The sequence below is a fragment of the Pituophis catenifer genome, unplaced genomic scaffold, assembly GCF_029215685.1.
Source record: "Pituophis catenifer annectens isolate HBS135680 unplaced genomic scaffold, rPitCat1.0.hap2 SCAF_18, whole genome shotgun sequence".
Classification (NCBI taxonomy): domain Eukaryota; kingdom Metazoa; phylum Chordata; class Lepidosauria; order Squamata; family Colubridae; genus Pituophis; species Pituophis catenifer.
The window spans coordinates 8,315,634-8,459,358 of record NW_027256898.1 but is presented as its reverse complement, the minus strand read 5'-3'; the positions used below and the strand labels follow the sequence as shown (position 1 = coordinate 8,459,358).

General features: G+C 45.6%; 1 protein-coding gene across 4 annotated transcripts; it reads right to left on the bottom strand.

Moving 5' to 3' along the window:
* Positions 1-49,996: 49,996 nt before the first annotated feature.
* On the bottom strand, positions 49,997-138,365 carry ARHGEF10L (Rho guanine nucleotide exchange factor 10 like). 4 transcript variants are annotated; one of them, XM_070956254.1, is made up of 29 exons: positions 138,231-138,365; positions 129,985-130,082; positions 126,839-127,090; positions 123,471-123,498; positions 115,916-115,998; positions 115,645-115,728; positions 111,941-112,113; positions 111,122-111,238; positions 109,925-110,027; positions 102,307-102,410; positions 100,812-100,889; positions 99,712-99,891; positions 99,474-99,590; positions 97,434-97,526; positions 95,950-96,123; positions 91,146-91,291; positions 90,052-90,066; positions 88,637-88,821; positions 85,856-85,971; positions 84,149-84,276; positions 82,286-82,386; positions 77,288-77,409; positions 74,532-74,618; positions 73,278-73,498; positions 71,531-71,685; positions 63,275-63,420; positions 57,119-57,293; positions 52,241-52,363; positions 49,997-51,042 (listed from the first exon to the last, which is right to left on the bottom strand). In XM_070956254.1, the coding sequence occupies exons 2-29, from the start codon at positions 130,019-130,021 to the stop codon at positions 50,501-50,503; spliced, it is 3,885 nt and encodes a 1,294-aa protein (XP_070812355.1). In that variant the 5' UTR covers positions 130,022-130,082; positions 138,231-138,365; the 3' UTR covers positions 49,997-50,500. The 4 variants fall into 4 exon arrangements, with proteins under 4 accessions (XP_070812355.1, XP_070812352.1, XP_070812353.1 ...); XM_070956251.1 differs by lacking the exons at positions 90,052-90,066; positions 111,122-111,238; XM_070956252.1 differs by lacking the exons at positions 109,925-110,027; positions 111,122-111,238; positions 111,941-112,113; ... (4 more) ...; positions 129,985-130,082; positions 138,231-138,365 and adding an exon at positions 104,208-104,429.
* Between the last annotated feature and the right edge of the window lie 5,360 nt (positions 138,366-143,725).

Below are 143,725 nucleotides of genomic sequence, written 5' to 3'. Positions count from 1 at the left end.
ATTTGGGTCATTATGAGGTGGATAGGATGCTTTTTCCCTTAATGAAGTGAAAGTAGGTTTGTTCTGAGGCACGTGTGAACGTGCTTCTGACCTGGGTTTCGAGACTTTTGGGTATTCGGGACAGCTGACATACTTTCTCCCATTGAATGATAGGGTTGTGAGAAAGAGAAACAAAGGTCATTCCTTGCCCATCATGGGTTAACCATTAAGGTTGAGGGCATCAAGGTGGCACCAGAGATTTCTCTCCTACTTATCATACCCGTAACCCTTGCATTTCCCTAATCCTCTTTACTTTATAGCACATTTTCTATTTGCATGGTTTCCCTTATAACAATTTTGCTTTTTGATATTCCGCGTAGTTTTTTTTTTCCCTTGTTGCCCTAATTGGTAAATAATGTGCTTAAGCAGGCTTACCGCTGTTTTATGTTAAATAAATAAAAACATTTTCACAAACTTTGTCTTTAACATAGTTATGGGGGACCGCCCTGAGGCACCGCCTGGAAGAAAGATTTAATTTTTAATCTCTCATTTCACCTTCTGCACTTGGGGGTTTTGTCAGTTAAGCAAGGACTGAAGGGCATCGCTGCGCCAGGCTGGTGTTTAGGGCATAGGTTGGCCTTCATCCAGCCCATTTTTTTTTTCACACGTAGTAGTGAGATGTCAAAATTCTGACATGGAAGGACAAAATGCAAGCCACAGAATCTGGTCTAAAATACCAGATGAGAGATATTTGGGAGCTGATTTCCAAGCCGGTCATATGAATACATTTCTAAGGGGCAATGTTATGGCCTTTCAACCGGCGGCCCCTCCAGCAGACAAATCAGAGGAGGAGGAGGAGGTGTGGGAGTCAGGATCAGCATAAAGGCAACCTGGGAGCTCCGAGGGGAAAGAGGGAATGGAGCTGGCAGAGAGAGAGAGACAGAGACGGAGCCTGGGCCGTCCGTCAGCCCTCAGATGGAGAGTCAACAGCCCCCAGGTCTGGAGGTGGCTGATGAGGTAGAGGAGGAACAGCTGGGTCCAGTGCCTGACACATGGATGCACAGAAGGCAGAGGAGAGGAGAGTAGTGGAAATCTATGGGCCGGTCCTCGGGACGGAAGAGCCATCGCTGCTAGCGAAGCCTCCACTCTAGCTCTGGGGATAAAAGGCAGGGGCCAAAGATGAATAGATGTGCCAGACAACTATTCATCTCCCTTCTGGACAGACTTGTTAGCCTGCAAGAGAAACTTTTTGCCGAGGCTGCTGGCGCTCCTCATAAAGGAATCTTTTGAGTTCACGTCAGAGGGTCTGCCGTGTTTGGGGAGCTGGGTCAGAACAGGCCTCTATCTCCATCAGGGTGCATAAGGCAGATCTAAAGGGACATAAAATACCTTGATTCATGCCCACCTTCCTTGCCCAGCGTTGTCTCCGATGGATTTGATGCCCCCAAAGCGTGCAGCTTGTTTCCTCCTTATACGGCTGAAAAGCCAAGCCGTTTCTCCATCCTATTTAAAGAACAATGTAATTAAATGCAAGGAAACGTAATTAATTTTAATGGTGGGTCATCACTCTTCTCCTTTTTTGGCACTTATTAATTAATTTAATTTTTGCTGAAAAGAAAAACCCGAGCCCAGAAAACCAAACCTTTGGTGGCCAGTTAGTCTCGCATAACAAGGTAATTAAATTCTTTTTGTAGGGAGTAGTTTGTCTTTAAGTGCATTTATGAATTTCACAGAGCAAAGAGGTGTAATGCAAGATTGGTTCCTCCCACCAATCCATAGGAGCAGGCTCTGAGAAGAGTGCCTCTGAGCATAGTGAAAGTTTTGCATAGGAGCAAAGGCGAATAGCCCTGGCTGGAAGAGACAAGGAAGCCACATTCTGCTATCCAAATAAATAAATTTCATTCATTTAAACGGAATAAAAATGAATCAGTGGAACAACTTGCCTCCGGAAGTTGTAAATGCTCCAAAACTGGAAGTTTTTAAGAAGATATTGGACAATCATTTGTCTGAAGTGGTGTAGGGTTTCCTGCCTAAGCAGGGGGTTGGACTAGAAGACCTCCAAGGTCCCTTCCAACTCTGTTATTCTATATATTCTATAAATAAGTTTAATAAAAGAAAGAAAGAAATCTTGGTTGCACAATAGGGTTGCTAGCTTGCTATTTTGAGGGCGTCTTTCTTCATGTCCAATAGGAAGGAAGGAAGGAAGGAAGGGAGGGAGGGAGGGAGGGAGGGAGGGAGAGAGGGAGGAAGGAAGGAAAGAATAGCACTTAGATTTATATACCACTTCACAATGGTTCACAGCCCTCTAAGCAGTTTACGGAGTCACCATATTGCCCCCAACAATCTGGGTCCTCATTTTACCGACCTCGGAAGGACAGAAGGCTGAGTCAACCAATCAAGAATGTTTTGAAATAGTCAAGGAAACTTTTGTCCACAAGGAATTTCATGTAACCCAACAGACACGGTCAGTCCTCGAACTGCGACCATAAGTGGGTCCTTTCAAGTGTATTCCAGCTCCCATAATCCCCAGGCAACGTGGGGATTCAAATCTGTAGGACCCATCTCCCAAGCGCCGGATTCGGAGACAGGGAAGGAAATAAATCAACCCCCTTTCGCAGGAGCGCATGAAAAGATTCATGAATCTGGCTGGAGCAGGGTTTTAATGCCTCTCACTAAAAAAAAAGAGATTGCTTTTTAAATGAAGTCTTCTTTAAATTAGGAAGGAAAAAAAACATGCACAGGAATGAATAAATGTAGTCCTTTTAATTTATGACCTTACTACGGAAGCTTACCTAGCGCATGCATTCTCCGGAGATACAAAGAAAAGAATCTCTCTCCCCCCTCTCAAGGACCAGCTTAAAACAACATGGCTTCGGCGAGGAGATTTCATTGGAGATTCCAGACTACAAAAAAAAGGGATAAAAATTAATTAAGCTCAACCAGGCAACACTGCAGGCCACTTACTGACCGGTCCTCTAGAAAGAATAGCATCTTAGCATCTTTCTGCAAAGACTCTAAAATGCAGGTAGTCCTCGAATTACAACCGCAATTGAGCCCAGAACATACGTTGCTAAGTGAGGCATGTGTTAAATGTCCCATTTTACAACTTATTGTGCCACATTTCTTAAGTGAATAGCAATAGCCCTTAGACTTATATACCGCTTCACAGTGCTTCTAAGCCCCCTCTAAGCGGTTTACAGAGTCAGCCTATTGTCCCCCAACAATCTGGGTCCTCATTTTACCCACCTCGGAAGGATGGAAGGCTGAGTCAACCTTGAGCCTGGTGAGATTTGAACTGCCAAACTGCAGACAGCTGGCAGGCAGCAGAAATAGCCTGCAGTACTGCACTCTAACCACTGCGCCACCGTGGCTCATAAATCACTGCGGTTGCTAAATTAGTAACACGGTTGTTAAGTGAATCTGGCTTCCCTACTGACTTTGCTTGTCAGAAGGTCGCAAATGAAGATCACAGTGACCGCGGAGGTCACTGCAACCGTCGTAAATGTGGGTCAATTGTCAAAGCATCTGAATGTAACTCACATCACCGCGGGGAATGCTGCAACGGTCCCAAGCGTGAAAAAGGGTCATAATTCACTTTTTTTCCAGTGCCGTCGTAACTTCAAACGGTCACTAAATGAACTGTTATATACATCGACTGACAGCCATTCGTTTAGTGACCGTTCCAAATTACAACAGCAGTCAGAAAAAGTTGTGTCAGGCCTGGAAGCCATCTTTGGAGTTAGGCCTAACCCCAAAGATGGCTTCCAGGCCTGACAAAGTGACTTATAACCAATTGTCACACTTATGACCGTTCCAGCATTTCCCCGCGGTCACATGATCAAAACTCGGGCTCTTGGCAACGGACTTATGACGGTTGCAGTATCCTGGGGTCACGTCATCCCCCGTTGCTACCTTCTGGAAAGCAAAGTCAATGAGGGGGAGCCAGATTCACTTAACAACGTGTCCAGTGGTGGGATTCAAATAAATTAACAACCGGTTTTCTGCCCTAATGACCAGCTTGGTGGGCGTGGCCATGGTGGGTGTGGCCAGAGGGTGTGACAGGCAGCACTCGGCTTCTTGCACCCCCCCCCCGGGAGCAAAAATGGGCTGTGGAGGGCCCGTTTTCCACCTCCCCGGGCTCTGCAGGCTCTCTGGAGGCAGGAAATAGGCCCATTTCCCGCCTCCCCACGCGCCCCCTGCGCATACCTGGGATCCAAAACGGGCCACGTGGGGACTCCTGGGAGGGGCGGGGTGGGGCCAGCCAGTCGTCGGAACTACCAGTTCACCGAACCGGACGTAAAATTAATATCCGATTCGCCCGAACTGGTCTGAACCGGCTGAATCCCACCTCTGATAGATGTCACTAACAACTCTTAATAACTGTGGTAAGAAAGGTCATAAAATGGGACAAAACTCTCTTGCTTAGACATGGAAATTTTAGGACCAATCGTGGCCAGAAGTTGAGGATTATCTCTTTGTCAGGGAAGATACTAAACATTTTCCTGTCAGTTTTCCCTCAAAACATCAGCTTCACCTTAGTTAAAGAATGTGATGAATCAGAGTTTAGAGTGGATCAGTTCAGCACTGATTCTCCTGAAGAGAAAATTCTCAGAAAATGTATTTTCCTGGACTTAGCACCATGGGGACTTCTCCTCACGAAATCTGGAGTGTGGACATCTAACAGAGAAGTCCACCTTCTCTGCCTGCCCTCCAGGAAATCCCTCCATTTTATTTATTTCCAATTAAATAAAATCAGATAGCACAGCAATCTTCTCTCTGTTGCCAACCGGGAGCAAGTGAGACACCTCAGTGATTTAAATCAACGCCGGCTTCATTATACAAAATCTTGTTCACAGATTTGGCTACGACAAATCCTTACAGAGCAAAGGAGGAAGAAATTCACAATTTTTTCCCCCTCCCACCGGTAGATCTCGGCAGCAGGAGGAGGAGGGGGGAAAAAGATAATAATAATAATAAATATGATACCTGGCGCAGACCCTCGCTGCCGAGGAAACGCTAGCATAAGTGGAAATTAAATTGGGAAGTCAAGAGCAAAAATAGGCGTGACACGGCGAAGCAATTTGAAGCTCCGAAATACAAGCTCTTAATTATAGACGAGATTATCTCAAGACGACACTTAGACGCTAAAGGTTAAGCGCTGTATTTTTAATAAGCGAGAAAACAGAGGTACTTCTGGACACCCACCTGGGCCCATCAAGATGAGTTAACAAACTTCTCCGAAACAGGAAAAATTTCTCCTCTCTGCTAAGGAAAGGGCCAGCTTATTTTGCAGCCAAAATTAAAGGCAACTCTTTTCAGGGCGTCAAAAAATGGGGATTTAAGGAGCCATAAAAAGAGATTGTTGGGTGGGTTGACGGCAGGGGTGAAATCTACTTATCTTCCCTACCGGTTCGGAAGTGTGTGCACCGCACGCGGACACTCGCCCCTGTTGTGGCCCCGCCCTCTGAGCCTGTCCCATCGGAGGAAGAAAGCTCCAAGCATGAGGAAGAGAAGTCAGCCAGGCCTCCTTCTCCAGGCCCCTCCCCTGTGGCACTGTCTCAGGTGCCGGCCGAGGGAGAGGAGATTAGCAGGGAGACAGGTGGCTCAGATGAGAGCGAGGGAGAGACATCATTCCTGGACGCACGCCTCCGAAGGCGTGATAAACGATTGCAGCAGCTCAGGAGGCGTGCTAGGGATTAGAACTGAGTCACTGGACCACACCCCAGAGACTATATAATAGAGGGTGGTGGCCAGCGATCCCTGTGATGAACAAAAGTAAACCTTGGATAGTCACTAAAGCCTCGTCCGGAACTGCTGAGAGAAATATTATTCTGATTGGACTTTTTGTACGCTAAGTATCTTATCTTTCTGTTTTGTGGAAATAAACGCACTTGGCAGACAGTGTGTAAATCGCTGCCAAGTTGGAGATAAAGACCTGGGTGTGTGCCAAAATGTTTCCTTAACCCTCGGCTGGCTGTGTTTGTGTGTGTGTGTGGACGGGGACAGATCAGCCCCGCTCGTGCAGGCACCATTGTAACATCCGATTTTTGACCCTCTGCGCATGCACAGAGGGTTAAAAACCAGGAAGTAACGACGTCCGGGCTGGTGGGCGGAGTCTTGCACTGCCGCCGCTACCAGTTCACCGAACCCTGCGGTACCGGCTCACGCAAGCCAGACATAACCGGCAGGATTTCGCCACTGGTTGATGGTGTTGCATCCAACCCTACATCTGATATTCAAACATCCTGCACCCAACCACCACCATCCAAGGTAAACTGCTCCGATCAATGGAAGTATGACTGAATTTTTAATGTTTTATTTTTGCAGGGAAATCCCTGAGAATTTAAATTAGGCAGATCATTTTAGTGGTCCGCGGGATTTAAAATTATGAATTTAGTGGTCCCTGAGGTCCGAAAGGTTGGTGACCCATGGATTAGATGACCTACACGGTCCCTTCCAACTTTGTTAATCTATATGTTGGAGAACACCCATAATCGTGCAAATACAAGCAGACTTTTCTATGAGTGTGAGGCTCAGCTATCTGCGTGAAACTCTTTTGCCCCTCCTCTAGAACCCGGGTACCTTATAGATCCCCCCCAAATTCACACCTGGAGCATGGAGAAAGGCAGCCTATGATGGCCACACCATCTCCAAAGTGTGTGGTTGCCACCAGGGTTTAATTACTCCTTCACCTGGTTGTACCTGAGGTTTTTAAACACACCTTCGCCTGATAGGGGCAATGGATTGATCCCTTCCCTCCGGGTGCCGGGAAAGTCTGATTAATGAGGTGCCTGCCAGCCCTTCCAAACTCAAGGGGGAATTAATCTTAAAATGCGGGAATTACTCAATAAACCATTCAAACATGCAATAAGCCGAGCTATTAAAAATTAATCGGTCGACATCCCAGCCATGTAAACACAGCTAATAAGATCCAGGCACCAGATAAGGTGGAACGGAGCCTCAGAGCAAGGAAGAGGAGAAGAAGACAAGGTCGTAAATCGAGGACGACTTGTATAGGTTTGGGAAACGAGACATTCAAATTGCGTTGTTACCTGGCAACAAACGCAGCTGCCAGGTAACGACGCAATTCGAGTTTCGTTCCCCCAAATCCATGCAGGCAGTCCTCCATTTACAACCGCCATCATTAAGTGGCACAATTGAGCTGCACTCGATTGTACCACTGCTGCTGTTAGGCAAAGGACCGTGGTCATTCAATGAGTCACACAGTCATTAAGCGAATCCAGCTTTCCCCCTATTGACTCTGCTTGACAGAAGCCGTCTGGAAAAGTCACAAACGACAACACTGCGAAACCTTCATAAATGCACGCCAAGTTGCCAGTTTTGGTCTCGTGCTGTGACGGTTGTTATATGCGAGCATCATTAATGCAACATCCTTTAGACTTAAGGCACACTAAGGCCAGAAACAGACAACCAATTTTATTTATTCATCGCTTTTCCACACTTCCATCTCAGTAACTCAAGGTCACGCTCACTTCCATAAAAATATGTGTATTTCTATAATTCCTCAAAACACGCCAGTTAGGCGAGAATTAGCTGGACTTTTTAAAAAAAGTCTGCCATAACTGGATATTTTTAACAGCACCCATTTTCTCTGTAAAGGTAAAGGTTCCCCTCGCACATATGTGTTACTCGTTCCCGACTCTAGGGGGCGGTGCTCATCTCCGTTTCAAAGCCGAAGAGCCAGCGCTGTCCGAAGACGTCTCCGTGGTCATGTGGCCAGCATGACTCAACGCCAAAGGCGCATGGAACGCTGTTCCCTTCCCACCAAAGGTGGTCCCTATTTAGCTACTTGCATTCTTTTTATGTGCTTTCGAACTGCTAGGTTGGCAGAAGCTGGGACAAGGAACGGGAGCTCGTCCCGTTACGCAACACTAGGGATTCGAACCGCCGAACTGCAAAATCAACCTTTCAGCTTTCAATTGTACAAGCCTCGGCACCTTCTCTGTCTCTTCAATCCTGAACAGCTTGAAACTACCTGATAAAAAACAACCTGGGATGGATGAAGGAGAAACTTCCTAACGGGGCAGACAATTAACCAGTGGAACAGCTTGCCACCGGAAATCGTGGGCGCTCCATCACTGGAGGTTTTTAAGAAGAGACTGGACAGTCACTTGTCTGAGATGGTATAGGTCAGGGATCGGCAACCTTAAACACTCAAAGAGCCACAAAGGTCCTAACCGGAAGCCCCATTCAATTCTGGAGCCGACCGGAAGTCCGGTTCCCCCATTATAGTCTCCTCCTAGCGCGGCGTCCTTTTTCCTCTACCTGTCCTAACCGAAAGCCCGATCAATTGTGGAGCCGACCAGCAACAGGGAGCTGCAGCAGAGGAATGAAAGAGCCACATGCGGCTCCAGAGCCACAGGTTGCTGACTCTGGGAATAGGTTCTCCTGCTTAAACAGGGGGCTGGATTAGAAGACCTCCAAGCTCTATTCTATTCTAAAGATTCTAAATCATGCAGCTTCCAAAGAGGTTTTTAAACACACACATACACACACACGCATACACATACACATCTTTCGGCATGGCTAATCAGGGATCCAAGCCCCCTTGAGGAGTCAACAGTGATTAACCGTGTTATATATAGACCGAGATTTGTTAGAGCCAAACTTAGACATCATGAATAAAACATCCTGAGAGCTGCATTCAGGAATCAAAATTAAAGCTCGGATGCTCTGTTGCGTTGTGGTCCTTCGACCTGAGTGGATTTTCCTTACAAGTGATTGTTTGGGGAAAAAAATGTGTGTTTCTGCCCAGGTCTTATCAGAAAAAAAAATGGGGGTGGGGGGGCGCAGGCAAGGGGGGGGAGATCCAGGAAGGTGGGTGCAATGCTCCATCTGTGATTACTACACAGGTAACAACCTCTTTAGATGGATTTGGTATCATTAATCCCGCAAAACTGCTTGCAAAAAATATACTGTGTTTCTCCAAAAACAAGGCCGGGTCTTATATTAATTTTTGCACCAAAAGACGCATTAGGGCTTATTTTCTGGTTAGGTCTTATTTTGGGGGGGAAATACGATACTAAATGCATCCATCTGGTTGGCAATCTTAACCGGGGCTTATTTTGGGGGTAAGGCTTATATTACGAGCATCCTGAAAAATCACACTAGGGCTTATTTTCCGGTTGGGTCTTATTTTCGGGGAAACAGGGTAGATATTCCCTGGGTGGCTTTACAAATTAAACACTATAGAGCACTGCACACCAGAACAACTAGACACAAGAACAGTTTTTTCCCAAACGCCATCACTCTGCTAAACAAATAATTCCCTCAACACTGTCAAACTATATACTAAGTCTGCACTACTGTTAATCTTCTCATCGTTCCCATCATCCATCTCCTCCCACTTATGACTGCACAACTGTAACTTTGTTGCTGGTATCCTTAAGATTTATATTGACTGTTTCCCTATGACTATCATTAAGTGTTGTACCTTATGATTCTTGACGAATGTATCTTTTCTTTTATGTACACCGAGAGCACGTGCACCAAGACAAATTCCTTGTGTGTCCAATTACACTTGGCCAATAAAGAATTCTGTTCTGTTCTTAATTCTCTATTCTACCCTACCCTACCCTTCCCTACTCTACTCTATTCTACTCTATTATTCTATTCTCTAGTCTTCTGGGTCAGCCTTTGCTCCTTCCTTGGGGTCGTGACATTTCCAGAGAGAGATTTCTACCAAGAGATATGTTCTACTGGAAGCCACAAACTCGGCTTCCGAGAGACGGCCAGCGCCGAGGTCTGAATTTTAAGCGTACTCAGCCGTGATCGTATCGGTGAAGACGTCAGGACCACAACGCAACTGATCGATCAATGTGAAGCTCCATTAAGAACAGATAAAATAGAAGCCAGGAGAAGCTACGGGGAGATGGGAGGGGGGAGGAAAGAAAGTGGGGAGGGACCGAGATGGCAGGAAGAACAAGCATCAGATAAGGCGGCGTATCAACTTCCCGAGAGGTAATTTAATCAATTTATGGGGAAAGTCATATAGGAAGGAGAATTTAATGGCATTAACAGAAGCCGAATTCGATAAGGTTGCACTTGGATAACTAAAAACACGGACATAATTTAACACCAAAAGGTTTTGCTTTTACAGGTGTGCGTTTCAGATGATACTTCAGGTAGTCCTCGGCTTACGACCACAAGCGGGACAATGATTTCCAAGGCAAGGTGGTTGCGAAGTAAGTCATGCCTGATTTTACGGCCTTTTTTTCTCCCCATGGTTACTAAATGAATGCTTCTGTCAGCTTTGGAAGCCATATTAGGCCAGAAGCTTCAATGCTGCCACCTTCTCATGTGTGAGAAAGTAGGAGGGGGGATTAAGGAGAAGGGTTGTTAGTAGACATAAAAGCATTCTTCCTTAAGTGGGTCTTAGTTAGGGCTTATTTTTGGGGTAGGGCTTATATTGGGTCTATGGGTAAAAATCAAGCTAGGACTTACTTTTGGGGTAGGTCTTATTTTTGGGAAAACACGGTACACACACACACACGCACATATATAACAAACTATTCTAAAAATACGAGTTTCAGGTATATTAGTAAAGAAAGAAGCAGACATTCTGCGAGCTCCGGAACTTAAAATTTTAAAATAATTATATATATACGATCACACATTGCTCCTAGAAGCACGAAGCCGAAAACACCAGCCTGAAGATTATGAATGAGACTTTGTCGAAACGTTGCCAAGATACTTCCAATTTTACGCGGGAGAAAACGCGAATAACCAAAGACCTACATATAAACACCCGCGAAAACCTCAGAAAACAAACAAACATATATATATATATATATATATATATATATATATATGTCTGTGTGTGTGTGTGTGTGTGTGTGTGTGTGTGTGTGTGTGTGTGTCTTTGGTTATTTGGGTTTTCTCTCGCATAAAATTGGAGGTGTCTTGGCAACGTTTCGACAAAGTCTCATTCGTCATCTTCAGGCTGGTGTTTTCGACTTCATGCTTCTAGGAGCAATGTGTGTGATCGCAGCTGTTTCTTCCTATATATATATATATATATATATATGTATATATATATATATATATATATATATATATATATATACATATATATACACACACACACACACACACCGATACACTCACAAATATATATATATATACACATACATAAACATAAACATAAACATTTATATATATAAACTTACATACACACACACACACACATAATTCATACATAAAAATAAATGTATGCATATACACATATAAACATGTCAGGAACCACCTTTTCCGACCCACAAATTTTATCACAAGGCATCATCAGATTTGATGAGCTGATGAAGAAACTCGCTAGGCTGGAGCAGGCCACAGATGGATTCTGCTCCTTTATTTGCAAATGTTGATGCCCCTGATCAACAGGGAACCCCAATTACGCCCCATGAATACCAACATTTGGGGTTGCTTGAAAATGGCCATGTTGCTTTGCGGAGAAAACGGGTGGAGCACCAAATTAAAATAGATTAGTGGGTTTGTTTTTTAAAAAAAGTTATAGGTAGCCCTTGACTTAACGACCACAATTGAGCCCAAAATTTATGTTGCTAAGCGAGACAGTTGTTAAGCTTGCCCCATTTTACGACCTATCTTGCCACCGTTGTTAAGAGAATCGCTACAGCTGTTAAGTGGGTCACACGATTCTTTAGCAAATCCAGCTTCCCTGTTGACGTTTGCTATCCTATGACAACGGTCGTAAGTGTGAAAAACGGTCCTTAATCACTTTTTTTCAGTGCCCTTGTAACTTCAAACGGTCCCTAAACGAACTGTTGTAAGTCAAGGACTACTGGTATGCCCCACGGGGAAATCAATCTGTGAATGCCAAGCCTTTTCTGCAATGGTTTTGCTCTGGATATATATATTTCAAAGATGGCTAAAAGTGGGAGATTCTGGCCCCCGTGAGAAATCCATACACGGAACAAAGAATCACAGCTTTATGTTCTGCTAAACTGCAATAAGATACACTGCCTCTGGATAAGGAGGCTCCATCAGCTAGATACCTCCCCAGGCGCTCGCTACCTGTGGACAAATCCTCATAATTCCCTCCCGTCTAAAGCTAAACTCAAGAAGATTTTAAAATAATTAAATAAAGGCTCCCATTCTCTGGCCATAAGTTACAAAATGCCACCGAGGGGACACAAATCTCTTAATATAATTAATCTCATTAAGCAGAAAGATAAAGGATCTGAAATATCTGGGGAAATGGCGTGATTTATGCAGAAAGATATGTGGGTGAGAGATTGTGTAGAAGGCTAAAAAAAAAACTACATGGAAAAAAAAACAAAGAAAGAAAAGAAGATATGGGTGCCTAATTGAACCCACCAAGGGGCTCTCCAAATTTGTCGACTTTCAGACCTGTGGACTTCAACTCCCAGAATTCCCCCGCTGGCTGGGGAATTCTGGGAATTGAAGTCCACAGTTCTGAAAGTGGCCACATTTCGAGACCCCCGTTCTGTATTTAAGAAGCTGCTACTCTCTTTAAAAAAAAATATCGCCTAGTTTTGCTTAGAAGTGAATTAAGGAAAAAGTCAATGTAGGTTTTTGATAACCCTGGAGAAGAAATACCTGTTTTCCACCCCAAATTTGAGTGTCTTTGGCTGGTACTCTGACTAGTAATCTCTGGTCTCCATCTCAAATGCCTTTTCCTAAAACATTTGCACTTAAGAAACGTAAATGTGTGCTATCCGTCTCCCCGAAAATAAGACCCAACTGGAAAATAAGCCCTAGCATTTTTTCAGGATGCTCGTAATATAAGCCCTACCCCCCCCAAAATAAGCCCCAGTTAAAATCGTCAGCTGATGGAGGCGTATAGTACTGTATTTCTCCCAAAATAAGACCCAACCGGAAAATAAGCCCTAGCATGATTTTTCAGGATGCTCGTAATATAAGCCCTACCTCCCAAAATAAGCCCGTTAAAATCGTCAGCTGATGGAGGCGTATAGTACTGTATTTCTCCCAAAATAAGACCCAACCAGAAAATAAGCCCTAGCATGATTTTTCAGGATGCTCGTAATATAAGCCCTACCTCCCAAAATAAGCCCCAGTTAAAATCGTCAGCTGATGGAGGCGTATAGTACTGTATTTCTCCCAAAATAAGACCCAACCAGAAAATAAGCCCTAGCATGATTTTTCAGGATGCTCGTAATATAAGCCCTACCTCCCAAAATAAGCCCCAGTTAAAATCGTCAGCAGACGGAAGCGTTTAGTACTGTATTTCCCCCAAAATAAAATAAATAAAATAAAATAAGCCATAATGCATCTTTTGGAGCAAAAATTAATATAAGACCCGGGGGTCTTATTTTGGGGGAAACACGGTATCTATATTTCAGATAAATGGGGAAGACACCCTCCCCAAACTCCCCATAATTGCTGAAAGTACTTCTCCACCCTTACCCTAAAAATTCACATCCAAGGAAATTCCATCCATAGCGGGCATCTCTCAGGCTCTGTATGGAACAACGATCCCGCTCAGTTTTCTGAGGATGATGGGAGCTGTAATCCCAAGCACCCGCCAATTACCAGCAAAATCTACCCACTCGTTTCGGATTCCTGCAAGAATCACTTTTTAAGGAGAAAGCAGAATGAGGAAAGGGATGAGCAGATGTTGAAATAAACCGTGTTAATTTTCTCACTTTGCGGAAGAAATGAAAGATAACGGGAGTCCCTCCCAAGGTGGATTTTCTCGTGGCCACCGAAGTACAGAAATGCTTCCGGAAGCTAACTACCCATAATAACATCAATATTACTGTAGCCTCCTCTCTTCCCATCCATCCAATGGAACAGCAGAGCCTCATGCTGAGGCTCCAGCTTGGAGTGGCTCTCGCCAATTAACTCTTATTAAAACTCCAATAATGTTGGGGCGATTGCAGCTTTGATCGACGCGCTGCCATACCAGCTGAGGTCAACTGCATAAGGGGAGCGTAATTAGACTAATAATTTCTGGCTATTTCTCCTCTGCAGTTATCTCCCACCACCCACCTTCCAAGAGCATGGAGAGCCACGCATAAACTTTGTTCATAGCACAGCGCCAGACGCAGGCAGGATCGAGGAAGGGACTTGGCGCAGAAATACTCATATCCGGAGGCCCCAGAAGGCTGCTGAGCGGAATTGAACTGAAATTCAATTTCTGCACGGGAGCTGGAGAGGCATAATTTGCCAAGTTCGTAAAGCATCCGTTGAAATGACTCCTTGGATTACAGGGGTTTGCAACCTTAAAACACTCAAAAGAGCCATTTCGACCCACATTTCCCACAGAAAAGAAAACACCGGGAGTCACAAAACCTGGGTGGGTGTGGCCAACTCGACGTCACTCATTCCCACCCAGTCACATGACACACACCCCAGTCACGCCTACTCAGGTTTTGTGGCTCCCAGTGTTTTCTCTTTGTGTGTGTCTCTTTCTCTGTCACTGATCTCTCTCAGGCCAGGCAAGGAGTGACTGGAAGGGGAGGGCGAGGGGTGGGGCCAGCCAGTGGTCGGTTCAGCCAATAGGAAGCCACAGCAGGAGGACGAAAGTGCCGCATGCGGCTCCTGAGCTGCGGGTTGCTGACACCCGCCTTAGAAGGTATAGTTTGGGTGGCTTCTTTCATTGTTAATTTAAATACCGTTTTACAAAGGTCTGGGGAAGGAACCCCAATTGCTAATTTTCTCCCACCTGATGAGTGTTGATGGTTGTTCACCAAAAATCCCTCAGGGATTTTCTTCTAAATGTAGGGAAATTCCTTCCTTGGAGTCAGCAGATACAATGGCTCTTCTATCCCAAAAGTGCTTTTTCAGGAGGCAACTGGACTTCCTTTTTTTTTTTTCCTTTGAAGACGTTTCGCTTCTCATCCAAGAAGCTTCTTCAACTCTGACTGGAGGGTGGGGAATGGAACGGAGCTTCTGTGATGCAGTTCATCAGGGCCTGTTGAGGATCGGAGGAAAGGGAAATGGGATTAAACTAGAAAAGGGAGAAGGATGAAGATAAGGATGAGGATAAGAGAGAGGGAGGGATGAAAGAAGGGGAAGAGGAGAAGGAGGAAAGAAGAGGAGCAAAAAAAAGAAGAGAAGGAGAGGAAGGAAGGGAGACGGAGACGGAGACGGAGACAGAGACAGAGATAAGGGAAGGAAAGGAAAGGAAAGGAAAGGAAAGGAAAGGAAAGGAAAGGAAAGGAAAGGAAAGGAAAGGAAAGGAAAGGAAAGGAAAGGAAAAATAAACAGCAGTAAAATATGACTTCTTTTGTTAAACATGTTCTCCCTGGGAAGAGAAGAAGCCAGACAGATCTTAAGGACAGAAAACTCCAGATCTAGAGCCTGCCACTCTGGATTTAAAACTCCACTTTCAAACCCTTTTAAGTCCTCAATAGTTGGGTTACACCTCGGCGCCAAAACCTCTACGGAAGCCTCTGGCATTCAAAGGGCAGACTTTCCGCCCAATTTGGCAGAAAGAGATAAGGAAAGAAAAAGGTCACCTAAAAGCCGATTTTATCCCCAGTTGGCACAATGAGGTTCGTGACCGGCCCATGCTCATTTTTTCTGCCTGATCAGAACCAGGCTAAAAAGCCAGTCTCAAATCAAGATAATTTTGGCCCCTCGGTCTTTCCATGAGCAATAATCTTAGGGGGGGCTTTATGAAGTCCCACGTGCATCCTGGCCTGGCTAGGTGGCTCAGTGGCTAAGACGCTGAGCTTGTTGATCAGAAAGGTCGGCAGTTCAGCGGTTTGAATCCCTAGTCTAGGTCTCCCGTGTGAGCAGGGGGTTGGACTAGATGACCTCCAAGGTCCCTTCGAACTCTGTTACTGTTACGTGTTACATCTCTTCTGTACGAGGAAACCCAGCCACGTATCCTCGCAATGTTTTTGGACTGCTTAGCCTATGTCTAGCCAGCTCTCCCCGTGTTTTGGACTACACCACCCAACATCCCTAGCCGAGAATTGATCAGTTGACATCCCAGACAAGGAGAAACTTGACGTCCAATCTCAAGAGCACCAAAAGCTGTCTGGATTTCAGATGCAGCCAAAAATAGCACTGCCCAAATCCAGATGAGAGATATAGACCTGAGAAAATGAGATTTCCGTCCCCCCCCAAAAAAAGTATTCCCAAAATGATATCCTGTTAGCCAAGCTACTGTATTTTTCGGACTATAAGATCCACTTTTTTGTCTCCCAAAAGGGGGTGAAAATCTCTGTATGTCTTATAGACCAAATACTGCCGAATATTGCCCACTCACCGGCTGTTTTTTTGGCTTCTGCACGCCCCAATTTTTCTGGCCTTCTTTCGGCCCGTTTTCGGGGCTTTTTTCAGCCCATTTTCAAGGCTTTTTTTGGCCTGTATTTGAGGGGGGTTTTGGCCCATTTTCAGGGCTTTTTTCGGCCTGTTTTTGAGACTTCTTTGGCCCGTTTTGGAGGCTTTTTTCAGCCCATTTTCAGGGCTTTTGTTGGCCTGTTTTTGAGGGGTTTTTTGGCCTGTTTTTCAGCCCATTTTCAGGGCTTTTTTCAGCCCATTTTCAGGGCTTTTTCGGCCCGTTTTTGAGGCTTTTTTCAGCCTGTTTTCGAGGCTTTTTCAGCCCGTTTTCAAGGCTTTTTTCAGCCCATTTTCAGAGCTTTTTCGGCCTGTTTTTGAGGCTTTTTTCAGCCCATTTTCTAGGCTTTTTTCGGCCCGTATTCTTTGTGGTGAACAAGATTTTTTTAAAAAAACAGCATTTCACTCTTTGCTAGCCAAAGTTACTTGGGTAAATGGCCCCTGGCCTTTGACTAGCAGCAAAACAGCTGGGGCGATGGTTTTCTTGAAAGGGGGGGGGACCTTTCCGAAGCCCTCGAGGCCCACACCCTCAAAGACAGGCAAGGCGTATCGCCCTCTCTGCTCGCCTGCAAAGAGCAGGCCCCTTAATTAATCCCTTCTTAAGCACTTAATCGTTCTTCCCCCCCCCCACCCCGTTTAATCAAATTAAGAGCAAAATTTGAAATAATGGCAGCGGTGGCAAAAGTTATCGCGCTCTGTACGAGAGGGTATCGCTTAAAAATTTATAGCCCGGCCATAAAGAGGCAGGTCTCGAGCTGTCAGCCCAAATTTGTGGGGGGAAATTACTCACTTCAAAAGCGATAGAAAGATTTGGAGAAGCAAACAAGCGACAGCGTTAAGAGCACGCTTGCCCAAGGTAGGGCTTCAACCGGCGGGCTTGCCTGGCACACAATTTGGGGTGGGGGGGTAGACTAGATGGCCTTTGTGGTCCCTGCCAATCACCCAATTCTAAAGGTAACAATAAGAGAGTTGGAAGGGACCTTGGGAGGTCATCTAGTCCAACCCCCTGCTCCCCCATCCTGTACTAGGGATTCAAACCGCCAAACTGCCGACTTTTCTGATCGACAAGCTCAGTGTCTTAGCCACTGAGCCCACCTAGTCAGGCTAAGTTTAGGAGCAGGAGTGGGGCCCTTCTGTGGCCCCTTCCTACCTCAATTTTTCTGTCCTATTTGCTGCACTTAAATGGAGCCCTCCAAATGGAAACCAGGCACCTTTGGACCTACAAAATGGCGGGGGGGGGGGGAATAAGTTAAGTCTGGTGGGCAGGGGTCCCCAAAGGTTTGGGGACCAAAGTGTACCCAACCCCCCCCCCCCACATACACACACCACCTCATTTTAACTGACAACTGGCAGGCCTCAGAGTGGGGAGGGGGGGCGTGGAGGAAAGCCCCCTCCCTCACCCAACCATGCCCAAGGGAACCCTTCGCACCTTGGCAGGAGGAAGAGGAGGCAGACAGGAGAGCCAGCCGGGGTCCCATGCTCCGCAGCCGAAGGGGCCAGGGATCGCCTGGTTGCACCTCTTGAGGCCGCTCATCCCCCCCACCTCCGCCCCCATACACACACACACACACGAGCCGCACTTTTCCTCAGCTGGGGCGCACACGCGTAATTACGCACCGGATGGCCGCTGGGTAGCCGGCCAAGCGGGCGAGGGGAGGGGGGCGAGAAGCGAAGGGGAGGGGCAGTGCGAGACGCCCGACTCTAAACGGGACTGGGAGGGGGCGCTTTGCGGATCCTCCCCCCCCCCAGCCACGAAGCCCCCACCTCATCCCGCTTCGTCCTCTTCCCCCCGCTTCCCTCACTCCCTTTCCCCTGGCCAGCGCGCAACCCTGGAGCGGGGGTGGGGTGGGGGGGGGGGAAGTGGATCCTCCGCGTCTCGGGGCAGTCTACCTGAATGGCGCTGCGGATGGGATCCAGACCTTCGGCTGCTTCTCTTTCTGCCTCAGATCTGCCCCGTTTCTTTAGTGGAAGACGGAGGGTTGTTGTTGCTGTTGTTATTGCTGTTGTTGTTGTTATATTATTATTATTATTATTATTATTATTATTATTATTATTATTATTATTATTATTATTATTATTATCTCTTTTATTCATTAAATGTGAAACTGGACATTTAAAAATGTGTCACAAATACCATTGACTGATGCTAATGGTTGATATGGTTGCTGCCAGCATCCTAGTTATTCCTTCCTTCTTTCCTGCCTCCCTCCCACCTTCCTTTCCATCCCTCCTTCCTTCATTCCACCCATTCATCATATATCTCCTTCCTTCCTCCCTGCCTCCCTCCCTCCTTCCTTTCCCTCCCTCCTTCCTTCATTCCACCCATTCATCATATCTCTCCTTCCTTCCTGCCTCCCTCCCACCTCCCTTTCCCTCCTTCCTTCCTTCCACCCATCCATCATATATCTCCTTCCTTCCTTCCTTCCTGCCTCCCACCTTCCTTTCCATCCCTCCTTCCTTCCTTCCACCCATCCATCATATATCTCCTTCCTTCCTTCCTGCCTCCCTCCCACCTTCCTTTCCCTCCCTCCTTCCTTCCTTCCTTCCACCCATCCATCATATCTCTCCTTCCTTCCTTCCTTCCTTCCTTCCTTCCTTCCTTCCTTCCTTCCTCCCTCCCACCTTCCTTTCCTTCCCTCCTTCCTTCCTTCCTTCCACCCATCCATCATATCTCTCCTTCCTTCCTGCCTCCCTCCCACCTTCCTTTCCCTCCTTCCTTTCCATCTATCCATCCCATCTCTTCTTCCTTCCTCTTTATCTGTCTCTTTAGCTCTATCTCTTTCTCTATATCTATATCTCAGTCTCTCTATCTCTTTCCCTTTCTCTTTCTTTCTCTATATCTCTTTCTCCCTCTATATAGAATAGAACAGAACAGAACAGAACAAAAAATAGAACAGAATAGAAATAGAACAGAACTGAACTGAATTGAATTCTTTATTGGCCAAGTGGGATTGGGTTTCTCTATATCTATATCTCTGTCTCTCTATCTATCTCTTTCCCTTTCTCTTTCTTTCTCTATATCTTTTTCTCTATATAGAATAGAATAGAATAGAATAGAATAGAATAGAATAGAATAGAATAGAATAGAATAGAATAGAATAGAATAGAATTTTTATTGGCCAAGTATGATTGGACACACAAGGAATTTGTCTTGGTGCACACGCTCTCAGTGTACATAAAAGAAAAGATACGTTATCAACCAAGTATCTTATTATTATCTTATTATTATTCTATTATTGTTGTTATTATTATTGTTATTATTATTATCATCATCATCATCATCTTACTGGTCAGTTTTCCTCTTGGCTCACCCTCCTGGAGAAGAACAAAAAAAGGCAGGGAGGGAGGGGAATTAAAAAAAGAATAAAGAATAATATTAAGCCCCAAGGCCTCCTCCAGCAAGGGAGAAGGGGCTCCCCTCCCCCAGCTAATGAGCACATCTGTAACCATATTTCAAAAACACTTTCTTGGAGGAGACCTGCAGGCACTTGGCCCCCTTGGACACAACCCCACCCCACACCCCAGAATTTCCGTATGGATTTTTTTACAAGGAGCCATAACTCTTGCAAACTCCTCAATATATGGATTTTTTTTTTTAATTCCACTCATCAGTGGCAGTTTGACAAGCCAGGGCAGGGGTCTGCAACCTTAAACAATTCAAAGAGCCATTTGGACCCATTTCCCACAGAAAAGAAAACACCGGGAGCCACAAAACTCTTCCCATGCCTGACGATTTCTTGAGTGGCCACAAAACTAGCCTATGTAGTTGAATTAAACGTTCTGTTTTCTTCTGAAACTTTTCTTTTCTTGGATTTATCCATAGTTGGCCTACCAGGGGTTGAAAAGCTCAATAAAATTGTGTGCTGGCGGGTGTCGCACATTGGCGGTGGTGACGCATATTTTGAGTGACAGGGAGCCGCAGCAGAGGGGTGAAAGAGCCACATGCGGCTCCAGAGCCGTAGGTTGCTGACCCTTGAGCCAGAGAAAGGAAGAAGCTGTGGCTAGCCCCAGATGGATAAATGTGGCTTTTTTCCTTTGGGGGGATCCCCCTGCCGAGACCCCTTCTCAGCCGTAACTCGGAGCAGCAGGGGGAGATTCACGCAAACTAAAGGAAAGGTGTGTGTGGCTTCTCTGTGGAACTCCCTGCCACAAGATGCAGTGAGATTTGCAATTTTGGTTTTAAAAAGTAGGGATTCTAGTCCATATAGTGGTCGTAACTCGAAGGTTACCTGTATTTGCCTTCCTGTCCGTCTTGATTCACCAGACTGTCTTGGGAAATGATTATACAGGTAGTCCTCAATTTACGACCACAATTGAGGCCAGTATTCCTGTTCTTGAGGGACACATTTGTTAAGTGTGTTTTGCTCCCTTTTACGAACTTTTGTGCCGCAGTCGTTAAGTGAATCACTGCAGTTGACAAGTGAGTCACCCGGTTGTTAAGCGAATCTGGCTTCCCGCATTCTGACTTTGCTTGTCAGAAGGTCGCAAAAGGGAATTATGGAAGACCGCAACCGTCATAAGTATGAATCAGTTGCCAAGCGTACAAATTTTGACCACGGGGATGCTGTGAAAAACGGTCCTACCAAGTCACTTTTTTTCAGTGCCGTCGTAACTTGGAACGGTCACTAAATGAACTGCAGTAAGCCAAGGTCTCCCTGTACTACAAAAAAGTAGGAAAGGGCGCAGTTTTAGCCAGAATCCCTCAAAAGGGATGTGCCGATGTGGCACATGGTCTCTGGTGTACCAGGGCAGAGAAGGAAATTCGAGAAAGAGAGCTGACGAGACAAAACACAGCCGGATCGAAGCTGGTACCGTCCAGTGATGGTATTCAGCCGGTTCGAAGAAACCGGTAAAGGCACTATGCTGTCTTTTTAGTTTTCTAAGCCATGCACATGCGTGCAAGCCGCGTGTGTGAGCAAAATGCATGCACGGGAGGCTGCATGCATGCGCGGAAGGCTGCACACGTACACAGAAGGCTGCACGCAAACACGGAAGGTGCACAGACGCGTTTTCGGCGAACCAGTGAAACCCACCTCTGGTACCGTCCACCAGGTTTCCTCCGATGCAAAGTTGGACGGATGACTCGGAAACTTAGCCAAGGAGCTTCCAAATCCCAGGAAGAGACCATCCATCATTTTAATTAAGGCCCAATTGGGGAGGGGGGGAGTCAACACCCCTGAGGAGAGAGAGAGGGGGGGTGGAATCAATCTTGGAATTGCCAGGGTGGAGAGAAGGAAGGTGTGGGGTGAGCCAGGCAGAGAGATACGAATTGATCGGCCATGGCTATTTCAGAAGCTGTAGCATCATCCCGGAGGCTGCCTTGATTTGCCTCCCTCGGGCTAAATGTCTACGGAGATTCTCAAGTCCTCCAGATCACGATTGTCCCAAAGGTGCTTTTACTTTTTCCAAGAGGCAACTGGACTTTCAGGTTTTTTTCGTGGAAGACATTTCGCTTCTCCTCCAGGGAAGCTTCTTTGGCGCTGAGGAAGCTTCTTGGATGAGAAGTGAAATGTCTTCCAAGGAAAAAAACCAGTTGCCTCTTGAAAAAAAGCATCTTTTGGGACTGGCTACCCCAAATCACCACAACTGCCCAGGAGGGTGAGATTCATATAGGCTTAAGATCAGGGGTGAAATCTAGCAGGTTCTGACAGGTTCTGACGAACTGGTAGCGGAAATTTTGAGTAGTTTGGAGAACCGGCAAATACCACCTCTGGCTGGCCCCAAAGTGGGGTAGGAATGGAGATTTTGCAAATATCCTTCCCTGGAGTGGGGAGGGAATGGGGATTTTGCAGTATCCTTCCCCTGGAGTGGGGAGGGAATGGGGATTTTGCAGTATCCTTCCCCTGGAGTGGGGTGGGAATGGAGATTTTGCAGTATCCTTCCCCTGGAGTTGGGGGGGATTTATTATTTATTTATTTATTAGTCGCATTTCTATGCCGATTTCCTAGGAACTCCGGGCAGCTTTTCTATGCCAACTCCCTAGGGACTCCGGGGGGCTTACCGCAAAAAAAACAAACAATGCAAACAATATCCCGTAAAAAATTTTAAAAGAACATTAAAAACCCATACACTGGGATTTTGCAGTATCCTTCCCCTGGAGTGGAGGGGGGGAAAGAATGGGGATTTTGCAGTATCCTTCCCCTGGAGTGGGGTGGGAATGGAGATTTTGCAGTATCCTTCCCCTGCCACGCCCACCAAGCCACACTCACCAAGCCACACCACACTCACCAAGCCATGCCCACAGAACCGGTAGTAAAAAAAAATGAATTTTATCACTGCTTAAGATACAGAAGGATCTTGACAGACTTGAACACTGGGTGCTATCTAACAAAATGAAATTCAACGGTGAAAAAAAGTAAGGTTCTCCATTTAGGCAAGAAAACCAAAATGCACTAGGGACAGCATATGTGGTACCTCGCTCAATAGTAGTCATTGTGAGAGGGATTTTGGAGTCCTAGTGGACAGCCATTTAAAAAGGAGCCAGCCATGTGCAGCAGCTGCCAAAAAAGCCAACACAGTTCTAGGCTGCATCAACAGAGGGATAGAATCAAGATCACGTGAAAGTGTTAGCGCTTTATAAGGCCTTGGTAAGGCCACACTTGGAATCCTGCATCCAGTTTTGGTCGCTACAATGTGAAAAGGATGTGGAGACTCTAGAAAGAGTGCAGAGAAGAGCAACAAGGAGGATTAGGGGTCTGGAGACTAAAACATATGAAGAACGGTTGCAGGAACTGGGTATGTCTAGTTTAATGAAAAGAAGGACTAGGGGAGACATGGTAGCAGTCTTCCAATCTCTCAGGGGCTGCCACAAAGAAGAGGGAGTCAAGCTATTCTCCAAAGCACCTAAAGGCAGGAGAAGAAGCAATGGGTGGAAACTCATCAAGGAGAGAAGCAACTTAGAACTAAGGAGAAACTTCCTGACAGTTAGAACAATTAATCGGTGGAACAACTTGCCTCCAAAAGTTGTGAATGCTCCAACACTGGAAGTTTTTAAGAAGAGACTGGATAACAATTTGTCTGAAGTGGTGTAGGGTTTCCTGCCTAGGCAGGGGGTTGGACTAGAAGACCTCCAAGGTCCCTTCCAACTCTGTTTATTCTATTCTATTCATCGCCCCAAAAACATTTGGAAGCCCCAGAAGGGTTGGGCATCTGAAGAGCCAACTTTTATTCCGATCCAAAAGTGGTTTGGGGAGAAGATTTGAAGGAGCGAAGAAGAAAGGGCAAGGAAGGGGAGCTCCTGCCGATCAGGACACCCAGCACTGATTGGATCCCCCCTCCCCTCCCCTCTCGCCATGATACCTGGGCTCCCCTCGTCTTCGCCATTTGATTGCAATTACCACCCTGGCTTAACGAGGCTCCGTCTGAAAATTAATTGCCTTATCTCGCCGTCTCACCAAATCTTCGGTCCGGAACGGCAAAAATGCTTCCTGTGTTTGTTGGGGTGAACATAGGCTGGCTAGGTGGCTCAGTGGCTAAGACGTTGAGCTTGTCGATCGGAAAGGTCGGCGGTTCGAATCCCTAGTATAGGTCTCCTGCGTGAGCAGGGGGTTGGACTAAATGACCTCCAAGGTCCCTTCCAACTTTGTTACTGTTAACAGGAAAAGATCTCAGATCCATTTCTCTTTTCCCCCCCATCCCATTTTCGAGGTTGGGCATTGTTGCCAAGGGACAGGCGCTGAACCACAAAGTCTTTTGGGGTACAGGCGAAAGGGAGAATCACAAAACCTGATGGGAAGTCTGCCCATTAGGCTCGTTAAGTCACGATGGTCATTTCCATCATCAAACACCAGGAACTTATTACCATATGTGGTGGACTTGTCCCGAAGCAAAAAAATTATTGGTACAAGGTTAAAATCTGGCTGGAAGAAATGATACAGCAACATATTGAATTTAAACCAGAGTTGTTCCTACTGGGTATCTTTCCAGAAAAAAAATCAGTAAGGAAAATGCATATTTGATTATACATGTAATAACAGCTGCAAGAATTGTGTATGCTCAAAATTGGAAATCAGAGAAAATACCTTTGGAAGAAGTAATTTAAAAAAAATGTAGACTGTGCAGAAATGAATAGATTAACTTTGATGATCAAAGATGAGGAGGAATCAGAATATTTTAAAACATGGAACTATTTTTATAGTTGGTTGGAAAAGAGATACAAATGATTGATACTATAATTATGTACAAATGATGATTATAATATTGATTTAGAAATGAAATGTTAGAACAGTTTGGATGAATATGAAGATAGAAGAAATTTATGGAAGACAGAAAAAAAGCCTAGAAGATGATAGATAGATAGATAGATAGATAGATAGATAGATAGATAGATAGATAGATGATAGATAGATAGATAGATAGATAGATAGATAGATAGATAGATAGATAGATAGATAATTTTATTTCTATACCACCCCTCTCCCGAAGGACTCGGGGTGGTGCACAGCCAAGTAAAAAACACAATACAAATCCCAATTAAAATTAAAAATTATTAAAATTATTACATTTACGGCCAAGTTTCGCTAAAACCCAAAAATTTAAAACTCCGAATTTAAAACTCCTTTACAAAGATAGCCCTGCCTGTCGGAAGAGCAGGGTCTTGAGGGCACAGCGAAAAACTCGGGAGGTCAGAGATTGTGCGTATTTCCGGGGGCAGTTCGTTCCAAAGGGCAGAAGCTCCCACAGAGAAGGCTCTCCCCCTGGGTGTCGCCGGCCGACATAGTTTGGCCGACGACACCCTGAGGAGTCCCTCTCTGTGGGAGCGAACCGGTCGGTGGGAGGCTATCGGTGGCAGAAGGTGGTCTCGTAAGTACCCAGGTCCTGAGTCATGGAGCACTTTAAAGGTGGTAACCAACATCTTGAATCGCACCCGGAAGACCACTGGGAGCCAGTGAGGCTCACGCAGGAGAGGTGTTACATGAGCGCAGCGAGTTGCACCCATAATCACCCGCGCGGCTGCATTCTGGACCAGTTGGAGCCTCCGAGTGCTCTTCAAGGGGAGCCCCATGTAGAGAGCATTACAGTAGTCCAGCCGAGAGGTAACGAGGGCGTGAGTGACCGTGCGCAAGGCGTCCTGGTCCAGAAATGGACGCAACTGGCGGATCAGGTGAACCTGATAAAAAGCCCCCCTGGCCACGGCTGTCATGTGCTCTTCTAAAGACAGCCGTGCATCCAGGAGGACACCCAGATTGCGAGCCCTCTCTGTGGGGAGTAAAAATTCACCCCCTATAGACAGCGATGGCGACAGCTGACTATACCGGGACGCCGGAAGCCACAGCCACTCGGTCTTGGAAGGGTTGAGTTTGAGCCTATTTCTCCCCATCCAGACCCACACGGCCTCCAGGCAGCGGGACATCACGTCAAGGGCATCATTGGGGTGGTCTGGGGTGGAGATGTACAGCTGAGTATCATCAGCGTACTGATGTACCCTCACCCCAAAACCACGGATGATCACCGAGACGTCACAGGGAAGGGAGGATTGATGTATTAAATGTTTGTCTGTCTTAATAAAAAAAACTTTATTTGGAAAAAAAAAGTCACAACCGTCATAAAATGGCCAGTCGCCTCGCCGACCTGATTTTAAGCTTTTTTTGCGGTGCTCATTAAGCAAACTCGTTCGTTATTGCAAGGGTTTTTTTTTTCCCCCCGAAAATGAAATAAATGTAGTTTATGTCCTAAAACAGTAATGGCAAACCGATGGCACGCGTGCCGGAAGTGGCACACGGAGCCATCTCTCCCGACACGCCAGTTGTTCGTTGCTGTTCTGACCTCTAAATAAACAACTTGCAAATCCCGCAGACTTCGTGGCGAAGACAAAACAGCTGGACGCTGCTGTCTGGGTGGCAACCCTAGGTAGAGCCTCCATGGCCCATGGCAGCACACCTCTGCAGCAGGAAGGACACCTCTGCAGCCAAAGACCCCTGCCACGTTCCCGAGCGATGTCCAGTCAGGGCGTATTTTATAAGTGGCTCACGTCCAGAGCGAAATGAAGATGGACTTCTCCCCGCCCCCTCCCCCGCCACAAACCTTGTTTATTCTTGAGGCCGTTTCTCGCACGGGGATCCATCATGAAGCTGGCGCTCCCTATCAATCTCTCCCCGCGTTAAGGGTTTCCAGAGGATTGATCGAGAAACATTGTTCCTATAATTAAAGCTTCCCCCTTGGGCGCCACAAACCACTCGCTCGCCCGCCTCGTCTGACGCTTGTCCGTCTGTGCCACATTAAACCGTCAGGCTTCGGAGGGGCAAAAGGGGTACCCCATGCGGCATCGGATGCCAGCCTGCCAACCTCGGGGAAGGGAAGCCATGAGGCACACTGTCCAAGGAAGACAAACCCCCGCTGGCAGCTTTGCCAAAACAAGCTCAGAATCCTCTACGAGCGTGGCAGGCGTTTCCGATGCCCGAAATCGCAAGCAAAGCCACACGCGTGAAAAGGGTGGCATTTCTACGCCCTGCCACAGCCCCTGAAGAGACCTGGCGCTCTGGCCAAGGGCCCGGTAGTTCACGATGCTATTTACGGATCCCGCCAAGCTTTTCAAGTCACTCTTTGTGTAAGGTGTGCGGCTGTTCCATTACGAGCGATCAACAAATAAATAATAAATAGCTTTATTTTCTTCTCTGCCGGAGAGCAGGACGCTGAATTATAATAGCCAGTCATATCCAGGGATGAAAAATATAACCCGTAAAAAGATAATTGCCAAAGAGGCTCGGGACAAAATAGCTTGTAGTTGTGCGTCTTTTTATTGTTGTTGTTGTTGTTGTTAAATTTATATCTGTCTCTGGGTGAAGAAAGGGGGAGATTGAGGGTGAAATTTATTTATTTCTTTTTTATTCCCAAGGGTTTCAGGTATCAAAGCACGGCCTGATAGCCAGCCTGCTAGCTTCAAGGAGCCTCTTCTTGCGTCTGATGGGGCCACGTCTCTCTGGAAAATTTAATAACCAGCCGTCTTAAAAGGAAGGCAGCAACTTAACTTTGTTGTCAAGGGATCCTGGCAGACAAAATCACTTCGCTTCTTGCTCAGGATTGCGGCTTTTGGGCATATATTTGGATTTGAGAAAAGGAAATATGCCTTCAGTCGGTTCCACCCTCTGTTTAGGTTAATTTCCAGTGGCATTTTACCTCTTGGTGTCTTCTTCTTCTTCTTCTTCTTCTTCTTCTTCTTCTTCTTCTTCTTCTTCTTCTTCTTCTTCTTCTTCTTCTTCTTCTTCTTCTTCTTCTTCTTCTTCTCCTTCTCCTTCTCCTTCTCCTTCTCCTTCTCCTTCTCCTTCTCCTTCTCCTTCTTCTTCTTCTTCTTCCTCTCCTCCTCCTCCCCATCCTCCTCCTCCTTCTCTCTCCTGACAGGCGAGAAGCAGCTTGGTGGCCACCCTAAACCCAACCTCTTGCCACTCTGACTAGGGAATGACTTTCTCTTCCTCCTCCTTTCTTCTTTCTCTTCTTCTCCTCCTCCTCCTTCTCCTCCTTCTTCTCCTCATTTTCTTCTCCTTCTCCTTCCTCTCTTCTTCCCCCCTCCTCCTCCTCCTTTCTTCTTCCTCCTTTTACTTCTTCCTCTTCTTCCTCTTCATTTTCTTTTCTCATCTCCATCTCTTCCTTCTTCTCATCCTCCTTCGAACTTCCTCTTTCCCCTTCAACTCCTCCTCTTTGCCCAATTCCTCATCCTCATCATCTCCTTCTCCATCACCTCATTCTCCTTTCCCCCGCCCCCCCCCCCGTTCTTCCTTTTGCTTCTCCTCCTCCAACATCTTCTCCGTCTCTTTCCTTCTTCTCCTTCCTACCCCTTCTTTCCTTAAGCGATTCCCCCCTGGCCAAAGATGGACGCTTACAGCAAATCCAGAATCATGGCATTCATTGGCATCCTTCAGTCTCAAGAGACTATGGTACCGTGCTCTGGAAAGAGGTCCTAAAACAGCATTTAGTGTGATTAAAAAGGCCAATTCGAGAGTGGCGATCCCTTCCACACTGAGGGCAGATATATTCTGTCCCCTGCCCAGCTCCCAGATTTCGCTGGTTCCGGGACTGCCTCTTTGCCTCAGCCTGCCAAACAAATGTCTCTTCGAATTGGAGAAGGCCATGCTTCTAAATTTGATAAATAAATAAATAAATAAATAAATAAATAAATAAATAAATAAATAACTGCTGCGTCTTTAGCCTCCAAGCTGAACGATCAGAATCCGGAATAGTTGGAAGGAAAGCATCATGAGTGATAGAGAAGCCTCTACATACCATCTCCCATCTAATGGCATCCACTTTTAAGGACAACTTCAATGGGAGGTGGAGAGGAGAGGCAGAAGCTCATCGTGGTCCCCCCCCACCCCGAAGTCTCTTAAAATGGCTTTTTCTGCAGAGTGGAGTCACCTTGGTGGCCCCCCTGAGAGAGGAGGAGGAGGAGGAGGAGGAGGAGGAGGAGGAGGAGGAGGAGGAGGAGGAGGAGGAGGAGGGAGGGGGGGCTTTCATCTCCCCCAACTCTTCCACCGCAATCAAGGACGCCTGGAGGAGGGAGGGGTGGGGAAGAGGGGGCTCCTCTCGTGTTCAAAAATCCAATGCAAAAATATATAAAGGGAAGCGTACGCCACCGAGTTTCCTCTCGTCGGGAGGGATGAAAGGCCTGGCATCGCTCGCTCGCAACGTCTGTGCCCTGAGGGTGCCAACGAGAGAGAAGGAACAGCGATCTGACGGAAACGGGCACGGGGAAGAGGGCGAGCAAGGGAACAACAGCCGAGAAAGCTCTTTGCGCCTGAAGCTTTCCTGCTGCTGGTAGGAGAAGACACAAAAGAGGGTCAATCAGAAAGCACCAGGCTCGTAACGACATTCGCTTGCTGACATTCAAGCAGAAGAAGATAACGGCTGATTCTCCAAAAACTGGAGCTTTCTTAAAAATTATAAAAAGAAATGGTGGGAAAAAAGAAACAGACGCAGCAGTGGGTTTCACATTATACCGGTTCGCCCTGCACGCTTGTTCTGTGTGCGTGTGCACCTGGTTTGCACGCGTGCCTGCCTTCCACGCATACGCCCGGCCTCAAAAATGTGCCTAAATATGATGCAATAGAGCTGGGGCGGGGGGGCAGGCCCGCGATTTCTGCTACCAGTTCGGGCAAACCGGCCCGAACCGGCTGAATACCACTTCTGCACAGAAGGTAAAACTTCTTCCAGGGTCACCCTCCATTTAGGAAATCCTGGCCTGATTTAAGATGACAGGTAATCCTTGATGTGAGGGACACAGTGGCTCAGCAGCTGAGACGCTGAGCTTGTCAATCAAAAGGTCGGCAGTTCAGCAGTTCGAATCCTGAGTGCCGTGTAACGGGGTGAGCTCCCGTGACTTGTCCCAGCTTCTGCCAACCTAGCAGTTCGAAAGCACGTAAAAAAAAAATGCAAGTAGAAAAATAGGGACCCCCTTTGGTGGGAAGGGAACAGCATTCTGTGCGCCTTTGGCGTTGAGTCATACCGGCCACATGACCACGGAGACGTCTTCGGACAGTGCTGGCTCTTTGGCTTTGAAACGGAGATGAGCACCGCCCCCTAGAGTCGGAAACGACTGGCACATATGTGCGGGGGGAACCTTTACCTTTACCAATCCTTGACATACGACCTCGACTGAGCCAAACGTTTCTGTTATTTGAGCGAGAGATTGGTCAAGGGAACTTTGTTCCATTTTACGACCTTTCTTGCCACACCGTTGTTAAGCGAATCACCACAGTGGTTAAGTTAGGAACCCAGTCGTTAAGTGAATCTGGCTTCTCCCTTTTTACTTTGATTGTCAGAAGGTCGCAAGAGGGGATCACGTGACCCCGGGTACACGGCAACCGTCATAAGTATGAGTCAATTGCGAAGGGTCTGAATTTGGATCACGTGATCGCGGGGGAAGGCTGCAACGGTCGTAAGTGTGAAAAACAGCCCTAAGTCACTTTTTTTCCCCAGTGCCATTGAAACTTCGAGCGGTCCCTAAATGAACTGTTGTAACATCGAGGATTGCCTATATCAGTGATGGCTAACCTTTTTGTTGCCGCTTGCCAAAAGCGCGGGGGGTCGCACACACGTGTGCCCACACCCGTAATTCAATGTGCCCCCTCCCATGCATGGGCGTGCGACCCCCGCTTTTGGAACATGATGGCACGGTGGGCCCGTTAAGCCCATTTTTCACTCTCCCCAAGCTCCAGAGCCTTTCTAGGAGCCTGGGGAGGGCGAAAACGGCCTTCCGCATCCCCCCGGAGGCCCTCCGGAGGCTGGAAATGGCCTGTTTGCCAACGTCCGGTGGCAAACGGGCCGTTTCCAGCCTCCGGAGGGCCTCCGGTGGGGGGAAGCCATTTTTGCCCTCCCCAGGCTCCTAGAAAGGCTCTGGAGCGTGGGGAGAGCGAAAAACGGGCCTCCCCCACCCACCCCCATATGGCCTCCGAAGGCTGGAAACAGCCTGTTTTCTGACTTCCGGTGGGCCCCAAGGTGGAGCTGAACTAGGGCAACGCTTGCGTGCCCATCGATATGCCACCTGTGGCACGCGTGCCAAGGGTTCGCCATCACGGGCCTATATTTTCATGATTTTCTTCTAAATGAATGCTTTGCGCATTGTTCCATCGATGGATGGAAACACTTCAAAATCCATCCGTAGCATCGTTTCTCGGGAAGATTTTAACCTGAAATTGTCGTTTTTGTACACAAAAGACAACTATGCTGGGGGGGGGAAAAACCCAGGAATTTAGAGCTAAAAGGCATTTTAGGGATGGGAGTGAGCTCAAATCCAAGGGGAAAAAAAGTCGACGCCAGCAATTTATCCACCTGGATTCAATGTCCGTTGTTTAGCCCTTGGACGAGGGGGGTTGGGGGAGAAAAAACAGGATTATTCCTTCACAGTGGAATAAAAGTTTGAATTTGAAACAGGGCCAGGTCTTGGCATAGAAGCGGGTTAAAAAGAAATGCGAGAAATTTATTTTTGCTACCGGCTGAAGGTGAGACAGGCAGCAGTGGCTCTTCCATCCCGAGGACCGGCTCATAGATTTCCACTGCTCTCCTCTCCTCTGCCTTCTGCGCATCTGCAGTCAGGCACTGGACCCAGCTGTTCCTCCTCCTCCTCATCAGCCACCTCCAGAGCTGGGGGCTGTTGACTCTCCATCCAAGGGCTGACGGACAGCCCAGGCTCCGCCTCTGTCTCTCTCACTGACCGCTCCATTCCCTCTTCCCCCTCGGAGCTCCCAGGTTGCCTTGATGCTGATCCTGACTCCCACACCTCCTCCTCCTCCTCCAATTTGGCTGCTGGAGGAGACAGGCCACAACACTAAGTTAACAACGGCACTGAAAAAAGCGACTGACTTTTTTTTCACACCACCCTCGTAGCATCCCCGATTTAGCTGCTTGCCAACTGACTCATATTTATGACGGTTTGCTGCGTCCCTGGGGTTGTGTGATTCCCCTTTTCTGACAAGCACTGGGGGAGCCAGGCTTACTTAACAACCGTGTTCCTAACTTTTAACAATGGCAGCGATCCACGGCTGTCTCGCTTAGCAACAGACATTTGGGGCTCAATTGTGGTCGTACGTCGAGGACTCGCGGCAAACGTGTTGCGCCTTTCCTGACTGCACGTCGCACAGGAGCAGCAGCAACGGCGAAGTCACAAAGGAGGAAAGGCAATCTGCACCCCCATTAAATGAGATTCTGGGTCCATTTAAACCACAATTCCTGGCTGCAAATCCTTCCCTTTTACCGGGGCGACAGTTGATCCTTGCAAGGGAAGGATTTAATTGGCAATAACCATTTTTTTTTCACACAGCGGCTGGCAGAGTTCCTGGTTTCTCTTAATCTCCAGAGATGACCCTTCAGCCGCCTCTTTAAAACCCTCCAATAACAAGGGATAAAGGATGTGATTAGGACTCCAGGGTGGGCCCCATCTAAGACCACTGTCGATTTCAAAAGAAAAACAGGGGGGGGGGGGCGGGGGAAAGAGTCTGAAGCCATTTGCAGGCACCCTAATATATATTTGGAAATAAATTTCTTTCTTTCTTTCTTTCTTTCTTTCTTTCTTTCTTTCTTTCTTTCTTTCTTTCTTCCTTCCTTCCTTCCTTCTCTTTCTCCCTTCCTTCCTTTTTCTTCCTTCCTTCCTCTTTCTTTTCTTCCTTCCTTCCTTTCTTTCTTTTTCCTTCTTTCTTTCTTTCTTCCTTTCTTCTTTCTTTCTCCCTTTCTTCTTTCCTTTCTTTTTTTTCTTCCTTCCTTCCTTCCTCTTTCTTTCTTTTCTTTCTCCTTTTCTTCCTTCCTTCCTTTCTTTTTCTTTCCTCCTTCCTTCCTTTCTTTCTTTCTTCCTTCCTTCCTCTTTCTTTTTCCTTCTTTCTTTCTTTCTTCCTTCCTTCCTTTTTTTTCTTTCTTCTTTCCTTCCTTCCCTCCTTCCTTTCTTCCTTCTTCTCTTTCTTTCTTCCTTCCTTTCTTTCTTTCTCCCTTTCTTCCTTCCTTCCTTCTTCTTCCTTCCTTCCTTTCTCCTTCTTTCTTTTCTTCCTTCCTTCCTTCCTTTCTTTTTCCTTCTTTCTTTCTTCCTTCCTTCCTCTTCCTTTCTTTTCTTTCTTCTTTCTTTCTTTCTTTCTTTCTTTCTTTCTTCTTTCTTTCTCCCTTTCTCCCTTCCTTCCTTCCTCTTTCTTTTTCTTCCTTCCTTCCTTCCTTCCTTCCTTCCTTCCTTCCTTCCTTCCATCCATCCTTCCTCCCTCCCTCCCTCCCTCTCTCCCTCCCTTCCTTCCTTTCTCCTCCTGGTTTTGATGGCAGGCGTGTCCAGAGATTCAGAGCAGAGATGCAAAATTTCACAGAGGAGCTGCACAGATGCGCTCTTCACTTCAAATTCTTCGCTTCAAACCCGAAAGGTGTGAAGATCGAACACAAAAGAACCCCTAAGCATGTGCCAAGTGCATTTTCTCCCCGACACTGAACAGCTCTGTCCAACTCCCACGGTGTCAGGAATCTGTCTTTAATTTATTTAGCTCCGTCTTGGTTTTCATTTTCATGAAAAATGTTTCCATCTGTTTGGCTTTTGTAAATATATATATCTGTATAAAAAGTGTCACGAAGATTTCTCTCAATCTATTCATTGCTGTTTCTTCTAATATTCCCATTTTAAAAAGTTTTCGGAGTCTCCCAGCTTAGAAAAGGGAGATCAAAGACTGCCTCCTTCGCAAAATCAATGCAGGAAATATGAATTATGAAAGTTGGTGTTGAAAAAAAACAAGATAAATGTTGCTACACTGGCTAAATTCACATCTGGGACCCCATTTTCAATAGTCGACTTCTACTGCCTGAATATCCTGTTTTTTTCTCGTTTCTTGCAGTAAATCTTATTTTAATTGACATCTGAAGATGGGTAATTCTTAATCTCGGCCGCCAATCTTAAATAAAAAAAGAAAGCTACAAAAGGAAATCAATGGTTAGAAGTAGGGAAGTTGGGTTCAAATGAATACTCTGTGTACCTAGCTAGTTGAGCCAATGAAAACTCTGCACATGCTCTGAAGCACTCTTTCCAGAGTTTGTTGTACCCTCCCAACAACTCAACCAGATCCGTGAGTTTCAGGGACCAAATGCCCCTGCAAGCAAAATACGGCATCTTTTCACATTTACGCAGAAACTCAAAACTTTGTTCGAGCCCTTCCGTTAAAAATGTGCCAGCCAAAACGATGGCCCCAATTTCCTTGGGGTTCAAGCCATTACGAGGAATTTCTCCATGTTTTCTGCATAGGCTGAGGTTCCTTTTCAGCTTCAACACAATTCGGAGATGCTGGGGAATCCTTCCATTCCCCACCATCATCCTGTTAGAGCTGAAGAAGCTTCTTGGATGAGAAGTGAAACGTCTTCAAACGAAAAAAAAGGAAAGAAAAGTCCAGTTGCCTCCTGAAGAAAAGCGCCTTGGCAGAGGTGGTATTCAGCCGGTTCTGGAGAACTGTTAGCGGAAATATTGAGTAGTTCGGAGAACCGGCAAATACCATCTCTGACTGGCCCCACCCCCATCTATTCGCTGCCTCCGGAATCCCAGCTGATCGGGAGGAAATGGAGATTTTACAGTATCCTTCCCCTGGAGTGAGGTGGGAATGGATATTTTGCAGTATCCTTCCCCTGGAGTAGGGTGGGAATGAAGATTTTTTGCAGTATCCTTCCCCTGGAGTGGGGCAGGAATGGAGATTTTACAGTATCCTTCCCCTGGAGTGGGGAGAGAATGGAGATTTTACTGTATCCTTCCCTTGGAGTGGAGTGGTAATGGAGATTTTTTGCAGTATCCTTCCCCTGGAGTGGGGAGGGAATGAAGATTTTACAGTATCCTTCCCTTGGAGTGGGGTGGGAATGGAGATTTTACAGTATCCTTCCCTTGGAGTGGGGTGGGAATGGAGATTTTTTGCAGTATCCTTCCCCTGGAGTGGGGTGGGAATGGAGATTTTACAGTATCCTTCCCCTGGAGTGGGGTTGAAATGGAGATTCTACTGTATCCTTCCCCTGGAGTGGGGAGGGAATGGAGATTTTACAGTATCCTTCCCCTGGAGTGGGGTGGGAATGGAGATTTTTTGCAGTATCCTTCCCCTGGAGTGGGGCGGGAATGGAGATTTTACAGTATCCTTCCCCTGGAGTGGGGTGGAAATGGAGATTTTACAGTATCCTTCCCCTGGAGTGGGGTGGAAATGGAGATTTTACTGTATCCCTCCCCTGGAGTGGGGAGGGAATGGAGATTTTACAATATCCTTCCCCTGGAGTGAGAAGGGAATGGAGATTTTGCAGTATTCTTCCCCTGGAGTGGGGTGAGAATGGAGATTTTGCAGCATCCTTCCCCTGGCGGGAATGGAAATTTTACAGTATCCTTCCCCCAGACTGGGGAGGGAATGGAGATTTTACTGTATCTTTCCCATGGAGTGGGGTGGGAATGGAGATTTTTTGCAGTATCCTTCCCTTGGAGTGGGGTGGAAATGGAGATTCTACTGTATCCTTCCCCTGGAGTGGGGAGGGAATGGAGATTTTCCAGTATCCTTCCCCTGGAGTGGGGTGGGAATGGAGATTTTTTGCAGTACCCTTCCCCTGGAGTGGAGAGGGAATGGGGATTTTGCAGTATCCTTCCCCTGCCACGCCCACCAAGCCAAGCCAAGCCATGCCCACCAAGCCACGCCCACAGAATCGGTAGTTAAAAACAATTTGAATCCCACCTCTCGTGGACTGCTGGTTCTCCATGCCTTCCACACCTCCCCTCTGCAGGATGCACGCCTCTCTTTCTAAACCCCTGTAAATTGCGTCTCCCTCAAAAGCAGAGGGCATCCGATGCCCCCAGGAAGCGTGCCAACCTGTTTTTTAATCTTTTCTTGGAAAGCTGGCTCGTACACAGGTGTGAAAATACTATGGATACGAGCACGTAAACAGAAGTGCATTTGTTTTGAACCCAGGGTAAGGTTGCATATCATAAATAAAATATAGCCAAAACAAACCATCCGCTAAACAAAGAAACAACAGCTGATAAAACATACATGAGTTTAAAAACAAATAATTGGCGTCAACCAAAAAAAAAAAATGCAAAAATGAAACCCAAGCAAATTTTGTGCTGAAGTTCTTCCCCCAGCAAGTTTTTAGTAATTAATCTAGGGCAACTGGATCTCAACTTTTGGAAGCTTTTAGAGAAGTATGGACTTCAATGCAAAATATCGTTAAGGTAGACTGCCCCTAAAGACAGAGGTTCTATCATTTATTCTTCACTGCAATGTATTGTTAAGGTAGACTGCCCCTAAAGACAGAGGTTCTACCGTTTATTCTTCATTGCAAAATTCATTCTTCATTGCAATATATTATTAAGATAGATTGCCTCTAAAGACATAGGGTCTATCATTTATTCTTCACTGCAATGTATTGTTAAGGTAGACTGCCCCTAAAGACAGAGGTTCTACTATTTATTCTTCATTGCAAGGTTCATTCTTCATTGCAACATATTGTTAAGGTAGATGGCCCCTAAATAGAGAGGTTCTACTATTTATTTTTCATTGCAAGGTTCATTCTTCATTGCAACATATTGTTAAGGTAGATGGCCCCTAAATAGAGTGGTTCTACTATTTATTCTTCATTGCAAGGTTCATTCTTCATTGCAACATATTGTTAAGGTAGATGGCCCCTAAATAGAGAGGTTCTACTATTTATTCTTCATTACAAGGTTCATTGCAAGGTATTGTTAAGATAGACTGCCCCTAAAGACCGAGGTTCTACCATTTATTCTTCATTGCAAGATTCATTTTTCATTGCAACGTACAGGCATTATTAAGGTAGACTGCCACTAAAGACAGAGGTTCTACACAGGTATAAAAAGCCTAGCGGCTGTTGGCAAGGCTGGCGCGCCGGATGTCCCCCCTAAACCCATCACACGGCATTGCACATGTATGTGAGCCCATCAACCGTTTCCTCTGGGGGTTTTTTCTTTGAGCTGTTGCCCTCAAAGCAAGTTTCCCTTCAGAAAGAGTCCATTTGGCAGCTTCCCTTGGCAGCCACGCTAAGTCAGAGCCGGCTCTGATCTCTTGCCAAGGTGGACCAGGCGCTCACCTTCAAAGAGCTGAAGCTGCTGAGATAGGAAGTCCTCCGGACATCAAATGAGTCCTGAAATAGCTGCCTGGAGGTGGGGGAGGCAGCCCTCCAGCAGCATCCTGGGAGCACCTGATCCCATGCTTCCCTCCCACCTCCTCCTCCTCTCTTCCAATTTGCCAATTATCAGACCTTGAGGGGAGTGGGGAACGTACTCACCTGCATCCCTCTGAAGGGCAAGTCTCGCTAGGCAATCTTTTAGCCAACAGTGCCAAGCAGGGGAAATAAATCCTATATAGCTAGCAGTGGTGAAATCCATTTTTTTTTACTACCGGTTCTGTGGGCGTGGCTTGGTAGGTGTGGTGTGGCTTGGTGGGCGTGGTAGGGGAAGGATACTGCAAAATCCCCATTCCCTCCTCACTCCTGGGGGAAGGATATTGCAAAATCCCCATTCCCTCCCCACTCCAGGGAAAGGTTACTGCAAAATCCCCATTCCCTTCCCACTTCAGGGGAAGGATACTGCAAAATCCTCATTCCCTCCCCACTCCTGGGGGAAGGATACTGCAAAATTTCCATTCCCACCCCACTCCAGGGAAAGGATACTGCAAAATCCCCATTCCCACCCCACTCCTGGCAGAAGGATATTGCAAACACTTGTGGCTTAGTGGGTATGGCTTGGTGGGCGTGGTAGGGGAAGGATATTGCAAAATCTCCATTCCCACCCCACTCCAGGGAAAGGAGACTGCAAAATCCCCATTCCCTCCCCACTCCAGGGGAAGGTTACTGCAAAATCCCCATTCCCTTCCCACTTCAGGGGAAGGATACTGCAAAATCCCCATTCCCACCCCAGTCTGGGGCCAGCCAGAGGTGGTATTTGCCGGTTCTCCCAATTGCTCAAAATTTCCGCTACCGGTTCTCCAGAACCTGTCAGAACCTGCTGGATTTCACCAGATAGGTGGTCCTCGTTTAGCAACAGACTTGTACAGTAGCTACTCAGAGTTATGATTGTGTTGAAAAAGTAACTTCTTGACCCATCCTTGCATTGAGGACCTTCTCAGGTGTTTAAAGCCAAGGGAAGATGAAGTAAGATCTTAAGCAACGTTGCGTTTTCACTTAACGATGAGTCTTGAGTCCCAATTCTGGTTGCTAAACGAGGACCAATCTGTAAGGCAGTTTCTAGAATATTTCCTTGCTCTTCCTGTCATTGGCAGCTGCCCTTCCTGGGATGGGATCTATGACAATTCTCCATGACCAACTCGCCGTGGGACAAGAATTACACTAATATCAAAGAAATGGTGGAACAGACTCATTAAAGAAAAGATGGAAAAGGAAGGACAGAAATGAAACACGAATGGCAAATTTATTTTAAATAATTGAATGGTTAAATTGCCCTGCAGCGAGTTGGCCATGGCTGTTGTCCCATTTCACCTTGGACAGCTCGGAATCTCTATATATATAAATGGATGTTTTCTGAGGTTTTCGCGGGTGTTTGTATGTAGGTCTTTGGTTATTCGGGTTTTCTCCCGCGTAAAATTGGCAACGTTTCTTGGCTGCGATCACACACATTGCTCCTAGAAGCACGAAGCCGAGAACACCAGCCTGAAGATGACGAATGAGACTTCGTCAAAACGTTGCCAAGAAACCTCCAATTTTACGCGGGAGAAAACCCGAATAACCAAAGACCTACATAAATGGATGTGTATGTATGTTCCAGCATAACTCTGGAACGCCTCAAGCAATTTCAACCAAACGTGGTACACAGATGACTTACTCTCTGGAAAGAAATACTGTGGGGGTAAGACACTCCTAACACCCCTCTAATACGGGGTGCGTGTTCTGTTAAGATACAGCCTGTTGTGCCTTAAAATGGCTTCTACTCGACTGCCTTAAAATGGCTTCTACTGTACAGCACAGTGGAGTTGCCGTGGTAACGGCTTCACAGTACTCCACAAGGGGGCTCCTTCTGGTAAGGGGGAAAATCCAACATTAGAAATTATGTTTTGTCCGGACATTTTCAACAAGGCTTTGATTATTCTTGAGGACAAATGTATGGCCATGATCAACGTTACTGCAACTCGGCCTGCCTGCACCACTACGAGACCGACACGACGTACTTCACGCAGATTACATACGAGAAAATAACTACAATGTCGAACAGCTGAGTGCATATATCGCGGACAAGAAGCCACTTCTAAATCAAGATCAGAAAAAAAATGATCGTGGATCAGCTAGCAAAGCAACAAAGTGGTATCGTGTTACTCTTGACGTTTCTGGGGGCTCAGGGGAAACATTTCTAACTAATTTAATTCTCGCCGAACTCAGGGCTCAGGATGAAGTTGCTCTTCCTGTCTAATACAGGATTGGGATAAATAAATACCCGGGCAATGCCAGGTTACCAGATAGTTTTCTTATAAAATAAATACCCAGTGTCCTTTTGCACAAGGTGTGCGTGGTTTCCTAGATCCTCCCTTTGCCAGCTTGATAGTGCACGGACTCACACACACCGAGAGACACACGACTGAAAATGCTCATCTGAAGAAGTTGGGGGGGAGGAGATAGAGTTGTTTGCGTTTGGCGAAGGATGAGCAAAGAAAGGCCCATGCATAATTCATCTTTCGACCTTCAGCCAAGCACCGGAAAGAAATAACAGCAGTTGTATTTTTAATCCGTGCCCTCCGTCACACGGCCTCTCCTGGGCTTCCCCGCAATGCCTGGCCCACCTAGGCCAAAGCAAGCAAGGAAAGGTTTTTAAAAACACTCCGGGAAAGCGGGAAAATAATTGCGCCTTACGCCTGAGGAGGAGGAGGGAAGAGGCAGCTTGTCTGTACCAGAGAGGGAAGAAACGAGAGAGGAGTCCACCTGCCTTCTCTTGCAGGGCACCAGATGGACAGCTGGACGCTTCAGGGCAGCGTCCAGCAGCAGGCAAAGGACAGAGGATAAGGCATTTTGGCATTTCTCAACTGGACGGGGAGTTGGAGAAGTTGCATCAAGCAAAAATAGAATAGAAATAGAATAACAGAGTTGGAAGGGACCTTGGAGGTCTCCTAGTCCAACCCCGTCTAGGCAGGAAACCAGGAGTGAAATCCAGCAAGTTCTGACAGGTTCTGGAGAACTGGTAGCGGAAATTTTGAGCAGTTCAAAGAACCGGCAAATGCCATTTCTGGCTGGGCCCCGACTGGGGTGGGACCCACCAAGTCACGCCCCCGGAACCGGTAGTAAAAAAATTTGGATTTCACCACTGCAGGAAACCCTACACCACTTCAGACAAATAAGTTAGTCAACATCTTCTTAATGTTCTTTTTTTTAAAAAAAAAATGCAAAGGATCAGTTTTGAGGATTTAGACCCCCATGCTCGTATGATTATTTCCTGGGGAAGGTTCAGGGGTGTATGTCGCCCCCCCCCAAAGAGGTTAATTTAAATCAAGATTGTCCACATTCTTCGGTCCTGAACTGTTTTCCCACACAAAAAACTTGGGAGGGGAGGTGGAGTGAGTCTGCCTATCGAGATGAGGTGGACCGGTTACTTTCGTGGTGTGGAGACAATAACTTGGTCCTTAACACCAATAAGACCAAGGAGCTTATAGAATAGAATAGAATAGAATAGAATAGAATAGAATAGAATAGAATAGAATAGAATAGAATAGAATAGAATAGAATATACAGTATGGAATGGAACGGAACAGAACGGAACAGAACAGAACGAATGGAATAGAAGGAATGGAATGGAATGGAATGGAATGGAATGGAATAAAACAGAACAGAACAGAACAGAACAGAACAGAACAGAACAGAACAGAACAGAACAGAACAGAACAGAACAGAACAGAATAGAAAATACGGAATAGAACAGAACAGAACAGAACAGAACAGAATTCTATATTGGCCAAGTGTGATTGGACACACAAGGAATTTGTCTTTGGTGCATATGCTCTCAGTGTACATAAAATAAAATATAGCGGACTATAGAAGGAATAGATCAGACATCCAGCTCTTGCTTATCAATGGAGACCAGTGGTGGGTTACCCCCGGTTCGGACCGGTTCGCAAGAACCAGTAGTAAAACCGGAGGGAGGCTCCGCCCACTGACCCGGACGCCATCCTAGGTGATCTGCGGATGTGCAGAAGAGCGTGCACAGGCAGGATGCGAACCGGTAGTAAAGTTAAGTAGAACCCACCGGTGATGGAGACCGAGTGGCCAGTTTTAAGTTTCTGGGTTGTTATCATAAAAAGAGGACCTGACCTGGGGCGCTCACATTGCAGCACTGGTCAAAAGGGCCCAGCAGAGATTATACTACCCGAGACTTCTCAGGAAACAACAACTGAATAGAAAACTGCTGGTGACCACCTACCACTGCACCATAGAGAGCATCTTAACTTAGTGCACCTGTGTATGGTTTGCCAATTGCACAGTGGCAGATAGGACAGCGCTCCAGATAGTTAACGTCATTACCCAGAGGATCATGGGATGCCTTCTCCCCTCTTTGGAAGAGCTTTATAGCTCCCGCTGCCTTAAGAAAATTCAAAACATTCTTAAAGATCCATCTCATCCTGAGCAACCTTTTATTTTATTTTTTTTGAACTATTACCATCTGGCAGCCGGTACAGGATAATAAAAACAAGGACAAATAGGCTGAAAAACAGCAAAGGTAGAATAGAATAACAGAGCTGGAGATCTTCTAGCCCAACCCTCATCTTCTACCCCAGGGCAGTAACTATATTGAATTCTACTATATAGTGCAATATGAATGCAACATCAGGGGTTTTCAATTCAATTGTATAGAATGTGAAGGATGTGCGTTTGTGTTTTATTTTTATAGTTATGATGTACACTGAAGATGGCATTTAATTTCGTTGTACGAGGTGCAGTGACAATAAACTAAACTAAACTAAACTGGAAGATAATTAACATTCCCAGAATTATACCCTGGCGTTTAATCTCTTTTACACAGAGTATAAATCCAGTAAATTCCTTCCCTGGGTGCTGCTGCCTGGGGACAGGGGGAGCAAGGAAATATTCAGGAAACCGCCTAACAGACGGTCCTTGTTTAGCAACCAGAATTGGGACTCGCCACTATGGCCGTTAAGTGAAAGTTTGCAAAGAGGAATTTTTTTGGGATGCCAAGCAAATCGGTGCACGGCCTACTTATCAACCGAGGGTTTGATAAGCCAAGGAAATTCTGCTCCCCATTTGAGGTCGTAAGGAGAGGACTAGCTGCACGATCATTAGAGCAAAGGAGAAACTGGAGTTTGCACATGTTCATTTCCGAGAAAAAGATTTGCTGCCATCCCTCTGATGAAAACGAAAAGCCGGAGCGTTGAAGAATTTAATATTGGATTCTCTCTGCGGCAGAAGACAAGTGAACCGAACGTCAGCTACAAAGGATGTGCCACTTAGCCGAGATGACGGATGGCAGGGACCCTGATTTGACACCGATTTATCTCCCCTTATTAGCCTTTCGTCAACCAAAGCCCTCCCCACCTGCTCATCCTATGAAGTTCCACCGAAGTCCCCGGAGCCTCGGGTGCGTGCCCCCCTCCCAGCCGGCCTCCTCCACAACGCCCTCCAAAAACCTCCATCAGGGACTCTGACCTCAATTTGAGAACAGAGAGCTTCGTTGGCCCGAATCTGCCACTTTTCAGCCTCCATTCCCTCGCTCGTGTCACTCGGACTAATTTCGACTCCGGTGGACAGGAGCAGGGCTGGCCAAGGTTGCAGGAGAAACCCACTCAAAGGGTCAGTGGTTCATCCCTTTGCATTTTTCCCCCTTGCCGTTCTTTTTTTTTTTCTCGCACAGTTGACTTTACGACTGTCTGGAGCTGGGAAATTACACCCTAGGTCCTAAGTCGAGGGACGCCACGTTGAGGGCCAACTCAATTTTATGACATTTATTTTCGTGGCAGTGGTTAAGCGAAGATCATGTTTGTACAGCGAACTCATTGTCCACAAGCCCCCCCCCTTTTTTTTGCTAGACACCAAAAAAAAGGGGCATAAATAAGTGTCACGTTGATGTAGAGTAGAGTAGAGTAGAAAGGGAATAGAATGGAATGGAATGGAATGGAATGGAATGGAATAGAATAGAATAGAATAGAATAGAATAGAATAGAATAGAATAGAATAGAATGGAATGGAATGGAATGGAATGGAATGGAATGGAATGGAATGGAATGGAATGGAATGGAATGGAATGGAATGTAGTAGAATAGGGAATAGAGAATAGAAAAGAATAGACTAGAATAGGGAATAGAATAGAATAGGGAGTAGAGTAGAGTAGAGTAGAGTAGAGTAGAGTAGAGTAGAGTAGAGTAGAATAGAATAGAAATAGCAATTTCAATTTGCAGAGTTTTCCTATTTTAAATTATTTTCCTATTTGTCTTTCTACGCTCTGTAAACCGCCCGGAGTTGCCCTACAGAGCTTAAAAATGGAATGAACCAACAAACAAACCGTAGTTTAAACAAACCTGGTCTCTTTCCCATCAGTGATGGAACCTAGCTGAGTTCCCTAAAGGGACACCCAGCCGGTCAATGCGAGAATTCCTTGAGAAAACCGCTGGCCAGATGTGGTTTTTGTTTTTGTTTTTTTGTTTTGCATTGCCCTTCATTTCTCCCTTCTGCATCCTGGTTTGTTGAGAAGGAGCTGGCTCCCTTTCATCCATCATCCCCCCTCGGCAGCTCTCTCAGACAAGCCCAGGCTTCTGGTTTTCCGAGCCGAACAATATCGCAGACACAAAAATCGTTGAATTGCCGGTGACGGATGGCGTGAATGATTAATTTCCTATGCCAAAGTCCAGAGAAAGCCAAGATCTGGACATCAGCAGCTGGGCACCCGGGGGCTCCTTCTTTCCACACGCTCCTGCTGAACCCCCCCCAATCCCCAGGACGAAGGGTAAGCCCCAAGGCCGCTGACCACAGCAGAGAAGCCTGGACGGATGGATGGATGGATGGATGGATGATTTTGACAGTTAACGATCGTGCCACGAGGTTTTGGCAGTGCCCACCTTATTAGACAAAAGGTGTCAAGCCAACATCTTCATTAGCCAGGGTCTCCTGCTGGAAAGGATGTTGATTTGATACTGAGATATATCAAGATTGCCGGCGTTTGATAGCAATATTTGGGGCAGGATGAGACCTAACGTAGGCAGTAATTTCTGCTTGGAAAAAATAAATAAATCCCAGCTGGCTTTGAAGCATTTAAGAGGGGGATTTTTTAAAAATATCCTTCAAAAATGAATCCCCCCCCCTTTTTTTTTTTAATTTGATTTATATGCCGCCCTTCTCCGGAGACTCAGGGCAGCTTACAATGCGTTAAGCAATAGCCTTCATACTTTTGTATATTTTTTTATACAAAGTCAGCTTATTGCCCCCACAAACCGGGTCCTCATTTTACCTACCTTAGAAAGGATGGAAGGCTGAGTCAACCTTGAGCCTGGTGAGATTTGAACTTGCAGTAATTGCAGGCAGCTGATGTTAATAACTGTTAATAACGGTGCTTTAGTCTGCCGCGCCACCAGGCTCTTTATCCCTTGTCCTACCGCTGTCCAAGTCCTCGACTTACGCCCACAATTGAACCCAAAAACCTCCGTTGCTAAGTGAGACATTCATTAAGTGAATTTTGCTCCACTTTGCGACCCTTCTCGCGGCCGTTAAGCGAATCACCCACCGTTGTTAAAAGTTAGTGACGCCGTTGTTAAGTCAATCGGACTTCCCCATCGACGTTGCTTGTCAGAAGGTCCCAAAAAGGGGGAGAGAGAGAGAGAGAGAGAGATTTTTCTGACCTAGGCTTCCTTAGATTGTCCTTAAAGCACAATCTTAGTCCCGCAAAACCTCTTTTATTTATACGACTGTAAATTACTTCCATAGGAAGGTTATCAACACCCACCTATCTCACGTGGAACGCTGCCAAAGAGCTAATTTCCAGACGCAGGGAAAGGCCAAACTTGGCACAGAGTCACAAACAGAACTTTCAACTCTTGATTCGGCCAGATGAACTAATTGCTTCCTGCAAAAGCTCACATCCCGTTCGCTCTTCTTTTATGTCTTATGGGAGGGGCCAATCATCTCCAAGCCTTACTCCCAAGTTGACCCTGTTTTCTTAATTGTTCTTGTTGTCTGGCAGCTCTGTGCATGCGCACACTGGGAACAGGCTCCCGCTGTTCTTCTGCCTCGCTGCTGTCAGACTCCGGAGGCTGCATGTAACGATCAGATGGCCTTGGCCCCCTCTCTGCCTTCGATGCAGAGCCCTCGTACGAGCTTTCCCCAGCCCCCAGGACTGGCCCATGTTCCTCCCCAACCTCCTCACTGTCCAACTCTGCTGCCAGCTCCGCTAGCTGCCGGCGGGCCACAACACACCCAGTCGAAGACAGCCTTCATGCCAAAGCTAATCGTTATCGGACCACTGCTTTCTGGTGAATACAATAGCAGGGCTGAATTAACGCAACTTACTAAAACATTAACAAAAAAAAAAAAAAAGGATATTAAATGTGGGTTATTGGAGCTGTGTGTCTATTTTGCTGACTTCAGAGATAAGAGGGGAGGCGAAGATGGGCACAGAGGTAATTAACCTGTGTTTGTTTTCCCTTCTATGGAATGTTTTTTTTTTTCCAGTAGAAAACAAACTTATTATGGCTGTTTAGGAAGAAAAAGGCAGCCCAGATCTTCCATCGCCAGTGAGAAACGGTGCTGCTTCCATCCTCTGACCTCCAAAACTAGCCTGACGATTTTAAAAATCAGAGCTGACCCGTTCTCCTTTCTGAGAAGGCAGGAAAACGTCGGAAGGACAGGATTGCCGAATGCCAGGTCCAGTGGAAAGAATGAACAGCCCTCAAAAAACAAAAAATGAATTTCCGAGCGCCGTTTGGCAACTCAAACCAATTTCCTGAAGACTCAGGAAACAAGGAGAGTTTCCCAGGTTTTAAGAGGGCTGCAAAATATACAGGGCAGGTTGCTTTTGGCTATAACCAATGTATCATTTCCATCGTATTTTGCAATGCATCTGTCTGCGAGGTTTTGTTCAAAAGAAGAGGCTGCAAGGACCCAGGTTTAATGAAAGGGTTTAGACACTTGTGGGAATCCAGCCTAAGAGACTAGAATATTTTTTTTCCAAGTCAGCGTCTTTTAAATGCTTCTCATCAACAGCACATCCTATTCTCAGGATGTTTATTATTTTTTTTTTTTGGACTTAGTGTTGTGGCCCGCCGGCAGCCAGTGGAGCTGGCAGCAGAGTCGGACAGTGAGGAGGTTGGGGAGGTACATGGGCCAGTCCTGGGGGCTGGGGAAAGCTCGGACGAGGGCTCTGTGTCAGAGGCAGATAGCAGTGAAGTAGAGGAACAGCTGGAGCCCATTCCCAGTGTGCGCGTGCGCAGAGCTGCCAGAAGACAAGAACAACTCAGAAAGCAGGGTCGACTCCGGAGTAAAGTCCCACCTTGGAGATGATTGGCCCCTCCCATAGGAAACAAAAGAGGAGCGAACGGGGAGGGGGCTTTTGCAGGATACAATTCATTTGTTCCGTCACTCTCACAGACTCTGTGCCAAGTTTTGCCTTGCATTGTGTTTGGAAACTAGTTAAATGGCAGCTTTCCAAGCGAGATAAGGTCTGTGTTGATAAATATTCCTCTGAAAGACTGTTTGCCAGGCCTTGCTGACTGTAAATGAAAGGAATTCACAGTCGTGTAAATAAAAGAGGTTTTGCCGGGACCAAGACTCTGCTTCCTGCTTTTTAAGGGAGCCTAGGTCAGAACACTTAGCATCGCCTGGTGGTCACCCATCCAAGCAGAGCGGAGCTGCTGAGCTGCTGCGCCTGGAATGAGGACAGGTCCACAACACCACAAATGAGGCGACAAGATCAGAGACAACATCAGGCCACACCCTGTGGGCTTTGTCTAAAAATGAGTCATTTTTTCAGAAACTTAAGGACTAGCATCTTGAAGAGTTGGTCCAGGTTCAATTCTTGGCCAACCAGCCATTGCTTTCTGAAATCCAGGAGCGCTCGGCAATGAACTGAATATCTCAACAGCCACTTTTTAAACGTTTCAGAGTGCAAAATACATAACCGAAAAGCTGCGGGCACGGCACACGTCGTGTGGTTCCTTTCTGAAGATGATGGAACGGCTGCCTCCCTACTCTACATCGGTTTCATTTTTCTTCATTGGTTTGGGGGAAGGGGGGAGAGGGAAGAGACAGGCTGCAAAGTGATTGATCCTCAAGGGTTAAAAATGGAACCTCCAGAAGCAGAGGCAGTTGATTTGCAAAGATCTAGGTCAGGGGTGTCAAACTGGATTTCTTGGAGGGCAGGATCAGCATTGTAATTGTCCTCCGTGGGGGAAAACTGGGGGGAGAAGGAGACAGGATGGACGCCCCCTTGCAGCACCCTGTCGACCGAATCGGGGTGCAGCAGGGGGCCATGGGCAGCCCCCGTGTGCCCCGTTTTTGGCCTGGACGGCCTCCTGCAGCACCCTGTTGGCCAAAACAGGCTGTGCGGCAGTGATGGGTTGCCTCCAGTTCGGACTGGTTCGCAAGAACTGGTAGTAAAACTGGCGTGAGGCTCCGCCCACTGACCCCGACGTCATCAGAAAGCTTCTGATGAAACATATGAAACACAAAACATATGAAGAACGGTTGCTGGAACTGGGTATGTCTAGTTTAATGAAAAGAAGAACTAGGGGAGACACGATAGCAGTCTTCCAATATCTCACGGGTTGCCCCAAAGAAGAGGGAGTCGAACTATTCTCCAAAGCACCTGAGGGCAGGACAAGAAGCAATGGGTGGAAACTAACCAAGGAGAGAAGCAACTTAGAACTAAGGAGAAATTTCCTGATAGTTAGAACAATTAATAAGTGGAACAACTTGCCTGCAGAAGTTGTGAATGCTCCAACACTGGACAGTTATTAAGAAGATGTTGGATAACCATTTGTCTGAAGTGGTGTAGGCTTTCCTGCCTGTGCAGGGGGCTGGACTAGAAGACCTCCAAGGTCCCTTCCAACTCTGTTATTCTATTTCCTTCTGCGCATACGTAATAAAGGTAAGTAGAACCCATCCCTGCCGTGCGGGGTCGCCTGCGGGCTCCCCATGCCCTGTTTTGGCTGGCAGGGTGCTGCCGGAGGACATCCAGGCCGAAAACAGGCCATGCAGAGGCTGCCGGCGGCCTGTTTTTGCTAGCAGAAACACCGCAGGCTGGTCCTTTGCTATCTTTAGGCTGGCCCTGCAGGCCGGGTCTAAGCACCGTGCGGCCCGGATCCAGCCCCAGAGTTGGACAGTGAGGAGGTTGGGGAGGAACTTGGGCCAATCCTGGGGTCTGGGGAAAGCTCGGACGAGGGCTCTGCATTGGAGGCAGAGAGGAGGCCAAGGCCATCTGATAGGTATGTGCAGCCTCTGGAGTCTGACAGCAGCGAGGTAGAAGAACAGCGGGAGCCTGTTCCCAGTTTGACACCCCTGATCTAGGGTAAGAAAAACCAAGCACGTTGGAGAACCTGCCAGACGAAATATCTTTTAGTTTTCACACGCAGCCGGACTCCCGACTTCGTAAAGGCAGCAAGGAGCCCAAGGAGCTGAAAGACAATGATGCCTGCTTGTGTAATTGTATTGACACTTTAATGAATCTCCACGTATTTTACGCAAACCGTTATTGTCTCCTGGAAGATTTGATAATGGCCTGTGACTGATGTAAAATGCTCAGGTTTGAGAGACAGGGACGGGGACAGGGGATGACAACAGGGACGGGGGGTGGTGCACGCAGCCCCCTCCTCGTTCCCCCCTCCTCTTTCTCTCCTCGCTGCTGCTGCCACCGCCGTCAAGCCGAAGCAACCGGGCAAGAAATGGATGGGGTGGGGGAGTGGAGAGACAGCTTAATCTGGAGCCATCTTTTTAAGAAAAAAAAGGAATGCTACATGCATTTAATGTCTAATTAGGGGGGTAAGGAAAAAAAATAAGCTGTGGAAATCATGTACATCTGGTAATAGTGCTTCTCCGAAGGCAGCAGCAATGGAGATGACCCTATTTCAAGGTTGAGTTGCTAAGAATATAATTGAAAGCTGAAAATGAAATGAAATCAGGGAGTCTATCAAAGCATCGGATCCGGACTGAACGGAGCCGGGGAATAGCACCGCGCGATTCTATCCCAGCGTTTTCCCCATGACGGGCGGTTCCTTAGACGGACTCCCAATTCGGTTGGAATAATGCATCAGCCGTTCTGATTTTCCTTCTCAAAGTTCTGCAGTTTAGTGATAATTTGGGGGGGTGGGGGGGCCCTTCCTGCAAACTCAGGACGGCCCAACCACAGGTGGGATTCAAAAATTTTAGCAACCGGTTCTCTGCCCGGTTGCTGGGTGGGCGTGGCCTACTCGGCCTCCTGCGCCATGGCAGAGGGGCGTTTTTGCCCTCCCCAAGCTCTGGAGGATTCTTTTGAACCTCCGGGAGGGTGAAAACGGCTTCCCCCGGGCTCTGGAGGCCAGAAACGGGACCATTTCCAGACTTCCGGGAGGTCTCCCAGAGCCTCCACATGGCCGCTGTACTTACCTGGCATCTAAAAACGGGCCACGTGGAGACTCCTGGGAGGGGCCTGGTGAGGTGGGCGGGGCCAGCCAGTCCTTGCAACTATCGGTTCGGCAAACCAGATGTAAATTTAGCATCCGATTCACCCGAACTGGTCCGAACTGGCTGAATCCCATCCCTGGGCCCAACTCAACCCTCCTGGGGTGCACGTTCCTTCATCGCAATGCCCGTTCCATGGGACACCTGCCCGGTTCCGTCCCTGCTTGGGATCAGGATTTTTTTTTTTAAAAAAATCTGAATTTATCGATAGGAGTCTCCTATTGATCGGCTGAACGATCGCTGCCATCCTCACGATCCTGTCCTGTGTATCTCACACGCAGGGAGACCGACGGTTATTTATGGGTCTGCTTCTCCGCTTCGGGTTTATTCCCCCTTAAAAGCCGCTCCCTCCTTTTCCTGGGAAGATCCTGCCTTGGGAAACTTTGCAGGAGAAATGTGAAAATGATAAAATAAAAGCAGAGATGCCCTCGGATCTCGGAGAGCCCAGCAAACCCAGCGGAGGTGATCTTTGCACCTCCCGTGCTGGAGCGGTTGGCACCAGGGTATCCACTAAGGGGCAATAACTGCATTTTTTTTTTTTTTGGCTTGAGAATTTTCCTGGCATCTAATAAAACGGTCAACTTTCGAACCAAGCCCAGTGGGAATAACCAAGACCAGAGCTTGTCGTTGAGCTGGACTAGGAAGGGTTTTCTACCACTTTATTTCTGCCCCCAATATATACAGATTTTTATTTGTACAGTTTAATAATATACAGAACTTTTATATTAAGAGAGTGTGTGTGTCTCTATATATATTTGTAGGTAGGATATTCACACAGGGGGTACACCAAACCCATATGTCTCTCCTGGGGAGGGTGGGGGGGGGATTCAACTGTCCCCTCCAAAACCTGCAGGGAGTGTGCAATTTTCCTATGAAACCTGAAAACGTTCACGGAAAGAAAATCGGAAGTCTTAGCTCGAGTCAAGATCGGCGGTGCGAAAAAGAGGTGGGGTCAACTTCAGAGTTGACAGGTGGCAAACACCGCTGGGTGAGAAGGGGATTTGGAGACTATGAAATCGGTAAAAACCTGGGGGGCTCCAACTAGAGGGGTACCCCGATAGCCACACGTCCCCCACCGGAGGTCCCCGTCGTCCACCGTTCAATGCCGAAAACGGAAAAGACGGGAAAAGCGAAACCGACAGCGCTATAAAATCAACGGGATTTGCCACAGGAGTAACGTACTGTCGCTTTCGCTGCTCGACGGAGCCCGGCCGTTGACGTTGAAGTTGCGGTAGCCCCTTCCTCCCGAAATCACGGCCAGGGAAGAAATCTCCTTCCGGTGAGACTCCTTCGCGCACGACCGGCTTCGCACCCAAATGTCCGGATCGTCCGCCATTTCGTAGATGGAGCCGTCTTCCTCGGTGTGTTCGAGAGAATTCCCGCCGGCCGGCGAAGGCGTGTCCCTCACAGAGAGCAACTGCCCGGGTAGGTGAGTTGTGGATCGGAGTCGGTATTGCAAAAGGATGCCCTTTTTACGGATTTCCCGGGTGGAGGAACTGTCCGGGGCAGACACGTCGGAGGAGCGAGTGCCCGGGTTGGGGTGCGCGTCATCTGCCAATGGCACTCCGTCTGCGGTCGCTCCATCCTCTTTGTCGCTCTTCAAGACCTCGGGGGCCAGAGTGCTGAATGCCACCGCCAGGAAGTCAACGGGGCCGCAGTGGCCATTGAGAGAGACCATCCCCTTCCCTGGGCAATGAAGAGAAGGCTTTTGATTAAATAGAAAGGCTGCTAGAGATTGGATCCACAGCCATGCAAGCCGAAGCCGGAGAGATTTGGGAAGGAAAGTCATTTCTCCAAAACGCAGAGAAATTCGCTTGTATCTCTGAGCGGATGTGCCAAAGACCCATGCAGAAGAGAAGGAGAAAGGAAAGGAAAAAGAGGAAGACAAAGAGAGAGGGAGAGGAAGAAGGAAAAAAAAGGGAACGAGATGGAACAGAGAAAGAGATAGAGAAAGAGAGATAGAGATAAAAAGATAAAGATATAGAGAAGGAGAAAGAGATATAGAGAAAGAAAGCGAAAGAAGGAAAGGAATAGAGAAAGAGAGAGAGATAAAGATAAGTGTTGTATCTATGATTCTTGACGAATATATTTTATTTTTTCTTTATGTACACTGAGAGCTTATGCACCAAAGACAAATTCCTTGTGTGTCCAATCCCATTTGGCCAATAAAGAATTCAATTCAGTTCAGTTCAGTTCAGTTCAGTTCAGTTCAGTTCAGTTCAGTTCAGTTCAGTTCAGTTCAGTTCAGTTCTGTTCTGTTCTATTATTCTATTCTATTCTATTCTATTCTATTCTATTCTATTCTATTCTATTCTATTCTATTCTATTCTATTCTATTCTATTCTATATAGAGAAGGAGAAAGAGATATAGAGAAAGAAAGAGAAAGGGAAAGAGATAGATAGAGAGACCGAGATATAGATATAAAGAGGTAGAGCTAAAGAGACAGAGATAAAGAGGAAGGAAGGAAGGAAGGAGAGATGGGATGGATAGATGGAAAGGAAGGAGGGAAAGGAAGGTGGGAGGGAGGCAGGGAGGCAGGAAGGAAGGAGAGGTATGGTGGATGGGAGGAAGGAAGGAAGGAAGGAAGGAAGGAAGGAAGGAAGGAAGGAAGGAAGGAAGGAAGGAAGCAAGGAAGGAAGGAAGGAAGGAAGGAAGCAAAAGAGACCATTCCACCATCAGAATCCAGGACGCTCCAAATCGATCCTTCCGCGAGATCAAATCTGTGAGAATCCCTCGCCACAAAGGGGAGTAAGTAAACTCAGGTGGGGAGGGGGGGTCTTGCAAGCCAAGCCAGGAAACATTTAAAAAACTGGGTTATCATAAGAGGCTTCAGCGTCCTTCAGTCTCCGTTCTCTGTGATCAAGGTGGCCTCTTCTGCCTTACCTGTGATTTTGGGGATCCCCTCCAACTTGGGCACTGGCAAGAGGACCAGAATGCCTTGGTCGGTGCCAATCCAGAGCAGGCCCTGGCAGATGAGGAGGCTGGTGACTCGGACATTCTTCTGCCCTGCAGAACAAAAGAAGAGCCCTCTTGAAAGAAATCATCCCGAATCAGCAGTCCTCAATTTACGACCGTATTTGAAATTGGAACTTCCATCGCTAAGCGAGTCACGCCCAATGTTATGATTTTTTTGCTACGGTCATTAAGCAAGTCGCACCGTGGTTGTGAAGTGAATCTGCTTCTCCTATTCACTCTGCTTGTCGGAATCTGGCTAAGTCACAACTGGCGATCCATGTGACCTTGGCACATCGTCATCAATACATGTAGTCCTCGACTTACAACCGTTCGTTTCGTGACCGTTGGAAGTGACAACAGCACTGGAAAAAAGGGACTCAGGATGGTTTTGCACAATGGGGCAAAGCTCACTTAACAACTGTCCCGCTTAGCAGAAGAAATTTTGGGCTCAATTGTGGTCGTCAGACGAGGACTGCCTATACCAGAGTTGTCAAACTCAAGGTCTGCGGCCCGCATCCAGCCAACGGGGCAACTGGCCCGAGAGGCTGCCTGGAAACATCGAAGGACCAGCCCACGGTGCCTCTGCCAGTGAAAACAGAGCTCGGGAGGGTTTTTTTAAAAAGCTGCTCATATTTTTAAAAATGCAGACAGGGATCCGTCGATGTTGGCTGCGAATCCAGATATCAGAACAAGAAAGAAAGAAAGAAAGAAAGAAAGAAAGAAAGAAAGAAAGAAAGAAAGAAAGAAAGAAAGAAAGGAAGGAAGGAAGGAAGGAAGGAAGGAAGGAAGGAAGGAAGGAAGGAAGGAAGGAAGGAAGGAAGGAAGGAAGGAGAGAGAGATTTTATAGAGATAGATAGAGATAGATAGATAGATAGATAGATAGATAGATAGATAGATAGATAGATATACATGGATGGATAGAGAGATATAGAGATAGATAGATAAAAAGATAGAAAAACAGAGATAGATGATAGATGATATAGATAGAGATAGATAGATAGAGATAGATAGATAGTGATAGATATAGAGATAGATTGATTGAGATAGATGGAGAGATAGATAGAGAGAGAGATGATAGATAGATAGAGATGATAGATAGAGATGATAGAGATAGAGATAGATGATAGAGAGATAGTGGGAGAGAGAGAGAGAGAGAGAGAGAGATGATAGTTAGAGATAGATAGATAATAGAGAGAGATAATGATTGATAGATAGATACGATAGATAGATAGAGATAGATGATAGAGATAAGAGATAGAGATAGATGATAGATAGATAAATAGATGATAGATAGATAGAGAGAGAGAGAGAGAGAGAGATAGGGAGAGAGAGAGAGAGAGAGATGATAGAGATAGATGATAAATAGATAGATAGAGATAGATGATAGATAGTTAGAGATAGATAGATGATAGAGAGATAGGGAGAGAGAGAGAGAGAGATGATAGAGATAGATAGAGATGATAGAGATAGATAGATAGATAGATAGATAGATAGATAGCTAGATAGATAGATAGATAGATAGATAGATAGATAGACAGACAGACAGACAGGCAGGCAGGCAGGCAGGCAGACAGAGGTAGGTAGGTAGGTAGGTAGGTAGGTAGGTGTGGAGTTTTTTCCCCCCAATCTAATCTGTCTAATTAGAAACGATGACCAACTGGGTTTGGATGTTGTTTGAACCGTCTGGCAAAGCCGAGGGGAAAAAACCCGGGAGCCCAGCCGCAGGAAAATGATATTTCAGATCAATCAACCCTCCGCAGGGCCCAGAAGACGTCGGTTGCGAATGCGTTGTGACCTTTCCTTGTTTATTTATAGCCCCAACTCTAGCAAGAGGCTTAGAAATTTTATAATGAAAAAGCTAATAATAATAAAAAAAAAAAAGAAATCCAGCCCTGGGAAGCCTCTTTGGGGGAAGAAAAGAATAAAATAAAATAAAATAAAAGCACCAGCAACATAAAGACTGAACCGTCTTCATCACCTTGCAGGTTGAAGTCCCTGAGCATGCACAGAGTTCCCTCTGGGACTCCTATCCACCCCCCCATCTTGGAAAAAAAAGAGCCTGGTTTTTTTCCCCATGTTCCTCTCCATCTTTGATGGTGCATTTTTACTTGCAAATTAACAATGGGGCTGGGGAAAAAAAAAAACAACAGGAGAATTTGGAGGTGGGGAAGGAAGTAAAATCAGTAATTAAGTGATTTAAAGTAAAAGCAGGAAGAATCTCAGTGGGAGGGAAGGGAGATTTTTAATTCTGTTATTTTGAGCCTCTGGGGAAGGTGCTGGATTAGGAACGGGGGAGTCCTGGATTCAAATCCCGCCTCTCCCTCCCTCTCCCTCCCTCCCTCTCTCTCTCTCTCTCTCTCTTCCCCACTCCCTCCCTCCCTCCCTCTCTCTCTCTAAATCTTGAGCTCCTGAATCAAAGCCAGGATCTCTAACGAAGAAATATTCAGGTTGTGAACTAACAGCAAGATGGATTTGGGAATACAGGTAGTCCTCGCTTAGTGACCGCAATTCCATTGTAAAGTGAAGCCGCGGCTGTGCTTATGACCTTCCTCTGTGCTTATGACCTTCCTTCCTGCAAAGCTTATAAACGCAAGGATAGGTCATCCGGTTGCTTTTTTTTTTTCCATCGCTGTCACAACTGCAAGCGGTCACTAAACGAGGCAGCTGCTAAACAAGGACTACCCATTTTATATATATATATATATATATATATATATATACACATGTCTTCCTGCACGTCCCTTTCTTCTGAAGGATTTTTTTTTCTCATCGCTGTCACGACTGCAAGCGGTCACTAAACGAGGCAGCTGCTAAACGAGGACTACCCATTTTGTCTTTTATATATACATGTCTTCCTTTCTTCTGAAGGATTTATTTTGGTCTCATCCCAAGGCTGGAATACTTCCCTCCCACTCACCCCACCCCTGGACAAAATTTTATAGTTGGTAAATTAGGGGCGAAGGTTCCATCGGCCTACCTTGAAGGGCTGTTCTGAGGATAAAAGGGAAGATCATCTATTTATCTTTGAATCTTTAGACACCTCTGAATTCAGCAGCAGAATTTTGAAACGCTCCTATCCCCTTTTTTTCACCCCCAAAAATCAAAGAGGAAGGGAGGAGAGTCCCGGAGACCAATAAATATTTTACCCGCAGACTTGAAAGCTCCAATGTCAGACAAATCAGCCAATATACAAATTTAAAAAGGGGCTCTTCTGTTATGCAGAAGCCGTTATTAATGGCCTGCCTAGTTAAAAAGGATGAGGGAGCTTAAGTTCAAAAAATACATTAATACAGGAATACTTACACCGCAGAAGCAGAGGGGCCACGATTAAATTTTAAAAAATACGGCTCTGGTGTGACATTTTTTATTTTATTTTTTTTTTAAAGGGGAGAAAAAAAATAAAAACCACGAAACTCTTTATACAAGTGATGCATTTAGCACTAATTATACAATTACTTCTTGCTAAGGAGTGGGAAAGAGAGAAGGGAAGGGAAGGGAAGGGAAGGGGGGAAGGAAAAGATTAATGAAGAATTTACAGTGGCTTTAATCGGCCATTTTTTCCCCACACCACTTCGTGCTGCCGAATTGAAAATTCTCCCTCCTTCGTGCCAGCCTGGGAGCGTGCCCAGCCTGGCATTTGCCACTTGGGGGGCACCTTATGTATTTTCTGGGTGCCTATTTCGAGTCCTTATTAAAAGAGAAGGAGTTGGATGAACCAGCGCATAAATTCCGGAAAATAGACTGGAAAAAAAATGGAATAGAATGGAATGGAATGGAATGGAATGGAATGGAATGGAATGGAATGGAATGGAATAGAATAGAATAGAATAGAATAGAATAGAATAGAATAGAATAGAATAGAATAGAATAGAAGTCTTTCCCAATTAATACATTTTTAGGAACAGAAATAAATTTTGGGGAGCTTCCTCACACACACACAAACAGTGGCTAGGCTGATGTAGGATTGAAATTGGGGAGATTTGGGGTGGGGGGTGGTGATTGATACCTGGGCATTTACCTGTACAGGTAAGATAGCATCTCATCATCTGCCACGTTGTAAAAAAATACCCATTGTGTTTGTTGAGAGACTCTTTTTTTAGGTGTGTAAATGCAGCAATCTAGAATAATTTTCCACCAATGGTGGCGTTGGGAGGTCTGCCAGAGGTCATCTAGTCCAGCCCTCTGCTGTGCGCGGGGAAACCAATTCGAATATCCGTACGAGATGGAGAAAAAGAACAGAATATTCTCAGATCTTACGGGAACAACCTGTTTCTTACATTTCAGCGAATACTAGGTAGCAGAAGAGAATTCCGGAGCCACCTAACTCTGTACAGGTAGTCCTCGACTTATGGCCAGCTGTTTAGCGACCATTTGAAGGTTATTGCAGACTCTCCCAAAACCTACTTATGAACTGGTTCCTGAGTTCTGATCACGTTCCTAAGTTCTGACATCTACCACCAATCCCTGGTAATCGGATAACCCAGAGGTCTTCAAATGTGGCAGCTTTAAGACTTGTGGACTTCAACTCCCAGAATTCTTAAAGCTGCCATGTTTGAAGATCTCTGAGGTAACCGCATTTTGACTTGAGATTTATGTTTTTGCTGGAAAGTGGCTTAATGACCATGTGTTTTGTTTTGTTTTTTTCCTTAACTGCTGCAAGTAGTTCATAAAATTGGGCCCAGTCAAGCGATGACCCACTTTACGACCGGGCTCAATCATGGTTGTAACTCGAGGACTACCTGAATTGTGTTGGTTTTTTTTTTCCCCTGCCGTGGATCCTTATGGTTTCAAGTATTCACAGCCTACCTGGCAGGACCGCCGTGGTTCGGGTGGCCACGTTAATGTCCTGCAGAAGCTCCAGGGTCTCGGTGTGGAAGAGACGTATGGAAGACCCCGAGGAGAAGGCCATCCACACCCCGCTGCCGGCCTTGATCATATGGGTCACGTTGCTCTCCTCTTCCGGGTGGACCTCGAATATTTGCTGTGGACGAAGAAAAAGAAAGAATCGGGCGTCAGCGGGCAACGAAGCGAACGGGTTGTGTAGCTTTTTTTGTGTGTGTGAATAATGCCAGCAACTTGGCAACGTGTGCTGAACGAAGGAAGTTTTCAGCCTTGATCCCTTTTCTCTATAGAGATATCCAGTCACGGTTATCCTGAAGGTGCTTTTTTCAAGATTTTCTTGGTTTTTCTTTGAAGACATTTTACTTCTCATCCAGGAAGCTTCTTCAGCTCTGACTGGATGGTGGGGAAGGGAAGGATTGATACTCCTTGCAGACAGCTGGTCATTTGGAGGAAACAAAACAACCACTTCACAAATGCATGGCTCAACATAGGAGAAAAACCCATCAGGGAAAAAAATTCAGCAGTCCGTCTGCATTGAAGACAAAGGACACTCTTTTGAAGACAGCCAAGTCCACGTTTTGGACAGAGAGGACGGCTGGCTTGAAAGAGGGGTCAAAGAGGCCATCTGTGTCCAAATTGAACAGTCCTCTCTCAACAGAGGGGGGTAGGAATGTGATGTCATGTATCTCCAATCTACAACATACTGGTAGTCCTTTCAACAGTTCCAAGAAAGCTGTACACCCATTTGCACTACTCAGGTGCTAATGACCAGCTGTCAGCAAGGAACATATGAGAAGCGAAATGTCTTCAAAGAAAAAAAACCTAGAAAATCCAGTTGTCTCCTGAAAAAGCACTTTTGGGACAACCATGACCTGCAATGACTGAGAATCTCTTACAGACTTTTAGCTATATACCTTGGGATGGACGCCCTATGAATGGGTGGTGGGACACTGCAACTGTCATAAATATGGGTCAGTTGCCAAGCTTCACTGACCATGGGGATGCGGCAAAGGTCGTAAGTGTGAAAAATGGTCGTAAGTCACTTTTTTCAGTGCCTTTGAAAGGCCACTGTGAACTGTTGTTAATATTGTGGTCCACCAGCAGCCTGCGGAGCTGGCAGTGGAGTCGGACAGTAAGGAGGCTGGGGAGGAACATGGGCCAGTCCTGGAGTCTGGGGAAGGCCCGGATGAGGGCTCTGTGTCAGAGGCAGAGATGGGGCCAGGGCCATCTGGGAGTGATGTGCGGACTGCAGAGTCGGACAGCAGAGAGGTGGAGGAACAGGAGGAGCCTGTTCCTAGTGCGCAAATGCGCAGAGCTGCCAGAAGGCACGAACAGTTAAAACAAAAGGGACGACTTGGGAGTAAGGCCTGGAGATGATTGGCCCCTCCCATAAGGCTTAAAAGAGGAGCAAAGGCACGTGGGCCCTTTGCAGGAAAGTAACGTTGTTAACTCTGTTCCCAGTCGGCATCTCTGTTTGATTCTGGACTCCGTGTGGCTTTGCCAACTAGGTCTTTGGCGGCATGTCAAGGGAGATAAAGGTTGGTGATTATCCCGAAGGTCTTCTCCCGAAGGACTTGTTTTGCAACTAATTGGGACTCGGCTGTGAATGAACGTAATTCACAGCTGTTGCAATAAAAGAGGTTTTTGGGACTACTCGTGTGTTTTAATGACTCAGGAAGCCTAGGTCACAACAGTTAAGTCAATGGCTACCTGTATTCTCCTTTATTAGTAAACTTAATCAGCACTGAAAAAACAGAGACTTACGACCGTTTTTCAGACTGACGACCGTTGCAGCTTCCCTCATGGTCACATGATCCAAATTCAGAAGCTTGGCAACTGATTCATATTTATGACTATTGCAGTCATCCCGGGAGTCACCTGATCCCCTTTTACGACCTTCTGGCGTCACGCGGGAAGCCAGATTCACTTAACAACCAACTTACTAACTTATCAACTGCAGTGATTCACTTAACAACGGTGGCAAGAAAGGTTGCAAAATGGAGCCAAACTTGCTTCACCCCCATCTTGCTTAGCCACAGAAATTTCGGTATCCATTGAGGTCGTAAGTCGAGGACTACTTGTTTATTTTTTAAGTTTTAACGTCTACTCGTTCCAATTTAATCTCTTTTTGACTGCTTCGCCACGTGTCTCGTAACGCGGCCCACACCGATTTTCCGGCTTTCTCGTGTCTGCAAAAGCCGCTTTCTCACATCCCACGAGAAAACGCGTTCCCTTTTAGGCGGGACAGAATGTCAGAGCGAGCGCTCTTTTTAATGCCTCCGTTATAAATTCGGAATATTACCCAGAAAATGCTGACACAACCCTTCCCACCGCGGCATTTATGTACCTCAACGTATCTCTATAAAAGCAGAGCTCCTATCAATCCCCGCTGGGCGACTGGGGAGACGTAAAACGTTGCATTAGTTGTTGACAAGGCAGTGAATGCCACCTGACAACAAAGAGCCAGGCAGAAGGAGGAGACAGCCTCCCCTTGCCAGATAGCAGGTGGCAGTGGAAAAAGAAAGGACACTGAGGGAGGAAGGGTCATTGCTTCAAAATGAAAAGGAAACCAGACTTCATCTTCCCTAAGGACACCTGTGCCTTTGCTCTGTTTACACACGTGTGTGTATCCCAGGAGTGAAATGCTCTGACGTCTGCTACCGGTTCGCTTCGCTACCGGTTTGCTTCACATGCGCATGCATGGTGTGTGCCAAATGCACACTTTGTGCACAGGTGCACCGCAGGCGCTACCGCGCAGGAGGATTAAGAAGCCTTTTCTGAGCCTGCAAAGGTAAGTAGAACAGCAAGAGGGGGGGAACAGCTGTGCCGTGCAATTTAGATTCGCTAGAAAGCTTTCTAGGGAATATAAATCGCGTGGCACAGCTGATTGTCGGAAATACCAGTTCGCACGAACCGGTAGCATTTTTTACTACCGGTTTGGGCGAACCCGGTCCGAACCGGTAGCATTTCACCCCTGGTGTATCCGTGTATCCATGTGTGTCAATTCGGCCACTGCTTCTACAGAGGGAACCGGGATCACTGGTCTCCTCTATGCCAACTTGCAGTATTGGTTCAATCTGAAGTCACAACCGGCGCAGGGAGAGCACCCACCCCAAACCGGGCATGAGTTTGTCTCATGAAGAAGAGAATGGAAACTCTGGTAGGGTGCCAGATATGCCACGGATAGGGTGGCAAATGATGCTGTTAAGTTCTGGTATCCAGCATTGACCGAAAAAGTAGGGGGAAAGAAGCAGGAGAAAGAGAAAAGAGGAGGAAGCATCTCTGCCATTCTGAGTGGGCACCTGCATCCATGCAGGGACAGTGCCACACAGTGGCCAGCTCAGAGGAGTCACACCATCAGACAGGAGAAATTTTGGAACATAGAATAACCAAGTTGGAAGGGACTTTGGAGGTTCTCTAGTCCAACCCTCCGCACAAGCAGGAGACCTTATACCATTCCAGACAAGTGGCTGTCCAGTCTCTTCTTAAAAAACTCCAGTATTGGAGCACACCCAGAACTTCTGAAGACAACTTCTGTTCCACTAGTTCAGGGGTCTGCAGCCTTAAGCACTCAAAGAGCCATTTGGACCCGTTTCCCACAGAAAAGAAAACACCGGGAGCCACAAAACCTGGGTGGGTGTGGCCAACTCGACGTCACTCACTTCCACCAGTCACATGACACCTCTCCTAGCCACACCTACCCAGCCAGTCATTAGGGCAGAGAACCGGTTGTTAAAAAACACTGGGGGGGAAAATTTTCTTTGTAAAACTTTTCAATTAAAAAAAAAAGACACTGGGAACCACAAAACACTTTTGACATCTCTCTCTCTCTCCCTCCCTCCCTCCCCTTCTCTCTCTCTGTATCTCTCTATGTCTCTCTCTCTCCCCCTCTCTCTGTATCTCTCTGTCTCTGCCCTGGCTGCTTCTCCATCCCCCATTGTTGCCCTTAACTTCTCAGGCCAGGCGGGGAGTGACTGGGAGGGGCGGGGCCAGCCAGTGGTGAGATCACCTGACAGGGAGCCACAGCAGAGGGCCCAAAGAGCCGCACGCGGCTCCGGAGCCGCAGATTGCTGACACCCGTGTCAAGTTTCCGAAAGATGCCCTAATGAATTCATGAGCCATGATCCAAACTTCAAAGGAAATATTTATTTATTTATTTATTTATTTATTAAATTTTTATACCGCCCCCTCTCCCGAAGGACTCGGGGCGGTGAACAGCCAAAATTAAAAACACACAATACAAATATTAAAATACATTAAAACAGAATTAAATTATCTTAGGCTTCTCCAATTTAAAACCCCGTTACCCATAAAATTCACCAATTAAAAATTTTTAACCCAGCCCGGCTTGCTGAAATAAAAACGTCTTCAGGGCCCGGCGGAAGGTCCGGAGATCCGGGATTAGTCGTATCCCTGGGGGCAGCTCATTCCAGAGGGCGGGTGCCCCCACAGAGAAGGCTCTTCCCCGGGGGGTCGCCAGCCGACATTGCCTGACAGACGGCACCCTGAGGAGACCCTCTCTGTGGGAGCGTGTTGGCCGGTGGGAGGTTATCGGTGGCAGAAGGTGGTCTCGTAAATAACTGGGTCCTAAGCCATGGAGCGCTTTGAAGATGAGAACCAACACCTTGAAGCGCACTCGGAAGACCACTGGAAGCCAATGCAGCTCGCGCAGGAGAGGTGTCACGTGGGAGCGCCATGCCGCCCCCATAAGTACCCGCGCGGCCGCATTCTGCACCAGTTGGAGCCTCCGAGTGCTCCTCAAGGGGAGCCCCATGTAGAGAGCATTACAGTAGTCAAGGCGGGAAGTAACGAGGGCATGAGTGACCGTGCATAGGGAGTCCCGATCCAGAAAGGGGCGCAACTGGCGTATCAGGCGGACCTGATAGAAAGCCCCCCTGGCCACGGCCGTCAAATGCTCTTCTAAGGACAGCCGTGCGTCCAGGAGGACACCCAAGTTACGCACCCTCTCCGTGGGGGCCAATGTCTCGCCCCCAATAGTCAGCGATGGCACCAGCTGACTATATCGGGACGCCGGCAGCCACAGCCACTCAGTCTTGGAGGGATTGAGTCGGAGCCTGTTCCGCCCCATCCAGACCCGCACCGCCTCCAGGCACCGGGACATCACTTCAAGGGCATCGTTGGGGTGGTCTGGGGTGGAGATGTACAGCTGGGTGTCATCAGCGTACAGATGGCACTGCACCCCAAAACCACGGATGATCTCGCCCAGCGGCTTCACATAAATGTTGAACAGGAGAGGCGAGAGGACCGACCCTTGTGGCACCCCACAAACCAAGTGCCTTGAGGTCGACCTCTGCCCTCCAGCCAACACAGACTGCGACCTGTCGGAGAGATAGGAGGAGAACCACCGTAAAACAGTGCCTCCCACTCCCAACCCCTCCAACCGGCGCAGCATGATACCATGGTCGATGGTATCAAAAGCCGCTGAGAGGTCTAATAGGACCAGAACAGAGGAGCAACCTCTGTCCCGAGCCCTCCAGAGATCATCAACCAACGCGACCAATGCCGTTTCCGTGCTGTACCCGGGCCTGAAGCCGGACTGGAACGGATCTAGATAGACGGTTTCCTCCAGGTACTGGGGGAGCTGTTGCGCAACCACACTCTCAACAACCTTCGCCAGAAAGCGAAGGTTGGAAACTGGACGATAGTTTGCTAAAACAGCTGGGTCCAGCTGTTATATAGTCATTTATTAGGAGCAACATTCCGGCAATATTCGGATGCAGTTAGGACTGATCCTACGTAGATTTACGTTCCCCTATGACCCTGTCTCTCCCCTCCTCTCTGGCCATGTCATAAATCACATTCTCCAATTAACCACTTTGGCTGGCTGTGAAACCTAACACCCTCCTTCTGATTGCGGTCAGAAAGAATGTATGGAATTCACTTCAGTTCTCCCTCCCTCCCTGCTCATGGCAACTTGAAAGCTTTGCAGAGTTGACAACCCGCACTAGTTAATTGATCTGGGATTATAGAATTACAGAATAACAGTGTTGGAAGGGACCTGGGAGGATCTTCTAGTCCAACCCCCTGCGAGAACAATTAATCAGTGGAACGGCTGTTGATTCCCAAACTCAATCGAGACGCGCCTGGAGAGAGACCTACCTGAGCCTTCAGGCTGACGGCATCGAAGACGGTCACTTGATTGCCACAGCTGGCCCATACGGCATCATCCAAGGTGAGCAGCGTCCGCACGGGGGCCGGCCCCACCGCCAGGCAGGTGGGCTCAGCCTCGGCGTCCCACAGGCCTCCTGCACCAGGGAAGAGAAAAGCAGATAAGATGGGAGTTGGTTGGAAAACTTTTTGGGAAGACCAAAATCGAAGGAGAATTCGAAAGCCATCCTTTCAAACGCCTGCGAAGTGCAATGTTTTTGTGACCACAGCCTCACTTTCAACACAGGCTAATTTTCGCAGGCACCCCTAAAGTTTCTCGGAAGCCTGCTGAGAAGTGAAGAAGTCTCAGGAAGAGAAGGACCAGGGGAGACAGGATAGCAGCCTTCCAATATTTGAGGGGCTGCCACAGAGAGGAAGGAGATCAAGTTATTTTCCAAAGCACCTGAAGGCCAGACAAGGAACAATGGATGGAAACTAAATAAATAAAATAAAATAAATAAATAAATAAAATAAAACTGACCAAGGAGAGATTCAACCTGGAAATAAGGAAGAATTTCTTGACAGTGAGAACAATCAACCCATGGAATAGAAGTTGCCTTCAGAAGTTGTGGGAGCAACTTATTACTATTATTATTATTATTATTATTATTATTATTATTATTATTATTATTATTATTATTATTATTATTTAATCTTTAGTGAGATTCACAGCCTTTGAGGCTGGTTAATAGCTCAGCAGCTGGAGTCCTAACCAAGGATCTAGGAACTGTTAAGGTATCGTCGGAGGATGTAAGCTGTTCCGAGTTTTTTGTAGAGTCAAAATGTTCAAGTCTGGCAAATTTAGAATTTCTAAATAGCGGGGTAGCCCTTTGGGTATTGCTCCAAGGGCTTCGATTACAATCGGGACAACACACGATTTCTTTTTCCACAATCGCTCAACTTCAATTTGCAAGTCCCGGTACTTTGTGATTTTTTCTTTATTATTATTATTATTATTATTATTATTATTATTATTATTATTATTATTATTATTATTATATTTATTATTATTATTATTATTATTATTATTATTATTATTATTATTATTATTATTATTATTATTTATTATTCCTCCAGTCTTGAAGTTCTGTTTTCCCACTTTTGCACCAAAACATCCTCAAGACTGCAGGATTTTTTTTCTTTATTGATCCTCCAGCCCAACCCGGTTTAAAATTCCACCCGTTTTTATTCTCCTGAAGACATTGGTTAAGTGCCGTGAATCTTTGCATGTAGGACCGTTCCTAATTGATCCGAAGAGCGAAAACCCCTTGGACCACTAAATTAAATTTCTCCGATGCTTTCTCCGCCACCATTCCTATAAACTCTTTTTTTCCCCTCTCTCTCTCTCTCTCTCTCTCTGCAGGGCCTTTTTATCGATTTAACATGTAGAAGAAATTGCACGCAAACCTTTACCGAAACACGAGGTTCCTGGATGTCTCCCAATTTTGGAGTTTGAAATGAAATATCACATGCCCTGGCTGCAAATTTCCCAAGCGTCCGTGCCACCAAGTCTTCCCAGGGGGGTTCTTCATAATGGTATTTCGGTGGCATTTCCCGGAACACGTCCACGGCTATTGTCAAAACACAGCCTTATCATGTCACATCACTTTGTAACTCCCAGACAACCGATTTTGACGTCACCCCTGGATATAATCAGCTCAGCCTTTCCGCTGCCCAGACACAAATGCACACAATTCGGCAGCACAAAGGATGTTTGGCGTGCGATCTTGTAGGTAAAATGCAGCACAAACTAAACTTTTATTTTTAATTTTTTTTCTTCCCCGGAGGGCTAAAATCTAGAATATATCTTCAGTTTAGGAGAAGTATCAGTCTCATACAATAGCGGCAAAAATTGTGGAAACCTTTTGGGAAAAGTGTTATTTTCTAAAACTAGCTAATAACACCACTTTTTTGGGGGGAGTAGTACCATAAAATTATATATCCATGGAAAGATAATTTAATCTCAGCCTTCCATCCTTTCTAAGGTAAGTAAAATGAGGACCCAGATTATGGGGGCAATAAACTGGCTTTGTATAAATATACAAAAGTACAAAGGCTATTGCTTAACACATTGATGATCGCGTGGCTCAGCTGGGCATGGGGGGGGGCAGGGATTTTTGCTACCGGTTCTCCGAACCACCCGCCTCCATCGCTACCGGATTGGGCGATCCGGTCCGAACCGGGAGCATTTCACCCCTGCAGGTAACAAAATGTTTTGGAGACCAACCCACCAGCTCGGAGAAGCAACCTTCACCCTCAAATGCCACTTTTTCAATTGGCAGTAAATAAATAAATAAATAAGCTGGTGCAACAGGTTCCTTTGCACGGCAATGTTTTTTTGCCACCCGTGCCCTGGGAAGATCTAAGTGGCAGATGTAACTGCCTGGGAGATAACGCCCCTCTTTCTCTCTTTGCCCTAGCACACGCTTTAATTAAAAAACATAAACGGCTTATCAAAAGCTAATTAATAAGAAGCAACGTGTTGGCAAGCGGAGCTCGGAAGCGCAAGAGCGTAAACAGGCGTTTATAACCCCGGAACGGAGGGCAGCAGAAGCCACAGATGGTGGGAGTTTAATGGGACGTGGAGAGGAATCACTCTAGAAGAAAATGGCACAAAATGAGGTGGGGGGGAAGCAACGAAAAGGGAGAAAGAGAGGATTAAGCCATGCCTGATTAGGAGCACTCGGTCCAAAGGAAAACTACGTTTTTGGGGCCAGGAGGAGGGATCCGGTATGAAACAGCAGAATAAGAGACGGATCTTTGCATTTTTTTTTATTCCGCTTGCTGCCAACTTTGCGGGAAGTTGAAAAAAATAACCGTGGATGGGACTTGCAGAATTTCGGATTGGATGCTAACAATGAACATCTTCTCCGGGCATCACAGAGAAGTCAGATCAACATCGACTAAGATAGCTGAAGGATGACAAGCAAAGCTAAGATTTGGGGGTGATGCAAGCACTAAGAGGAAGACACCCCAAAGTGGCCTTAAAAGGAAAAGTTGATTTGATACTTGGATTTGAACGGCAGGGAGGAGGCGGAGGAGAAGGAGGAGACCTGTGGGGTCCTTGATGCTCTCTTGAGCTTGGCGGTTTTCTTGCAAACTTTCATTACCCAACTAGGTAACATCCTCAGTGCTGGAAGAGAGTGGGATTTGCAGGGAGGAGGGGGAGGGGGGAGGAAAACTGTGGGGTCCTTGGTGCTCTCTGAGCTTGGCGGTTTTCTTGCAGACATTTCATTACCCAAATAGATAACATCATCAGTGTTGAAGGGAGTACAGAGGGGAGGAAGAAGAGGAGGGGAAGAAACTCTGGGCGTTTTGGATCCGTGAATCAGCCGGCTCAGATCACCCCACGTTCCAAGGGGCCCAGAGAGGAAAGATTGAAGAGAAAGCAGATAAACAACAATAAATATATTTGCCTGAATGACAGGGCTGCCTTGCAAGACGCACGACACAGACGCAAGCTGAGGCTGGCGCAGAGCAGTGGTGGGTTGCCCCCGGTTCTATAGAACCGGTAGTAAAACCAGTGGGAGGCTCCACCCACCGACCCTGACGTCATCAGCTTCTGCACTTGTGCAGAAGAGTGTGCGTACACGAGCGGCCCTATTCCAAACCAGTAGTAAAGGTAACTAGAACCACCCCTGGCGCAGACCTACCAACTCCAGCCTGTCTGGGAGGATCAGAGCCAGCTGAACGCAAAGGTAAGTCTTACTTTGCCTTTTTTTTTTTTAAATCCGTCCGAAGCTGACAAAAGCAGGAGGATTAAACCCAGCTGACAGATTTCAGCAGGAGTAAAACAGTCACCTTCCCCAGGGCTGGGGAGAACTGACAGCCGATCAATAGAAAATTACGGAGTTTTCAAACTCAGCTTTTTTTGTCTCCAGACCCACATTCCAGGCGCCGCCTTCTGAAAGCCAATTAACGTTAAATATTTTGGGTGTCTGCGGGGACACACGACGCAGGGAACTCTGCCGCCCTCCCGGGTTACAACAAGCAGGAAATTAAAATAGATTTTAAATTAATTAAAAGCACCTGGAAACAAAGTGGGAGTAACTCTGGAGGGAGGTGTGGGGGGGGGGATGATGACACAGCAGGGGTGAAATGTTACCGGTTCGCACCGGTTCAGGCGAACTGCTGGTAATAAAAGCTACCAATTCAGCGAACCGATAGTAAAAAAAAAATGCTCCAGGTTCGTCGGAACTGGTATTTCCGACGATCAGCTGTGCCACATGATTTATGTTTGTTAGAAAGCAGGAAATCTAGTGAATCTAAATCGCGCGGCACAGCTGTTCCCCCCTCCTTGCTGTTCTACTTGCCTACTTAAGCCTCCTTTTTCCACGTGAAGTGCACATTTGGCGTGCAGTGCATGCGTGCATGCACGGTGTGCATTTGACATGTGGTCCTCTGCCAGCAAAAATGGAGCTCGGGGGGCACATGCACAGGCCTTGAGTTTGAAACCCCTGCAAAAACTGATTCTCAAGGGTCCCGAAGGCGCCTCTTGACCAGATAGTCAAACTCAAGAGTAACAGACACACAAATAAATTTCCTACAGGGAGTCCTCGACATGGCATTTTTTGGAAGCACGGTCTCAAGTTCAAGTTTAAGAGGTGTGGGGGTTTTGAGTTGAAGTCCACACCTCTTAAGCGTTGAAGTCCAAATGTCTTGAAATTACAAAGGTTGACAGACTCTGACCTAAAGCAAAAGAATAGAAGTCTGACGTGTAAAGGCTCTAAAAGAAAAATGTAATACGGGCAGTCTTCAACTTACAACCACAACTGAGCTCCAAAATTGCCTACGCTGAGTGGGACGTTTGTTAAGTGAGTTATGCCCCATTTTAAGACCTCTCTCTCGCCCCAGTGATTAAGTGAATCATTGCAAGGTATCAAGTTAGTAATGCAGTTATTAAATGAATTTGGCTCCCCTACTGGATTTTGCTCGTCAGAAAGTCGCCAAAGGGGGAATCGTGTGACCACCGCCCCCCGCCCCGGGGTCACTGCCATCGTCATAAATACGAGACAGTGTCCTGAATTTTGATCACGTGACTACGGGGATACTGAAAAGCGGTCCTAAGTCAATTTTTTTCTGTGCCCTTGTAACTTCGGTCACTAAACAAACTGCTGCACCTCAAGGAGTAGTTGTATTTTGGGGGGGGCAGTATTTTTAAAACAAATACTTGGAACCCTGACCTTAGGTGTTTCAACAGAGTGGATTGTATTACGTCCACACTTCTCAACTGCTTCTAGGATAAATTTATAGAGATGCGGTTCAATGGGTAGTCCTCCACTTACGAACGGCTGTTTAGTGGCCGTTCTAATTTATGACGGACCTTATTTTCCACCTATTTTCAAGTCTCTAGGTTCCCAGGGAGAATCGCTGCCAGCCCATGTAGATAATTCTTTGGTTGATGGGACTATACAAGAAAACTTAAAATTCCTGTGTAGAAGCAAAAAAAATACTGGACAAAAATACATACATGGCTGGAAAAGATGATAAAGCAGCACATAGATTTAAAACCAGAAATATTTTTGGTGGGGGATTTTACCTGAAACTTATAGTAAAGAGAACGCATATTTAATTATCCAAGTATTAACTGCAGCTATAATTGTACTTGCACAAAATTGGAAAAGTGAAGAGATTCCCGACTGATGAGAATGTGATTAGGAAAATATTAGAATGTGCAGAAATGAACAGATTAATTTAGCTTGCAATTAAGGAGAAAGCACAAACCACTAGTGAAATGTAAAATTTGTTACTACCGGTTCTGTGGGCGTGGCTTGGTGGGGGGGGTGTAATATGACTGAGCTGGCGTGGCCAACTTTTTTTTTTTTTTTACTTTTAAAACCATTTTTTCTACAACCTTTTTGGCTAAAGAGGTTGTAAAAAAACTGCTTTTAAAAGCCTCTGACGATCCCAGCTGACTTGCCTGATCAGCAGAGGCTTTTTTTCATTTTAAAAACATTTTTTCTATAATCTCTTCAGCTGAAGAGGTTATAGAAAAAATGCTTTTAAAAGCCTCTGATGATCCCAGCTGAGCTGCGCTTTAAAGCTGCGCTTTAAAAGCATTTTTTCGGCCAAAGAGGTTGTAGACAAAATGCTTTTAAAAATAAATAAAAAAGCCTCTGATGATTAGACGGCTCAGCCGGGCAATGGAGGGGGAGGGGCAGGAATTTTTGCTACCGGATCTCCAAACCACCAGCCTCCATCGCTACCGGATCGGGTGATCTGGTCCGAACCGGGAGCATTTCACCCCTGGCACAAACTGAATATTATATGATATGGGAATTATTTTATCAATGGTTAGAGAATAGAAATGGAATTTGGAAATAGAAGAAGGAGGTTAAAGAAGAGTAGAAAATATGTTAAGATAGAGATGTAAACAATAAGATGATTGTTATTATTATGACTATTAGGATTATTATGCTTTTTTTTTTTATTTGATTTATATGCCGCCCTTCTCCGGAGACTCAGGGCGGCTTACAATGCGTTAAGCAATAGCCTTCATACTTTTGTATATTTTATACAAAGTCAGCTTATTGCCCCCACAAACTGGGTCCTCAATTTACCTACCTTAGAAAGGATGGAAGGCTGAGTCAACCTTGAGCCTGGCAAGATTCGAACTTACTTTAATTGCAGACAGCTGGTGTTAAATTACAGTGCCTTGTCTGCAGAGCTTTCCAGGCTCTTAATATTATTATTATATTTTTATTAGAAGATATGTTAAGAGGGAAAAATGCATAGGTTTATTAGGTTCAATACTACAATTGTAAAATTAGAGAATCAATATCAATGTAATGAATGCTGTTGTAAATTTTGATGGTGATTGCACAGAGATATTTGTACCCATGAAAAGAAATTGAAAAGAAAGTATATATTATTAGAATAATAGAGTTGCTCGGATACCAAAGAGGGAATATATTCCACAACAAAGGAAAAAGAAAGGGGAGAGGAACAGAGGAATAGAAGAGGAGAGGGAGAGAGAGGAATGGAAGAAAGGGGAAAGGAGAGGAAGAAAGGACAGGGGAGAGGAGTAGGAGAGAAGGAGAGAAAGGGGGAAAGGAAAGGGAAGTAGGAAAGAGGAAGGAGAGGAGGAGGGAGGGAAGGGAAAGGAAGAAGGAGAAGAAGGTTTGTTGTGAAATGAGGGAAAAGAAACGGTAGAAGAGCAACCCCGAATGCAATTAAAATGTCTTATTTTCAAAAATGTTCCAAAAAAAAAAAAGAGATATTTGTACCCAGACGACACACTGCTTAAGGGAAGATGGAATGTTTATATTAAAAAAACACAACAACAACAACTTAAAATGCCAAATCTGTTTGTTTTTAAACACACATCTCTCTCCCAGTAAGCAATGTATGACACTGATGGGACATCCGGATTTTGGAACAATGTGAATAGTGTTGGGAAAAGAAGTTTGGAGAAGGGCTTTGTGCTGAAAACTCACCTTTTTTTGGGAGGGGGGGACAAGTTTTATTGTTTTTTTTTCCCCCAATACACACCCACATATTTTTTTGAAACAGAGCATTGCCCATATCACATCATATGATATACAATTTATCATATTCAAACGCATTTTACTTTGTTACCGTTTCTGCCAAAATGTTCTTTTTCCATATTTATTCATCAACTTTTAATTTTTCTTTTCTTATTTCTATAAACAGTATCTTCTTCCCGCTCAAATTCTATTTTTCCATTCTTAATCGTTTTACATTCTCCTTTAATATTTTTTTTTTAAATAGTTCATTTTTTGTCTCGATATATTTAAAAGTTTTCGGGGATGCCTTTCCTCCCTTTCCTCTTTTTTGTGTTACAAATTTTTATTTCTTATACAAATAATGTAAATGTACATTCTCTTATACGTAATTAATCATACATAGACATATTTTCTTAAAGAGAGCATACAAATAAGACATTTTGTCTTTCTTCTCTTCCTCTTCCTCCGTTTCTTTCATCCTTTCTACCTTCTTCTTCCCTCCTCTCCTATTCCTTCTCTACTTCCCTTTCCTTTCTCCCCCTCCTCCCTTCCTTCCCTCTATCTAACCTTCTCTCCTACTCTTGTTTCCCTTTCCTGTCTTCCTCTCCTCTTCTCTTTCTTCTGCTCCTCTCTCTCCTTCTCCCTTCCTTCAACCTCCCTCCTCCTCCTTCTATCTCTCTCTATTGCTGTGCTGAAAATGCACCTCGAGGTAGAAAAAATCCAGGTACAAAAAGATGCTCACCGTTGATTCTGGAGTACACCACCACTGTCCCGTTCTGGAGTCCGGCAAAGAGGTAATCGGCGTTGTGCTTCAAGCAGAGGACAGGGTGGCCTCCAGGGGCTCGGCTGGTCAGCAAACACTGAGCCCCTGTGTCCAGACTGCTATAGGCCAAGATGCTGCAGAGGGGAACAAACCCACACTCACCTTAAAAACCCATCATGAGCCAGAAGATTTATTTACTAGCACTGAAAGGGCACCCCCCAGTGGCTGAGAAGGGAACTGCTGGAGTAGTTTCATCCCTTTCCCTTGAATTGAAGACGGTAACAGAGTTTGGAAGGGGCCTTGGAGGTCATCTAGTCCAACCCCCTGCTCACGCAGGAGACCTATACTAGGGATTCGAACCGCCGACCTTTCTGATCGACAAAGCTCAGAGTCTTAGCCACTGACAATTTGGGACCGCTCCTCTGAACGCGTGCAGAGGGTTTCTCCCTCCCCGTTCAATGGGGAGGGCAATGGGGTTAGGTGGAGATGGTTCAAAATCCACAGATAGAAAATCAAAGATCGGCAGCACGAGTCAAACTGCTGGTGACCACCTACCGCTGCCCCATAGAGAGTATTTTAAGTCACTGCACCTGTGTACGGTTTGCCAATTGCACAGTGGCAGATAGGACAGCTCCAGAGGATTTAACGTTTAATATTGCCCAGAGGATCATGGATTGCCCTCTCCCTTCTCTGAAAGAGCTTGATAGCCCCCGTTGCCTTAAGAAAGTTCAAAACATTCTTAAAGATCCATCTCATCTTGGGCAACCTTTTTTTTTTTTTTTTTGAACTATTACCATCTGGCAGCCGGTACAGGACACTAAAAACAAGGACAAATAGGCTGAAAAACAGCTTCGATCCCATCTATATTGAATTCTACCGTATAGCGCAATATTATTATTATTATTATTATTATTAATTTAATTTGTATACCGCCCTTCTCCCAGAAGGGACTCAGGGCGGTGAACAGCCAAAATTAAAAAATATACAAATGCAAAAGTTAAGATAATTAAAAGAATTAAATCATTGGCTACCCAAATTATGGGACGCAATGGCTCAGTGGCTAAGATGCTGAGCTTGTCGGTCGAAAGGTCGGCAGTTCGGCAGTTCGAATCCCTAGCGCCGTGTAATGGAGTGAGCTCTCGTGACTTGTCCCAGCTTCTGCCAACCTAGCAGTTCGAAAGCACGTAAAAAAAAAAATGCAAGTAGAAAAATAGGGACCATCTTTGATGGGAAGGGAACAGCGTTCCGTGCGCCTTTGGCGTTGAGTCATGCCGGTCACATGACCATGGAGACGTCTTCGGACAGCGCTGGCTCTTTGGCTTTGAAACGGAGATGTGCACCGCCCCCTAGAGTCGGGAACGACTAGCACAGATGTGCGAGGGGAACCTTTATCTTTTAGTGCAATATGAATGCAATATCAGGGGTTTTCAATTCAATTGTATAGAACGTGAAGGATGTGTGTTTGCGTTTTATGTTTCTTTTTATCGTTTCCTTATGTATAATGTACACTGAAGAGGGCATTTAATTTCGTTGTACGAGATTATACAATGACAATAAAAGTAACTATGGGTGTCCAGTTCTGTAGGTAGCATTCGACTGACCAGCACAAAAGGAAGGCTAAACAGACAATGTCACAATGGGGGTGACCAGCATAGACATGAGGGGCTTCCTAACCCTCCAAGCCCCTCCCCCCCAAATTATTTCCAGGACCCCGACTCTTTCTCACCTGCCGTCTTGCAGGCCGAGGCAGAGGGCAGGCTGAGCTGGAAACGTTTGGTCGGCCGCGGTTTGAGACTCCTCTGTTCGTTCCTCTTCGGCCCTTTCGGGGATGTACTCCAAGCAGAGGACCTGCGAGGCCACCGGGAAGGACCTGACCGTACGAGGCACTGACCGGTTCAGGGAAAATATCTCCACTTGACCCCCGGCGCCCTCTTGACCTCCTCCAACCTAGAGGAGCAAGAAAGAGGCCTTCAGGTGCCTTGGAAAATAGCTTGACTCCCTCTTCTTTGTGGCAGCCCCTCAAATATTGGAAGATGCTATCCTGTCTCCCCTGGTCCTTCTCTTCACTAGACCAGCCAGGCCCAGTTCCTGCAACCGTTCATCGTATGTTTTAGCCTCCAGTCCCCTCATCATCCTGGTTGCTCTTCTCTGCACTCTTTCTAGAGTCTCAAAATCTTTTTTATAGTGTGGTTCTTAATTTTAGCTTGCCCCTCTCCTTGATTAGTTTCCATCCATTGCTTCTTGTCCTGCTTCTGGTGCCTTGAAGATGTTGTGGCCCGCCAGCGGTCTGCACGGATCGTGGCTGATCCAGACAACGAGGAGGCTAGTGTGGGGTCGCACCAGCAGCCTGCACAGCCGGCGCTCGCATCAGACAGCGAGGAGGCTGAAGAGGATGTGGTGCCAGAGGCAGAGACTCAGCCTGAACCTTCAGAACCTGCACAGGCTCCTTCAAGTGGAGAGAACGAGGTGGAGGAGCCTCTCCTCAATGCTCGAGCACGCAGGGCTGCCAAAAGGCAGGAGTGGCTACTCAGGAGGAGGAGGTCTCCTTGAGAGTAAGGTTTGAGGATAATTGGCCACTCCCTTAGCCTATTTAAGTCGCACGCAGTTAGTAATTTCTTGCTGGAAACAACGTGTAATTATTACAGAGCATTTTGGAGAGTAAGTGTCTTATTGTATCTTGTTTCCTGGGCTGGTTGCCAACCTTTGCCAGACTTTGTTTATTCTTGGTATGTTATAACTTTGATAAGGACTGTTGGTGTGTATCACAATCCTTGGGAATCCGGAGCTGGGACAGAACAGAAGAATAGCTTGACTCCCTTCCTCTCTCTGACAGCTCCTCAAATATTGGAAGATACTATCCTGTCTCCCTTGGTCCTTCTCTTTACTAGACTAGCCATGTCCAGTGCCTGCAACCATTCATCCTATGTTTTAGCCTCCAGTCCACGAGGTCATAATAGATGCTTTTTTTGCATAAACTCACCCAAAAATATCCCTGTGGCAGAGAAGTGCTGATGGCCGAGAATCCGAGCAAGGAAGACTGGACGGGGCTGTGCACGGCCGCCCCCAGCTGAAGGTAGGAATCCATTCAGAAGGGGAGAAAAAAAGAAGAAAAACCTGTGAGTTATTGGACGGGATGAGTTTTACAACTCTTTGAAACGAGCTTTGGCGAAGGGACTGTAAAGCCCAACTTTCTAAAACGATTATCTTCACCACCAGTCTCCGAAAACAAAGGAAAGGAATTGTTAAGAACAGCTAAAAATACATCTGGGAAAACAACAGAATCAATCAATGGAAACACTCAATTAAGGCAGAGCCGCCCGAGAAGGGGCTGAGAGGAGCAGCAGGGACAGAGGACTAAAATTAGTCTCTGGGAAAACCGAACTGCCTCGGAAAAACGGCAGATGTTCCAAAGAAAGGGAATGGGAGGGCCTAGAAGTCTGGTTTTTTTTAAAAAAAGGTAATTATCTGCCTGCTTTCTCTTTTTTCCCAGCTGAATCTATTTTTCTTCCACCTCCCCAGAAAACAGAAAGCGGAGAGAAAAGGAATCAATTAGCAACACTGGGTGAAATCTTGCATTCTGGAATTGAAAATGTCCCTTGCTTCCTTCCTTTGTCCCTCCCATCTTCCTTCCTTCCCCTCAATTTTCCTTACTTCCTTCTTCTACTTTCCCTCTCCTTCCTTCCTTCCCTCCCTCCCCACTCCCTTCTCTCCCCCTCCCCTCCATCTTTCTTCTTCCTTTTCCTACTTTCCCCTTCCTTCCTTCCTCCCTTCCTTTCCTCCCTCCCTCCCCCTCAATCTTTTCTTCTCCTTTCTTCCTTCTCCTTCCTTCTTTCCTTCCTTCCTCTCAATTTTCCTTACTTCCGTCTCCTACTTTCCTTCTCCTTCTTTCCTTCCTTCCTTCCCCTCAATCTTCTTCCTTTCTTCTCTTCCTTCCTTCCTTCTCCTTCTTTCCTTCCTTCCCCTCAATTTTCCTTCCTTCCTTCTTCTACTTTCCTTCTCCTTCCTTCCCTCCCTCCCCATCTTTCTATTTCCTTCCTTTTCTTACTTTCCTTCTCCCCCTCCCTCCCCCTTTCCTTCTCTCCCCTCCATCTTTCTCCTTCCTTTTCCTACTTTCCTGTTCCTCCCTCCCTCCTTTTCCCTCAATCTTCATCCTTTCTTCTCCTACTTTCTTCCTTCTCCTTCCTTCTCCTTCCTTCCTTCTTTCCTTCCTTCCTCTCAATTTTCCTTCCTTCCTTCTCCTACTTTCCTTCTCCTTCCTTCCTTCCTTCACCTCAATTTTCCTTCCTTCTCCTATTTTCCTTCTCCTTCCTTCCTTCTTTCCTTCCTTCCCCTCAATTTTCCTTCCTTCCTTCTACTTTCCTTCTCCTTCCTTCCTTCCTTTCCCTCAATTTTCCTTCCTTCCTTCCTTCCTTCCTTCCTTCCTTCCTTCCTTCCTTCCTTCCTTCCTTCCTTTCCAAACTAATCTAATAAGTAAGTAAATAAATAAATGGTAGACACTCTAGTGTCTGTCTGTAATCACACTATTTTGGGTATTTACGCTTTAAGAGAAAACAGGTTCCACCAGCAGCTAAAAAGCTGGGCTATTTTTTTTTTTAAAAAAGGATGATATTTAGACCCTCTTCAGAAGAGGCCCAATTATGTGGGATTCTGCTAAAGAGCTGTATGGGTGGATTTTTTTTTTTTAAGCGGCTTTTCCAACAGGTTTGTCAAAGAACAACTTTCCAACGTTTGCCTTTGGACTGTACCAAAATGCACAGGTTGACTGTCTATGGAGATTCTCAGTCATCCAGATCATGGTTGCCTCAAAGGTGCTTTTTCAAAAGGCAACTGGACCTCCTCCTCCTCTTCTCCTTCCTCTTCCTTTTGTTCTTCTTCCTTTTCTTCCTCCTCCTCCTCCTCTTCCTTCTCCTCCTCCCCATCTTCTTCCTCCTCCTCCTCTTCTTCTTCCTCTTCCTTTTGTTCTTCTTGCTTTTCTTCCTCCTCCTCTTCTTCCTTCTCCTCCTCCCCATCTTCTTCCTCCTCCTCCTCCTCCTCTTCTACTTCAAAAAAACAGTCCAGCAGCCTTTGGAAAAAGCACCTTTGAGACACATGGCTGACACTTCCTGCTTACCAGACCTGTTTTTCCAACATCCAGCAAGGTACATGCAGCCAGCTGAAACACACTGGTATGTGTGACCCATTGGAGAGTTGTGTGGCTGTAATAAATTTGAATAAATAATAGCCGTCCTTCACATCCCCAACATCCATTGGTGGTTTTCTGAGGGCTTTCGCAGGATTGATTGATTTTTGCAATAAGGGCGAATGATTGATTTATTGTTTATTTAATCAGTATGCTGCCCATCTCTCTGCAAAGCACCTCTGAGCGAGTTAACACTATTGCAAGGATGGATGTACAGGTAAGTCCTCGACCTATGACCATAATGGAGCCTGATCATTACAGTCTTCCCAAGTCTTGATGGCCATTAGGAAAACTAAGTGGAGGGGACACTGAAGCATCCCGATGGTCAGTCGTAAGGATGAAGGATCATGAGGGCACTGCAGTAAGCTGTAACTTTAGGACCTGGTCATAAGTAGCTTTGGGGTGGGGGTGGGGGGGGTCACCTGTAACTTCAGCTAAATGACCAGTCAAAAGTTGAGGACTACCTGTAACGGAGAGTAGAAAAAGATGCAAGTCCTTCAAAAGACAAGTCAGAAGTTGGCCCTTGAGATGGGGCCAAGGAGATGGGGTCTCCTTACCTGCAGGTCGAGGGCCCTGGAGGAGAAGGCAGGGATGTGACAGACCAAAATGGGACACCAGAAAGCGGCTTTGCTCTTCTTGTCTTCTTCAGGGCAGACCCACCCGGGCTGATTTTCTTCCCCTGCAGGAGGAGAGAGAAGAGTTGGAAAATTCCCCTTTCCAAGAATGAGGTCCAAAGGTGTCCTATGACTTGGCCAGCCGTCAAGTTTGATCAACAGTCAACCTTAGTCAACAGTCAACCGTGATCAACGATCAATCTTGATCAACAGTTAACCTTGGTCAACAGTCAATCTCGACCCAAAGTTAACCTTGGTCAACAGTCAAACTTAGCCAACAATCAACCTTGGTCAACAGTCAACTTTGGTTAGCAGTCAACTTTGGCCAATGGTCAACCTTGACCAACAGTCAACCTTGGACAACAGTCAACCTTGGTCAACAGTTAACCTTAGTCAACAGTCAACTTTGGTCAAAGTCCACCTTGATCAACAGTCAACCTTGAACAACAGTCAACCTTGGTCCTTGAGCTGCGGTGATGCAGTGGTTAGAATGCAGTACCTGTAGGCTACTTCTGCTGATTATCAGCTGTCAGCATTTGGCAGTTCGGGTCTCACTGGCTCAAGGTTGACTCAGACCTTGGTTGACTCATGGTTGACTCATCCATCTGAGGTCGGTAAAATGAGAACCCAGATTGTTGGGAGCAATATGCTGACTATGTAAACCGTTTAGAGAGGGCTGTAAAGCACTGTGAAACTGTATATAACTATTGACCAAGGTTGACTGTTGACCAATAGCAATAGCACTTAGCTATTGCTATTGGTCAACAGTCAACCTTGGTCAATAGTCAACTTTGGCCAAGTCAACCTTGATCAACAGTCAACTCTGACCAACAGTCAACCTTGGTCAACAGTCAACCTTGATTAGCAATCAACTTTGGTCAACAGTCAACCTTGATTAGCAGTCAACTTTGGCCAAGTCAACCTTGATCAACAGTCAACTCTGACCAACAGTCAACCTTGGTCAACAGTCAACCTTGATTAGCAATCAACTTTGGTCAACAGTCAACCTTGGCCAACTGCCCATCTGTGAAGTGAAGAATGAGAATGCCCTTCACAGAAGCCTGGAAGAGCCATCTTGCTTGTGCCAGCCATGGATAAAAATGATAAATTTTCTGACTGCCCCCTCCTCAAATGCACATAAAGGACCACAGATGGTCCAGCACCCCAGAGCCACAGCTTGCCGATTTTAGAAACACTAATAATAATGTAGATTTCCCCACACTGTGCTCCTTGCAAAGGAAGTGAATAATTTTATCGATCGGGGTTTCTTAGGATTCCTTAAATGAAGGTTGACTCGTGATCTTTAGAAGTACAGACACACTCAATAACTAAAAAGGAGGCCAACAAGGGAAGGAACTGACATCCAGCCCTGTCCCCTGTCCTTTCCTGCAGCTAAAACAGAAACAGAAGCCTGGAAGAGCCATCTTGCTTGTGCCAGCCATGGATAAAAATGATAAATTTTCTGACTGCCCCCTCCTCAAATGCACATAAAGGACCACAGATGGTCCAGCACCCCAGAGCCACAGCTTGCCGATTTTAGAAACACTAATAATAATGTAGATTTCCCCACACTGTGCTCCTTGCAAAGGAAGTGAATAATTTTATCGATCGGGGTTTCTTAGGATTCCTTAAATGAAGGTTGACTCGTGATCTTTAGAAGTACAGACACACTCAATAACTAAAAAGGAGGCCAACAAGGGAAGGAACTGACATCCAGCCCTGTCCCCTGTCCTCTCCTGCAGCTAAAAAAAAAATGTGTACAGTAAAGTTTTATTGATTAATTATTTTTATCGATCAATCAGATTGATACGGCCGTCCATCATCTCTGCAAAGGTGATGTTTTCATCCGTTTCTGAAAAGTCTTCCTCTTATAAAAAGGGAAAGAACTGGCAGTATTTTTTTATATGATTTACCCCGCGTCCCCCAAAATAAGACATCCTCTGATAATAAGCCCAATCGGGCTTTTGAGCGCATGGCAATAAGGCCAAGCGCTTATTTCAGGATTCAAAAAAATATAACGCAGGGTCTAATTTTCAGGGATACATGGTAATATTAAATATACCTTGTTTTCCCCAAAATAAGACATCCCCTGATAATAAGCCCAATCGGGCTTTTGAGTGCATGGCAATAAGGCCAAGCACTTATTTTAGGGTTCAAAAAAAATATAAGACCAGGGTCTTATTTTTGGGGAAACACGGTAGATACAATAGGATTAAGGACTGAATGAGTGTTATATTAGCCGCACGTAGCATTTTTTTTTTCCTTTCTAAATTCACATTCCCCACCCACCCACCCCTCTTAATTTTCATTTTAATGCAGTGTTTCTCAGCCCTGGCAAGGTTTAAGTTGCAGGAGCTTCCATTTTCAGAACTCTTAAAAGTTGCTATGATCGGCGGGGAAATAATGTATGTCGCTGCTTATCGTATTATCATTAATGCATTATTCTTTTATTCGCTACACTTCATTAATAAAAATTTAAGCAGACTGTATCGCTCTTCCCTTGTTTGTTTGCCACACTTCATTAATAAAATTTTAAAACAGACGAAGCAAATTTAAGCCTCTCTTCACCTAAAGTTATCTCATTAAGGGATGCAGGGAAGAAGGGAGGACCGAACGCAGGGGGACCCCTAAAGTCACAAACTTTGATGGATTTCTTTATGGAATATTCGGGGGTGGGGGGTGGGGAAAGCCCCATCACCCACGGAGAGATAAGCAATTAATTTCTCCTCTCTGCCACGTGCTTTGGGAGTGGCAGCTCAGCACTTTAATTACAGAAAATATTAAAACATAAGCCATAAAAAAAAGAAAGAAAGAACAGCTTACTGAATATTTTAGCAGGAGCTCACACATGGAGTTCCTGATAATCACATTAACTGTTTTTTTTTTTCCAAAGCTTCTGCAGGAACAGTCCTCGACTTAACGACCAAAGTTGGGACCAGAATTTCCATCGTTAAACCAGGAAAGTCCAGTTGGGGGGGGGGAAAGCACTGTGATCTGGAGGACTGGAGAATCTCTACAGGTTTTTAGCTATACAATTTGGGACGAACCCTCCCCTTGGAATGGTGTGGGAGTAGGGATGGATTTCCAGAAGTAAAAAAAAAATTGCAGACTACAGGAAGCAGGAGCATAACTCAGGTGATTCTAAGGACACAGATAAACCTCCAGGTGGCTTCAACGACCCTCTAAAAAAGATGCCAACGACCAGCTGTCTGCAAGGAATATAAATCCTTCCGTTCCCCCACTATCCTGTCAGAGCTGAAGAAGCTTCTTGGATGAGAAGCGAAACGTCTTCAAAGAGGGGAAAAAAAACAACCAGAAAGTCCAGCTGCCTCTTAAAAAAGCACCTTTGGGGCATCCATGGCCTAGACGACTGAGAATCTCTACAGACTTTTCCATTGTTAAGCAGTGTGGTTGTTAAGCATTGTGGTTGCAACCTATTTAGCAATAGCACTTATATATTATTATTATTACTATTATTTATTTGATTTGTATACTGCCCTTCTCCAGCAGGACTCAGGGCGGTGAACAGCCGAGATAAAACAGAGCATACAAAATTTAAAAAATAGTTTAAAAGGTAATTAAATAATTTCGGCCCACAATTTAAAAAACCCAATTAAAACCAATTTCAAATTAAAACCGAAACGGATGGGATCAAGCCAGCTTCACAGTGCTTTACAGCCCTATCTAAGCGGTTTACAGAGTCAGCATATATTGCCCCCAGAACAATTTGGGTCCTCATTTTACCCACCTCGGAAGGATGGAAGGCTGAGTCAACCTTGAGCCGGTCAGGATCAAACTGCTGTCAGTGGACAGAGCTTGCAATATTGCATTCTAAATACAAGGAAGGAAGGAAGGAAGGAAGGAAGGAAGGAAGGAAGGAAGGAAGGAAGGAAGGAAGGAAAGAAGGAGGGAGGGAGGGAGGGAGGGAGGGAGGGAGGAAAGGGAGGAAGGAAAGAAGGAAGGAAGGAAGGAAGGAAGGAAGGAAGGAAGGAAGGAAGGAAGGAAGGAAGGAAGGAAGGCTGAGTCAACCTTGAGCCAGTCAGGAATGAACTCCTGGTAGTCGGCAGAGTTAGCCTGCAATACTGCATTCTAATCACTGAGAAGGAAGGAAGGAAGGAAGGAAGGAAGGAAGGAAGGAAGGAAGGAAGGAAGGAAGATAGATAGATAGCAATAGCACTTAGACTTATATACCGCTTCACAGTGCTTTACATCCCTCTCTAAGCGGTTTACAGAATCAGCCTCTTGCCCCCAAACAATTTGGGTCCTCATTTTACCCACTTCAGAAAGATGGAAGGCCGAGTCCACCTTGAACCTGGTGAGATTCAAACTGCCAAATTGCAGGCAGCCGGCAGGCAGCAAAAGTTGCCTGCAGTACCGCACTCTAACCACTGCGCCACCGTGGCTCACGAATAATTTTGCCAACTTGGTTGTTAAGCTAATCATTGCACTTCGTTCATTCATTCGTTCAATTTGTATGCTGCCCATCTCACCGAAGGCAAACACGAGGCAGCTTAAAGACAACGTTTGATTCAAGTGAAATCGGGCAGTTAAGCAAATCCAGCGTCCGCCACTGCTTTTTCAGCCGCTGGCAAATAGTGATCCCACAACTGTGGGACACCGCAACTGTCGTTAAGTACATGCCAGCGGCCCCACAGCACCTGAATTCTGATCACGTGACCATTGGGGGGGGGAGGGATGCTGCACTGGTTGTAAGTGAGAGGACTGTCGTTAAGTCACTTTATGACAATTCCTCGCACTTTCATCACGTTAAATCCCGGCGAGCGACTCAGATTGGATCCTGCCCGAGTCCCTTTTTGTTTTCCAAGGCCACTGTAACTCTGAACTGCCGCTAAACGAATGGTTGTAAGTCGAGGACTCACTGTACTGCGTTACGAAGGAGCATCGAACCAAGGAATAGCGAAGCGAAGGTGATTTACTCACGGAGGGCAATTTTGGCCAAGTGCAAATGATTCACCCAGGAAATTTTGCTGAGTGGGTTGGGTGTGATGAATACCACCATGACGCTGACGGGACGACCAGACCTGTCAATATAAATAAATATTACAAACTATTCTAAAAGTACGAGTTCCAGGTATATTAGTAAAGAAAGAAGCAGACATCCTGCGAGCTCCGGAACTTAAAATTTTAAAATAATTAAAATTTTATTTTCCTAAGCTTTCGTCAGCCATTTGCTGACATCGTCAGAGTATTAAACTACCATTACAGAGATCTCTGCCTTTATATGCCATGTCCAATCACACTTGGCCAATAAAGAATTGTATTGTATTGTATTGTATTGTATTGTATTGTATTGTATTGTATTCCATTCCATTCCATTCCATTCCATTCCATATTTCTATTCTATTCTATTCTATTCTATTCTATTCTATTCTATTCTATTCTATTCTATTCTATTCTATTCTATTCTATTCCATTCCATTCCATTCCATTCCATTCCATTCCTTATTTCTATTCTATTCTATTCTATTCTATTCTATTCTATTCTATTCTATTCTATTCTATTCTATTCCATTCCATTCCTTATTTCTATTCTATTCTATTCTATTCTATTCTATTCTATTCTATTCTATTCTATTCTATTCTATTCTATTCTATTCCATTCCATTCCATTCCTTATTTCTATTCTATTCTATTCTATTCTATTCTATTCTATTCTATTCTATTCTATTCTATTCCATTCCATTCCATTCCTTATTTCTATTCTATTCTATTCTATTCTATTCTATTCTATTCTATTCTATTCTATTCTATTCTATTCTATTCTATTCTATTCCATTCCATTCCTTATTTCTATTCTATTCTATTCTATTCTATTCTATTCTATTCTATTCTATTCTATTCTATTCTATTCCATTCTATTCCATTCCATTCCATTCCATTCCTTATTTCTATTCTATTCTATTCTATTCTATTCTATTCTATTCTATTCTATTCTATTCTATTCTATTCTATTCTATTCTATTCTATTCCATTCCATTCCATTCCATTCCATTCCATTCCATTCCTTATTTCTATTCTATTCTATTCTATTCTATTCTATTCTATTCTATTCTATTCTATTCTATTCTATTCTATTCTATTCTATTCTATTCCATTCCATTCCTTATTTCTATTCTATTCTATTCTATTCTATTCTATCCTATCCTATCCTATTCTATTCTATTCTATTCTATTCTATTCTATTCTATTCTATTCTATTCTATTCCTAGCAACTAGGATGATTAAAGGCCAGGAGACTAAAACATAGGAAGAACGGTTGCAGGTACTAGGTATGTCTAGTTTAATGAAGAGAAGGACTAGGGGAGACATGACAGCAGTCTTCCAATATCCCAGGGGCTGCCCCAAAGAAGAGGGAGTCAAGCTATTCTCCAAAGCACCTGAAGGCAGGACAAGAAGCAATGGATGGGAATTAACCAAGGAGAGAAACAACCTAGAACTAAGGAGAAACTTCCTAACAGTGAGGACAATTAACCAATGGAACAGAAGTTGTGAATGCTCCAACACTGGAAGTATTTAAGAAGAGACTGAATAACAATTTGTCTGAAGTGGGTTTCCTGCCTAGGTAGAGGGTTGGACTAGAAGACCTCCAAGGTCCCTTCCATCTCTATTCTGATTGATTGAAGACACAGCTTGACGAGAGGTAGGTCACCCACTTCTGGCTTTGGTGGAAATGAAGCCACCATGGAAGGGCGAGCTGATGCCAGAGTCGTGGGTGGGTGGGCTTCATTAATGTAATTATGGGTTCTCTCGAGCCAGCCTTAGGACATCAACCGTCCCACGTACTTGTCGGGCTTCCCAGGAAGTAAGAGGCGGAGGCGGCATTTGTTGGCCGAGTGGATCTCCTCTTCCTTCACCCTCATCATCCTCTGCAGAGCTAAGCACCAGTCTTGGGCCACCGTCATGTTCAGGTTCTGGAAAGCAAGTGGAAAAAGAAAATTAATTCAATAGGGATCCTTATTCAGGGGTACAGCCTGGGAGGGTATCATGAATCTGGACTGTGGACTTCAAGGATGACAGGGTTGATGTCAGGGTTCCGAAGGATGCCCTAAGTAAATCATGAGCCTCGAGCCAAGCTTCAAAAGAAATCCAGTTATTTATTAGGAGCTTCATGTCCTCACGTTCCCAAGTGAAGCCAACTCAGACCGCCACGTAATTTACGCCCCAATCATTACCCTGTTTCCCCACTCCCCCCAGGGTGTGTCCATCAATCACATTCGCCAATGGAGCAATTTCGCAGGTTGTAGAGATCACTCCCCTCCTGCCGCTGTGGGTAACCCTGGGAGACAGCCTTGAGAGAGATCAGTCTGGAATGTGCATCTGTCTTTGGCTGCCATGTTGTTTCATCGGTTTCCCATCCCCCTTGCCTATGGCAACTCGAGAGCAGGCCAGGGATGTTTTGTGAGCTGACAGTTGAGAGCAAATCCTCCAATTATGATTGAAAGACATATCAGGGATTTTGACAGAAAGGAGTCTCTAAGGTTTCTCTCCATTGCTCAAGAACAGTACAGATAGTCCTCAACTTACAACCATCTGTTTAGTGACCGTTCACAGTTACAACAGGACTGAAAAAAAGTGGCTTATGACTGTTTTTCACACTTATGACCGTTTTTCACACAACCGTTGCAACACTCCCGTGGTCACATGATCAAACCTTGGTCACTTGGCAACTGACTCATATTATGACGGTCGCAGCATCCCAGGAGTCTTGTGATTCCCTTTTGTGACCTTCTGACAAGCAAAGTCAACGGGGAAGCCAGACTTGTTTTACAATCGTGTGACCAACTTAACAACTTGCACTGATTCATTTAACAACTGTGACTAGAAAAGTCGTAAAATGGGGCAAAACTCACTTAACAATTGCCTTGCTTAGCCACAGAAATTTGGGGCTCAACTGTCGACATAAGTCAAGGACTACCTGTATTTACACATCATGTGCTTGCTGGAGTTTCTCTAAGGCCTACCCTTTTTAATTCCTCAAAAGCTAACCCACCCAGAATCCCGAGCTGATCAATAAATTAGCATCAATACATCAGCTCTTCAGCTCATCAGACAGAATAAAGCATGTCAGTATCCTTTCCCCTCTGTTCTCCACATATTTAGAACATGCTACATGCCTTTATTCCTTACTCGGTCCAAAGGATTGAGTAAAAATCCAAGCAGTTGTCCTGTGAGGAGGAGCTGCAAAGCCGTCAAAGCAGCCTTAAAAGACCTCTGAAAAAACTACAGGATTCTGCAAACGACTTCACTTCCACGCGGAGAGGGAGAGATGGGCTTGAACCAGTGGTGAAATCCAATTTTTTTTTACTACCAGTTCTGTGGGTGTGGCTTGGTGGGCGTGGCAGGGGAAGGATACTGCAAAATCTCCATTCCCACCCCACTCTGGGGCCAGCAAGAGGTGGTATTTGCTGGTTCTCCGAACTACTCAAAATTTCTGCTACTGGTTCTGCGAATTGCTCAAAATTCACTCAGATTCCCCCGAAGTGGACTCACCTGGTAGGTGCCATGGAGGGTGCTGATTAAAAGAGTGATCTGTTGCACCACAGCCAGATCCTTTTGCAGATCCTGAAGCTCTTGAAACAGGCGCGGAGGTCCCAAATAAACTTTATCTGAAGGAGGCAAACTTGGATTTTAGGGAACGCCATGACCAGAGAGTCTCCTTGCCTAGAGTGTACATACTCAGCCTTTCCCAGGACAATTGCGTTTCAAATATATCTTTTTCTTTCTTTTATTCCCAATACAGGTAGTCCGGTCTCTAAGCAGCCGTTCAAAGTTACGCTGTTATTTGGGGACTACTTATGACCCAAATCCAAAACTCTTGGCAACACAACTGCAATTATGGCCACACGTCCTCAGGAAGATCAATCTACTATCTCAGCATCTACTTCTGTCCTACTATCGCAGCACCATTGAGAGTGTCCTGACATACGTCAATCTTGCATGGTATGGGAGCAGCTCTGTAGCAGACAAAAAAGCTCTACAGAGAATCATTAAAACTGCCCAGAATATCATCGGGCTCCAGGTACCAGCCCTGGATGACATCTTCGAATCTCGCTGTTTGAGGAAGTTGCATAACATTCTCAGAGACTCTTTCTATCCTGCTTACAATCTTTTTGGACTGTTGCCTTCTGGCAGAAGATACAGAACAATTAGAACTCGGACCACACGTCTTCTGAATAGTTTTTTTTCCCCAGAGCTATAATTGCACTCAGCAATGAACTAAAGGGCCACCATCAGTGAGCTGTTGGACAGAATGACTTGGTCTGTTGTGTGGATGTTTGGGTGGTTTAGGGGTGGGGAATTTGTGGTGGGTGGGAGTGTGTTTGGGGATTGTTATGTGTGTTGGACCTGGTCTTTGGGTATTAAGTGAATTTTGTTGTATGGGTAGACTGTGTATACACGTACAATGATAATAAAGTTATCTATCTATCTATCTATCTATCTATCTATCTATCTATCTATCTATCTATCATCTATCTATCGTCGTGACTTACAACTAGGTTCCATTATGGTTGTTAGGTTCACACACCCTAACAATGGTCTTAAGTTGAAGACTAACTATACTAGCAAACTCAGGTAATGGATGCATCATACTGAACCCATACTAAACGCTATTGACTTTTTTTTAAAAAAGGATGCTCTTTGAATTTTACAGGGTGCCTAACAGCTTTAAAAATAAAATTCAAAAATTTCTCTTCAGTTTAAATTCAGGAGGGGCAGCCTGTTAAATGCTGGGCCCCCTTTCAGGAGAAATATTGGAAAAATCATTTCCCAAGCATTTCACATCTTCCAATTGGGCAATAGATGAATGATACAGTAGATGATAGATAGAAGACATAAAAGAGATAGAGACAAAGTTAGATACCGGTAGATGGATAGATAGACAGACAGACAGGCAGACAGACAGACAGACAGACAGACAGACAAGATAATAGACCGACCGACAGGTAAGATGTAAGATGATAGATGGATGGATGGATGGATGGATGGATGGATGGCTAGATAGAGATAGAGATGATAGGTAAATAATTAGATGTGTGAGAGATGATAGATAGATAGATAGATAGATAGATAGATAGATAGATAGATAGAGATAGACAGAGATAGATAGACAGACAGACAGACAGACAGACAGACAGATGTTTGAGAAAAATGATGGATGGATGGATATAATTACATGCGTGTGACAGAGATTATATAGATAGATAGAGAGAGAGATACCGTAGGTATAGATATATAGATATGTTTAAGAAAAATGATGGATGATGGATGGATGGATGGAGATAGAGATAGATAGATAGATAGATAGATAGATAGATAGATAGATAGATAGATAGACAGACAGACAGACAGTTTGAGAAAAATGGATAGATGGTGGGTGGATGGATGGATAGATATAATTACATGCATGTGTAACAGATTAGATAGATAGATATAATGATAGATAATTAGATGTGTGAGAGATGATTGATAGATAGATATAGAGATGATAGATAATTAGATGTGTGAGAGATGATAGATAGATAGATAGATATAGAGATGATAGATAATCAGATGTGTGAGAGATGATTGATAGATAGATAGATAGATAGATAGATAGATAGATAGATAGATAGATATAGAGATGATAGATCATTAGATGTGTGAGAGATGATTGATAGATAGATAGATATAGAGATGATAGATAATCAGATGTGTGAGAGATGATTGATAGATAGATAGATAGATAGATAGATAGATAGATAGATAGATAGATAGATAGATATAGAGATGATAGATAATTAGATGTGTGAGAGATGATAGATAGATAGATAGATAGATAGATAGATAGATAGATAGATAGATGATAGATAGATAAATGATAGATAGATAGATAGATAGATAGATAGATAGATAGACAGACAGACAGTTGTTTGAGAAAAATGATGGATGGAGGGTGGATGGATGGATAGATATAATTACATGCGTGTGTGACAGATAAGAGAGAGAGAGATTAATCACAGTCCATTTTGAATACACAGAGGAAAAAAAAGAGTCTTGAGAATTTACAAGCCAACTAAATCGGCTCAAAACAGAGTTTACAAAACATTTCAGGTGATCTTTGCACTGGGTGCTCCCAAAAGGAAAAAGGATTTATCCAAGGAAGATTTAAAAAAGAGATTTTTTTTTTTTAGGGGTGAAGGACCAACTGTCCTGATTGTTCATGTCTCGTCCCCCTCCCCTCTCCTGAGCTGGGTGTTTTGAATCATGGGAAAAGGAGAGAAATTTCCTTACTGTGGCCAGACTGGCTGGGTGGCACCGGTTTCTTGGAGCCCACGTTTGGGATGGCAACACCGTCTTTCTCCTTGGCGCTGCTCTCCTGCCCCACTTCTAGGACCTGAACCTGGGGCAAGGCTGCGTTCCACTTCACGATATACTTGGGCCCCAAAGGGACCAGACTGCTGATCTCTAGCTGTCCCCTGTGAGAAAGAAAGCCCAAATATTTTAAAACAACAACAACAGGATGGATACTCTCTGCTTCCAGGTCCATAACAACCAAAATAGCAGCCCAGGAAAATCTGCAAGCCACACTCCGAAATCCTCAAAGCACCGAGCAGATTTTGCAAGAATATAATTCTTGAATTGAGCTGTAAGACACACTGCAAAGACATGCAAGGGGAAGGAAAATACAGTGTTGTGGCCCGCCAGCGGATCTGGCAGCTGATTTGGACAGTGAGGAGGTTGGGGAGGAACGTGGGCCAGTCCTGGAGTCTGGGGAAGGCTCTGATGAGGACTCTGCGTCAGAGGCAGAGAGGAAGCCAGGGCCCTCTGCCGGTTATCAGCTGCCTTTGGAGTCGGACATCAGTGAGGCAGAGGAACAGCTGGAGCCTGTTCCCACTGTGCGCATGCACAGAGTTGCCAGACGAAGGGAACAGCTGAAGAACAAGGGGCGACTCAGGAGTAAAGCCACAGGTGGACGATAAATGGCACCTCTCAGAGGGAATAAAAGAGGAGCGAAAGGAGAGTGGAGTTTGCAGGAGACGATTAGTTCGTTTATTAGTGTGAAGATTTGCTTATCTGAGAGACTCCTTGCCAAGTATTTCCTTGTTCAGCGTGGCGCCTGGAAGCTATCGGCCTGGCAACTAGCCAAGGATTGATAAGTTCTGTGGTTGCAATTCACCCTTGAAAGACTGTTTGCCGGGACTTTTCTGGATGTGAAGTGCTAGGAATTCACATTAGCACTGTGAATGCACAAAAAGGGGTGTGGTTTTTTTTCGGGACAAGGAGTCTGTTCCGTGATTTGGTGAAGCCTAGGTCGGAACAGGTGGCAAGCAGAGATCGGACGAGCCCTGGGATGTTTGAAATACATCCTGGTTGAGGATGTATTTCACAACACCCTCACGCGAACGTGAGGATGTTGTGACGGCCATAGGTGCAAGACTGGTTGCGAGTCAGTTTTTTTTTCAGTGCGGTTGTAACTTTGAACGGTTCCTAAATGAACGGTTGTAAGTCGAGGACTCCTTGTAGAAAAACCCACACACGCCCCCAGACTGGAATATTGTTTTAAAAAACACAACAATGCAAAACGCCGCCACTGCTGGGTGCTACAGCCTCACAAATCAACACCAAGATGCTTCAAAGGTGCATGCATTCGCAGCCGTTCACACAACCACTGCACCCCTCTCTCCAACCTTCCATTCACAGCCTACCCGGTGTTCACAGGCCTGGCAAAGAGAAACATCAAAGGAAAAAGTCGTTATCTCATTCTCCTCCATTTTAATTTTAGGAAAAAAATTAAAATTCCTTGGCAGTTTGGAGCAGCTGAAGGATTTAATGCCAATCCCCCCCCCCAAAAAAAATTAATTCTTGCTTCTATTTGCATTCTTGGTTTGGGGCTCTTCCTCCCCATATAAAGCGGGGGACTCCAACCTTGGCAACGTTTAAGACTTGGGCAGGGGTGGGCTTCAAAAATTTTAGCAAGGGGTATTCTGCCTGGTTGCTGGGTGGGCGTGGCTATGGTGGGCGTGGCCTAGTCGGCCTCCTGCACCATGGTGTGGGGGGGCTGTTTTTGCCCTCCCCGGGCTCCGGGGGCTTTTCTTGAGCCTCGGGGAGGGCGAAAATGGTCTCCCCAGGCTCCGGAGGACCTCTGGAGGCCGGAAATGAACCCATTTCTGGCCTTCCCAAAGGCCCATTTTTTGCCCTCCCCGAGCCTCCTCGCATGCCCTGCACTTACCTGCATACAAAACAGGCCATGTGGAGACTCCTGGGAAGGGAGGGGAGGGGTGGGAGGGGCCAGGCAGGAGTGGGATTTGGGGGTTTTCCAAACTGCACAGAATCTTAGCTAGGGGTTCTCCCGAACCCTTGCGAACCCACAGCAGCCCCACCCCTGGACTTCAACTCCCAGAATCCTCCCCCTAGCCACGGAGGGGAATTCTGGGAGTTGAAGTCCACAAGTCTGAAAAGTTGCCAAGATTGGAAAGCCCTGTCCTAAAGCCTCCGACTCTGGAAATAAAACATTTTCCACTTTTTGAACAATACACCGGCCTTCTGGAGTGACAACCCGCCCCCCCCCCCATACACAAACACACACATTTGAGCAAGGAATAATTCTCACACGGTCTGCCAATAATTCTGCGCAGGGCAGAAAATTCAGACCTGTTTGCAGAGGCCAAAGAATGCCAAGGAAGGCCAGCAAAACCCCTTTGCATTTTAAATTTCTATTTCTGTTCGGACACGTGCTGGATCACAACCTCCCCGCGTGTGCCCTTCTCTCTGTGACACACAACTCTTGACAGGCACTCACTTGAAGTTGATGTTGGCGCACACTAACACGTCATTCAAAAGAAACACCTTCCGTTCCTTGGATTTGATAAGTTGACCTCGGTCGCCATAAACGGTCTCCGTCAGGGTCTCGCAGAATAATAGCTGCCGTTGCCCCGAATTTAACAACTGGGGGAAGGGAAAACAAAGCAAAACAAAAAATAAAATTACAAAGCAAAACGGAACCTTTTTGGCCTTATCCGAAAACGACCAGAGCGGGGGAAAAAAATCTCCGTTTTTAAAGGCTATTTTCCCTGGAGGAAAAAAGAAAACAGGAAAGAAAAAAAAAAAGAATAGGGAACCGTACTTCTGATATTGTTCATGAACCTGGTGGATTTAATCATTATTTGTTGACAAACTAAAGGCCAAGTCACAGAATGCTATGGAATTAATAGAATTTTTTTTTTTTAAATGAAAGGATTGCTTTGCTCGGAGGAAGCCAATTAAGGATGTGTCTTCATGGTTCAGATCGGAAGCAGGTTTTGGGAAATCTGCTTTGTTGTGTAAGCTGTGAAATGGATCAGCTCAGTGGGGAGGTTGTGTCAGATAGAGAGAGAGAGAGAGAGAGAGAGAGAGAGAGAGAGAGAGAGAGATAATGACAGAGAGACAGAGAGAGACAAAGAGAGATAGAGATAGATAGATAGATAGATAAATAGATAGATAGATAGATAGATAGATAGATAGATAGATAGATATGATAATTAGATGTGTGAAAGATGATAGATAGATAAGATAGATAGATAGATAGATAGATAGATAGATAGATAGATAGATAGATAGATAATGAGAGAGAGACACACAGAGAGAGACAGAGAGAGACATGATGGATAGGTGGATGGATGGATGATAGATAGATAGATAGATAGATAGATAGATAGATAGATAGATAGATGATAGAGAGACAGAGAGAGATAGAGATAGATAGATAGATAGATAGATAGAGATAGATAGATAGATAGATAGATAGATAGATAGATAGATAGATAGATGATAGAGAGACAGAGAGAGATAGAGATAGATAGATAGATAGATAGATAGATAGATAGATAGATAGACAGACAGATAGATAGGTAGATTGATGGATAGATAATGATAGAGAGAGACAAAGAGAGATAGAGATAGATAGATAGTTAGATAAATAGATAATGATAAAGAGATAGAGACACAGAGTGATAGATAGACAGACTGATAGATAGATAATGTTAGAGAGGCAGAGAGAGACAAAGAGATAGAGATAGATAGATAGATAATGATAGAGAGACAGAGAGACAGAGACAAAGAGAGATAGAGATAGATAGATAGATAGATAGATAGATATAATGATAGAGAGACAGAGACAGAGAGATAGAGATAGATAGACAGATTGATAGATAGATTAATAGATAGATAATGATAGAGAGACAGAGAGAGACAAAGAGAGATAGAGATAGATAGATAGATAGATAGATAGATAGATAGATAGATAGATAAGATAGATAATGAGAGAGACAGAGGGAGAGAGACGATGGATGGGTAGGTGGATGGATGGATGGATAATGATAGATAGATAGATAGATAGATAGATAGATAGATAGATAGATAGATATGATGATAGAGAGACAGAGACAGACAGAGAGAGACAAAGAGAGAGAGAGAGAGAGAGAGAGAGAGAGAGAGAGAGAGAGAGAGAGAGAGAGAGAGAAATGGTGGATGGATGGCAGACAGAGTGAGTGAGTGAGTGAGATATACAGTACATACATACAGTATATTAGCCAGCTTCAAAACCTTTTATTTATTTTCAAGTTAAAAGTTTGGTTTCCTGAAATGCAGCTTCAAAAAAGAGGCGGGAAAAAGAACGCCCAGGGAACTTTCTGCTTTTATTTTGGAGCCCAACACTAAAGCAAATTTTGTGGGTGCTTTAAACTCAAGGCGAAGGCAACCTCCGGGTAAACCTTCTGTTGTACGGGTAGTCCTCAACTTACAACAGTTCGTTTAAGTGGCCGTTCAAAGTTACAACGGCATTGTAAATAGTGACTTATGGCCATTTTCACCCTTATGACCGTTGCAGCATCCCCATGGTCATGTGATCAAACTTCAGACGCTTGGCAGCTGACTCATATTTATGACGGTCGCAATGTCCCGGGGTCACGTGATCCCCTTTTGTGACCTTCCGACAGGCAGAGTCCATGGGGAAGCCAGGTTCACTTAACAACCATGTGATTCACTTAACAATTGCAGTGATTCGCTTAACAGCTGTGTGATTCACTTAACAATTGCAGTGATTCGGTTAACAGCTGTGTGATTCACTTAACAATTGCAGTGATTCGCTTAACAGCTGTGTGAGTCACTTAACAATTGCAGTGATTCGCTTAACAGCCGTGTGATTCACTTAACAATTGCAGTGATTCACTTAACAACCATGTGATTCACTTAACAATTGCAGTGATTCACTTAACAACCATGTGATTCACTTAACAATTGCAGTGATTCACTTAACAGCCGTGTGATTCACTTAACAATTGCAGTGATTCACTTAACAGCCATGTGATTCACTTAACAATTGCAGTGATTCACTTAACAACCATGTGATTCACTTAACAATTGCAGTGATTCACTTAACAACCATGTGATTCACTTAACAATTGCAGTGATTCGCTTAACAGCTGTGTGATTCACTTAACAATTGCAGTGATTCGCTTAACAGCTGTGTGATTCACTTAACAATTGCAGTGATTCGCTTAACAGCTGTGTGATTCACTTAACAATTGCAGTGATTCGCTTAACAATTGCAACAATTCACTTAACAATTTTGGCAAGACAGGTGGCTAAATGAGGCAAAACTCACTGAACAATTGTCTCACTTAGCAATGGAAATTTTGGCGGTCATACGTCTGTACGGAAGAGGTGGGAGGTTCATCTCAGATCACTCTGGACGTTCCGAAACCTAGAGCCCTTAAGCGTTAAAATCGTTCTCTCTGCTTGCATGGCTCTTTCCATTTTAAGTAAACCCTAAAATTGTTCCAGGAACCAAACAGGACAGGGGTGAAATCTACTTAACTTACCTACTGGTTCGGAAGTGCACGTCATGTGCGCGTGCAGAGGGTAAAAAACAGGTTACTTCCTGGTTAAAATCAGGAAGTTCTCCGAACCACCGGCCGCCATCGCTACCAGTTCGACTGAACCAGTCCGAATCGGGAGCATTTCACCCCTGAAACAGGACTCTCACAGAGCCAACCAAAAGCAAAGCAAGTTTTCTGAACTTACATTAGTGGCCAAAATTATGGAAACCTTTTGGGAAAAGTCAGGGGTGAAATGTAAAATTTGTTACTACCGGTTCTGTGGTCGTGGCTTGCTGGTGGTGGGGGTAATATGACTGGGTGGGCATGGCCAACTTTTTTTAAAAAAAAAAAACTTTTCAAAGCATTTTTTCTAATGCCTCTGCCAATCAGGAAACTCAGCTGAGATCGTCAGAGAGGCTTTTTTAAAAATATCTCTCTGCCGATCAGGCAACTCAGCTGGGATCGTCAGAGACTTTTCAAAGCATTTTTTTTACCACCTCTTCTGCCAAGAGGTTGCAGAAAAAAATGCTTTAAAAAGCCTCTGACGATCCCAGCTGAGCTGCAGGATCATCAGAGGCTTTTTTTTTACTTTTAAAAGCATTTTTTGGTCAGAAGAGATTGTAGAAAAAATGCTTTTAAAAGTAAAAAAAAGCCTCTGATGATCCTGCGGCTCAGCTGGGCATGGTGGGGGGTGGGCAGGGATTTTTGCTACCGGTTCTCCAAACCACCCGCCGCCATCGATACCGGATCGGGTGATCCGGTCCAAACTGGGGGCATTTAACCCCTGGGAAAAGTGTATTTTTGAGGTTTGATGGCTAATAACATCACTTTTTTTTGGAGTTTCAAGATAATCCTATTCCACTGCTGGAATGGCCTGGGAATAGGTCAGATCTTAACCCAGTTGAAAATCTAGGGAGCCGACTAAAGAAACTTGTTAGTCAGAAGCGACCCAGCAATGAAACCCAGTTAATAGAAGCCATCATTCAATCTTGGTTTCACATGATAATAGCTGCAGAATTAAAAGACTTGGTTCACTCCACGGGAAGACGTTATCAGGCCGTCATTCATGCTAAAGGTTACCCCACGAAGTATTAACTGACATGGGGATCATTTTTGTCTATCTTGTTTTTTCTATGTGCTTCACTTTTCTTCTTTATACTCTCACTGCTATTCTAATAGAAAATCCTTCTTAAAAGTTATGGCGTTACATTCTTGATTAAATCATCTTTCCATGGATATATAATTTAAGAGCCTTGGTAGTACAGTGGTCTAAGGCACCCTGTTATTAAGCTGGTTATTAAGACCAGCTGCCTGCAATTACTGCAGGTTCGAATCTCGCCAAGGCTCAAGGTTGACTCAGCCTTCCATCCTTTCTAAGGTGGGTAAATTGAGGACCCAGTTTGTGGGGGCAATAAGCTGACTTTGTATAAATATACAAAAGAATGAAGGCTATTGCTTAACACATTGTAAGCCGCCCTGAGTCTCCGGAGAAGGGCGGCATATAAATCAAATTAAAAAAAATAAAAAATTTAATGGTACTACTCCAAAAAAAAGTGGTGTTATTAGCTAGTTTTAGAAAATACACTTTTCCCAAAAGGCTTCCACAATTTTGGCCACTACTCTAGAAGTCCACCAGATGTTTGCAGATGTCAACCACACTTGTGTGCTGGAAGTTGTCATCCGAAGGACATCCAGAAGGAAATTGGAACTGACCACTGGGCTGGGCATCCTGTTGAGAGTCACACACACCTTATGGAGATGGTTGCGTTCACTGACGCTCTTGGTCAGCTGCTGGATCTCAGCCACCTGGTCGGCCAACCTCTTCTGCTCGTTGAGCTTCTCAGCCAAGGTCTCCAGTTCTGTTAGGGCGAGCTGGAGGGACAACCGATCGGCATGTCCTTTTGGGGTGTTCTTCAGCATATCCTGGTAGGAGGGAAGACAGAACAAGGTTGGAAGCAGACCAATCAATTGAGGGCCATCTGAGTTCCATGCTCAGTTCCACTCCAGATGTTTCCTCAACGTGCCAAGCCAACCCTTTCCCTCTGCTTGGCGTAACCTAGATCCATGTTTCTCAACCTTACAAACTAGAACAGGGGTCGGCAACCTTAAACACTCAAAGAGCCACAAAGGCCCTAAATGGAAGCTCCCCGTTCAATTCTGGAGCCAACCGGAAGTCCGGTTCCCCCACCCACCATAGAGTCTCCTCCTAGCGCGGCATCCTTTTTCCTCTTCCTGTCCTAACTGAAAGCCCTATCAATTGTGGAGCTGACTGGCAAGCCGCAGCAAAGGGATGAAAGAGCCACATGCGGCTCCAGAGCCACAGGTTGCCGACCCCTGAACTAGAAGATGGGTGGACTTCAACTCAAGCTGGCTGAGGAATTCTGGGAGTTGAAGTCCACCCATCTTCAAATGGTTGAGAAACATGGATCTTGTCATGTCCCCGTCGGAGCCTGAATCTGCGGAGGAAGACGAGCCGGAACTGGAGCAGACGGAGATCGAGGGGTCGGCTTCGTTGGCTTTGAAGGAATATGGGGAGGAGCAGGCCGAGTCAGGCCAGGGCCTTTCAGCATTGGGACAGCTTGTAGGCAAGGAGGAACGAGGGCAGGATGACCAAGAGAAGCTAAGCAGTGAACATGAGAGAAAGGGCTCAGGTGATGAGCAAGGACTACTCCCTCCTGATCCGCGAGCATGGAGAATGGAGAGAAGGCGAGAACAGCGCAGACTGAGCCGGCTACTCGGGAGGAGAGTGCCCCACCCCTCTCCACAAGGCACACCTGGGTTACTGAAGCTTAAGGAGATGCTGTGGGGAGGGGCATTTGTCGGGAACAAACACTGAATTCATGGAGGATTGTGTGCCATTGCTGACATAGGACATTTACTGGACTTCTTGCTTTATTTCTTGCTTCCTGGATTAATAGCCTTGTTCCTTTGCTTCCTGAACTAATTTACTTATTTCCTTGCCCTGCTGGATTTCATGTTTTGCAGCCATTGTGCTCACAGTGTTGGGCTGGACTAATTGCAGCCAGAGGCTGCTTGAGGTTTGTGTGGGGGTTTGTTATCACTCTGTTCTGGGACTTGCCAGAAACGTGGGAGCATTTTGGGAACATTTGGAGCAATAAAGGGGCGGTTTGAATTGTCAGCTGACTGTGTTGCCTCTGTGCCGTGCCCGGGTTCAACACTGACCTAGATGGTTCTTCCCTAATTCAAGAACCCCAAGAAAACAAAAACGGTACCTGGAGTAGAAGAATAAACTGGGGGAACCTTTGAATGGGCTTCACCATCAAGCCATAAAGTGTGACACGGTCAAGACTGGCCATCTGCTTCTTCTGCAAAAAGGAAGTTATAATTGCTTGGTTGAGATGTGAAAACGTCTGTTTCTTCCTTCTCCAATGTATCTGTGGGCCTTTCATTGAGTTGTCACATCTCGGCAAGGCTTATCCTATTCAATGTCAACTCTGCCTCTAGGACCAGTGATGGTATTCAGCCAGTTCGGGAAAACCGGTAGTGGCGACTGGCGGGTGGGGGTGGGTGGGTGTGACCCCCCCGCGCTGCCCAAGCCCCTGCACATGCGCGCGCGACCCCCCTATGCCCTGTTTTGGGCCCAGCAGGCCTCCCTGAAACCTCCGGAGGCCAGAAAACAGCCCATTTCCGGACTTCCGGTAGGCCTGTTTTTTGCCCTCCCCAGGCTCTGGAGGCTTTCCCTGAGCCTCAGGAGGGCAAAAATGGATTCCCCCGGCCCTCCGAAGGCCAGAAATGGCCTGTTTCTGGAGTTCCAGTAGGCCAGTTTTTTCCCAGAGCTGCCGGGTGAGCCCTGCACTTACCTGGCATAACAAAATGGGCCGTGTAGAGACTCCTGGGAGGGGAGGGGTGGCCTGGGCAGAGCCAGCCAAAAATCAGCTGGCTGGCGGGAGGCCCACACACATGTACGGTGGAGCTGACCTAGAGGGACGGCTCACGTGCCTGCAGAGATGGCTCCACGTGCCACCTGTGGCACGCATGCCATTAAATTCGCCATCACAGGTCTAGGACCATCTTGCCAACTGAATGAATTCAGGATGGGTTGGAGTGAACCATTCTACTCTACAATTGTACCCTAAAGTGTGTTTTGGATCCAGGAATTCTTCAGCTGCATCCAATTTTGCAATATTTCTCCATTGTTTACCAAAAAAAAAAAACCCAATCCCGAATGAACGGAGCAGGAGATTAGACTCAAATTATTAATTTTTACACTTCTAAACTCAACGGCAGAAAGCAAACACAATTTTTCATTATATCCCCATTAGATCCTCACAATGCGTTCATATTCAAATGCAATTTAGCCGCAGAATGGATTAGTTAGCGAATCCAATTATCTTTCATTTCAGTCGTTGCTTTCCTAACCATCAAAACCGCCATCGCCCTTCTCAATAGCTGAAACTTCAAGGACAAGGGAAGACTTCTTCATCCATCAAAGTTCAGATGGGTTAAGAGATGGAGAGATAACCATCATGTGTCTGGAGAAACCGGGTTGAGAGATAAATCTCTATGACCACTAAACTAAAAATAACCCAGGGGTGAAATGCTCCCGGTTCAGACCGGATCGCCCAATCCGGCAGCGATGGTGGCGGGTGGTTCGGAGAACCGGTAGCAAAAATCCCTGGGCCCCCCCCATGCCCAGCTGAGCCACGGGATCATCAGAGGCTTTTTTATTTTTAAAAGCATTTCTTCTACAACCTCTTCGGCTGAAAAAATGCTTTTAAAAGTAAAAAAAAAAAAGCCTCTGATGATCGGGCGGCTCAGCTGGGATCGTCAAAGGCTTTTAAAAGGAAAAAAGCCTCTGATGATCAGGCAACTCAGCTGGGATCATCAGAGGCTTTTAAAAGAAAAAAAGCCTCTGCTGATCCGGCAACTCAGCTGGGATCATCAGAGGCTTTTAAAAGAAAAAAAGCCTCTGACAATCAGGCAACTCAACTGGAATCGTCAGAGGCTTTTAAAAGAAAAAAAAGCCTCTGATGATCCGGCAACTCAGCTGGGATCGTCAGAGGCTTTTAAAAGAAAAAAAAGCCTCTGATGATCCGGCAACTCAGCTGGGATCGTCAGAGGCTTTTAAAAGCAAAATGGTTTTAAAAGTTAAAAAAAAAAAAAGTTGGCCATGCCCACCCAGTCACATTACCTCCCCACCAAGCCACACCCACAGAACCGGTAGTAACAAATTTTACATTTCACCACTGGAATAACTCCTTGATGGGTCTTGCCCCACAGTCCAGGGCCTTTGTGATGTCCATTCTTCTTACCTTGAGGAACTCCAAGAAAGCAGGTTTGGTCAAGCAGGCCTTCTTGATTAAGGACATGGCACTGGTGAAGTTGTTGACGTATTCGCTGTACACATCCAAGACCATGGACTTGGAGAACTTTGGAGAAGAAATGGAGGACAGTGAGACCCCAAGATTCACTTCTAGAGTCCCTAGAAGGTTCGGAGAAGTCAGATCTTTTGAGACGGGCAGTCATATTCCACGTCTAATCATTGCTCACCGAGGCCACGAAGAGGTCACCGATCTTCTCCATGGAGTCCCACTCAACCACCCGTGAAGACAAGGCGATTTGGAACATGGAGTGGCATTGGAGGATCTCTTTGACCCGGAAGAAGACCACTTGACATTTCCTGGCACTGAGGACTTTGGGCTCCATCTCCATCAAGGGGTTCCTATAATCCTGTTTGGAAGAGGGCAGGAGACACCACTGATAACCCATCCATCTTTTGAGTTATCATGTTGATGTACAGGTAGAGTGGTGCAGTGGCCTAGACGTGGAGTTCTCGCCTCACAATCAGGAGGCTGGGAGTTCGATCCTAGGTAGAGGCAGATATTTCTCTCTATAGGGGCACAATGAGAATATATTTGCTGAATATAACTCCGTACTGGTGACAGGGAGGGCGTTCGGCCAGTAAACATTCATCTCCATTCAGTTGCCCAGACTCTACCCTACAAGGGATTATGGGGTCATTAAAACTTTCTATAAAGTTTTATAGCTGACTTTGTATAAATATACAAAAGGATGAAGGCTATTGCTTAACGCATTGTAAGCCGCCCTGAGTCTCCGGAGAAGGGCGGCATATGAATCAAATTTTTTTAAAAAAATGGAATTGATGTACAGGTAGTCCTTGATTTACAACCATTCATTTAGTGATCGTTCCAGCAGTTACAGTTACAACAGGACTGAAAAAAGTGACTTATGACCATTTTCCACACTTATGACCGCTTCGATCATGATCAAAATTCTGATGCTTGGCAACTGAATCATGTTTATGAAGGATCGCAGCGTCCCGGGGTCATGTGATCCTCTTTTGCGACCAAAGTCAATGGGGAAGCTGGATTCGCTTAACAACTGCGTTACTAACTTAACAAACTGCAGTGATTCACTTAACAACTGTGGCACGAAAGGTGGTAAAAGGAGGCAAAACTCACTTAACCAATTAAGAACAGAAATATTAGGCTCAATTGTGGTCATAGGTCAAGGACTACCTGTATTACAAAGCCAGAATCAACAAGATGTGAGGTTTGGCTTCCCACCATTGGCCAAAGGGGCACCCAGAGAGCATCTCTTCAGAGGAGCCAAAAAAAAAGTCAAAATACCTGTAAAATGCGCCTAAGCGAGTCCACGTAGCTCCTCTCACTCTGCACAATGGACCCCAGGATGTGACGACGTATCACCTGGGAGAAAAAAAGAGGCACAGAATTAAGCCCACAGGGCAGCTTGTGGAACTCCCCGCCACAAGAGGAGATTTGCCAGCTCAGTAGTGTTTGTCTCAAAAAACCTCAAATGTCCCCTGGAGCAGCAGTCACCAACTGGTGGTCCGTGGACAACTGGTGGTCCACGAGAAAATTTGGGTGGTCCGCAGAAAAATTATTTGCATTTTTTTATATTGCACTAAATCAGGGGTCCTCAAACAACAGCCCCTGGGCCGGATACACGCAATGATATGTTTGTGTTGCTGCAGAGAGTCTCCCCCTTCGGGGTCTTTTTGTGTGGGTCGGAGGGGGGCAGAAATTCTGACTTGGGGTCTGCTTCAGACTCCTGGTGTGGGGCTTTGGGCGAAGGCTGGAGGGAAGTGCCGCTGGTGGCAAAGAGCCGAAGGACCTTGTTCCAGTGGGATTGCATTATGGCCTGGAACTGGGCCATATGAGAACTCCAGGCGCCGGTACCTGGCCTTGCACTCCCGCAGGTCTTCCCTCTGCTTGGAAAGCCTATGTTCCTAGTCCTCAGTGAGGTGCTTCTGCTGAGCCTCCTTCTCGGCCAGATCCAATTTGAACTGAGCCAGCTGTTTTGCCAACTCTTTCTCATGGTGGCCGCTTAGCTCCAACAACTGCTTCCTGTTGGGGCTCCAAGGAGCCCAGACGGGGTGGGGAGGAGTGGCTGGGAGGGGAGGGGCGGGTAGAGGCCGACGAGGCGCCAGGGTGGATTTGATTTAAATCGAGTTGATTTAAATCACAATTTAAATCATGATTTAAATCACTAGTAAAGGCTTGATTTAAATCAACTCGATTTAAATCATAATTTTTAAAGAGCAACTGTCATCTCTGCTACCCCTTTGACCCACTGTTGACTCACCGATAGTCCCAGGGTTGCAGAATATACAGCCTCCTGCTACATAACTAAGCTCCATTTCATGCTGAGTAAACTAAATTATTTATGTATCTTAAATAGAAAACTACCTTACGATAGATTTTTACCCCAAAAGTTTTTTATTAAAATAAATTCGATAAAAATCAAAAAAATCCGATTTAAATAAAAAAAACCCAATTTAAATCAAAAAAATCTGATTTTTTTTTATTTTTTTTTAAAAAAATCATTGATTTTTATCCACCCTGTGAGGTGCCCATTCGATGTGAGTGACATTGAGTAGGCCCCGCCCACCCAGCTGGTCATTAGGCAGATCCTATTAGAGGTCTGCGGGATTTAAAATTATGAATTTAGTGGTTCCTGAGGTCCGAAAGGTTGGAGATTCCTGTCCTGGAGGGTTGGTTTGCAGTAGACAGGCCCCTTTGCAGAAAGAGGACCCCAAAATCCCAAATAAAAAAATCCCAGTTCAATCAAATTTAGATTTCAGGTTTGACCCCCTAAACCAACCTGCTGAGGGTTTAACCCTTCGGGCATCGGCCCCAACTCTGGCAGCTGTTTGGCATCTGAAACTGGTACCTCCAGGAATCCCAATTCTTCTTCTTCGGAGTCTCCTGAGGGGGAAAAAAACCAGGTAAAATAAAAATAAAGTGACTCTTTGCTTTTAGCGCATTTGATGAACACGGTTAATATCCACTAAAGCAGTATTTCTTAACCTTGGAAGCTTGAAGATGGGTGGACTTCAACTCCCAGAATCCCCCAGCCAGCAGCGCTGGCTGGGGGAATTCTGGGAGTTGAAGTCCACCCATCTTCAAGCTTCCAAGGTTGAGAAACACTGCACTAAAGCAAAACAAAGCAAACGTCGATTAAACTTAACGCACTCTAAGCAGAGATCCCTCACAACACACTTCCAACCTCGCACATCCCCTTTCTCTGACAATCCCCCGGGTTTAAAACATGCTTCTAGTCCTCAACGGTAGACAGCCAGAGTGTTTGCAAAACCGGCAAAAATAGAAGGAAATTCAAGCCAACGGCATACAAATGTATTATTCTTATTAGTCGCATCCCTTGAGTGGCGTTAATTGGTGCACCAACATTTCAAAATCCCAGACGAAAAAAAAAGCATGCTTCTAAGTTTGCAAAGGGACGCAGTGGCTCAGTGGCTAAGGCGCTGAGCTTGTTGATAGAAAGGTTGGCAGTTCAGCAGTTCAAATCCCGAGCGCCGCATATAATGGGGTGAGCTCCCGTGACTTGTCCCAGCTTCTGCCAACCTAACAGTTCGAAAGCATGTAAAAAAGGAAAGTAGAAAAAATAGGGACCACCTTTGGTGAGAAGGGAACAGCGTTCCGTGCGCCTTTGGCGTTGAGTCATGCCGGCCACATGACCACGGAGACGTCTTCGGACAGCGCTGCCTTCTTCGGCTTTGAAACGGAGAGGAGCACCGCCCCCTAGAGTCGGGAACGACTGGCACATATGTGCAAGGGGAACCTTTACCTTTTTACCTAAGTTTTGCAAAATGACCCTTCTCTAGCAACAGACGAATCAATGGCACGAAGTGACTCAGCAAAAGTCCGTCCCTTGGGCACGGTTGGCACTGCCAGCGGAATTCAAGAAGATTCCTGGGTTGGGCAACGTCTCCAAACCGAAATCAACAAAGGCGATCAACAAAAACTGAAGCGTTCGGCAGAGCTGCGTTTTTGGAAGGGATGCGAAGAAAATGCAGAGAGGCAGCATCTAACTTGGCGCTTCAAAATCGTGGGCTGCCTCAGGGGAGAAAAAGCAGGAGTGAGCGACTCTAGCAAGTAAGCCAAGCTGCATTCTTTAGGGATGGATGGGAGGGTGCTGGATGGGGAGCGGGGGAAGATTTAATTTTGGTTCCGGCTTCCCAGGTGACCTTGGGCCAGCCCATCGTACCCCAACCACACCTAAAGAGACTTTATTGCTCAGAAGAAAAAAAATAAATATAAAATGGGTGGAAACTAATCAAGGAGAGAAGCAACTTAGAACTAAGAAAAAGTTTCCTGACAGTCAGAACAATTGATCAGTGTAACAGCTTGCCTCCAGAAATTGTGAATGCTCCAACACTGGACAGTTTTTAAGAAGATGTTGGATAACCATTTGTCTGAAGTGGTGCAGAGTTTCCTGCCTAAGCAGGGGGTTGGACTAGAAGACCTCCAAGGTCCCTTCCAACTCTGCTATTCTATTCTATTCTATAAATAAAATAAAGAACAGTCAGACTGCGAATGAATTCACTTCCCCAACTGCAAATGAATTCTTTGCCAAGGCGGATAAAGCAGCAACAAGCCAGCGCAGGACGCTGGCTGAATCTTGACAGTTGACTGAGCCCAATACAGAAACCCCCGGCCAGCCCTACGGGGAGGGGGGGAGATAGCCCAGCCACCTGGCCTTACCTGAGAGCGAGGAAGAGGAGGAAGAGGAGAAGTGAACGATCACGTAATCCTTGGCACTCGCCCGATGCCGTTTCCTCCACATCTTCTCCGTGGGAGCAATTCTCGCTCCCTCCTGTCATTCAACCGGTCCCAAACTTCCTCTTTCTCGAAACTCAAGACTAAAACTCAGTCGAGTCGTGGGGGGCTCTCCATCCTCGGGTACCGGCAGGACCCCAGGGAGATCCAAGCCGGCAGCACGGAGGGGGGGGGGGAATGAAGCGCGTGAGCTGGACTCGGGGCGGGTTAATGACAAGAATAGCCCAGTGATGGCAAGGCTGACCTTTCCTTCCCTAATTTTGGGAACAGCTGCCTGGCAGCCCTTGGGAGAGCTGCCATCCGGGGAGGTGGCTGAGAGCGGAAACAGCTTGAAAGGAGAGGGAGGGGAAGGGTCTCCAAACACATCCTGTGGGGGAAGACACTCTTCAAAACCACTGGATTTACCGCTCTCAAGCAGACACCCCTGTCCAAGGAGCTGCTGATCCAGTTCTACAGAGGAACTATCGAGTCTCTCATCTGCCATCTCGATAACTGTCTGGTTTGGCTCTGCAACCCAACGAGACAGACAGAGACTTCAGAGGATAATCAGAACTGCAGAAAAAACCATGGCTACCAACCTGCCTTCCATGGAGGACCTGTCTACTGCACGAGTCAAAAAGAGGGCTGGGAAAATATCTACAGACCCCTCGCATCCTGGACATCAACTGTTTCAACTCCTACCCTCAAAAGGACGCTATAGAGCACTGCACACCAGAAAAAAATAGACACAAGGGCAGTTTTTTTTCCCAAACGCCATCACTCTGCTCAACAAATAATCCCCTCAACACTGTGAAACTATTCACTAAGTCTGCACTACTATTAATCTTCTCATCGTTCCCATCACCCATCTCCTCCCACTTACGACTGCATGACTGTAACCTTGTTGCTGGTATCCTTACGATTTATATTGATATTGTTTCCTAGTATGATTTGATTGCTTATTTGTACCCTATGACTATTGTTAAGTGTTGTACCTTATGATTCTTGATGAATGTATCTTGTCTTTTTGTGTACACTGAGAGCGTATGCACCAAAGACAAATTCCTTGTGTGTCCAATCACACTTGGCCAATAAAGAATTCTATTCTATTCTATTCTATTCTATTCTATTCTATTCTATTCTATTCTATTTCCTAATTCTAATTCTATTTTATTCCCTATTCTATTTTATTCTATTCTATTCTATTCCTAATTCTAATTCTAATTCTATTCTATTCTATTCCTAATTCAATTCAATTCAATTCTATTCTATTCTATTCTATTCCTAATTCTATTCTATTCTATTCTATTCTATTCTATTCTATTCTATTCCTAATTCTAATTCTATTCTATTCCTAATTCTATTCTATTCTATTCTATTCTATTCTATTCTATTCTATTCTATTCTATTCTATTCCTAATTCTATTCTAATTCTAATTCTAATTCTAATTCTAATTCTAATTCTAATTCCATTCTATTCCTAATTCTATTCTATTCTATTCTATTCTATTCCTTATTTTATTCTATTCTATTCTATTCTATTCTATTCCTAATTCTAATTCTAATTCTAATTCTAATTCTAATTCTAATTCTAATTCTAATTCTAATTCTAATAATTCTAATTCTAATTCTAATTCTAATTCTAATTCTAATTCTTTCTATTCTATTCTATTCTATTCTATTCTATTCTATTCTATTCTATTCTATTCTATTCTATTCTATTCTATTCTATTCTATTCTATTCTAATGAACACTGCCAGAAAAAATATTTCCAACTTTTCAGATCTTGGGCAATTTGCAAACAGGGACCTGGGGATTGAGTTGCTAAACGATCCCACTGGGAAAAAAAAACCCACAACAGAGTGTAAATAGAAATGAGACCAAAACATCATTTGTTTTTGTTTTGGTGTTTTTTCTAGAAGAAGCAAACAAACAGTGGGGCATCCTGCTGTTCGCTTCGAAGATTAATCCTGGGAGAGAATTAATCTATTCCGAAACTCTAAAACAAGACCAAAAGAGAAAAATTTTGGTTAACAAAGACTTGCTGGAAGCAAAGGGAGCTAAGCCAATCTGCAAGATGAGAAGTTCTGGGGAGTTGCCATCGCTGGATAAATGCACAGATGCTGCGGGAACTTCGTCCCTACTTAACTCACTAATAATCTACCCTGGATTATCAGAAAAGAGTCACAATCCAGACACAGGCAGCCAGTAAGAATAATAGACTTAGGATGGACAAACGGGAATTCAAGCTAACTTTTTTTTTGCCTCCGGTGGTCCAAGAAAAGCTCAGCTTTTAAAGTGGCTCACCTCGTCTGCTTTCCATAAAGGGTTGTTGTTGTTTTATTCCCAGGGAGATCAGATGCCAACCTTCCCCATCAGAAGCAGTCATTTAATGTCACTCAAAGTCAGTTAATGCCACACTGCACACCAGACCATGCTTTGCATCCCGAGGGTGGGGGGGGGGGGATCCAGCTGAATCCGTACCTCTCTCTGCGGAGAAGCTACGGAGCATGGCAACCTCTCCGGTCCAGGAGAGAGATCGCTTCCTTTCAGGTCCCGAGACCCCTCTGCTCGGCTCTCCATCTGCAGCTACAGCGAAGGAAGGACCCCCACGCTTAATTCTTTCGCTCATGAATTCACATTTGTTCTCTTGGGAAAAGCATTTTGGCAGGATCCTGGCACAGTTCTCCCTGCTTTGCTTCAAACTCTGAAAAGCTGAGTTTGGGGGGTGGGAGTGGGGGGGTGTTTCTCTAGCTCAGGAAAAGCCCTGCACCGCCCCCCCCCCCAAAAAAAGCCTTGAATTTATATAACTATGCAAACAGATAACAGAAACTTTAAGGGAATGCTAAGTTCAGCTGGTTCCTAGTATTTCTTTCCCCTGCGTAAGCAGTTTTGTAGTTTATTCTAGCAACGTTATGCAACGGTGCCACCCCAAAACAAGGAAGTGGCTAAGAAAATTGTGCTGGGAGTGAACTTTTGAGGGCTGATAGAAGGAGACTCACCCGTTCCATCTGTGTCTGCGTGTGTGTGTGTGTGTGTGTGTGTGTGTGTGTGTGTGTGTGTGTCTGCGTGTGTGTGTCTGCGTGTGTGAGTGTGTGAGTGTGTGTCTGAGAAAGAGAAAAGGCTGAAGTTGTGTTCCACAGCATCTCACACGTCATTCTTTGCAACTTTCTTCTTCCGTTCCAGAAGCAAACCCAGTTCGCAGCAAATGTTCAAAGAGGGACAGCACAATTTAAAAAAAAAAACACCAAAACACTTTAAAAAAAAAAAAAATCAGACATCGTCGGGGTTTAATGTACCCAGAGAAAGATTCACTAACTTGCATGGAAAAAAAATGTTATGAAAGAGACTTGGGAGTTTAAAAGTCTTTGAAAATGCCAAGAAAGTTAGGAGAAGAGAGGAGAGGAAAGGAGAGGAGAGGGAAAAGAAGAGGAGAGGAGAGGAGAGGAGAGGAGAGGAGAGGAGAGGAGAGGAGAGGAGAGGAGAGGAGAGAAAAGAGAAGAGGAGGGAAGAGAAGAGAAGGGGAGGGGAGGGGAGGGGAGGGAAGGGAAGGGAAGGGAAGGGAAGGGAAGGGAAGGGAAGGGAAGGGAAGGGAAGGGAAGGGAAGGGAAGGGAAGGGACAGGAAGGGAAAAGGAGGGAAGGGAAGGGAAGGGAAGGGAAGGGAAGCGGAGGGAAGAGAAGAGGAGGGAAGGGAAGGGGCGAAATAGAGAAAGAAAGAGGGAATGAGAAAGGAAGAGATACTGTACAGAAAGGAGAGAAAGGGGAGAAAAGAGAGAGAGAGAAAAAAGGAAGGAAGGAAGGAAGGAAGGAAGGAAGGAAGGAAGGAAGGAAGGAAGGAAGGAAAGAAGGAAATTCTCATCTCATCTAATTCTCATCTCTATCTCTATGAGAATTAGAAACACCATTTAAAAAAAAATATTCTAAGGAAAATATCTATTGGAATTAAAGAGATACCCAGAAATGGTATAAAGAACTCCAAAAACGAAAGTGTAAAATAGGTAGGAGGAGGAAGGAAAATAATATACCAGTATCACTTCCAATAGACTTCCTGCAGTTCTCTCCAAACAACGCTAAATCTTAGAAGGGGATTTTCTCAGTTTCTTCGCCAAGCCAGGATCACTCGCTGGCCATGCTCTGTTCATCAAAACCGAACTATTCATTTTGACTTTGCAAAGGTCTCAGTTCCTCAGCTTTCCAGAAAATAAAGAAAAATAAAAATTCACTCGCTCACTGTCCCCGTCTTTGCATCTGGTTGATGGAATGCACACAGACCTGAATTCTACAAAAGTTTGCCCAGAAATTCAGAAAACGAATACCCTCCTCAAGTCACTTTCCTACCAATTCTCTCTTATCTCTTTTAAGATGGGGATTTCCAACCTTGGCAACTTTTAAGACTTGGGGACTTCAACTCCCAGAATTCCCTAACCACCAAGGGGAATTCTGGGAGTTGAAGTCCCCAAGTCTTAAAAGTTGCCAGGGTTGGAGGGGCCCTGCATCTACTCCAGCATACATACCCGTGTCTCTCCGAAAATAAGACATCCCCTGATAATAAGCCCAATCAGGCTTTTGAGCGCATGCACTAAAATAAGCCCTCCCCAAAAATATTTAAATGCATGTGCAGTGTGCATTTAAATGGAGCCAGAGCTGGAAATCAGGCAAGATGGCAAGAGGATCCCTGTCTTACTCCACGCGCCCCAAAATAATAAGATCTCCCCGAAAATAAGGCCAAGCGCTTATTTCGGGGTTCAAAAAAATATAAGACAGGGTCTTATTTTCAGGGAAACACGGTATTCTCTCCTGTTTTGTTTTTTAATACAGCCAATTTTCTCGCATCAACATCTCTATTAGCAACCCAATGGCAGAGAAAAATCAAAAGCACTTTCAGTTTCCAAGTTTCCCCCCCCTCCTCTTTTTCCCATCAATCACAGGAATTTCATGAATGCTAGAATAAGGGAAGTGATGGAAGAAACAGAAACTGTATTTTGTCTGATTACGATTTTCTGAAGTAATCCGAAACAGGAAGAAGCCCAGGGTTATTCCATCCAAAATCCTAATTTTTAGAGAACAGATCAGTCATCAATGCAATTGGGCCATTTTAACTAGCTTCACTCTTAATGCTTCCCATAATCTGGATTTTACATTTCCTACAGCTTTGCTGTTTATCTTTTAAAGGGGCTATTAAACGATACCAAAAAAAAGGCAGTAAAGTATTTGTCCCAAGTACAGGCAGTCCTCGATTTACGACCACAACTCAGCCCAAAGTTTCCGTTGCTAAGTGAGACATCAGTTAAGTGAATTTTGCCCCATTTTACAATCTCTCTTGGCACAGTTGCGGAGTGAACCACTGCAGTGGTTAAGAAGTAACACGGCTGTTAAGTGAATTCAGATTCCCCGTTGACGTTGGCTTGTCAGACGGTCGCAAAAAGGGATCACGTGATTCTGGGGACACTGCGACCGTCATAAGTACAAGTCAGTTGGCAAGTGTCTGCATTTTGATCGGCAATGGTCGTAAGTGTGAAAAACAGCCACCTTTTTTCAGTGGCGTTGTAACTTTAAACCGTCACTAAACAAATTGTTCTTAAATCGAGGACTACCTGAATTTTTCTTTTTTTTTTTTCCTGTTAAGTCACCTGTGTGTACAACGTCAAATAAAACCAGTTACCTGGGATATCTTTCTTATGTAGGAAAGTCCGCATGACAGCAATTTTGGTCTTTTCCAAGCCATCCTTGGTCCCGCTTTTGGCTGCTTTCATAAACTGAGTCATCTGTAGAAAATCAGTTTTAAAAAACAATTATAGAAGACAAACGGGGGGAGCTGTTGGACAAGTGTTCGGAGACTACAGTTGGTCCAGAACGCAGCCGCGAGAGCTGTCGTGGGTGCACCTAAGTACACCCACATTACACCAATTCTCCGGGAGCTGCACTGGCTCCCTATTGGTCTCCGGTCACAATTCAAGGTGTTGGTTATTACCTTTAAAGCCCTACATGGCTCAGGGCCAGGTTATCTTCGAGACCGCCTTCTACCGCATAGCTCCCAGCGACCGGTAAGATCCCACAGAATTGGTCTCCTCCGGGTCCCGTCAGCTAAACAATGCCGGCTGGCGGGCCCATGGGGGAGGGCCTTCTCTGTGGCTGCCCCGGCTCTCTGGAACCAGTTATCTCCTGAGGTCCGGACCATCCCCACCCTATTGGCCTTCCGAAAAGCGGTGAAGAGCTGGCTTTTCCGGCAGGCCTGGGGCCGTTGATCTCACTCTTGCGATCTGCCGAGATCCGGCCATGAATGGCGTGAATGAGTTTTTAATGTTTTTAATTTTTCAATGTTGTTTTTTTATAATTATTTTTTAAAATGTATTGTGAGCTGCCCTGAGTCTTCGGAGAGGGGTGGCATATAAATTTAATTAATTAAATTAAATTGAATCCTGGCGAAGGAAAATCCCCTCGCTGTTATTCCAAAAATAAAAGCTAGTCCTCCCTTAATGACTGTGTTGGGTCCATTACAGGGGTGAAATCCAACCGTTTTTTTTTTTTAAATGTTTTTTTTTTTTTTTTGGATATCTTCTCTCCTCGCTCTCTAAGTCCAACCTCACTCGGTGACTTTTTTGAAGCCCAAAGGAGAAAAGTCTAAATAAAACAGACACAAGCTACAGGACAAATATATATATTCTGTGTTCTGTTTTGTTTTTCAAACGAAGGTTAATTCTTGCAAAGCAGACGAAGCGGCAAGCAAAGAGCTGAAGACCAAGGACAGAAACACGAAATGCAGGGGGGGGGAGTTTGCACCCCTAAATCCAAACAGCACGGTGGGAGGGGGGAAGGAAAGGGAAAAGAAATTGAGGGTGCAGAGGAGAAAGGACGGTACCTTACAATCGTATCTTTGCTTCAGCTCTTGCATCTCTCTGCCCCCGACTTTCAAAGCCAGGATCTCCCTTTTAGTCTTGGAACACCTCTCTTTTAGCCTGTGAAGGTCGGGAGAAAGCTGCCACCCCCAAAAATGAACGCCAACGAAGAGAAGCCGTGGGAGAAGGAAGAGAGAGACAGACAGGCATAGAAATCGGGGTGAGCAAGCCGGAATCTCAGCAAAGGCAGGGAGAAATCACAAAGCATCGCGTAAGCTGGCAGACAGCAGCAGAAGCGGCAGGGTTAAGGCCATCCCTACGACCCCCTTGCGAGGGTCCTGCTGCCACCCTCAGCTTGGAACCTGGAGGTGAATTCAATATCTCCAACCGAGAGAAATTAGGAGCAGCGAAATTGCTTTTAGAGGAGGCATCGCATATTTCTCTCTCCGAGCACAATGAGAATATATCTGCTGAACAAAACTCCGCACTGGTGACAGGAAGGGCATTGGGCCATGAAATACTCTGCTAGCTCCATTCAGTTGCCCAGACTCCACCCCGCAAGGGATTAAAAGAAGAAGAAGAAGATGATGATGATTGCAAGTCCTTCTCTAGCTAAAGACTTGAGATGCCCTCAAGACAAAGCATGTCTCCAACCATGGCATCCTTAAAGATTTGTGGACTTCAACTCCCAGAATTCCTCTGGGTGGCTGGGGGAATTCTGGGAGTTGAAGTCCACAAGTCTTTAAAGTTGCCAAGGTTTGGAGGCCTCTCTGCTCCAAGGGGACCGAGAAGTTGTAGATCCCGCAAAGGGGGTTGCTTTCCCTCCTGATTCCCCCGGTTACCTTCGGCTGGAAGGAAACTTTGGGTTTGGCGTGAGCCGCATTGGCTTTGTTTTCGTCGGCCGAGTCTTCGCTGTAGCTTTCAAATTCGCTGGAGCTCCAGCCTAAATCGTCGGGCTCTTGCGAGCTGAGCTTGGGGTGAGGGACATCTTCATAAATTAAGCTTCTCCCTGAATCTGACAAGAGGGGAGAAACGATGGTCAGTTCTTAGCTGAGGGGGGCAGGGAGGGAGAAAAAGGGGTCCCACAGCACAAGGAGACTTCAAGAGGAGAAGAAATAATAACAATAAGAAGAAGATGAAGAGCGGACATCGGTGGCACAGGATGAATTTAAAAAAAAGAAAGAAAGTGGAATTAAGAGGAAAAGTTCAGGAGGGAGTCCTCAATTTACGACCACAATGGTCGTAAGCAGAAAGAGCCTGAGAGGCGTAGGAGGCTAATGCCTCCTACTAAGGCAGCATTTAACATCCAGCTGCCTGCAATTACTGCGAGTTCAATTCTCACCAGGCTCAAGGTTGACTCAGCCTTCCATCCTTTCTAAGGTGGGTAAAATGAGGACCCGGTTTGTGGGGGCAATAAGCTGACTTTGTATAAAATATACAAAAGTATGAAGGCTATTGCTTAACGCATTGTAAGCCGCCCTGAGTCTCCGGAGAAGGGCGGCATATTAAAAATAAATAAAAATAAAAAAATAAAAAATAAATTGGAGCCCAAAATTTCAGCTTGCTAACCGAGACAGTTGCTAAGTGAGTTTTGTTCCATTTTACAACCTTCCTTGCCACGGTTGTTAAGTGAATCTGGCTTCCCCATGGACTTTGCTTGTCAGAAGGTCACAAAAGGGGAATCACGTGATCCCGGGGCACTGCGACCGTCATAAATGCGAATCCGTTGTCAAACATCCGAATGTAAGTCACGTGACGCAAGTGTTGAAATGGTCGTAAGTGTGAAAAACGGTCATACGTCACTTTTTTCAGTGACGTTGTAACTTCCAACGGTCACTAAACGAACTGTTGTAAGTCGAGGACTACCTGTATTGTCCAACTACAGGTAGTCCTTGACTAACAACCATTCATTTAGTGACTGAAGTTACAACAGCACTGAAAGAAAATGACTTATATGACTGTTTTTCACACTTATGACCTTTGTAGCATTTCCCCGTGATCAAAATTCAAACTCTTGGCAACTGACTCATTTATGACAGTCACAGTGTCCCGGGGTCGGGTCATGTGATCACCTTTTCCGACCTTCTGACAACTAAACTCAATGTTTACTCAAACCCTGGTAGCGCAGCAGACTAAAGCACTGCTATTAACATCAGCTGCCTGAAATTACTGCAAGTTCAAATCTCACCAGGCTCAAGGTTGACTCAGCCTTCCATCCTTTCTAAGGTAGGTAAATTGAGGACCCAGTTTGTGGGGGCAATAAGCTGACTTTGTATAAAATATACAAAAGGATGAAGGCTATTGCTTAACACATTGTAAGACGCCCTGAGTCTCCGGAGAAGGGCGGCATATAAAATCAAATAAAAAATAAAAAATGGGGAAGACAGATTCACTCAACAACCGTGTTACTAATTCAAGAGCTGCAGGGATTCACTTAACCACCGTGGCATGGAAGGTTGTTGAATGGAGCAAAACTCACTTACCGACTGTCTCGGTTAGCAACTGAAATTCTGGGCTCAATTGCGGTCGTAATTCGAGGGCTTCCTGTATGCTAGAATACCTTCCTGAGTGATAAGTCGATCAATTTCTTCTTAGATTCAGCTGGAAGTTTTTATTTACAACAAGAGAAATTCACAAGCCCCTAAATGCTTATATTCGGTAGTGATGACTAACAAGGAAGAAAAGAAAGAGCCTTGGTAGTACAGTGGTCCAAAGCACCCTGTTATTAAGACCAGCTGCCTGCAATTACTGCAGGTTCGAATCTCACCAGGCTCAAGGTTGACTCAGCCTTCCATCCTTTCAAAGGTAGGTAAATTGAGGACCCAGTTTGTGGGGACAATAATCTGACTTTGTATAAAATATACAAAAGGATGAAGGCTATTGCTGAGCACATTGTAAGACGCCCTGAGTCTCCGGAGAAGGGCGGCATATAAATCAAATTAAAAAAAAAAGTCATTAAATATTGCATTGTTTCTCTAAAAGTGGCGAAAGCAACATTAAACATCCTTCTTGCTATGCTGAGCGGGAAAAATAAAACAGGAATGTCAAAACAGAAACTTTTTTAACGATAAGCACACTCTGAAAAACCCAAACGGGGTTTTGCCAATCCCAGACCAGGCCAGCTAACCTAAAAAGGGGCTTTTATTTGTTGGCTTTTATGGTTTAAAAAATGTTACAAATCCGTTCTGAAAATGTTAAGGAATTGTAGAAAAAGCATTGGGATTTGGCAAGACAAATCCTCTGGCTTCTATAAAAATGGATTAATTTTAGAGAAAACATTGCATCGGGCCGGAGGGGGACGGGACACAGACCCAAAACAAAATAAAGTATAAAGAACTGATGTTTTAACCATGGATGGATTAGGGGAGAAAAGAGAAATGAACAGCAGATAATTTCCAGCTCAACATGGCTGCCTGCTTTCCTATGAACTATAAAAATGATTTAAATAAGTAAAATAAAGTAGAAACATTTTTGTATGAAGGATTATCAGGGAGCAGGAGGGCAGATAAAATTCCTCTGAGCATGTTCGGAGTGTCACTCTTGATTTCTGTTCACAGAAAGAAAATGAACTGGAAAATCGCAGACTGCTTAAGGAAAGTCCTGGAAAAGAAAATCCCTCTAAGATTTGGAAGTCAGTTAAAAAATGTATTCTTTTAATTCATTTAAAACAAATTAAAGAAATAAAATTAATAGAAAAAAATATTAAAGAAATAAAATTAATAAATAATTAATAAATTAAATTGGGGCTGTGTTCTATTAAGAGGAGGTAGATAAACAAGCTTGACATCACGGATTTATTTATCCAGAATAATGCATCGGTACTACTCCTTTTCTTTTGGTTTTATCATTTTATCATCTCTCTCTCTCTCTCTCTCTCTTTCTCTCTGTGTGTGTCCTGATTTCACTGATTTCACATTCAAATATTCAGGGGTGGGCCACTGGGGGTTCGCAGGGGTTCGGGAGAACCTCTAGCTAAGATTCTGTGCAGTTCGGAGAACCCCCAAATCCCACTCCTGGCTGGCCCTGCCCACCCCTCCCCTCCCCTCCCAGGAGTCCCCACGCGGCCCATTTTGGATGCAGGTAAGTGCAGGGCACGTGCAGAGGCTCAGGGAGGGCAAAAAATAGGCCTACTGTAAGTTCAGGAAGGCTGGAAACGGGCCCGTTTCCGGCCTCTGGAGGGCCTCCGGAGCCTGGGGAGGCCGTTTTCGCCCTCCCAGAGGCTCGGGAAAAGCCTCCGGAGCCCGGGGAGGGCAAAAATGCCGCTCTCCCCCACCATGGTGCAGGAGGCCGACTAGGCCACACCCACCATGGCCATGCCCATCCAGCAAAATTTTTTGCCCACCCTTGCAAATATTGTAAGATTTATTAGGCCTCCTTCCTTCATTTCCTTTTTTGTTGCTGTCGCAAGAAATCTTTGCCAAAGGCCATTTTAGCAAGACAGGTAGTAATGTGATAAGAAGGGAAGAATGTCGACGGAGAGGGAAAGAAAACGGTGGTGAGCGAAGAGGAGACGTGCGAAAGAGAGGCGTGAGGTGCTAGTGCCTACCACACGGCTGCAAATCGACTTTCTCGTAAGGAACATCATCGTAAATCACTTCATCGTCAGCAGAGGGGAAAGTGAACTGATCACCTGGAACAGAGAACGGAGACAAGGTAGGGAGGGCAACTGAACCTAGGGTGAATCCGACCACTTGGAAGCCAACGACTGCAAAGGACTAGAAACTTGGCCTGCTGGAGCTGCACCGGGGAGCCACTCGGAGCGAGAGATCCGCTGCTCCCCCCTGCATTCAGCCTTTAGTTAGAAAATAAAACCCTACCTTGAGATGAATGTCTTCGCTTCCAGCTGTAGATTCGTGTCCCCGTCTGGGAAAAATCTCCATTGCTCACCGTGCCCACCAATCTGGAACAGAAATTACGGTTTTGAAACCCGAGCAAGCAAAATATTATTCCGTCTTAAAAGAGGGGCTGATATGGATCAGCAGCCCTTCAACACACGCTGCGTTTTAAGTTTTCACGGGGACCCTAATTTTGTAATCTCCATCCTCCAACGTGGATATCTCTGAACTCTGCCCACCCGAAAACCTTTTTATGGCACCTGGGCAGGTGCGTCTTAAAGGAAGTAAACAATGCCATGCCCCCAAATCCGCTAGAATCCACTCGGTAAGGGATCTTGTTATCTTCCTTGGACACCCTTCCTAAAAATACAAATCCATGTCCCAAACTATCAAGAATGGCAAAGAGAAGCATATCGGACATTAATACAATTATACATTAATTGTATTAATAATACATTAATACTGAGCCGAGGTGGCGCAGTGGTTAGAGTGCAGTACTGCAGCTACTTCAGCTGACTGCTAGTTCAGCAGATCAGCGGATCAAATCTCACCGGCTCAAGGTTGACTCAGCCTTCCATCCTTCCAAGGTGGGTAAAATGAGGACCCAGATTGTTAGGGGGCAATATGCTATTTAGTATGCTGTCTTTGGTGTAAGCCGCTCAGAGTCCTCGGAGAGTGGGCGGCATAGAAATGTGATTAATAATAATAATAATAATAATAATAATAATAATAATAATAATAATAATAAAAATAATTAAAAAAAAGTTCTTAGGTCCTTGGTTAGAACTCGAGCTGCTGAGCTATTAACCAGCCTCAAAGGCTGTGAATCTCACTAAAGATTAACCAATAACAACAACAACAACAACAACATTAATACAATTGAGCGAGTCCAGAGGTATTTCACGAGAAGAGTCCTCCACTCCTCTGCTCGCAACAGAATCCCTGATGCCAACCAGGCTTCAAATTTTGGCCTTGGACAACCTGGAACTACGCCGCCTTCGGTCTGACCTAAGCGTAGAACACAAAATTATCTGCTACAACGTCCTACCTGTCAATGATTACTTCGGCTTCAACCGCAATAATACACAAGCACACAATAGATACAAACTCATGGTAAACCGCTCCAAACTCGATTGCAGGAAATAGGACTTCAGCTACAGAGTGGTCAATGCCTGGAATGCACTACCTGACTCTGTGGTTTCTTCCCCAAACCCCCAAAACTTTCACCTTAGACTGTCTACTGTTGACCTCACCCCATTCCTAAGAGGTCTGTAAGGGGCGTACATAAGCATCCCAACGTGCCTTCCGTCCCTGTCCTACTGTCCTCATTTATTCATATGCATTTCCTCTATTCATAATCATGTTTATACTTATATCTGTTATCTAATACATGCTCGACTAACTAAATAACTAAATAACTAAATAACTAAATAACTAAATAACTAAATAACTAAATAACTAAATAACTAAATAACTAAATAACCAAATAACTAAATAACTAAATAACGGAAGCCATTTTCGCTGGAATAGATTCTCCCCTTGTAGCATCAACCGATGCAAAGTTTTATTCAACCCCTAAATTGCAGCAATTAAAGGAAGGTTTCAAAATACTTGCCCAGGTCTTAAAGCTGCACCGTTTCGCACCGATTTCCCAGCTTACAGAGGGCATGGTTTAATTAGCAGGCAATTGTGGAGGGGGGAAAGGGGAAAGTGCTAGAGCGAGGCCCCCTCCCCAAAATAACCCGCAGCCCACAATTACTCTTAGGAAACTGTCACTAAGCATTTAACATGCTGCTAGGATTAAGGAGCCTTGAAGGAAGCCCCACCAATGCCAAGTGGCCAACCCCCCCACACACACACACAAAAACCCGCCTTCACAGACACAAACACAGCCTACCAAAGCTTCCTCCCCCATCTTAATTTAGAAAAGGAAAGTTGTTTTTTGTTACTCTGCCAAGATTTCCTGCAAATAAACCCCAAATCGCCAGCCTTCTAGGTCCCAGCTGACTCACAGTGTGCAGATTTTTTTTTTGAACGTGCCCAGAGCTGATTTGCTGTAAAACAAACAAACAAACAAACAACACAACCCAAAAAAACCCAGAATCTCCCATGATCTATGACTTTACTGTTTTTATACGCATCCTCGCACTACCGATGTGTTCGTGGTTTTGCGTGGTTTTGCACGGAGTTGTGAGACTCCTACTCACTCCCCCACCTCCTATCTCTTCTGTGGTTTGCCCCTCTGCCACCGCCACCCTACCCCACCCCGACTCCAAATTTCTGGACACAAGAGAGAGAAGATAACATTAAAAAAAAAAATTGCCAGAAAACCCTACCCTGAAGTTGGCAGAAGTCCCTTGCAAGCATCCACGCCTTTCAGGGGATGGATATTCAGATTTTTTTTGCCCCTCTTGATCAGCCGCCTCTTATGCAGCACCAGGCCCCTCCCTTCTCTTTGCAGGGCATGAGATGGGCTGCCCCCCCCCCGCCGGCCTCATCCTTGTAAATGGAGCCCTTTTTTCAAGCTCGCCTCCTCCCACCCCTCCGCTTAATGGACAGAGCCGGGAATTGACTCCCAATAAAAGCTACTCTCACTGGCAAGAGAAAAGGGACAGAAAAACCTCTCGCCAAGTGTATTAACTAGGCAATTTAAAAAAAAAAAAATCATTAGCATTTTAAGTCTGTTTGGATTCCTCTATGGGAACCAGGAAGCAGCTCGGGATAAATGAAAAATTCCCAGAAACAGGAAAGGAGACGAGCTGCTGGCTTGCATTCTTCCTTCGCTGGTCACAGCTGCAAGATTTGATCCCTTCCTTTGTCTCGGTTTGGGGGGGGGAGGGCGGGGGCCCCCAAAATGAATAGGATCCCTTCCCGAATTAATCCAAACTACTGGAAAAAACAGCAAAAAAAGGGGAGGAAAAAAAAACTCTGGTTGTTGTAACTCAAGGAAAAGTTTCCTAATCGTGGCCACATCTACGTTGGGCTGATTCAAAACGAAAAAAAGACTTGTTTCGAAAATTGAAAAAAATTAACAAAAGAGAAGTAAAAAAAAACAAAAAACAAGGAAAAATTCTCAGGCGAAATTTGAAAGAAGGTAGAAGATACCCAGGTTGGATTGTCTTCAGGTATCCCTTTTACAAGAGGTTGGAACTAAGAGTCAAACAGAGTTCAGTCACGATAGCAAACTCAGAAGTTTATTATTATTATTTTTTAATTTGATTTATATGCCGCCCTTCTCCGGAGACTCAGGGCGGCTTACAATGCATTAAGCAATAGCCTTCATACTTTTGTATATTTTATACAAAGTCAGCTTATTGCCCCCACAAACCGGGTCCTCATTTCACCTACCTTAGAAAGGATGGAAGGCTGAGTCAACCTTGAGCCTGGTCCCTGGTGAGATTCGATCTTACTTTAATTGCAGACAGCTGGTGTTAAATCATAGTGCTCTGCCTGTTGAGCTATCCAGGCTCCATAATTGACTCAGCGATACACTCTAAGCTGCCGAATCCCAAATTCTAATGACTGAGTTTGATTTTCATGTTGCAATAAGCTAAGACCAAGCCCCATGATGTCTCTGTCGCACCATGATGACGAACCTATGGCACATGGAGCCAAATCGGTGGGCACGCGAGCATTGCCCTAGCTTAGCTGCAGCGCACATGAGCACGCAGGCTAGCTGATTTTCGGGCCTTCCGGGCACACCGGAAGTTGGCAAACAGGCTGTTTCCGGCCTCCAGAGGGCCTCCAGTGGGGTGGGGAAGGCTGTTTTCACTCCTAGAAAGCTTCTGGAGCCTGGGGAGGGCGAAAAATGGTCCTACCGGGCCATCGCGTGCCAAAAATAGGGGGAGCACGGGGGAGTCGCGCGTGCATTGAATTGTGGGGGTGGGCACCAGTGGTGGGTTCCTCCCGGTTCGGTCTGGCAGAGCCAGTAGCGGTGACAATATGATGTCACCGAACCGGTTCTCCCACCCCTCCGCCCCCGTTATTCTTACCTTTTATTTGGTCCCACCCCCAATCTATTGCTGCCTCCTGAGTCCCAGCTGATGACTAGAGGGAAAAAAACTGTTTAAACTCTTGCCGCGGGGCTTCAAAGGGCCGCCCTACAGCTGATCAGTGTTAAAAGCAAACAAACGAGTTGGGTCGTAAGTGCGAGGACTGGTTGTAAGTGCGCGGACTGGTTGTAAGTGCGAGGACCTTCCAGAAATGACTCTGACCAGTTAGCCACGCCCACCTAGTCACATGACCTCCAAGCCACACCCACAAAATAAGCCACGCCCACAGAACCGGTAGTAAAAAAATTCAGAACCCACCCCTGGTGGGCACGCACGTGCGTGCACGACACCCCATCCCCATTCCCCCCACTTTTGGCACGCAACGGCAAAAAGGTTAGCCATCACTGCTATAGCACAAGACTTGGACTCCCTTGGCTCTAAAAAATATACTGTAAAAATCAGCCGCCCAAACTCAGATTTGCGTTTTCCTTCCTGCTGCCACTAGGGGGCAGAATGGACCTTTCAGCATCCTCACGCTTTGCTTGTTCCTAGCATCCAAAATATTATTAAGCCTTCTTAATTTCCTTACCATCAAAGACCTGCCCCCCAGTCCTGGAAACCCCCATCCCCAGATGTCAGAATGTGCTTTTCAACATCTGCATTAAGTTTCCTAATCCAAGCCTAATTCCACTGCGGCTAGCCAAGAAAAGACCCCGATTGTCAAAACTTAAAAAAGACTGGAATTTTCCCAAAGCAAGTTTGACGTGGCTGCTCCCTCAAAACTTTGGGGAGGGGGGGGCTCTTCTGTGGGGTGTGCCCACATCTGCAAGGAACAGCTGGTTTTCTAGAGGCAGAAATTCCACCCAAAAAAACTTTCTGGGGGTTTTGCGTTACGAACCGCCAACCAACACAAGAAATTGAGTTGATACAAAATAGGCAAGCCAACATCTTTTTTATGTAGGCAAGCCAACATTATTTTATTATTATTTTATATTATTTTATTTTAAATTTTTAATCAATGTTTTGTCTTGTGTTTTTAAATAGGCTGTACACCGCCCTGAGTCCTTCGGGAGAAGGGCGGTATAGAAATAAAATGATGATGATGATGATGATGATGATGATGATGATGATCTAAATTTAAACCAGCTTTGCATTTGGGGCTTAACGAAGGCACCGATTTTGAGACGGCCTTGCAAACTCAGCTAGGGAGTTTACACGCGGCACACATCATAGCTTGTTCAATGTTGGCTTAAGGATGCATTTGTGAACCTCATCGCTGAATTGTGAAAATGACACCATTTCCTTTTGACTTTTGTGTTTGGGACCTTCATCCAGGTCCTTGCTAGAGCTAGGAAGAGCCATCAATTCAAGGAAGGTCACAAAAAAACCAGAAACAAAATGGGCTTTGCTGGGAAAGGAAGATAAACCTGCAGCTTCACAACTAGCCCGACCACATTTCTGTAACCTGCATGACTGGACATGGCCTTCAAAACACAGCGAAGGAGACACACCATTTATGCACCATTTATGATTCTTCCTCGTGTTTTTTTTTTTTTAAAGTACTTTTAGGTTTCGTGGCTTCTTTCTAAATCCTTCACAGAGACTGGATTTGGAAGTATTTGCTTCAATGAGCTTCCAGTTCCTCAAGCAAACAGAAGGGGTATAAAACAAGACTAGGAGTGTGAAAACAAGGAGACGACATTCACACGCTCCTCTGGAGCATAAACAATCAGCTTTTAGCCCTTGCTAGTTTTAGAGAGAGTGGCACTGTGTCAAAGGAGAAAGAAATAGAGGGGGAGAGAGAAAGAGAGGGAAAAGGAGAAAAGAGAAAGGGAGAGAAAGGGAAAGAGACAGAGTTGAGAAAGAGAGGAAGGAAGGAAGGAAGGAAGGAAGGAAGGAAGGAAGGAAGGAAGGAAGGAAGGATAAAGAGAGGGAGAGGAAGGAAAAAGAGAGGGAGAGAAAGGAAGGAAAGAAGGAAAGAAGGAAGGAAAAAGAGGGAGGAAGGAAGGAGAAAGAGAAAGGGAGAAGAGAGGGTGAGAAAGGAACAGAAAGGGAAAGAGGGAGAAAAGAAGGAAAGAAAGAGAGAGAGAAAGGAAGAGAAAGGGCGAAGAGAAACAGGGTGAGAAAGGGAAAGAGAGGGTGAGAAAGAGAGAAAGGAAGGAGAAAGAGAAAGGAAAAGAGAAAGGAAAGAAAAAAAGAAAAGAAAAGAAGGAAGGTAGGAAAGCTTTGAATGCGAGAAAGCATTTTTTTTTACTTATGTGCTAAAGAATGGGACACTTTTAATACCAGTTTATTTTTTAGTTTAGCAAATCATACAAACTGGTTTGTTAAGCACAATTACAAAAACTGATAAAATACACTGCTCTCCACTTTTTTCCCTCTGTGGTTTAATTTAAAATACTTACCATATATTTGGGGGTGGGGGGTCAGCGCAGATTCTACTATAATCCAACCTACTGATCAACATTTCCCCCTCCCCCCCCCCCCTTGGCAACACAGAGGCAAGCACTTCACCCCAAATGAACACCTTACCGGCTGGTAAATTAGCATTTGATTGCCCTGCTTTTATTTGTTTTTCAAAAGCTATTCTCTTCCATCCGGGTGTTTTCTTAGAGGAGGAAAGCAACACACACCTGCCCTGCCCTCCCTTAAGTAGAGAGACACACCCTGTTCAAACACCCATAAATGAAGCTGCCAGACCAATTTGTGCCATGCAAGGCCAGGGGTCTCGGGATCGGCTTTCCAAAAATTATTGCCAGGAGGAAGAAAAACTTAAGAATCCAGTCTGGGGAGGGAGGGAGGGAAGGAAGGAAGGAGGAGAAAAGGAGGGAAGGAGAAGGAGGGAAGGAGAAAAGGAAGGAAGGAGAGAGAGAAAGGGAAGGAGAAAAGGGAGGGAGGGAGGAAGGAGAAGGAGGGAAGGAGAAAAGGAAGGAAGGAGAGAGAAAAAGGGAAGGAGAAAAGGGAGGGAGGGAGGAAGAAAGGAAGGAGAAGGAAGGAAGGAGAGAAAGGAAGGAGAGAGAGAAAGGAAAGGAGAAAAGGAAGGGAGGAAGGAAGGAAGAAAGGAGAAGGACAGAAAGAGAAAAGGAAGGAAGGAGAGAGAGAAAGGGAAGGAGAAAAGGGAGGGAGGGAGGAAGGAAGGAAGAAGGAGGGAAGGAGAAAAGGAAGGAAGGAGAGAGATAAAGGGAAGGAGAAAAGGGGGAGGGAGGGAGGGAGGAAGGAAGGGAGGGAAGGAGGGAGTTTAGCATGATTAACTCCAGGTGCCGGATCCATAAAACAAGAAGCAAACAGTTGTCCTACCTCTGTCAACATCTGTAGGAGCAGCTACAGAGACCCTGCCTGGATTAATCCCTTCCCCCCCCCTCTCCCTTACAAGAAGAGGGTAGTTGCCACAATGCCGCACCTGTAACTTTGTGTAACCTCCACACACCCGGTGATTAACCAGGGGAGGAAAAGAAGGCAGGATGTAATTCTCTCCAGCCAACACGCACCAATTTCCTTATTCTGGGTTGTTGTGTATAAAGTGTAAATACAGTGGGGTCACTTACTCGGCTTCAGCCTGAGGATCTCGGCAATCTGTCAAAAAGAGAAAAAATAAATAATTCCCATCATTTGGTAAGCTGAGAAATTCAGAAACACCGTGAAGAAGAATAGCGAAGAATAGCAGCCTTCTCTGTATTTTTTTAGTCTTTCTACTTTGTGGGCTTCTGAGAAAAGGTGTGATTGGGAATCTTTTCTGCCTTCGCCTGCTAGGAACTATACAGTAGTGGCCATAATTGTGGAAACCTTTTGGGAAAAGTGTATTTTTGAGGGTTTTTTTTTCTTTTTTCAATTTGATTTATATGCCGCCCTTCTCCGGAGACTCAGGGTGGCTTACAATGCGTTAAGCAATAGCCTTCATACTTTTGTATATTTTATACAAAGTCAGCTTATTGCCCCCACAAACTGGGTCCTCAATTTACCTACCTTAGAAAGGATGGAAGGCTGAGTCAACCTTGAGCCTGGTGAGAATTGAACTCGCAGTAATTGCAGGCAGCTGGATGTTAAATGCTGCCTTAGTAGGAGGCATTAGCCTCCTACGCCACTCAGGCTCCACTCAGGTTTGATGGCTAATAACACCACTTTTTTTTTTTTTTTTGAGTTTCAAAATAATAATATTCCACTGTTGGAATGGCCTGGGAACAGCCCAGACCTTCACCCAATGGAAAATCTATGGAGCCGACTACAGAAACTGGTTAGTCAGAAGCAACCCAGCAATAAAACCCAGTTAACAGAAGCCATCATTCAATCTTGGTTTCACATGATAACAGCTGCAGAACTAAAAGACTTGGTTCACTCCATGGGAAGACATTATCAGGCCGTCATTCATGCTAAAGATTTACCCCACGAAGTATTAACTGACATGGTGATCATTTTTGTATATCTCTTTTTTTCCTACTTTTTCACTTTTCTTCTTTATACCGCCACTGCCATTCTTCATAAAATCCTTCATAAGCGTCAGTGGTGGGTTTCAAATTTTTTTACTACCGGTTCTGTGGGCGTGGCTTGGTGGGCGTGACAGGGGAAGGATACTGTAAAATCTCCATTCCCACCCCACTCCTGGGGGAAGGTTCCTGCAAAATCCCCATTTCCTCCCGATCAGCTGGGACTTGGGAGGCAGAGTATAGATAGGGGTGGGGCCAGTCAGAACTTTTACTACTAGTTCTCCGAACTACTCAAAATTTCTAGTCCAACCCTCTGCTTAGGCAGGAAACCCTACACCACTTCAGACAAATGGTTATCCAACATCTTCTTAAAAACTTCCAGCATTCACAATGGAGCATTCACAACTTCTGGAGGCAAGTTGTTCCACTGATGAATTGTTCTCACTGTCAGGAAATTTCTCCTTAGTTCTAAGTTAGTTAGTTAGTCAGTCAGTCAGTCAGTCAGTCAGTCAGTCAGTCAGTCAGTCAGTCAGTCTGTCTGTCTGTCTGTCTGTCTGTCTGTCTGTCTGTCTATCTATCTATCTATCTATCTATCTATCTATCTATCTATCTATCTATCTTATATCAAGAGCCTTGGTAGTACAGTGGTCTAAAGCATCCTGTTATTAAGACCAGCTGCCTGCAATTACTGCAGGTTCGAATCTCGCCAGGCTCAAGGTTGACTCAGCCTTCCATCCTTTCTAAAGTAGGTAAATTGAGGACCCAGTTTGTGGGGGCAATAAGCTGACTTTGTATAAATATACAAAAGGATGAAGGCTATTGCTATAATGCATTGTAAGCCGCCCTGAGTCTCCGGAGAAGGGCGGCATATAAATCAAATTAAAAAAAAAAATGCCGTCCTCTAAATTTGTTTGTTTATTTATTTATTTATTTATTTATTAAGCTTCTATGCCGCCCTCTCTCCGGAAAGGACTCAGGGCGGCTCACAGCAATAAAAACAGACAAAATCAATATCAAGTGTTAAAAACCATTAAAACTCCCCTTAAAAACCCCTTCAGTCCAATCCGGCCTGGCGAAATAACCATGTCTTAAGGTCATGGCGGAAAGAGCGGAGGTCAGGGGCCACCCGGAGCTCCAGGGGGTATTGATTCCATAAGGTAGGTGCGCCCACAGGGAAAGCCCGTTCCCTAGGAGTCACCAGGCGACACTGCCTGGCCGACGGCACTCCAAGGAGGCCCTCCCTGTGGGGAACGCACCGGGCGATGGGGAGCTGTCGCTGGCCGCAGATGGTCCGTCAGGTACCTCGGGCCTAGGCCATGTAGGGCTGTATAGGTGATAACCAGCACCTTGAATCTCACCTGGAGGGCAACCGGTAGCCAATGCAGGTCGCACAGGAGGGGTGTAACATGAGAGTGTCGGGACACTCCCATCACTACCCGCGCGGCCGCATTCTGCAACAGCTGAAGCCTCTGAGTGGTCTTCACGAGCAGCCCCACGTAGAGAGTTGCTTCTCTCCTTAATGAGTCTCCACCCATTGCTTCCTGTCCTGCCCTCAGGTGCTTTGGAGAATAGCTTGACTCCCTCTTCTTTGGGGCAGCCCCTGAGATATTGGAACAATGCTATCATGTCTCCCCTGGTCCTTCTTTTCATTAAACTAGCCATATCCAATTCCAGCAACTGTTCTTTATATGTTATGTTATAATATATCTGTCAGACTACAATGCTATCTCAAAATTAAATGAATTTCCAAACTGCCAATCTTTAAGGAAATCTTTCTTTAATTGAGCACAGCCACCGGATCATGACTCCGCGCGGACAAGACTGACCTTTTGCCCCCCGATCCCTCCCTTTCCGATCCCCAAATCTCTGCTTCTCATTGGCTATCTTCCAAGTTATTCTTCAAACTCCTTTTCTCGTCATCTCCCAGGAATGTGCCCCCTCCCCTCATTTCCACGACAACCTGGCTTCAAAGGGATTTAGCAGGCAAAAGTTTCAGAGTTTATCTCTCGCTCTCCTCTGCTTTCTATGCCAGCGTTGAAACGCTGACAATACATAACTATGTTATGTTATAATAATAATTTTAATTAGCAATTTTATGATGTTTGTGTATCTATATTTTTCTTGACTGTACACCGCCTTGAGTCCTACGGGAGAAAGGCGGTATAGAAATATAATAAATAAATAAATAAATAAATAATATGTTTATTCTCCAGTCCCCTAATCCTCTTTTGTGGCTCTTCTTGGAAAAATTTGTAAATAATGTAAGTAGAAACTTAGTTGAAGTTGTATTGTTGCAATTAGTGTTAACACAGTACAGTTTTGGTTATTAACATGTATGTTGAGATTTATCATTGATCTGTCTCTGGTTTTGCTTTATTTGCATTGTTATCCTGACGTGGCGCTGTCTTTTCAATAAAATAAAATAAAATAAAATTGCTAAATAAAATCTGATTTGGGGGCCAAATGAGGTCTGAATGCTCGCTTGCCCTTACCAAGATGGGAGCTGGAATCCGAGGTGGTCAAGGGAACTCGATCCTCCAGGAGTGCCTCTTCCGCGTCCCAGCCGCCCAACGGCTCCAGGTCATCGCTGATGCTGGACCGTCGCCTGAGGGGTGGGTCCTGCAGTGCCCCCTTGGTGCCCAGCTCCGTCCTGGCATTGCTCACCACGAGATGGGTGGCATCGTCTTCTTCGCTATCTTCAAATTCAAAGGCTTCTCCGACATCATCAGCGTCCCCCTCGCTCCCTGCACACAGAGAAAAGGAAATATTGTAAATTCGGGCAGGAAAGGAGCTAGTCCTCATGAAACACTCTTCAGTCCACTTCTAAAGAGCGGAAAACAAAGCCAATTCAGACGTTGGGTTTCCTGGCTTGAATCTTCCACTGGACCTGACCTGATTAATGCTATTCTGTTCGTTCTTAATCCCATTTTTTAAAATCTGCTACATACAGGTATAAGGGACGCGGTGGCTCTTTGGTTAAGACGCTGAGCTTCTCGATCGAAAGGTCAGCAGTTCAGCGGTTCGAATCCCGAGTGCCGCGTTAACGGGGTGAGCTCCCGTGACTTCTGCCAACCTAGCAGTTCGAAAGCACATAAAAAAAATGCGAGTAGAAAAATAGGGACCACCTTTGGTGGGAAGGGAACAGCGTTCCGTGCGCCTTTGGCGTTGAGTCATGCCGGCCACATGACCACGGAGACGTCTTCGGACAGCGCTGGCTCTTCGGCTTTGAAACGGAGATGAGCACCGCCCCCTAGAGTCGGGAACGACTGGCACATATGTGCAAGGGGAACCTTTTACCTTTACCTATATAGAGGTACCCAAAAAACTGGTTTAATTTAGTAAACTAAGCATGCGCAGAGGGTCAGTGATGACGTCCAGGTGGGTGGGCGGAGCCTACAGCCACCGCCACTACCGGTTCGCCACTGGTTGGTAGATCTAGTTCTAAACGTACAAGAGTCAGACTTGAAAGTGGATAGCTGCAAAAAAACAGATATTTCTTTCAAATATATGATTCCCGCCCCCCCGCCTCGTCATTCTGTTCTGGGCCTCCTTTTCTCTAGCTCAGTTTGGAGTGAAACGTCCTTGCACGGAGTCTGGTTTCGGCCGAGTCCCGATTTAGACCAGGTCCAGCTGCCCTCGTAAAGACCAGGGATTAAAGCTGGAGGGGGTAAACATTGCTACCGACTCATGTAAGTAAGCCAAGCCGCTGAGAAAGTCTCCCTGGAAACTTTCGGGAGGAAAAGCGATTTTTAAAACAGGTCTAAAGCACGGAGGTTCGTGGCAAGACTTAAAGTTTAAGTTGTAGGAATGCAAAGGTGGGAAGTTTTTTTTTTTAAGTCCCCTCCAACAGGAACCGCGGTCTAAACTGCAAGTAGAGGTAGTCCTTGACTTACAAGAGTTCATTTAGTGACCGGCACTGAAAAAAAGCGATTTATCACCGTTTTTCACGCAACCGTGGCCGCAACTCCACAGTCACACAATCAAAATTCAGACACTTGTCAACGGACTCATATTTGTGACCGTTGTCGCAGTGTCACGTGATCCCCCTTTCCAACCTTCTGACAAGCAAAGTCAACGGGGGAGCCAGATTCCCTTAACGACCGTGTGACTAACGTAACCAATGCAATGATTCGCTTAACAACTGTGGCAAGAAAGGTCGCAAAATGGAGCAAGCTCACTTAACAAATACTTCGCTTAGCAACGTAAACGTTGGGTTCAATTGTGGTCATAAATCGAGGACTACTGGTCCAGGCAGTCCTTGATTTACAACCAGTCGCTTGGTGACGATCTGAGTTACGACGGACCCATTTATGGTCACCCACTACAATTTACCATGGGTCTTGCCAGAAACGGAGGTTTACTTTTCTGCAAAAAATGTTGAATAATATCTTTGCTTACCGATCCCCAGTTTCACTTAATGACCACTACAAAAAAGGTCATAAAAACAGGTCTGGCACACTTTACAACTGGGCTCAGTTATGATTGTAAATCGAAGACTACCTGTCGGAAGAAAAATGTTCGCCTTTCCCTCCAGCGACAATGTGGTCTAGCTCAGTGATGGCTAACCTTTTTGCCGTCGCGTGCCAAAAGTGGGGGAAGCACGGGGGGGGGGTTGTGCGCGTGCGTGCCCACACCCATAATTCAATGCGCCCCACCCCCTGCACATGTACGTACAACTGCCCCACGTTCCCCACCCTTTTGGCATGCGATGGCATGGTGGGCCTGGTAGACCCGTTTTTGGCCCTCCCCAGGCTCCAGAGGCTTTATTGGAGCCTGGGAAGGGCAAAAATAGCCTTCCCACCACCTGGAGGTCCTCCGGAGGCCAGAAATGGCCTGTTTGCTTGATTTCCGGAGGGCCCAAAAATCACGTGTTCCGGAGCTGAGCTAGGGCAACACTCACGTGCCCACCGATATGGCTCCGTGTACCACCTGTGGCACGCGTGCCATAGGTTTGCCATCACAGGTCTAGCCTCTTGCTCTGCGTTTATCTGCAAACTGAACTCCCTGGCACTATGGATATAGGTCAGTGATGATTAACCTTTTTGGCGCCGAGTGCCCAAAGCGTGCGTGCAAATGCACGCGTGCATGCCCCAACCCCCAAAATGTAATGTGAGCGCCCCCCATGCATGCGCCCTGCCCCTCCTCCATGCATGCATGCATGTCCCCCCCCCCGTGCATGTGCCCACCCCTGCACCTCATTTTGGCTTCCAGGTTGGTGCAGGAGGCTTCCCAGGCCCAAAATGGGGTGTGGGGGACCCTCGCGTGCCCCCCCTGCACCCCGTTTTGGCTTCCAGGTTGGTGTGGGCGGCAGAAATGGAGTAAAAAGGAAGGGCGTGCTGGGGGGAATCTGTGGAGAACTGGGAAGGCCGTGCCCACCGTGGATGCGCGGCAAAGATCCAAGGACCAGCTGGGTGGCGGGAGGCGCGCACGTATGCGCGGTGGAGCTGGGCTGGGGCAACGGCTGGTGTGCCCACAGACAGGGCTCTGTGTGCCACCTGTGGCACGCGTGCCATAGGTTCGCCATCACGGATATAGTTGGAAATAGATATTTTATATAAGTGCAGATCTCAGGGCGTTCTCGCACCAATTCCTGGGAGCCTCTTTGCGTCTGATTTTGTTTTTTTGCAGGTGACGGTACCTAGTGATGCCCTTTTGGCGGGCTGGGAAGAGGTCATCTCACTCTGTCTCCCACACTTTCCTGGGGCTTCTGTCCTCGTCACTTCCCCTGCCGCTTCCCTGAGGAGAAAAGGAAATTAAATCTGTTCAGCAGGGAGTTTGCTCTTCTAAAAAAAAAAAAAATACTTTCCCTCGATCCTTGTCCTCATGTAAAGCCTCTTCTTTCTAAAACAGGGATCAGCAACCTTAAGCACTCAAAGAACCATTTCGACCCATTTCCAACAGAAAAGAAAACACCGGGAGCCACAAAACCTGGGTGGGCGTGGCCAACTCGATGTCACTCACTTCCACCAGTCACATGACCCCCCCCCAGCCACACCTACCCAGCTGTCATTAGGGCAGAGAACTAGTTGTTAAAAAACACCGGGAACCACAAAACCCTTTTGATAACTCTCTCTCTCTCCCCTCCCTCCCTCCCCCTCTCTCTCCCTCTCTCTCTGTCTCTGCCCTGGCCGCTTCTCCATTCCCCCCCCTCCCCGCCGTCACCCTTACCTTCTCAGGCCAGGCGAGGAGTGACTGGGAGGGGAGGGTGAGGGGCGGGGCCAGCCTGTGGTGGGATCACCCGACAGGGAGCCACAGCAGAGGGCCCAAAGAGCCGCATGTGGCTCTGGAGCTGCAGGTTGCTGACCCCTGTTCTAGAAGATAATTCGCAGTGGGCATATCCACTCATGGGTCAGGGGCAACGTGCAATCCATGCAGGGATTAGCTAAAAAAGCAGGGGCAGCCCATGGCATCGGTGCGTGGTTTTTTTTTCCCCCACCCGCCTCTTGTGCTTGGAAAGGTAAAATTTTACTTTTCAAATTTTCTGCCTGGGGAAATTCATGCCTATGTCCTTCAACCTCCTTAGATGTCCTTGTTAAGAAGAGGGGAGGAGAATAATACAGTCCAAAATTATAATAGGGATTACAGTTTAGACCAGTGGTGAAATCCAAATGCTTTTACTACCGGTTATGTGGGCGTGGCTTGGTGGGCGTGGTGTGGCTTGGTGGGCGTGGCAGGGGAAGGATACTGCAAAATCCCCATTCCCTCCCCACTCCTGGGGAAAATATATTGCAAAATCTCCATTCTCACCCCACACTGGGGCCAGCCAGAAGTGGTATTTCAAAATTTCCGCTACCGGTTCTCCGAACTGCTCAAAATTTCCACTACCGGTTCTCCAGAACCTGTCAGAACCTGCTGAATTTCACCCCTGTCTTAGATCACTTTTGCTCAGTGATGGATTGCACAAAAGACAGATAGAAGAATAAATTGCCGTGTTGCTTTAATTCATGTTGGGCGGGACCTCCGAGCAAAATGCACTCATCCAATTGTTTCAGTTGTAGACTGAAGTTGGGTGATCGTCATCACTCTAATCCACGTTGAGGTTCCTCCAGAAACTGGTGAATGAGACGATGATGGAAAGATGCCAACTCAGACATTAACCGGTCTGGAATCATCTCGAGGGCGTTCAAGCAAAGGGCAGAAAAGAAAACTTTTGTTACAGGGCAGGCATCGCCTTGCCCGACCGTCTACCTTTCCATGCCAAGGCTGGGCGTGGCAGAGGAGACGTGCCACCGCCAGGGCCAACCGTGTGTTGCAATCCGACAAGCTGACAAAACATGTTTGGCTTCTTTATCTTTTGTCAGGTTCAGCAACGGTGCTAACGCGTTTGCCCCGAAGTGACAAAACAACTATGAAATGTGGGTAACGTAGGATCACCCAATTAGCTCTCCAACCGCAACGCGCCGGCAGAAGGTGGATAAAAGTTAGCCTGTTTTCTCCCATCACAAACCGGCTCGCAGGAACCAGATGGCGGAGAAACCTGGCTAGCTGCGGAGAAGATCGATCGGGCGGCATCCATATGGCACTTGTTAGATTACAGAGGCTTTCAGATGCCTGCCCGCTTGAGAGACAGCTTTGGAAGTGGCCAGCTTGGGTGACACGAAGGCTCCGCAACGGCCTTCACACAACATAACTCACCTGGTTAGTCAGAAACACAAGTACTGCGCAGTGGTGAAATCCTCCTCAGATCACCACTGGTTCGTTGCCTGCGCATGCACGCCAAAAGCTAACTACCGGTTCGCACAAACCGGTAGCTTTTTAAACTACCAGTTTGCCTGAACTGGCAGTTTTATCCCTACCAATTCGCCCAAACCAGAGCGAACCGGTAGCATTTCACCCCTGGTACTGCGCCTACACTCACAAATGACATTAGTTCTAGCTTGGGCATTTTAGCGAAACACAAAGTGTCAAATTTGCAAAAATTCTGCTCGTGGTCATTTGATACCGGGGTGTGTGTGTGGTGGGGGGTGTAGCTCAGCCTGGCAGGAATTGGAAATAGAATAGAATTTGGCTTTGGCCCCCTAAAGTTTTGCATCTGTCACCAGGCCAAAGGCCGGGGATGAGGGAGGGTGTAGTCCGACCGAGCTGGGGAAAGTACCCAAAAACACCTTTCGCCTCCATTTCATTCCTTGTGGATCGAAAGAAATGCTTGATCACACGCCAGAAGATAACCGGGGAAAAAACAAAACATTTCGGCAGCCAAGAATGTCCAGGGTCAAACTTTGCTTGCAGCAATTTGTGTGAGTGTGTTTGTTTGTGTGTGTGTGTGTGTGTGTGTGTGTGTGTGTGTGTGTGTGTGTTTTTTAATGGAGAACAGAGTCCAAAATTTCACAACCATCAATCTCTAAGTTCACCATCTGCCAAACTGGGTGGGGAAAAAAAAACACTAAACAGAGATAGGAGGCCTGAAAGGCGTGTATTGTAATTTACAAGCTGCTTTTGCGGATCAGACAAGTAAATCAACTTCCTCTTTGCTGTGTGTGTGTGGGGGGTCCAAGTACTCAAATCCTAGAAAGCCCCCCCTCCCAAATTGTTCAACGCCCACTGAATTTGGGACACTTCGGGAAGATCGGTAATCCCGGTGTCCTTTCGGATACTCAAAATCATGAAATTATTATTATTATTATTATTATTGCAGGGATACCTAAAGAAGAGTTTTGACACTACAAGGAGGGAAATTCCTAAATTTTTCTGCAGGGAGTCCTCAACCTATGACCACAATGGAGCCCAAAATTGATGTTGGCTAAGTGAGAAATTTAATGAAGTGAGCTTTGTCCCATTTTACGACTTTGTTAAGTACTGTATTTTTCGGACTATAAGGCGCACCTAAATTTACATGAGGAAAACAAGAAAAAAAATCTATTTTTTTTCAGTATTCAGTCTATAAAAGGAAAAGGTTCCCCTCGCACATATGTGCTAGTCGTTCCTGACTCTAGGGGGCGGTGCTCATCTCCGTTTCAAAGCCGAAGAGCCAGCGCTGTCCGAAGACGTCTCCGTGGTCATGTGGCCAGCATGACTCAACGCCAAAGGCACACGGAACGCTGTTCCCTTCCCACCAAAAGTGGTCCCTGTTTTTCTACTTGCATTTTTTTTTTTACGTGCTTTCGAACTGCTAGGTTGGCAGAAGCTGGGACAAGTCACGGGAGCTCACCCCGTTACGCGGCCCCAAGGATTCAAACCGCTGAACTGCCGACCTTTCGATCGACAAGCTCAGCGTCTTAGACACTGAGCCACCCACATCCCTAAATTCAGTCTATAAGACCCACTTAAATTTTCACCCATTTTTAGGGGGCGGGGGGAAAGGTGCGTCTTATACTCTGAAAAATACGGTAAATCACCTCAGTTCTTAAATTAGTCACGCGGTAAGTTTTGCCCCCACCCCCTTGAGTTTGCTTGTCAGAAGGTCGCCAAAGGATATCATGTGACTCTGGGCCACTGCAACCGTCGTAAAGGTGAGTCAGTCGGCAAGCGTCCAAATGTAAATCCCGTCACGGTGGGGATGGCGCAACGGACATCAGGGTGGAAAAATGAGTCATAAGTCGTTTTTTTCAGTGCCAAATGAACTGTTGTTAGTCAAGGACTATCTATTCTTTGGAGCACCAGTTGCAATTTGAATATTCCGATAAAAGGGCAAGTAAGCCAACTGAGGATACAAGTTGCTGTCCTGGGACCAAGGAAAAATATTTTGCTTTTTTCTGTAACCAACCAAACTGGTTTGCGGTTTTCTGGATTTTGAAGTTTTCCGATTTTTTTCCTCCTCCTTTTCGACTCCCTTTTTTATCTTGTGCTGTATCCTTAGGTCAGTGATGGCTAACCTTTTTGCCATCGTGTGCCAGGAGTGGGTGGGAAGGGGGGGGTCATGTGCATGTGTGCCCACATCCATAATTCTATGTGCCCCGCCCCCATACATGCGACCCCCCCACACTCCTGGCATGTGAAGGTATAGTGGGCCTGGTAGGCCTGTTTTTCTCTCTCCCCAGGCTCCTAGAAAGGCTCTGGAGGCTGGGGAGAGCAAAAAATGGGCCTTCCCGTCCCACCGGAAGTTGGCAAACAGACCGTTTCCGGCCTCCGGGGGGGGGAGGCCGTTTTTTGCCCTCCCCAGGCTCCTAGAAAGGCTCTGGAGCCTGGAGAGAGCAAAAAACAGGCCTTCCCTCCCCACTCCCGAGGCCCTCTGGAGGCAGGAAACAGCCTGTTTCCCTACTTCTAGTGGGCCCAGAAGGCCCGAAAATCAACTGGCACCAGAGCTGAGCACGCATGCCCACGAAGTGGCACGCGTGCCATAGGTTCGCCATCTCGGCCTTAGATTATAAGTGGCACACGTGCCATAGGTTCGCCATCATGGCCTTAGGTTATAAAGCCGAAAAAGAACGGATGGCATATGAATCAATTTCAAAAACAGTCTGGAAATTTCTCTTTTTCTTCTCTCCATTTGTCCTATGAAGCCAAGCGGAATTTGGAATTGTATTTTCTGTTTCAGTCAACTCTGTTGAGACTAATGGGCCTGTTTTGTCTTGTGGTAGGGGAGGATATTGTAGATAAAGGCAATGAGTAAACCATCTGTGGACTACAGGTAGTCCTCCAACTTCATTGTTGTTGTTAGTCGTGCCCGACCCCATGGACCACGTTCCTCCAGGCCTTCCTTTCCTCTACCATCCTCCGGAGTCCACTGAAGCTCACGCCGACTGCTTCGGTGACTCCATCCAGCCACCTCGTTCTCTGCCGTCCCCTTCTTCTTTTGCCCTCCATCGTTCCCAGCATTCGGCTCTTCTCCAGGGAGTCCTTCCTTCTCATTAGGTGGCCAAAGTATCTGAGTTTCCTCTTCAGGATCTGGCCTTCTAAAGAGCAGTCAGTAAGGGTTGATCTCCTCTAGGACTGACCGGTTGGATGGCCTTGCAGTCCAAGGGACTCGCGGGAGTCTTCTCCAGCACCAGAGTTCAAAGGCCTCCATTCTTTGGCGCTCAGCCTTCCTTATGGTCCAACTTTCACAGCCATCCATTGCAACTGGGGAAACCATCGCCTTGACTATACGCTCTTTTGTTGGCAGGGTGATGTCTCTGCTTTTTAGTATGCTGTCTAACATTGCCATAGCTTTCCTCCCCGGGAGCAAGCGTCTTTTCATTTCTTGGCTGCAGTCCTCATCTTGGAGCCCAGGAAAATAAAATCTGTCACTACCTCCGTTTCTTCCCCATCTATTTGCCAGGAATTGAGAGGGCCAGATGCCATGATCTTCATTTTCTTAATGTTCAGTTCTTAATTTAATTAAGACCTTCTGACAAACAAAAGTCAATGGAGAAGCCAGATTCACTTAACAACCGTGTGACTAGCTTAACAACAGCAATGATTCACTTAACAACTGCAGCAAGGAAGGTCGTAAAATGGAGCAAAACACACTTTCACTTAGCAAGAGAAATCTGGGGCTCCACTGGGGTCGTAAATCGAGGAGTATCCAAATTCAGACTTAAGTAAGCCTTGCAACCTGGTTTCTGAACACGCTCGTTTAATGTTTTAACTGCGATTAGCTATTAACATTATTTGTTAATATTGTTAGTATTAACAGCAGCTCCTGTTAATCCCCCTAGGATGCTGTTATTAAACAGCAGTGGACATTTTCAAACTTGAGTTCAACCTGGATTGTACAACTGGTGGTTACGTTTGTTCACACCATGCTAAACCATAGTTTGCACCCCTGAGCCGCCCCATCATCCCCAGTAAAAGATAGAATGGAATGGAATAGAATGGAATGGAATGGAATGGAATAGAAAATATGGAATGGAATGGAATGGAATGGAATGGAATAGAAAATATGGAATGGAATGGAATGGAATGGAATGGAATGGAATGGAATGGAAAATATGGAATGGAATGGAATGGAATGGAATGGAATGGAATGGAATGGAATAGAATAGAATAGAATAGAATAGAATAGAATAGAATAGAATAGAATAGAATAGAATAGAATAGAATAGAATAGAATAGAATAGCTTCCCCATGGTTACGTGAGCTAAATTCAGATGCGTGGCAACTGGCTCTTATTTATGACCATCGCTGTGTGACCGTCGTTGTGTGACGGATTCATTTAACAACCAATTGTGTTACTAACTTATCAACCGCAGTGATTCACTTAACCACACTTGGCAAGGAAGGTCGTGAAATCAGACAAAACTCCCTTAACAAATGTCTCACTTAACAACATAAATTGTTGGGGTCCATTGCGGTCGTAAGTCGAGGATTGCCTGTAATCCTTGGCGAATTTAACGGCAGACTCTACCTTTATGTGTTTGGGGGCTCTAGGGGCGAAGAGGAGAAAGAAGAGAATATTTTGTGGGTGCTAAAGAGGATAATTTCTCCTTTAACGAAGAAGTGAGCCCAAGGAACCAGTCTGGGATCTCTTGAGGCTATCCATCCTGTAGACAGTCCCTGCCAAGGGTACATCTGTGCTATCCCCAACCTAATAGGAGAGGAGAGGAGAGGAGAGGAGAGGAGAGGAGAGGAGAGGAGAGGAGAGGAGAGGAGAAGAGAAGAGAAGAGAAGAGAAGAGAAGAGAAGAGAAGAGAAGAGAAGAGAAGAGAAGAGAAGAGTTGAGTTGGAAGGGACCTTGGAGGTCTTCTAGTCCAACCCCCTGCTTAGGCAGGAAACCCTATATAATTTCAAACAAATGGTTATCCAACCTCTTCTTTAAAACTTCCAGTGTTGGAACATTCACAACTTCTGGTGGCAAGTAGTTCCACTGATTAATTGTTCTCACTGTCAGGAAATTTCTCCTTAGTTCTAAATTGCTTCTCTCCTTGATTAGTTTCCATCCGTTGCTTCTTGTCCTGCCTTCGGGTGCTTTGGAGAATAGCTTGACTCCCTCTTCTATGGGACAGCCTCTGAGATATTGGAAGACTGCGATCATGTCTCCCCTAGTCCTTCTTTTCATCAGACTAGACATATCCAGTTCCTGCACCCGTTCTTCATATGTTTTAGCCTCCAGTCCCCTAATCGTCTTTGTTGCTCTTCTCTGCACTCTTTCTAGAGTCTCCGCATCCTTTTCACATTGTGGTGACCAAAACCGGATGCAGGATTCCAAGTGTGGCCTTACCAAGGCCTTATAAAGTGGTATTAACACTTCACATGATCTTGATTCCATCCCTCTGTTGATGCAGCCCAGAACTGTGTTGGCATTTTTGGCAGCTGTTGCACACGGCTGGCTCCTATTTAAATGGTTGCCCACTAGGACTCCAAGATCCCTCTCACAGTGACTACTATTGAGCGAGATACTACATATACCGTACCTGTGCATTTTGTTTTTCTTGCCTAAATGGTAAATTTAGTACGGTATAACGGTATCACGTACGGTACAATGTATAATGAGTACGGTACAATGGTAAATGCATGCAAACTTCAGCCCTTTCGTTTGTTCCCACCCAATTCCAAGATGGAATTTACTTACAGGGTGGTTATATATAAACCGTTCCCTCTTCATGCCCAGCCAGTTTGTGCTGATCTCAGGAAGTTCTCTTGTGTCCTGCATGGCATTTGGGACACTTTATACACAGTGACCTTGCTCCTCCTTCTGCAAACCTGGCATTATGACCCGGGCTATGCCTTAGAATTAGCTTTTGATTCTACAAAAACCACGGTGTGCGTGGGGGAGTGTTATTCGAAGGCTCTGCACTAGCATGGAAAAGTTAAGATATTTTCCCCTAGTTTAAAAAAAAAAAAAGGTGGGAGGGAGATTTACGTGGAAGAAAAAGAGACAAAATAATAAAGGAGATTTGTAGGGAAAAAAGAGAAGCGCAGAAACATGGGGGGGGGGGGCGAGGGGAAAAGCGGGCAAATGGCTTGCCCGAAAGATGCCCTCTGGCCTGGCACAGCCGAGGCAGCTCTAGGGAGACGTCCACTTACCCCGAAGGCTTGGACCCCCGTCTTGTTGTGGGGGCTAGGCTGACCTGGCGGGAGAAAGCAGCATGATGTGGCTTTAGAAATCCAGCCTCCTCCTTCGTCTCCTCTGGCGGGGAGGGTGGGGGGGAGGTTGCAGAGGGGGTGCCCGTTAAGTCTCCCCTCTTGTGTTGTTTGGCGGTGCCTCCATGGCTGGGACAGAGCAGGATCCGGGCCTCCAGCAGGTCCTCCTCGGCCGAGGAGGGGAGGAGAGCCAGCACGGAGCTCTCCTCCGCTGCCCACCCCTTGTGCTCTCCGTCAATCGCAGCCCGGCCATGGGTTGCCGGAGCATCCAATGGTAGCCCTGCCTGCCTCCTCAGCTGGCCGAAGGGCTGCTGGGGCCAGAGGGAGAGGAGGCAGAGGAGGAGGAGGAGGAGGGCAGCGGTAGCAGCAGCGACCCAGACGAATGTCAGCCACACGTCACACGCGGAGGATGGGAGAAGTCCACGCACCAGATTTTCCCTCCCCTCTTTTCCTTCCATCCTTCCTCTCTCGTCCTCGCTTCATCCTTCCTTCTTCTTCCTCTCCCTTTCGTCCTCTTACTTTCCTTTCTTTCCCTTCATCCTTCCTTACTATCTCCTTTCTTTTGTTCTCTTCCTTCCTTCCTTTTCCTTCCCCTTCCTTTCTCTTTCCCTTCCTTTCTCTCTTGCTTCCTTACTTTATTTCTCCATCTTTCTTCTTTCTCTCATCCTTCCACTTTCCTTTCCCTCTTTTCCTTCCATCCTTCCTCTCTCGTCCTCGCTTCATCCTTCCTTCTTCTTCCTCTCTCTTTCGTCCTCTTACTTTCCTTTCTTTCCCTTCATCCTTCCTTACTATCTCCTTTCTTTTGTTCTCTTCCTTCCTTTTCCTTCCCCTTCCTTTCTCTTTCCCTTCCTTTCTCTCTTGCTTCCTTACTTTATTTCTCCATCTTTCTTCTTTCTCTCATCCTTCCACTTTCTCTTTCCTTTCCCTCTTTTCCTTCCATCCTTCCTCTCTCGTCCTTGCTTCATCCTTCCTTCTTCTTCCTCTCCTTTCTTTCCCTTCATCCTTCCTCTCTCTCCTTTCTCCCTTGTCCTCGCGTCATCCTTCCTTCTTATCTCTCTTCCTTTCTTCCTCTTATTCCTTTCTTTTCCTTCATCCTTCCTCATTCCCTCCTTTCCTTCGTTCTCTTCCTTTATTCCTTTTCCTTTCCCTTCCTTCCCTTCATCCTTCCTTCCTTTCTCTCTCCCTTCCTTTCTCTCTTGCTTTCTTATTTTATTTCTCCATCTTTCTTCTTTCTCTCATCCTTCCACTTTCTCTTTTCTTTCCCTCTTTTCCTTCCACCCTTCCTCTCTCGTTTCTTCCTCATCCTTCCTTCATCCTTCTTTCTTGCCCCTTCTTCTTCTAGCTTTCCTTTCTTTCCCTTCAACCTTCCTTACTTTCTCCTTTGTTCTCTTCCCTTCACTCTTTTTCCTTTCCTTCCTCTCCCCCTCTCTTCCTCTTTCTCTTACTTTTCCTTTCTCCATCTTCTTTCCTTCCTTCGTTTCTCCCTTCCTTCCTCTTACTTTCTTTTCTTTCTCCATCTTCTTTCTCTCACCCTTCCTTCCTCTTTCTCTTCCTTACTTTCCTTTATTTCCCTTCATCCTTCCTTCCTTCCTCTTTCCCTTCTGTCTCTTTCCTTTCACTTTCCTTTCTTTTCCCGCCTCCCTCTTCATTTCATTTTCTTCCTTCTTCTATCTCCTTTCTTATTCTTCCTTTCCTTCCTCCCTCTTTCTCTCCCTTCCTTCCAGCTTCAATCTCCAGAACTGGTTAGAACCCACAGAGTAACTCTTACAGCTGCTCTTATTAATAACCTGAAGTGATTCTGACTCAGTTTCCCTCAATTGCCTGACTTGGAAGCTAAGAACCTCCCTAATAAGGATTCACAGCTATGAATTTATTACAGGTAGATAAAGCAAAATATATAAAGAGTCAGGGCAGATAAGGTTCAACCTGCAGCCCATGTTAAAAGAAATTAGGTTACATTTGATTTACTAAGCAGGATTTGGGACATAAAACACATGGAACTTTTTTTTCACTTCTTCCCTCCCTCCCTCCCCTCCTTATTTACTTCTCTTTTTTCTTTCCCCCTTTCCTTCCTTGTTTCCTTCTCTTTTTCCTCCTTCCCTCCCCCCTCCTTCCCAGCCTTTGTCTCTGTCCTTTTCCTCTTTTCCTCCCTTCCTTCTCTTTCCTCCCTCCCTCCCTTATTTACTTCTCTTTTTTCCTTCCTCCTTTCCTTCCTCCCTTCCTTTCCTTCTCTTTTACCTCCTTTCTTCCCCCCTCCTTTCCAGTCTCTTTGTCTCTGTTCTTTTCCTCCCTCCTTTCCCTTCCCTTTACTCCCTCCCTTATTTACTTCTCTTTTTTCCTTCCTCCTTTCCTTCCTTCCTCCCTTCCCTTCCTTCTCCTCCTTCCCTCCCTCTTTCCCTGCCTCTGTCTCTGTTCTTTTCCTCCCTTCCTTCTCTTTCCTCCCTCCCTCCCTTATTTACTTCTCTTTTTTCCTTCCTCCTTTCCTTCCTTCCTCCCTTCCTTTCCTTTTTTTTTTCCTCCTTCCCTCCCCCTTCCTTCCCAGCCTCTTTGTCTCTATTCTTTTCCTTTCTTCCTTCCTTCCCTATCTTCTCAGCCTGGTCAAGAAAATCCTGCTGACTGCACAAGACTTACTTCTGAACAAACTCCTGTCCCTCCTGCCTGAAATGGACTTTTTACTGATCGCAATTCAGCCAGCCACGGATTTTCGTGTCCTGACACCCTTTCCAGCTTCCTTGCGCATGGACAGACACCGCATGCCAAGAAGGAAGTCTTAATATTTATCGGCGAGATAAAACGCACAGCTCTAAATGACATAATGACTTTCAAGGTATTTATTCTTCCTGTCTGGAATTCAGAAGCGCAATACAGCTGTTGCTTTACATAAGATTACTAATCCCTTGAACCAGGGGTGAAATGCTCCCGGTTCAGACCGGATCGCCCGATCCGGTAGCGATTGCGGCGGGTGGTTCGGAGAACCGGTAGCAAAAATTCCTGCGGCCCCCCACCACCACCATGCCCAGCTGAGCCGCACGATCATCAGAGGCTTTTTTTTTTTTTTTACTTTTAAAAGCATTTTTGCTACAACTTCTTCCGCTGAAAAAATGCTTTTAAAAGTAAAAAAAAAAAGCTTCTGATGATCGCGTGACTCAGCTGGGATCGTCAAAGGGATCGTCAGATGATGATCCCAGTTGAGTTGCCTGATCGGCAGAGGCATTTAAAAGAAAAAAAAGCCTCTGCCGATCAGGCAACTCAGCTGGGATCGTCAGAGCCTTTTGAAAGCATTTTTTTACAACCTTTTCGCTGAAGAGGTTGTAGAAAAAACGGTTTTGAAAGAAACAAAAATTGGCCACGCCCACCCAGTCACATTACACCACCACCACCAAGCCACGCCCACAGAACCGGTAGTAAGAAATTTTAGATTTCACCCCTGCCTTGAACCCTTAAGAGTTTGGGAAGATAAATCTCATGGAGGTTTCTCTCATCTTGCAATTTATTTTATTTATTTACAAAATTTCTATTTTGCCCATCTCACCTAAGGGACTCTGGGTGGGTTTACAGTAGCACAATCAAACAATATAAACGCCTGGATTCAGATAGCCCATTTTACGACCTTTCCTGCCATGGTTGTTAAGTGAGTCACTGCAGTTGTTAAGTCATTCACATGCTCGATAAGTGAATCTGGATTCCCCCATTGGCTTCGCTTGTTAAAAGGTCACAAAAAAAAACCATGACCCCAGGACATGGAAACCGTCATAAATACGAGTCAGTTGCCAAGCATCTGAATAGAATAGAATAGAATAGAATAGAATAGAATAGAATAGAGTAGAGTAGAGTAGAGTAGAGTAGAGTAGAGTAGAGTAGAGTAGAGTAGAATAGAGAAGAGAAGAGAAGAGAAGAGAAGAGAAGAGAAGAGAAGAGAAGAGAAGAGAAGAGAGAATATAATAGAGAATAGAGTAGAGTAGAGTAGAGAGAATAGAATAGAGAATAGAGTAGAGTAGAGTAGAGAGAATAGAATAGAGAATAGAGTAGAATAGAGAAGAGAAGAGAAGAGAAGAGAAGAGAAGAGAAGAGAAGAGAAGAGAAGAGAGAATAGAATAGAGAATAGAGTAGAGTAGAGAGAATAGAATAGAGAATAGAGTAGAGTAGAGTAGAGTAGAATAGAGAAGAGAAGAGAATAGAATAGAGAATAGAATAGAGAATAGATTAGAGTAGAGTAGAATAGAGAAGAAGAGAAGAGAAGAGAAGAGAAGAGAAGAGAAGAGAAGAGAAGAGAAGAGAAGAGAAGAGAAGAGTGAATAGAATAGAGATTGGATTGGATTGGATTGGATTGGATTGGATTGGATTGGATTGGATTGGATTGGATTGGATTGGATTGGATTGGATTGGATCGGAACGGAACGGAACGGAACGGAACGGAACAGAACAGAACAGAACAGAACAGAACAGAATTCTTTTATTGGCCAAGTGTGATTGGACACACAAGGAATTTGGTGCAAATGCTCTCAATGAACATAAGGAGAATAAAAGACATTCATCAAGATAACAAAGATACAACACTTAGCGATAGTCATAGGTATCAAATAAGCTATCAAATCATATTAGGAAACTAATAAAAACAATATAAATTGAAAGATACAAGCAACATGGTTATAGTCATAAGTGGGAAGAGATAGATACTAGGAAGGAAGAAAAGAATAATAGTAATACAGTCTTAATAATTTATTTGACACATGACCACGGGGAATTTTGATCACATGACCACTGGGAATGCTGCAATGGTCATTAAGTGTGAAAAATGGTCATAAGTCACTTTTTCCAGTGCCACTGAGACTTCAAACGTTCACTAAAGGAACCATCGTAAGGGCTAATTATAAAAGCACAGATATAGCTACCTTGTTTCCCTGAAAATAAGACCTCCCCTGATAATAAGCCCAATCGGGCTTTTGAGCGCATGTGCTAAAATAAGCCTCCCCCCCTCTGAAAATAAGCCCTCCCCAAAAATATTTAAACACAGAGCTGGAAATCAGGTAAAACAGCAAGAGGAGCCCCGTCTTCCTCCACGCACCCCAAAATTATTAGTTCAATTTATATGCCGCCTTTCTCCAAAGACCTCCCCGAAAATAAGGCCAAGCGCTTATTTCGGGGTTAAAAAAAAAAAGACAGGGTCTTATTTTTCAGGGAAACACGGTAACAGTTGCTAGTTTTGGGGGGGGGTTTTGAAAAAAGTTTTCTTTAATTTTTTTAAAACAAAAACATAAAACACATCTTTTCCAAAACAAAGCATTGATCCGGTCACAAACTAATACAAATCACTAACAATTCTTAACTTCCAATTAACACAACTTAATATTTTACTCAGTTACTTCTCTAAATTCTATCAATTTAACGATGCCATTATCCCAAAAACCCATTACTTAAATCTTAAATCCTAACCAAAT

Excerpts from the sequence above, each read along its gene's own strand:
- ARHGEF10L (XM_070956254.1), bottom strand. The coding sequence starts at position 130,021 with ATGACCTCTTCCCAGCCCGCCAAAAGGGCATCACTAG. Across the intron at positions 52,364-57,118 it reads AACCACGGCGGTCCTGCCAG|GGCAGAAGAATGTCCGAGTC; the intron begins GTAGGCTGTGAA and ends TTTGTTCTGCAG. Across the intron at positions 51,043-52,240 it reads GGGGATCCCCAAAATCACAG|GGAAGGGGATGGTCTCTCTC; the intron begins GTAAGGCAGAAG and ends TTCATTGCCCAG.